A 102,038-nucleotide genomic window follows, 5' to 3' on the forward strand; every position below is an offset into this window, starting at 1 on the left:
CGGTAGTCAAGAGTCTCGATTCTTAGCATGTTTTTTCCATTCCCGATCCATGGGAAAAGTGAGTGCAGGACTTTCTGTCCGGTGGTCCACAACTTGAACTCCGCTGGCACATCACTGCCCCAGATTGGATCATGAGGTTGCACGTCATCAGTGCTCCTCTTGCGTCTTGGTTGGTCCTGATGGAATATTCTGAATGTGTGGTCTGACACTAAAATTGGGGCGCAGAGTCTGGTGCTGTTGGGTGGGATGGTGAAGTATGTCTTTGAGCCACATGCCCAAGCTGTACCCTGCACCCAATATGTGCCATTCAGGAAGCTTGTCTGTGCCTTTCTGTCCTGCGGCATGCGGAAACTCTGGGAGCAGTTCTTGTTCATCCCCAGCTTTCTTTTGCCGTATGCGAAGGTGAAACACATTGGATGTTGTATTCCTGGTTCCCTCCTGACGTTGAAAGATTTTCCCTTGTCTTTTTAACTCAAACTTGAAGAAGAAGATGTCTTCGGGGGAACATGTTCCGCTGGTGGCTTTGTAGAATATACATAGGGCTTCGGAAAGGCTGGGTGATTTTCCATATAGGGTGGCTTGCATTGCTGTTGTTGGGAGGTGTGAACAGACGTAGCAGCCAGTGTGGTTGTCTTCTGTATGTACTCGGTTGTAGACGTACCGGTACCAGGCATTGTTCAGCCAGGGGTGGTTCTGCACTATATCCATATCCTTTAGGTGTAAGTTGTTATATGACCATTTCTTCTGCAGGTGGTGCTGTGGGTCCTCGTCTTTCCAGGTGAGTATCAGTAGGCTCTCTAGGAGCGCAATGCCAGTCATTATGAGGACAAGGTTCTTCAAATGTGGAATAATCACCTGGCTTCGCTGTTGCCGGTCTGTCGGGCGTCTCTTTTCAAGCCCCAGCGCCGTGGGCCTGTAAGACGTCGGCCAGGACCCGAATTTTAGCGTCAACACCACCTTGTCCAACAAGAACTTTTAGGTTTAATCTAAAGATATGCTAAAATTTAAAGATTTACAGACCCAGAATTCATTTTTCAAAATTTCATAATTTGTAAAAACAGAGAAAAACAAAAAAACAAGAACTTCCTTCAAGTAACTAAAAAGAAATCACAGTATAAACAATATGAACACAGAATAAAAACTCTGCAGATCTGGCTCTAAAGAACTTCCTGGATTGCCATGTGGGCTCCTAATGACTTCATCCTGACTCATTTGAGTGTCTCTATCTCTCATGAGAGATACACATACTTTCCCAGTGCTCCCACCCCTTCTGGCCCACAAACATCTTTCTTTAATACTTTTTTTACATGATGTTTACTTTGTATTTTTCTTTTCTAGGCTAAAACAGACAGAATACCAGGACTCACAGATAATTGGTTACTAATATTTTTATATTGATTTTTCACAAGGGGTCCACCTGAGACTGATTCAAGATTTGGAGTTAAATGTGCTGCTACCCTTTAGAATATTTCAATATAAAGTCGTGATCTGACCAGTGGAAAAACCAACATTGCCATCCAGCACATGCGGTGAAAATATGTACAAAGAACAAACACTTCAGTGTGTGAGAAACAGTGTTGATGAAGCATGTACCCTCTGTGTGGTTTGCTGAACTATAATAACCACAGAGCTATACCACATCCTCATCATCACATTTAGCAACTTAGCTCTGAGCAGAGGTGGAAAAAGTACAGACATTCTGTGCTTAAGTAGAAGTACAGATATTAGAGTTAAAAACATGAAGGTGATTTAATCAAAATGATGCAGACAGCATGTACAGTTATGCTTCAATCATAAAAGATATGAAAAGGGCAAATATTCAGCTTTCCATTCAAATTTATTACCTTTTTTGTTGCTTTTCCTTCCTAATTGTCATATTTATTTCTGTTCTCCATCAGGGTGAAAAAAAAGGTCATCTGAGTGCATTTAATCATCAATGAAATATTTCAATACTAAGCCTTTTTATCTGTCCCTAAGTTATTGGACTTACTGCTGCAATATTTTGTTTCCTGTCCTAGTGACTCTTTTCATCTCTTTTACAACAACAAAGCTTTATTCTTGCAAAGCAGGAAAGTTTATTGCACAATTTCTTTGTTACCATTTCCTTTCTTTAAGATCACGTGATTTCTGGTTTAAAAGAAATAAAGAATTATCAAAAGCATCGACACCAAAGGATAAGCCTGAACCCTATTTTCAGGATTTGTGAGAACTCATCCTGTTTAATAGATTTTTTTTTTTACTGTTTTCGCTTCCTGCACTGTCAGTGCTATTATATATTATGAGAATGCATATTATTGTTTACTTGTAGCAATGTTGTGGATGGTAATTTTCATACTTAGTTTACAGCAAAAGACAGCAGAAAAAAAACACCTTATTGTATGACGAACTATCAGGAAGGCAGGTTTTAAGTGTTGCATTTGCATGTTGCTTAAATTCAAAAATAGAACCAGACTTGACTGTGGTTCAGGTGTTTTCATTCTACTCTCTCACAGGCATGGCTGCTCATCTCATCGTTCTTCTTCTTTTCAGTGTGCTCAAAGGTCGGTCACAGGAATCATTAAAAGACTTCATGTTTTTCAAAGGTTAGTGTCAGTAGATGATAAAAATAATGGCTTTTAATAATTTTTAGTTTATTCTGTTTTGTACTTAACAACACTCTAAGAGTCTACATATACAAGAGACAAATGAAGGAAGAATGTTTTAATTAAACGTAACCAATAAAATACTTTGTTCCTGTTGCAGGAGTTCACAGCATAACTACAGTCAGTAAAGTATCAGTGGAAGCTGGAAAATCTATCTCCATCCCATGTCTCTATGAGTCACAATATATAGACCATGTGAAGTACTTGTGTGAAGGACATATATGGAGCTCCTGCAGCTATGCAGTAAAAACAAACAAACCAGACCCTTCAGGAAAATATTCAATCTCTGATGACAAAAAAGAACAAATTTTTACTGTGACTATAAAAAATCTGACAAATCAAAATACTGATTACTGGTGTGTGGTGGAGATTAATAATGGACCGGACTGCGGACAGTATTTTCAACTATCAGTTACCAGTGGTAAGTGCACATCTCTATTAAAATTTCAAATTCTTTACAATGTCGTTTTTTGGAAAAAAAAGAAAAAAAAAAAAAGAAAAAATAACATTTTTTAAGACTGAGTATGCACTTGTCATTCAAAGCTAATGAGAATCAACATGAAATCTTAATCACCTATATTCTTTTTATTCAGCACTGAAAAAAGTATTGGCATTTTGGGTTTTTTGCTTTCTTTAAACTGAATTTTACTTGAAGATACCCCCAGTCTCTACGTGGATCATCAGAAGATTACAGGATATATTGGAGAAAACGTAACTATTAGATGTCACCCGAGTAACTCTGGAGAAATGAAGTGGTGCAGGCTGGGCAGGAACTGTGTGACAGGATCATCTGGATCCATAGATGGTATTAGATTATTCTGTTATTATATGTTACCTTATATATGTAATCAAAGTAGTTGAATTAGAATACTGCTGTAGATCACATTATACCCTTTAATATAGAGTGTGTGAGCTGTATGTAGTTTAGTTCTCATTATACTTTTGAGTTAACAAAAGTGTGCTGAGGAGGTGCAGATTTGACCTTTGGTGAGATCGTGAGGCGAGGTGAACAGAGGACCGGTCCAAAAATAAAAAGGTAAGCACAGCCTGTTGTATTATAAATACCAAATGTGCATATTGGGCTTTCCAAATTAATCTGTTCACTGAGTTACACGTATTTTCACAGTAAATTTGTCGGTGTCTGGTTTTTGGCGCAAGATACTAACAACATAAGTTGAGGCTGAATTCCAGTGTGTTAAATAAACTGCTTCTACCGAGAAACTAATAAGACACTACGTTGAGCTAGTTGCAGTAAACTGCTTCTACCGAGAAACTAATAAGATACTACGTTGAGCTAGTTGCAGCCACTTTACCTTCCACATTTAATTTTGTCTAATACTGGCTTCTGTAGCAATAATACGTTAGAATTTCTTCTGAAGACGCGGCCATTAGTCCAGTACATTGAAGTCGAGGTTTGTTTATTTTGTTTATGGTGTCAGTGACGTCCTGGCTTTTGCCGGCTATGAAATAGAAGTTGATTTAAGGAAAAGCAGATGCTGGCTTCACGGTGCAGTTGAACGCTGGCAACGCGAGAGCGAAACACGTCCGTAGGTTTGGTTTATGATACGGCGTGTTCCGGTGGTGCGGCCGTGAAGTGCAGTAGTGGTTGGTGCTAGTTTTAGTACATTGGATAGAGGTTTTGACGGTGGTTTGTGGCGTCAGTCGAGTTTTAAGGGCTGCGGTCATAATACAAAGTAAAATTTTAAGTACATAGCAACACCTGGTTTATGATGTCAGGTATAACTTCGGGGATGCAAGCATCACTTTTATGATGCGACTTTGCCCCGTTGTGGCGGTCATAAGCGCAGAGAAAGGGGTATTTTGGTCTATGGTGCAGTGTGCTTTAAGAAGATCTAACAGTTGAGCTCAGAGGTTTCTGTGTAAAATTCCCGCTGAGGAAAAGTGTTGTGTGTGAGTGTGAAGGCGCGCTCTGAGTGAGAGTGTGTGTGAAGCTGCGAAGCGCGCTCTGGGTGCTGTCTTGTGTGTAAAGCGCGCACTGAGTGAGAGTGTGAGTGAGGCGCGCTCTGAGTGTGTTTTTTGTGTGAAGTGTGAAGCGTGAACACAGTGACAGTGACGGTTGATGTGTTTGATTAGGAGGACATTAGAGCAAATACACATTTTAGGATCAAAGGTTGATGCCTAGTGTACCTGTGGAACATTTTGCCCTAGGAGTGGCGACCCTCCTGTCCGTGGACGCGTGGCCAGGACCGGCGGCGTCCGGGTGCCGAGGTGGTGACTTGGGGAGGTGAGGGCCCCCGCATAGCTACGGAAATAACACTGGAACGGCCGTGTAATCACGGGTTCACATTTATTCCGGACTAGAACAAGACACATTTTGCGAACAAAGGTTGAGTCTAGATTAGTAAAGAAATATAAAAAGGTTGAATTCCTCGTTTCAGTGGTTGAAATTGTTGTGTGCCTGTCCCCTGACGAGTGTGAAATTAAAATAAAGAGGGAATTTGGAGCCACATAGAGATAGACGGGCATAATTGGGTGTATTACTCTGTGGTGTAATAAAAATAAAAAGGAGAGATAGTAAGAGGTGTGCAGTGGAGAATTATGGAGGAGTACAGAGAGGAATGTGTTGGGAGACTGGCGTACAGTTTACGCTGTCAAGGTAGGCGTGTTGCCTGCTTATCGGTTTAACATGTGATGAAAATGAAATTAAATAAATCTCTTAGTGTGTTAATACAGGAAGCTGCGGACCCGGACCAACTGCCCCCACAAGCACAGCGGCCGAAGCAAAATTATAGGTAATGGGAACCACACCCAGCACGAATCAGCAGCTGTGAAAAAGACAGCAGCGAGGAGAGAATTAGAGGAGAAATTAAGAGAAGTTTTAACACATAAAATTGGGGCCAACGGACTTGTGGAGGTTGGGAAGGCGTCCGGAGCATCACAACAAAAAGGTGAAACAAAAACACACACAAGCAGAGAAATCTGAGAGAAAGGCTCCTTTTAAGGTAACGCCTAGTTTGAGAAAAGATAAAATAACCTGCTTTTATACAAATGCACATACACGCAATGAAGAAACAGCTTACACTCATGAACACGTGAAGATTTTCCAGCAAGGTTAAAGAAAAATTAACATACTTAAATGATGAAGTCTATACATTACTGACAAAGAAACCCTCTGGGTTGCAGGACAACAATTTAACTAAAAAAAAAAAAAAAAGGAACACTGGTCTAACCAACCAGGCAAGACGCAACAAATTTAGTGGTTAAAAGATTCAAATTGTGACATGTTTTCTGTTGATTGATTAATAAAAGTGATTACTGAATGAAAGAAAGTTCCTTTTTGGGCTTTTAAACATGATCTTAAGAATTTTAACATATACCGGTGTTGTCCTGTCAACTTGGTGGGTTAGGAGTTGATTATATCGGGAGACAAAAAACAAAAAAAGGGGGAGAGAAGGCTGACACAGGGCCTGGCCCCATTGTCTCCCCTCTGAATAACACAGCCAACACAACATCATTTTCCTGTTCGTTTGTTTTTGTTTTTTGTTTGTTTTTGTTTTGTTTTTGTTTTTGTTTTTTCTATACATATTTAATTACAGGCTGCTTTGCCGGCCCTGAAAGCCGAGGCTGACTGGACTCCTGCTCTCCCCCATACGTGACACTGACCAAATGCTGCAACAGCTGGACCCACAACAACGACCTGAGAATGTCAACAGACCTGCAGGAATGTGATCTCAGGCAGCCGAGACGGAGAGCACTAAACCTAAGGCCCGTTTCACTACACGGGGGAAAATTCCCAGACTGCGTCAGCTGACAGAGCTGTGACGAGACGCCCGCCAAGCCCGAATGAAAAGTAAGGCCGAGCGAAAGAATGCTGACCTTGATAACTTTGCATTCACACTGTGCAGGACAGTGATGGACCAACACGGATGATCGGGTGGCGAAAAAGGGCGTGACCGAGACAAGAGGAGTAACTGAGGACAGAAGGCACCTCAGAATGGACAAAAACACAGAAGAAGATGCAGGTTTCACCTGCGGTGAACATCGACACTGGAGAAAGGACTGCCCCAATTGGGGTCAGAACCAGGACGGACTGAATTTTGAGCAGCAGCAGCAGCAATGGTCGCAAACAAACTGAAAAGGAGGGGGGCAGGACCCCAGGGCATGCTTCAGGCCGTGGTTTACCCAGAACACCAGAACAGGAAAGTGATGAACACAAACACCCACACAAACACACACATCTACATGCACTGACTCAGAATGAAGAGAAACACACACACACACACACACACACACACGTCTCCAAACACACAGATTCAGAATGAAGTGAAATACACACATGAACACGTGCACTCGTTGAGTGAGTGAGAAATGACACACACACACATACACACACACACACATTGGAATGCTGATTCACTGAGAAGTGATCCACATACACACACACACACACACACGCTGATGCAATGAAGAATGCTTTGCTTATGCTGATATGCAAAATGCTGCACACAAACATCCCAATGCATAATTTTTATGAGGAGCCATTGATTACTTAGAATGTGTTATATGTCACCTAGAAGGCATTTATGTAGATTTTAGGAATAAGGTCTAAAACGGTTTGGTTATGAAAACAATGTCTGTGCGTGATGTCTGTTTATGGCTCAAGGCCTTGACTGAATTCTTTGCTGTGCTTCACACAGCCCTGATGAGGAACAGTGGCACAGAGTGAAATTGATGAATTAATAGTGTAAGGTTAGGTTGGAGTACGGCATTTTCTGTGATTGAGTTTTAATTCAAGGAGGAACAAAAGGTGTTACGGCACCTGAGGTTCTCATTCCCACACAATATTGTCCCGGCAGGAAGCAAAATGTTCCTGTGAATTTCTGGTTGATTGTTTGGTTTTGTTTAGCGCTAGCTTGATTTTATCAGTGAGCTTTGGCTTGTGTTCTTTCTCGTAAGCGAGAGAGGATAGTTTTATGCTTGGACATGTCTGCAACGGGCCCTAGTTTGTGTTATTGTTGTTAGTGTTTTGTTGGTTATGTCTGTTTTCGTTTTGTTACAGTGCACTGAGATAAGAAAATCTGAGAGGTGTGATCCACCGGTGGTGATATGTTGATATTTTGTGAGTTTATGATTTAACAATCAGCTCTTTAAACCAGGCCTGAAAGATTGAAATTTAAAGCGCTATGAAATATTCTTACAAAAACAGTTGCAAAGTGTGCTTCTCCATGATTGTAATTGGCTTGGGAGAAATTCACTTATAGGGAACACTGAGAAGTTCTGAGTCTAAAAGGATTGCACCGAGTCAATCCGGCCCAAAAAACAACAAGGAATTGTTTTCCTTTAAAATGATGACGTCATCTTGCTGGTGATGGATGCTCGAATAGGTTGCGCGTGAGACTCCATTATCAGCAACATCTGGTATGAATGTGTATGGAGGTATGCATGTGAATGGACTGTGATGGACTGACGACTAAAAGCTTTGACTGACTTGATACTGAGACAATGACTGCACCCACTTTAGGATTAGTAAATGCCAATAAACAATTCATAAACAATTCACCCAGCCGACAAGAGAAGGGTGGATGCTTCGCTTTGTTTTGTTTTGTTTTTTCAGGAGCAGGAGGATAAGAGAGACTGGAGGAGGAGACTCTAGCTTCACATAAGTATGAACTGCAGACTTAACACTGTGGTTGCTGATTTTGAGTTACTGATGTTTGCATTAAGAAAACTGTGCTATATTAGCTGTGTTTTGAGTAAGGTATCATGTTATATTATTGGGAATGCCAAATGCTACAGTGGAGATAACTATTGATATCACTCATGACTGGAATATGTTACTATTAACCACAGCAGGCCACTGTAAAAAAGTCAATTAAATTTTATAGAGGAAAATCGCCAAAATTTAACAATACCTATGAATGACTGGCCACATTCAGAATAGAGATATGCAATAATAAACATTGGTCCACGTGATTTAGGTTCTCACTTGAAATAGTAAGTTATTAAATGTAGAATATAATCGACAGGGACATTTGATAGGATGTGGTACTGAAAAAGAACAAGAGCAAAGTAAATAAAGAAAATATTGTGTTTAGTTTGGATAAATTCAAATTAAAATGTACCATTACACTCAGAGGATCAATATGGAATAAAACATATGCAAAATTTGTAGGAAGTACATGACTGATAACTGTTCTGTCCTGAGCGTTTGTTTCCAGAGCACCCACTTGACCACACCAACAGTTTCTCGCCACCGAGGAGGGGTACTTGCAAAAAAGAATAAAATAGAAATATGAGTTTAACAAAACATTTTAAATGTAAATATCAAGCTTACCTTTCTTTTTCCATGAAATGTGCTTGTGGGCACGCCAGCCATTTTGAAAAGGTGGGCAAAACAATTGGCAAGGCCACACCCCCACACGTGTGATATAATTTTAAAGGTACTGTTGCCCTCTCTAAGAAACATCAGGACTTAGAGGAGTGGCAAGTAGAGTATGCGAGCTACAAGCAAAAACTAAAATGTGTACTACAGTGTGCAAAAATGAAATACTGGGTCATCAGGGGGACATGAGGGACATTTATAAAACTAAAAGTCCCACTAACCTTAAAGTGCACTTGAAAAGCTCACACAAGAAGGCTAACCTAGCTTACCTAGAAGACCTCATCAGGGGGAGCACACTCCCCCTCCTTGAAGAGCTCACCCACTCAACCCGCATCCCCAGAAAACAGCTAACCCCAGATAAGGCAGCGTGATGTATCCCGAGACAACAGGACTGGGACATCTAAATAAAGGTGTGAAACAATCGCCTTCAAAAGATTATCAATTCACTTCAACCAAAATTAGGACCACACGGTGCGGCAAGAGTTAATAGTTATTAGTCTCAACACCCAAGGATAACCAGAAGAGCATGACTGATATGATGGAACTGGGATTTTGTTACACTTAATTTTTGCAAAACACAAATTGAAACTAAGGATTTTCAGAAAATAAAAACTAAACTAAACTAGCAAACAATTGGTAAAAACTGATTAAAACTGATGAAAATTGCAAAACTATTACAACCCTGGTCCAGACTAAGATGGTGTTGGACATCTTCAGGGCAGAAAAGGGTTGGTGTGACCAAGGTGTGGTTTGGCTTGTTGTATGTACATTTCAAAATGTTACAGCTCTGGATGGACCAGTTACCAGGGCATGGAAGGATGACAGACTTTATTACATGAGGAGAAGGGACATTTTCGGGATCGAAGATCCTCAGGGATGACAAGGCTGGAGCAACGGTACTCGAGAGAAGAATTTCTGATACTTTCTGAGATATGATGTCACCAACCTTCTCTTTTAATTGTCTAGCTCCAATGAATTGACACATGGGAGTGTGTCAAAAAGGGGGAGTTGAGTCCGAACATCAAACAATGGTTTTATGAACATCTGATGACGTTATTTCTGTGTTTAATAATTTAGCTATGGTAAAACTTAAGCTTATAATGTGTTAGACTTAGAAAGGGTTCACTAATTTTTGATTTCTTTTACACACACATAGATTATGATTAGAATAGGTCCTGAACATAATATTTTAAACCAAATTTGAATCATTAGAACAACAATGGATAACAATATTAGATTATCAAGGCTAGGGAGAGAGGTGTTTTGGTTTTCTGTCTTTTGCAGAGAAAGGAAGAGACACCAGACGGGGACACGGAGATGTGAGGACCCTTCACAGCAGAGACAGATGTAGGGACAGCCGAGACAGCAACTGGGGTCAAGTGTCATGACGTTTGGGCTCCTGGAGAAGATGGATCCCACAAACACAGCGAAAACCAGGAACACCAGACCAACGAGGTTCGAGAGGCTCTTGGCAAAAAGGGGGACACGCCGGTGATCCCAAAACACACAGATCCTTGTTTGAAATCGGGGCAGAATAATCCCCAGAACTGTGCAATGACTAAAGGGTGGTCTAACCCCGGAGGTCGAAGAAAGAAGCTGAGAATCACCCAACTGGAAGACACTGGTAGCTGCAGCAATAAAAATAAAGGTTAAAAGCTCCTTAGACAGAGGTTCTAGTCTAAGTACATTTGAAAGGTATAAGGGGGCATTAAAATGGGAGTGGAAAACTGGAGCACCAAAATAAAGCTGTGGGAGAATTGGGGAGTGATGGGAGAGTCATCTGTAACTGCTGTTATGGTTGTAAATCTAACTTTGCTTGCATCTGAACTGCGTGAACACAGAGGTCATCCCACATATGGTCCACCCGTTAAAGGGGGACAGAGGGCCTCAGGATCAAGAAAACTTGGACCTTGCGACCCTGGAGTGCATGTTGTAAGTGATCTCTTTCAGAGATCAAAAGGGGGAATTATTAGATTATTCTGTTATTATATGTTACCTTATATATGTAATCAAAGTAGTTGAATTAGAATACTGCTGTAGATCACATTATACCCTTTAATATAGAGTGTGTGAGCTGTATGTAGTTTAGTTCTCATTATACTTTTGAGTTAACAGAACATATTCACATATTAGTTCATTAGATAAATGTGCATCACTCTGTATCCTTGATCTGCTGGGAATGTGTTACACTGTTTTCTTGACATGCTTAATTGTTGAATCATGAAGAGAAGGTTGTAAGCAGGAGACTCTGTGTCTAAAGACAGGGGAGATAGATAGACCACATTCCACACCCCCACCTTACAGAAAGCAGAGAAACAACTGCCGAGGTCATAACTTAGGCGCTGTAACAGAGAAAAAATGTGATGTTTTGGCTTTTACGACTAGCTGGGGGCCACTAGAGACTATAAAAAGCTGAGCAACCCGTCACCATTTTGAGACATGTGCCTGACCCTCTGGTAGCATCTCTCCCGTCCGGACGTTGTAATGCTCTGACTGTTGAATTGTATGGAAATAAATGATTGTTGATTGAGCATTTATACACCGAGTATTGTCCTTCCTTCAGCCCAAAGATTCAAAGAATTGGGAGATTTCGACAATGGAACAACAGTGACCACTCATATGAGAGACCCAGATGTTTCCACAGTGACCATGACTGGACTAAGGTCAGAGGACAGTGGCTGGTATTGGTGTTCTGAAGGGGACATTCAGATACCAGTATATTTAAATGTTACTGAGAAACCGATTAAGAGTGAGTATTGCAAGTTATCAAAGATTTTACATGTAAATGAATTCAATACTTTTATAAATATTTGTACTTTAGGTTTGTAACTGTTACAGTACTCTTGTTATAATGTTCTACTATGTTCTACTTCTATATCTACTACTCATACTGTTGCCATAAGTGAAACACTTATCAAAATGGAACAATTCTACAGTACAAGAAAATAAAGAACACAGGTCAGATATTTTTTTATATTTATTTGCAGTATTTAGACGTAAAATATTTTAAGGGATTATGCATACAAATTTTTACGGACACTATTATTACTTGTTAAAGTAAACTAAATTATGTTCTCAACCTGTATGTTGCAGAGCTTCATATGACACAAAGATCCTCATCATCCCTCTGAGTGTGTTGGTCTTGATTTTAATTATGGTGTTGATCTGGTTTATACTGAGTCACAGTAAGTCTTAATGGAGCTTGATTTCAATCCACACTAAATTTTCTAATGAATATTAAGAACTGAATTAATAGTTAGGTTATTGAGCATTGTTACAGTGAGTCAGTAACGGCAATTTTGTTTTGCTAGAGAAGCGCAAAGTAGAATTATCAGCGACAGCAATGGTAAGTTATGCTGATTTATTTCTCTGTGTGCACGGTACATGATACTAAAAACATATTTATGGCAGATGTTTTAATTGTGTTATGTTCTTCAATGAAGACTGGAGAGGATGTAAGATACTCTGAAATTGGACTCAAAGAAAATAGTTCACCCAGGGTAAGTGCCATCAAGAAATCAAGTTTCCAATTTTCAGCAAAGATTTCATCTGAGTGCTTGCTACAGATCCAGACTATTTGATAATGAAAATCCTCATAGGGTAAACTGTTCTTGTGTGTGTGTGTGGGGGGGGGGGGTGGGGGGGAGGGGGGGGGGGGTTACAACTCACAAAATAAAACAACATCAGATGAAATGAGAGCATGAGTCACAAAGCTGTATTTTGCTTCTGGAGATTCAAACCTCTGTGCCTTCTTGTTCACTTAAATATTGGTATTTTATTAATTTTGGCACCCTGCGCTTGCTACAGGGCACTCAGTGTGTCTAAATGCATTGTATTATGCTCATTTCATACAGGTGGACAAAGAAGTGATATACTCTGAAATTAAACCTAAGAAAAAAAGTTCAACCAAGGTAACCAACTGCAGTGCTATCAAGAAATGTTTACAATTTTCAGTGAACATATTGGCCATCTGAAAATATACAGTAGGTGTAGACTTCTTGATGCATGCTCAATCATCCAGGTAAGTAAATCTCCAAAAGTCGATTCTGTTCATGTGGACGTAGCGTTTTCAGTGGGAAAAACGTTTTGTCACTCATCCAAGTGACCTCTTCAGTCTCAGCTGACTGCAGGTTTCCCCAACCTTATAAACAGTACATTTGCATAATGACCGAAACTAGAAGGAACAATGGGCTGGGAGTTCAGTTCCTTGACCACTAATACAAATACTCATGACCATTGATCAACAACCACCGATCAAAGACCGCTGATCAATGGCCATGAGCACCATTCACATAGAGTTGGGGAATGGCTGCAATCACAGCATTGTAAGATGGCGAAAGATGTACTCTTAGGCCCCCTCCTCGATTCAGAAATGGTCTTTCCCTTTTCACGTAAATGTCTCCCATTACTGATGGAAATCTCACAGTCTAAGAAGGCTAACCTGCCACTTTTCATATCCTCTCTGGTGAATTTGATGTGTCAGTCCACCGAGTTAATGTGATCTGTGAAATGTGGTACGTACTGAGATTTAATTTTCACCCAGGTGTCATCCACATACCTGAACCAATGACTTGGTGGTGTAGGATAACAAAGCCCTCTTTTCCACTTCGTCCATGTACAAATTGGCCACGATGGGTGAAACTGGGGAGCCCATGGCACACCCATGTTTCGGACTGCAGAACTGACCCTTGTATGTGAAGTAGGTGGAATGAAGACACAGTTCCAAAAGCAAACACACTCGGTCGATGCTGAGGTTGGGGTCATCCTGTAATCTCTAACGAACTACCTCCAACGCTGACTGGGATGCAAGTGAAAAGAGATATAACATCGTACGAGACCATGGTTTCATCTGCCATCATAGTGACATCTCTCACCTTCTCAACAAAAGCCAAGGTGTTCTGGATGTGGTGTTCAGAGCTGCCTACCAGCGGGGTGAGATTCAAAGCCACAAACTTAGAAATGTTATAGGTGACCGAGTTGATCATACAGACAATTGGTCTTAAAGGTGCACCCTGTTTATGTATCTTTGGTAAACCATACAGACTTGGTGTAGACTCCCCTGGGTGCAGCCTGTGGTATGAGGTCCGGTCGATAGCCTTGTCTTGTTCTAACTGCTTCAGACAGTCTATCACCCTCTTCCTGTAACCACTTCCTGGGTCTCGTTTCAGGGGCTCATAAGTATTTTCGTCACTGAGCAATGACACAATTTTCTCATGATAGTCTTTCTGGTTTCGCAAAACTGTGCACCTACCCTTGTCTGCCGGAAGGATGATAATGTTGTTGTCATTACTAAGTAATGTGAGTGCCTTCCTCTCCTCCATGGTGATGTTGTCTGCTGGGGGCTTTGCATTCCTGAGAGAGGCCCAAACTTTCGTCTGTAGTTGCTCTGCTTCTACTTCTGCAATATTGTTGTTTCGACATTGCAGTCAGTTTAGACCAGGGGTGCCCAATCCCAGTCCTCGAGATCTACTATCCTGCAGCTTTTAGATGCATCCCTACTCCAACACAGCTGAATCAAATGGTTTGATTACCTCTTCAGCATGCCATCAAGTTTGGCAAAGGCCTGATAACAAGCCATTCAGTTGATTCAGGTGTGTCAGAAGAAGGATGCGTCTAAAAGCTGCAGGACGGTAGCTCTCGAGGACTGGGATTGGGCACCCCTGGTTTAGACTGAAGAAGTCAAAGATGAGTGACGAAATGTTTCTCCCACTGAAAACGCTAGGTGCAGATGAATAGAAGCAACTTTTGGAGATAGGTTTAGTCTATTAGAGATTGATTACTAATATGTTACCTCATATAGTAAACTGTTCTTGTGTGTATTTTATAACTTGTAAAACACAGCAACAGCTACCAGAAGAAGACATAATTCATAAAGCTACATTTTCCTTCTGATAATTTAAACCTTTAACTCTTATAATGAATTTAAATATTGATATTTTTCAACAACACTGACACCTTGCAGTAGTACTAGAGTGCTTCAATATTGTAACACACTACGATTGCAGATTTATATATAGGAATACTTTTTTCCTTAAAGCTCAACAGAAGTGTAAAGTGCTCACTTTCTATTTCTGTTTCCCCCTAGAGTTTATTTGCTGAATGTGACGTGGAACTCACGTATAGTTCTGTTGTTAAGAAACAGCGCATTAAATGGGTAAATATTAAAAGACCTGAAGCCAACCACACACTAGATGTCACTTCCCTTTATCTCTTAATTTGTTCAATTATTTTGCTTGTTGTCCTAGTGTTTCATGATTTCTTTTTTAATTTCGTCACATTTTTCTTAGCTTTTTCCCTAATTGTCCCATTTGTTTCTGTTCTCAAACAGGATGAAGGAAATTATACAGAAGTTTCGGAGCATTAGAGCATATTAGCTAACAAGCGTTGAAATGTGCAAACATTAAAATCTTTTTGCAGTTTTTACTTTTTTATCTGTACCTATATTACTGAAGTATTGTCAGATAAATGCTGCAATGTGTCAGGTTGTGATGTAGTAGCTTTTTTCTTCTCCTTTTAACTGCTTTGTAACAAATTTTATTCTGCATAGCTGCAGATTTATTCAAAGAAGCATTGGCCAGTTTGCTTGTTCTTTTTCAAGATCATTGATGTGATTCTTAGTTTTGTAATAAAAAGGGATTGTAATCATCAGCATCAACATTTCTATTTGTCTGTTAGATATATTATGTATCATTATGTTTATGAATATATTGTTTGTGGTTTGTATCTATCGATCGATAGATAGATCAATAGATAGATGCCTGTGCACTGCCTGGATTGACTACAAGAAGGCCTATGACTCGATGCCCCACATCTGGATCCTGGAATGCCTAGAAATATACAAGAACAATAGGACTCTAAGAGCCTTCATCAGGAACTCAATTCACGGCTCTATTTTGGGTCCCGCCCTCTTCGCACTCTATTTGCTGCCATTGGGCTCCATCTTCTCGCGGTACAGCATTTCATTTCATTGCTTTGCGGATGATCTACAGATTTATCTACCTTTAAAATCAGGATCGGATCAACCGCAGCTCTTATTACGCTGCCTTGACGACGTTAAACAGTGGTTATCATTAAATTTTTTACAGCTAAACGAAAACAAAACTGAGGTTGTCATTTTTGGCAATTTCAATCATATCGACAGCACGTTGGGTACCCTCTCCTCGTATTGTAAAACACATGTAAAAAACCTTGGAGTTTACATTGATGGTTCTTTTAAATTGAATAAGCAGGTGAGTGCAGTAGTTCAGTCCTGTTTTTTTCAGCTAAGACAGCTAGCCAGGATAAAGCCATACCTTCCGGCTGACGTCTTCGAGCGTATCATCCACCTTTTTCTTACTTGCAGATTGGACTACTGCAATTCATTGTATTATGGCCTAGATCATGCCACCATCCATCGCCTTCAGATGGTTCAAAATGCTGCTGCTCGCCTGCTAACCGGTACCAAACGGAGAGAGCATATAACCCCAATTTTAGCCTCTTTACACTGGCTCCCTGTCCCCTACAGGATCCAATTTAAACTCTTACTTTTTGTTTTTAAGTCACTCAACGCCCGAGCCCCCCCCTACTTGTCAGAGCTCCTCTCTGCCTATGCTCCAGGAAAACCCACGAGATCTAGTTCAAAACTATTGTTGTCCATTCCACGGACTAACCTCAAATTTCGTGGTGATAGATCCTTCTCTGTGGCAGGTCCCAGACTTTGGAATAGTCTCCCCTTTAATATTAGATCTGCTCAAACTCTTGAGCAATTTAAATCTTTACTAAAGACACACTTTTACGCTCTGGCTTTTAACACATTATGACCCAAGCATTTTGGATTTATCTGAATTAGTTAGTATTGTTTCAATTCTTCTATTTTATTGTTTCTATTGTTATTATTGTATTACACTGTAGTTTTTAATTTTATTGTTATTGTTAAGCACTTTGTGCAGCATCGGCTGTTGGAAATGTGCTATATAAATAAATCTGACCTTGACCTTGACCATCAAGTGTGGGATCTACCAAGGAGATGCTCTGTCCCCACTTCTGTTCTGCATAGGCCTGAACCCCCCCAGTGAGATCATCACTGGCTATGGATACCGACTACGGAGTGGAGCAGTTGTTAGTCACCTCCTCTACATGGATGACATCAAGCTGTATGCCAAGAGTGAACAAGACATCGATTCACTGATCCCCACCACCCAGATGTATAGCAATGACATCAGAATGTCATTCGGACTGGAGAAGTGTAGCTGGATGATAACAAAGAGAGGGCAAAGTATTCAGAACTAAGGGGATCGAACTACCAGAAGGCAACATTGCAGACATAGAGGACAGTTACAAGTGCCTGGGGATACCACAGGCAAATGGGAACCATGAAGAGGCAGCTAGGAAAGCTGCAACCACCAAGTAACTGCAGAGGGTCAGGCAAGTCCCGAAGAGTCAGCCGAACAGGCTATTAACACCTACGCTCTGCCCCTGATCAGGTACCCTGCTGGGATAATAAGCTGGCCAATAGAGGAGATGGAAGCCACTGACATTAAGACCAGGAAGCTCCTGACCATGCATTGGTCACCCCAATTCCAGCACCCTGAGGCTGTATGCTAAGTGGAAGGAAGGAGGCCAGGGAATGGTGAGTGTCAGTACCACAGTCCAGCATAAGACAACAAACATCCATGAATACATAAGGAAAATGGCTCCAACTGACTGCATGCTCAGTGAATACCTCAGGCAGCAGAAACCCAAGAAAGAGGAGGCAGCTTCATGGAAGGACAGGCCCCGGCACGGTACGTACCACTGGCAGATCAAGAAAGTGGGTGACATCCAGAAGTCCTACCAGTGGCTAGCCAAAGCTGGACTGAAAGACAGCACAGAGGCACTAATCATGGCAGAATAGGAGCAAGCTCTGAGCAAGAGATTCATAAAGGGTGAGGTCTTTCACAACAGGCAAGACCCCAGATGCGAGCTGTGTAAAGATGGCCCTCAGACAATTCAGCACATAACAGCAGGGTGCAAGATGCTAGCAGACAGGGCATACATGGAACGCCATAACTAAGTGGCCAGCATAGCAACATCTCAGTCTCGACAGTCTCGGTCGTTGTGCCCTTGGGCAAGATACTTCACCCGTTGCCTACTGGTGGTGGTCAGAGGGCCTGGTGGTGTCATGAATCGCTGTGCGGCAGGCGGGAGTTGGACCCAAAATGCAGGACTCACAGACTCGAGGGAATGAACTCAAAACACAGCTTTATTTGCCGGTAGAACAAACATACAAACTAAACTAAACTGGGAAGCCACAAACTAAGAACTTACAGCGAGACACAGGGAGATCCACACACAGCATGAGGGACGACGTCACGCCGAACAGAGGGAGACGCAGACAGAAATACACAGAGGGTTAACGAGGAAAGTGGGAACACACGGGGAACACAGGTGACACTGATAATCATAACGAGACAGGGCGGGGTGAACTGAACATGACATGTACAGGCGTGAGAGTCACAAAGTAAACAGGAAGTGCACAGAGGTTCAGACAGGAGGAGAGAGAGCACGGGGAAAACACAGACATAACGGGCTGGGGAAACATGGAATAAAACATAAGGAGAGACAAGGGCTCACAGATACACAGAGGGGCACACAGGGGGTAAAAGCCATGAAGGGAAAACACTTAGGGAACAACACAACAGGGCAACTCAGAAAACATGGCCTAAATAAGGAACAAAATACAAACATACAAGAAAACTAAGAACACTGGGCCAACATGGCCCAGGACCATGACAGGTGGTGCCAGTGTCCGGCAGCCTCGCCTCTGTCAGTGCGCCCCAGGGCGGCTGGCTACAATGTAGCTTGCCATCACCAGTGTGTGAATGTGTGTGTGAATGGGTGGATGACTAAACGCGCTTTGGGGTCCTCAGGGACTAAGCAAAGGGCTATACAAATACAGGCGATTTACCATCTGTGCCGAGTATAACATAGAAGTCCCGAGGTCAAAATGGGTCATTCAGTAGCAATACTGAATGACAGCAACACCAGGAAGAATGAACACAAGAAGCATGAGAAGTACCAAGGGCTCAGAGAAGAGCTCAAAAAGATGTGGAGGGTGAAGGTAACAGTGGTCCCAGTGGTAATCGGATCACCAGGTGCAGTGATTACCAGGAAAGTGGCTCTAGCAGATCCCAGGAACAACATCAGAGATCTCTGTCTGGAAGAGCGCAGTCCTAGGAACAGTTAAGATATTGCGCAGGACCCTACGCTCCCATTTCTCTGGTAGATGACCCGAGCTTGAAAGATAGACCGCCCACAGGGGCAAGAGGGTAATTTTTCTTCATATATATCTGAGCAGTTCCTATAGGCTTAATATTTATCTGGCCTTGTACTTTTGTCCATATTGTATATTTTCTTAATTTAATCCAAATAGTAACTTCTTGCTGTTATGTTTTAAGTAATTCAGTCCACATTGACTTTGCACCCAGTAAATTACAGCTAATTATGTCATTGAAGTAACTAATAATAAGACCATACCTATGAAGAACTAGTACCAAGGCACATATGAAGTGTTGCATTTTCTATTGCATGAATTAAAAATAGATCCAGACTCGATGCTGGTTTATGTGGTGTAAGTCTATTTACTCACAGGTATAGCTGCTCATCTTATTGTTTTTTTCTCTTCAGTGTATTCAAGGTCAGTCAAATGAGCTGTTTAAATACCTAATGTTCCACAAGCTAACACCAACAGATGATAATGAAGATAACAATAAAATCCAGTAATGTGAAGGAAGAATTTTTAAGTAAACATAACCATGAAAATACTTGTATTATTATATTTGTTCTTGTTCCAAGAGTTCACAGCATAACTACATTCAGTAAAGTTTCAATAACAGATGGAAAATGTGTCTTCATCCAATGTTTCTATGACTCCAAATATATATACTTGTACTTGTATAAAGTTCTTGTATGATGGATATTGTTGGTAATTTTGTCTAATCAGAAATGTAGTGCATTTATTACGTGTATGTAGTTGAGATCAATGGAAGGTCAGATGACATGAAGTATTGTTATATATGTGGCACCAGGTGTATCATAAGTATATTTCAGTATATTTTACATAGACTATTATTGTTGATGATTTTTTATTTTACTTTTTTTTTTTTTTTTTACATTTGTTCAGAGTAAGAATGTTGTAGAGCTGAGACAGTTACACAAACCAGATTTTTATTTGATCTTATTTTATTTTTGCTCTAAGTTGTTTTCTTTAATTAATGTTTTTGTTGTTTTCTCTTTTTTGTTTTTTTTCTATGATTATATTATGATTATGGATTTACCTGTTTTGGTGCAAGACTAACGGTAGGATTTATAGAGAGTTGTCCATCTCTAGAAAGAATGCACCCTCTCCCTTTAATGAAACTATTGGCTGTTACTGGTAATAGGCTGCTACTAGTCCTACTGCTGGTGTGAAAGAAGGATGCAATAAGGCTCCATCTTGTGGTGGGTTTGATATGTAGTTAGACATTTAATTTGAGAGAACTGAGTGACATTACTAATTATGATTGAGTGGATCTGCTGTATGATTGAGTTACTGAGGGGGGTGGGCTGAAGAATGGCTGCTCACAAGGGGAGACCCAAATATGATATCTACATGAAGGAATGTTCATTTATTTAACATTTCTCCATGAGCATGGTACATGTTACCAGCTAATGTCACATATGCTACTAAAACCATCACTAACTACTGCAAGTGATTATAAATTCTACATTAATTCCAAATATCAGTAAATTTTAATACCTGAAGACAGAGAAGATACTTTATTGTCACAAGAGGTCACCACAGCAGTTGGCACCACATGTTTGATTTAACAGAAATTCATGTTGGATTTCTTTTCTGACATAATCTCAATGAAGATTTGTGTTTTTAGATGGAACTGAATCAGCAACCTTTCACTTGCCACATGAACATACTGTAATATGGACCCACTCTTAGAGAGAGAGAGATTAGAATACATTCGATTACTATACTAATTACTGCCTTTTTTAAATTGTAGATACTACTCATACTATATGGGAGACAGCATATTTAAAAAAGGGGCAACCCAGCTCGGATATCTTTTGTATTTTTCTGCATTATTTCTTTGCATTATTCCAGTTCCCTGTCCATTACTCTGTGGACAGGTAACTGTTCTTCTAATGAAGTGTCTCGTAAATGTTTTACTAATGTAAAGAGACTACATTAGAAAAAAGAGGTTTTGTCTGAATTCAGATATGGAGGTAGAGAGGTTAGAATAATAAACAAAAATACAATGAACCCAATACATATAACAAACTGTATGAACAGTAACAGCAACAAGATCTCTAAAGTAACCAGTACAAAATACAAAGTACCAGAATGACAACCGAACCTATAGGAAATCAAAAAATTTATATAATATAAATAAAATATAAAATATGATATAAAGAATCATGGTTGAACAACACCACAAATAAACCAGAATAAAGACTTATAATGTAGATATCTAGGACAAATGTCAGGGTCTATGACAACTACACTGACAAACACAAAAGTGATTTGTTATATGACAGAAGATTTAAAAACCAAAAAAACTTCACTGTGACAGTTAAAAACATGACATGTGAGGTCAGTCATTACTGGTGTTTTGTGGAGTTTCAGGTACATGAACACCAGACATGGAAGACAGGCTTCGTCTGTCTGTCACCAGAGGTAAGACTTGACATTTCAAATAATCAACTTTCATAGACAACATTTATACATGTTATAGTAAAAACATTTAACAAGTGTTGAGGGAGTTAAAAAGGAATCATATATGAATAATAACACAAAAAAGTTCTACTTTTTTCCATTAAGGTTCATCCAGTTTCTATGTGGATCACAAGAATATTACAGGGTTATTACTATTATTATAGGGCTGCATAATAATATTCAATATTTAGTATTTACTGTTATATTCACATAGATTATCATGATGATGTTGTTTATTATATTGCTCTCTTTTTTTGTTTTCTCTTTTTGTTTCTCAACAGGTCATCCAGGTGATTGATATATGTATGTTTTGTCTGTTTGTTTTGTTGGTTTTTTGTTTTTTGCCCTTTATCACTGTTCCTCTTCCCCGCTGTTTTTCTTTCCCTACCTCGTTCTTTCTCCCTTTACTTTCCCCCAGTCATGTCTGTCCCATGTGTAGTAAGTGAAAATAAAATAAACAATAAAAACAAAGGTAAATCAAATAGACCAATACGGCAAGGCTGGGATGGTCTATTTGGTAAAGTAAATCCGTTGGGCATCTTTCTTTGCCTTTAGCCAATAATTCTGATGGTAAAAGAACTAAACGGGACAGGCAAAAAAAAAAAAAGAAGAATATTAAGGGGTTTAATGGAGAAAAATCACCATCAAGTTTTACAGTACACAAACTGGAAAAATAAAGTGGTGCAAGTCTGGCAGCAAATGTGTAGCACAGTTGTCTGGATCAATAGACGAAACAAGTGTGAGCATTAATGAAAGTGACCTCCAGCTGCCAGTGCATTTAACTGTTAATAGTACGCTTACAACCAATTAAGAACAACTGTAAATTTAAAATATGTGTTCATGAATATTTCTCATGCACAGTTAATGTTTTGTTATAAAATTAGAACTTGTTATTGTTGCCATTCTCTGCAAATCCTTTGTAGAAAACTCACTCATTCCTGAGTCACTGAATCGCACTGTTTGTTTATTATTTCTTTCTTTATACAGATGAAACACTTACCGGAAATCAGGATGAAAAACCAAGGTCTGAAGGACTGTACTACATATACAACTATGTTTATTTTATGGCTTATAAGGAATCTTTATGCATCATGTAAAAACCTTTGTCGTGGTTTTGAGTTTTTGGGGACTTTTTTTCTATTTTAATTGGTTTGATTGTCCTTGTATTTTGGTTTCATATTCTAGAGTGTCTATATTTGGTCTTTTGTTCCTGGTTTCAGTTTGGTTTACAATATTCCTGTAATCTCTGTGTTTCCATATTTGGCTTAATCTTGTTTCTATTTTTGCTTAGCTTTCTGTCTCTGTGTCAAGTTTGAGTTTCTGTTCCCATTTTGCGTCACTATTTATACTCTGTATCTAGTTTAGCTTTGCATGTTTTTGGTGATTAGTCTCAGCTGTGTTCCCACCTGTTTCCCATCCCCTCCTTATCCTGTGTTTGTATTTACTGTCTCATTGTTTGTATTTACTGTCTCATTTTCCCTCTGATCTTCATTGTGTCATCTTTCATGGCCGTGTCCTTCTTGTTCAGAATCAGAAAGGGTTTTATTGCCAAATGTTGAGCAGGTTTACAACATTAGGAAATTGCTGTGGTGCTTAGTGCAAAACATACTGTAAGGCAACACTTAAATAAACATAAAAATAAGAATTAAAAGTGCTAAGCAGATTAATATATACATGTGTGCAGGTGATGATCGGTGCAAAAATGGAACAGATGCAGAGAACACAGTATAGGGTCATGTGTTTGTGGTGGGAACAGTTATGTGGTTATTGTTCATGAGTCCAACAGCAGAGGGAAAGAAACTGTTCTTATGGCGAGAAGTTCTGGTGCGAATGGACCAGAGCCTCCTGCCTGAGGGGAGAAGGTCAAACAGACTGTGTCCAGGGTGAGAAGGGTCAGCTGTGATCCGAGCTGCATGCCCAGTGTCCTGGAGGTGTACTCTGCAGGACCTGTACTGCAGAGATGGGAGACTGCAGCCACCATCACCTTCTCAGCAGAGTGCACAAAACGCTGCAGTCTCTGTTTGTCCCTGACGGTGGCTCCAGCATACCACACAGTCATGGAAAAGGTGAGGATGGACTTGATGATTGCAGTGTAGAATTGCATCATCGTCCGTGTTGGCAGGTTGAATTTCTTCAGCTGCCTCAGGAAGTACATCTTGGTGATGGTGGGCTCCCACTTGAGTTCCTGGGTGATGGTGGCCCAGGAAGCGGAATGAGTCCACAGTGGTGATGAGGGTGTCAGTCAGGATGATGGGGGGAAGTGGGGCTGTGTGCTTCCTGAAGTCCACAGTAATCTCCACTGTCTTCTGGGCGTTCAGCACCAGGTTGTTGTGGCTGCACCAGGACACCCAACATTCAACCTCCCTCCTGTAGGCAGACTCATCCCCGTCTGAGATGGGTCCGATAACGGTGGTGTCATCTGCAAACTTAATTAGCTTGACAGTCTGGTGGGTGGAGGTGCAGCAGTTGGTGTACAAGGAGAAGAGCAGAGGAGAAAGAACACAGCCCTAGGGGGAGCCGGTGCTGATGGTCCGGTAGTCCAAGACATTCTTCCCCAGCCTCACATGCTGGTTCCTGTCTTTCAGGAAGTCAGTGATCCACCGGCAGATGGGATCAGGCACAGTCCTCTGGGAAAGCTTGCCTTGTAGATGGTCTGAAAGGATGGTGTTGAAGGCAGAAGCCCGCAAACAGAATCTTGGCGTAGGTTCCAGGGAAGTCCAGATGCTACAGGGCTATGGTGGATGACTTGAAGCAGCCAGGTACATGACATGCCTTCAGTGAGGAGTTGAAAATGCCAGAAAACACTGGGGCCAGCTCATTTGCACAGAGAGTGGCAGTAGACACACTGTCTGGGCCAGGAGCTTACAGAGCATTCAGGCTTTTAAACTGCTTCCTCACATCTGCTTCATAAATATGAAGGGTTGTAGTGGGAGAAGGTGGTGTGAAATTCTCCTTGGTGTGGGGTGAGAAGGGGGGTGTTATGGGTGAAGTCTTTGACGATGGTGATGGCTTTCTTGTGGAGGGAGAGGGGGAAGTGGGGGTAATGAGTGTTCAGGGTGTCTCTATTGTTGGGGCTGATGGAGGTGTGAAGGCTGCTTGATTGCTCATCAACACGGCAGTAAAAGTCGTTGAGGGTGTTGGCCAAAAGCAAGTCATCAGTGGAGTGGGAGGTTTTAGGCTTGTAGTTGGTGATATTCCTAAAACTTTTCCACACAGAGGCCGAGTCATTGTCTGAGATCTGCTGCTGCATCTTCTCAGAGTGCTGATGTTTAGCACTGTCCACTTCTTTACTGAGCCTGTACTATAGCAGTCCCCGGCTCCACTTCTGAACACCTTGTGTTTCCCTAGAAGAGTTATAGATTCAAATTATTTTGTACCTGATCTGTTTTCTTTGTAATTTGTTGTAAAGCTGTTGTTGAGTTTTATAGCCCTTGTTGCTGAGTTGTGCATTTCGGTCCCAACTCCAGCCTGTTACAGTTCACCCTGATAGCTGGGTCTACTCTGTTGTGTATTTTAAGAAATTGTTGGTTTCCAAAAGTAAACTTACAACAATGTATGTCCTGTGACCCTGAATTAGATGTACAGACAGACAATAAAAACAAAGAGGAAACAAAACTGTAATGAATTTCATTTAGTTTGTTGTATTGTTTTATATTCCACTGTGTTTTCCTAGAGGCTATCATCATCCCTGTTATGACATGCTAATTCATTTTGCATTAAGCTTATTATTTTTTATCTATTTATTAGTGCTGTCAGCGTTAATCTCGTTATAATGACGTTAACGCCATAACCGCATTAATGTGGCAAATCTCCGTTAGTGAGTTAGCGCGGATCACCGTGTGCATGTGGCTGCAGATTAATGCTGACAGAACTACTATTTATTGATAGGAACCAGAATGCCATCTGATGAGCAAAATCAAGTTAAAAAATTTCAGAGAATATGTTGTACTTGTACTTTCATAAAATATAACGTCTGTGATTTAGATGATTTATCTTACTACATATGCTTAGAATTCAATACAAAAGAAGTTTAAACTCTGTTTTGATTTCCATTTCACCTCTCTCATGTTTTTTCTTTGCTTCCCAGAGGTCATTTGCAAACTGTGATGAGAATGTGACATACAGCTCTGTGGTTTTGTAATTCAAACACACACACACACAAGCTATATTTAAAGAACTCCACATGGTTTCTCACACAGCGAAGTGTTGCTCCTTTTACACATTTTCACCACATGAACAGTACAACTCAATGGACAGCAATGTTGGTGTGTTTGCTGTTGGGAAAACTGGTGGGGGCACTGGGAAGCTACGGGCACTGATTTCTGGTGAGTCATTCATCCCCAGTAAGATTTCTGAGTCTACATGAATCAAACTATTGAAATAAAGTGTGTAGAGAAAGGATGGATTAAGGCGCCATTTTGTGTTGGGTTCTGTAATTGCCTGTTTAATGTAAGAGAAATAAGAACGATAATCACTAATTATGACTGAGTGGATTGATGTATCTGTTTCATGTTGTTTGTGGAAGTGGAAAAATGTGTTTATTCTCTATATGAAGGGATGTTATTTCTCCAACTGTTGCTAACTCAGTATTGTAAATATTGCTTTATTATTTGAGTGCCAGATTATTCAACTTCCAGAAGACTTTGAACGCTTAACTATATGGGACTGATGCAGTTCTGAAGCCAGTACTAAAGGCAATAATATTATTTGTTAAGTTACATAATAATGAAGAGAAATCATGGAGAAATGAAAATCACTGCTGAAGCTGCAGATCTTGACCAGCATGAATGTTATATAGTTTTAGAATAATTGAATAATTCAACAATTAAAAATACAATATATGAAATATATATTGTACATGACAGAAAGTTCACACTACAAGGTCAAAACTGTTCAAGGGCTCTCTTGGCTCTTCCTATGCATCTGGAAGTGGCAATCTCCTCCAGAGAGGGCAGAGAGCATCTGATGATCTTCTGTGATGTGTGTATGACCCTCTGCAGTAAGTAATGACACTCTCGATTGTGGCACGGTAGAAGGACACAAGCAGCTTCTGGTTCAGTCTGTTTTTACTGAAGATTTGCAGGAAGTAAAGACACTGTATCATCTTCACTGCCATCACTCGTGTATTCTCCGACTGTGACGGATCATTTGAGATCATAATCAGAAGGAGGCCATCGTCTCTACCCAGTCTCCGTTTATGTAGAGAGGGGTATAATCCTCTGCAGTCTTACAGAAGTCTAAGATGACCTCCTTGGTTTTTGTGGTGTTTAGAAGCAGATTGTTGGCAGCACACCACTCTGTCAGCAGCCACAGCCCCTCTCTGTAACCAGCCTCTTCCCCCTTTGTGATGATGTGTAAGTTCAATAAGGAAGATCTTCAGTTACACATCTGTGTGCTTCCCAAATACTGGCAGCTAATCTAAGCTTTAGATCATTTCCACTTTCCCATGTCATCAAGCTGGCTGTGACATCACTGGTCTAGTCCAATCATCTTTCTGCTGGCTTTCTTGAGGCCAGTCAGCCTTCACATATACTTCAAATGTCACTGCATATCTGTCATTCTTCCTTGCAGACACCATCATGCAACTAGTACTAGTATAAATACAGCATGAGGAACTAGCAGTAAACCACATAACTGGTTTGTGTGGTTTAAGTCTATTCACTCACAGGCATGGCTGCTCATCTCATCATGTTTCTCCTCTTCATTGTACTTAAAGGTCAGTCATAGAAATAATTTAATTGCCTCGTGTTTCAACAGCAAATGATAAAATTAATGAATAGTTTTTTTATTGGCACTTTCATACTTGCTAATGTTCAAATGTTAGTAGATGTATAATAGAGAAATCACATGAAGGAATAATATTTTAATTAAAGATAACCAGTTTAAGTAAATATAATCATTAAAGTACTTTATTTGTTCTTGTTGCAGGAGATCACAGCTTAACTACAGTCAGTCAAGTATCAGTGAAAGCTGGAGAATCTATCTCCATCCCATGTCTTTATGACTCCCAGTACGAAAATTATCTTAAATATCTGTGTAAAGGATACTATTATCGAGAATGCACATATGCAGTAAAAACAAACCAGCCAGGCCAGTCAGGAAAATATTCAATCTCTGATGACAAAAAACAAAGAATCTTCACTGTGACTATTAAAAAATTAAACGCAGATCAGGACAGTCATTACTGGTGTGCTGTGGAGATTCCTGGGATATGGAAAGATGTGAAAGTCTATTTTCATCTGTCTGTCACCAGGGGTAAGAATCCATAAGTACATTCAAGTACATTTCAAATAAGCCAAAATATTAGGAAAGACTTGGTTGTAATATTAGAATCATTATGTGAGTCATGATAAACATGTTTTTAAAAAATGCTCAAGAAGCTATAAATGTAAAGTAGAAGACTAGTAACAACTTACTACTTGTTCTCCATCAAGGTCCACCCAGTTTCTATGTGGATCATCAGGATATTACAGGTTTTAATGGAGGAAACATCACCATCAAGTTTTACAGTACACAAACTGGGAAAATAAAGTGGTGCAAGTTGGGCAGCGAGTGTGTAACACAGCCAACTGGATCAATAGATGGAACAAGAGTGAGCATTAATGAAAGTGCCCACAATGTTTTCACTGTCACCATGAGTCGAGTGACCACAAAGAGCAGCGGATGGTACTTATGTTATAAAGGAGACCTCCAGGTGCCAGTGCATTTAACTGTGAATGAAACTTTCACACCCAGTAAGTACAACAACTCTGAACCTGAAATATGTTTGTATGAATATTCCACATGCATCATGATTAGCAATGCTTTGATGTGATATTAGAAAATATTATTCAGTTTGTTCTTGCTCGTAGCCTCAGTCATTCCTCACTGAATCTCACAGTTTTTTTTGTTTATTGTTTCATTGTCTTTCCCAGATAAAACAAGTACTAAAGATCAGGATGAGCAATCAAGGTCAAAAGGACTGCACTGACATGCACTAGCTATACAACTGTGGTTACACGCTATGTATTTATTGCCATTATGTGAAAACTTTGACCTATGGAAATGATAATTGTTTGTTTTTATTCCACAGTGGTTCCCTAACAGTTCTCATCATCTCTTTGACTTTGTTGATCTTCTTTGTAACAGTGAGCTTGGTCATTTGGTTTTTGCTCAAAGGATCCAGTAAGTTTGCGCTCACCGTTGATGAAACCAGTTCGTTCTTCTTACATAATTTAACGTTAAATGTTGACGACACTGCAGTCGCGCTTTGAGAGTAAGTTCTTGTTTCTCTTTCAGAATGGACCAAAAGAGAATCATCAGGGACGGCACTGGTATGTGATGCTAATTCATTATGAATTCATTTTTTTCTAATTAATTTTTCATTATTTAAGAACAAGAATAATCTGGTAAGAAAAACCAAGTACTCTTTGTAGATGCAGTAGTGCAATACAGCTGCAGCACATGAATAAATGGTAATCATATCATGTAAATAACTTCCTTAATAATGGATATCTGTTGCATTACGGTTTCTCTTTTGGACACAGGCTCACGGGGAAGTGTATACGTCTGTTACACATAGAAAACAAATTTGGTTCCCTAGTTACAAAAAATGAACACTTACAGAGTGAGGAGAATCCCATTTACAGCAGCAGATGCAGAAGTGAAACATAAATGTGACAAACATAGAGGAAAGGACTATATCCAATCCTGCTGCAATAAAGATCTGTGGTTAACGGTTGTTACTGGCACTGTAAAGCGAAGTGGGAAATCATATTTTTCATGTGTTTCACACCAGCTAGAGTATGGAGTGTAAATTTAAAAATAACATTACACTTTACTGTTGCTCTGCTTCCATGTGTGATATACTTACTAATAACATTAAAGAAACTTGTATGTTCTGTTTGGAGATTTTGTCCAATAATTATTAAAGATCATAGGACTGATAAATATTCACAGATGTTGCCCCTTGAAAAAGGATATACAAAGAAAACACATCTAATAGCTGTATTGGGTAAAACACATTTTATATTCCATTTTTTAAAAGAATACATATCTTCCATCAAATTTATGTATATTTAATATTTGAATGTGATAGGAAGTCTTAAAGTGCTAATAAACTTTAAGGAGAAAACATCTTATCTCATACTCTAACTTCTTAGTCCACATATTCCCCTTGAAAGGGAACTATTCATGTGAAGTGTCTCAACCTTAGTAAATTGCCACATTTGGTCTAGTGCACACTGTTAAAAAAAGTTCCTCTTTAAAATGTTATATTGATATCAGTTATCAGAGGGACTAAGATACAGTGAACAGTGTATGTAAGAAAAGTTCAGAAGTGACAGCCATAAACATTCACAAACATAATGTTACACGCAAGTAATTTATTTTACTACACGTGCTTGTAATTGGATAAAAAAGGTTTAAAGTCTGTTTTGATCTGTTTCATATCTGTCTCTTCTTTCTTTCTCAGAGTTTCACTGCTAAATGCGATGTGGATGTGACATACAGCTCTGTGTTTACTATGACTCAACAAACCACACAAAGGGTGCGTTATAAGAGCTCTGTATCACAATGTTTCTCAGACATTAAAACTTATGTTCTTTTTTTACATCGTCACCACACAAACAGCATGGCTCAGTCTTAGTGTGTCTGGTGGCTAGACCACTGCTTTAATTCAGACCAAATACTGTAAATATTAGCAACACGTTCAACTCTAAATCTTCAGTGCTATATCAGTAGCACTACTGTGAAAAGGATCAAAGCTTAAAGAATGCAGACACTCGCTTGTTTATCAGTTGCACTAAAAGTCATTCATAAGCGAGTGTTATTGTTCTGTTTGTTTAGACTGAAATATTAAATAGTTAGATGACTGAATACTTTTCTCTGTAGCCTAAAAGGTAATAATTCCTCTTTTCATCTAGATCAGATTAAACCTTTTTAGTAATTTGTGATCAGGGCTGGCAAAAGCATTTGCATTGCCATCAGCTGTTTAGTGTTAACAAATGCTGGCATGTATGAATGCTGAATTTAGATGGTAAATAAAGTGACCATAACATATAAACACTGTATAGTTCTCTCTTTAGCTTAAGCATCACATGCTTACTTAAGCATGCATTCCAAGAGCTGATGTTGCAGTATCCTCTGGTCTAGCTCATCTTTACTCATTCTGCCTAACTCTCATCTTTGCTTCTGTTCTCCCACAGACTGAAAGAGGCGCAGAAGATGTTACATACAGCACTTTGGCTGACTACCAAGCTCAAGGCACCTAATTATTGGATGGTTTAAAATGAGTTATAATAAATTTTTGAGACAGCCTGGAAATGTAACTTATGGATAACACAAAAACTGAGATTTTAAAAGCTCAATAGTAACTCAGTGGTTAGTAGCCATACTCAGGAAATTTTTTTTTTAAAAAATCTATGTATTTCTCTTTTGTATCTGACACAGCACTTACCAACCATTTACTAGTGCTATTGTAATCATAGATAGGCTGAATTAGTGATATATATGTCATATATATTTTTATATACAAGTGCTTTTCAGAAGCTTTTTATTTTTTGTACAGTATAGGTCAATTGATTTTTTCTTTACTTTTAAGTGATACTGTTACAATCTAAAAATAAAATATATTTCATTTCCCATAATTTGTTTGTTTTAGATGTAGTCCATAATATTAGGACGATACAATTGCATGTTAATTATTGTCATCATTACAGTATGTCATCAGCATTCATTAACTTCTGTGTTCATTGTAGCTTCATCTTTATTGTATTACAAAATGTGCCAATTTTTAAGTAAAACAACCTTCATGCCACATAGTGATTCTGGCTTTTGTTTGATTTCCATCCACCCTTCTTCTACTGCCCCTATGGGTTTTTTTTTTCCAGTAAAAAGACCAGAACAGCTCTCCTGGGACACATCCAGGAAGCATCTTTTCACACAGAGGAGCTGAGCCTTTTACAAATTGCACAACTCCTCACCCCATCTCAAAGTGTGAGCCCCACTACATGCAACAAGACAAGAGAAAACTACAGGACTCAGAAACTATTTACAGCTTTGGAAGGTGGAACAAGGAGGATAAACACAACATTAGGCAACTGGTTTATTTTGGTGGCTAAACAGTCAATACTATTCACAAAAATCTGCATACGCCCTTTCAATGTGGCAGAACAGAAAAATTACACTATTATGGTGGGCAGACATGAACTGCTTCACCCATGAGTATCCAATTCAGTTCCTGAGTTATGGAGTTGAAAAGTAGCAAGAAAAAGGGCGTGATGTCAGAACTTCCTCAGAAAATTCTCCTGTGTGAAAACAGTCACTGAAAATGTGAGCAAGCATTAAAACTAACACATTTTAACTAATGCTTCAAAGCACAATCTCCATTCCTTCAAAATTCTCACTATGAAAATCTGTTTTGTTTTTTTTACTTTAGACATCTACAGGATAAAATAATACGGGGGGGGGGGGGATACCTGAAACCAAGTTACACAATGTTTATCCCGTCTCAGCACAGGACACGTTTCAATCATAAATCAGTGTAGAAGTGTTTTTTAAAAAAAAAAAAAAAAAAAAAGGACAGAAAATGAGTGACTATAACGATTATTGGGTAATTTGTTTATGTTGGACAAACATTTGGAAATGCATTAATCCACCAACTACACACATATATATATATTTCTTCAAGTCTGTACATTAAAAGTAAATACAAAAAAAAAAAAAAAAAGGAGAAATAAAACCTGTTTCAAGCTGGAACAGCTTAAAATGAGTGTGAGTATGCTTGTACCATCACACTCATTTGTTACTGGCTGCTAGTTCTCCACAAAAAAAAAAAAATTAAAAAAAAAAAAAAAAAACCCAAAATTTTTTTTTAAAAAAAATGGCATCTCGTCCGATTGTAAAATAGTTTCAATTTTTGCAGCTACTGCATCAGGGGACGTTCAGTCAGAGTCGCACTCAAGCTGTTCTCTGTGTTTCATCTCCAAAAACTTTGCCATGTGCTCCAGTCGTGACGAACCTCGGTATATCCACTCCTTATGTTCACTCTCCTATGAGAAAAAGACTTAATTAATAAAGCAACTAAGTAAGTAATTAAAGGAAAAGAACCAGCAGCTGCTCATGCTACACATCAGATCCTAGTAGATGCAACTATGCTATCAATTTCAAAATCCTACTTCGCCTTATTTTCAAGTCATCTAATTCATGTGATTTTCTGAAAACTTCACCTCCGCCCTTTAGCTAGTGGTCACTAAGATTCTTATTTGTCACTGATTTTTAGCAGATGCACCTATGGCATCAATTTTAAGTTTCTATGTATATAAGAAATTGAAATAGCAATACAAGTATAGCCTATGGCAGTGATGAATTCTTTTATTTCTGCCTTAAAAAAAGCATATTGATGCAGATGTTTGTAAGAATGTGCCAACCATCTACAAGCAGATGCCACAAATATCAAATATTTTTCCACTAAGACACTAACTAAATATTTTCAACAAATTCTCTTAAACTTGAACTTTTGCTTTGAAAGAGAACACAGACCCAGTTTTTCCCATGTTTGAATAGTTGGACAGTGTTTGCATCTTCCATGCAAACTACTGGCGACTACAGCATCTTTGCAAATCCAAGGATAGGGTGACCAATTTCATCTAGCAACCTCCAGAAACCACTCACCAACCAGCTGCAGAATACACATCTCTCTTTAGCGAATCAAAGAACAGTTTCTAAGCCTGCTAGATCAGAGTTAAAGCAATCGATTTCACAGCCTGCCAGCAACCATCTGCCAACCGGTTGGGGAATACATGCTTTTTCCTAGAGATCAGCGGTTGCTAAATCATCGACCGATCTCTAGGCCTGTGTGACTGGAGCCACTCAGTCTCCATAAAGCAGTGTCAGTGTCTCAACTTTATCTATTATATCTCGTATAAAACTTAAAATTTACCTTAAAAAAATTACCTGTGAATGCTTTGTGTTAGTATTGTTCTAGATTCATAAATGTTATAAAATTCAGCTGAAAATCAAATATAAAATTTTTTAAACTAAAAGATAAATGAAATACTGACCTGAAAGATAACCTGCATTAAGCTGCAGTCAATAATCTGCACTTCACACTTTTGCAGGACTCCGTTCAATTCAGCATTAAGGGTCTGTCCAAGCCTGTACTGGGTTAACTGAGGGTACGGCCACTTATTCAGGTAATGTTCTATGAAGTCTTTGTGAGGGCCCTCTGGAATGTCATCTGCAACGTTTTCCACTTTGAAACAAAATTAAAAAGAAGAAAGAAAAAGTTGGTTACTCGTTTTATGTGTCTAAGAGCTGTACAGTCAGTAAATAAAAACACTTGACAGGATTTCTGAGTATATGAATATGAACCCCCCCAAAGTATAAAAACAATTCAACTTACAAGGTTTCCAAACCAAATGAATTAAAGGTAACCCAACATAGACCGGCGTGTGATCATCCAAAAAGATCAAGAACCTGGAATTGTAAAATGTGTTAGCATCAAGTCAAACTTCCAGCGTTAGCAGTTCCTAACAGAAAATCTTGGCTAAACAGTCAAATCTGATTGCACAGCACGCTATAAATTCATTGGGTTAACCATGGCCAAAAGGGTACACAAGTTTTCTAGCAATTTTAATCATAAAATTAAAATAAACACCTTAGGCGGTTCTTTCTGCTGGGGAGCTCGCCTACGACACCAGGCTGGAACCGGTACTTGTTATCTTGACACTGAATCACCACACGGGCACCAACATACAGCTGCTCCACCTTTGCTGTGGTGTCAAAAGCAACATGGTGTCCAGATACTAGACTCTTCCCTTTTTCTTCAAAACTGACTTTGTATTTTAACCGTCCGTCTTCTGCAAAAAGAGGGGAAAAAAAGAGACCAATTTTCACTTCAGTTTTATCAATTTATTTTCTCTCTCTTAAAAAAATATTTTCAGAAAAGCAAAACTTTGAAATTTCTTTCTGCACTCAGCTCACTGTGCCTACCTTGGTTCACCTGGCATCTAATCTCATCATGTCACATGTTTTTAAAATCAGTCAAATGACAGCAAATGCACTTTACTTTTCCTATTTAAGGACAGGCAAACAAATTTCAGGTGCACTGCTTCTGGGCGATAGAACGATAACGATATGTATCGCGATATAACTTTTACTCGATAGAGAAATTAAGCTATCGCGATAGACCTCGCCGCTCTTGTCCTCTTAAAAAAATAAAAAATAAAATAAAATAAAGGTCAGCCAATCCAAATTAAGTAGCGCAGAGCCGAACCAATCACAGCCGCAGCGTCACGTCGCGTGACTTGTTACGTACAGCACAAGTGCCAAGCCGCACGTGTGTTTGTTTGGGAAGCAGCCAGCGGGTAATGGAGCCAGCGCGTAATGGAGGAAATGAGTGTGCCGACTAGAAAAATCAACCGAGCGTGACCGAAGAGAAAACAGATGATGGTTCCAATGCCGGAGAGATTGTCGAACGGAAGAGCCAAAGAAGTTCCGTGGTTTGAAGGCATTTCGGCTATTTCAAGTCTGACAAAAAACAGTGCGTAAATTGTGCCGAAAGCAAGTCTGGAAATACAATAAACTGGTGCATGCGTCACACTGTGCGCCACGTTATTGTTTCGGTGAAATGAATTTCTACAATACTGTTAATTCTACTCTCTGCAGTGTTTAAATGCTTACATATACACACAGTTACTGTCCGTCCACACATACGACTCGGTTCTGCTTCTATGCCCCAGCTTTGTTTACTTTTTCCCACCGAGGCTTCTAGACTTCTGATTGGCCAACATTTCTGCACGGTTAGGAATCTAGCGCCACCTGCTGCTTTGGCATGTTCATAGCAGCGTTTTCCTTCATTTCTCCCTTTATGTGTGGACGGGATTATTTTTTAAAACGAAAACGGAAAATCTCCGTTTTCAAAAATACCCGTGTACGTGTGGATGTAGCCTCAGTCTCTGACTGGAAGCACTAATTCGTCATTCGGCTTTTGTCAGACTAAAGTAAATGTTAAAACTGTTTTAAAAGCTAAGCTATACAACAAGGAGAGATTGAGAATTTCCTTTTAGTTCTCAGTTTATTTGATATTGACAAAAGTTAGTCAGTTTTGTCTGTTCTTCTGTAAAACAAACTAAGATTTATTTTTAGAATTAATATTTTGTTTCTAAGTGGAATTGACAATTTAGTCTGTTTCGTTTGTTCTATTTTGAAACTTAAACGCTTTAGCGGCTGCCTTTTGTGTAGTTTGCAATATTTGCCTTTATTTATCTGAAAAAGTCTCATGTTCCTTAAGTACATCTACCCTGTTGAACTTATTATGGGAAATAAATATTTAAATAAAAACAAGCTGCTGATTATTTCACATTTTACTTGTGAGCAACGGCACATTTAAATCTTACAAATAATTATTTGGCTTATATCGTGATAGATATCGTTATCGCCTGAAATGAAAAAAACATATCGTGATATGAAAAAATCTCATATCGCCCAGCTCTACTTACATATACCCAGCCACCAGAAAAACAAAATATACAAAAGTTGTCTTTTCCAAACTCATTCACTGCCATTAATGTGCAGTGTTGTTCTTATGTCTAAGGAAAATGACGCTGTGACAAGGAAAAAAAAAAAAAGCTTTCAATTTCTACTGAGCATAAGATGAATCGCATTTTTGCTGGTCCTAGAGTAAAAACCTCAAAAGCATTCACAAAAACAGAGGAGAGAGAAAAGAACAAAACACATCAGAAGATATTTCAAATCTCTAGATCATCTGAAACTAAATACAATTAACAGTTATCAATTACTTTCAGCCTTTTCTAATGCAGGATTTTGAATCAACTTTTTTCAATGCATGAATTCTTTCAAACATTACTGTAATATCTGGCAGAATTTTCTCTTACCCCTTGTAACTATCTCGACTATTTTCCCCCGTTGCCACCTCATAGGTCTTCTCCTAGCCAGAACTACCATGTTCAATTTGAGTTCATCCTTCTGTGCCTCAGGTCGGACAGTTATTATTTCCTTGGAGGAATGGCCAAACACTGATGATATTATAACAGGAGCCACATCTGCCGCTTTGGGGGAGGGGGGGAGACACACAAATGTTTAAAATTCTTTAAACCACTGCTGTTCATCTGTAAAGAGAAGTTACGCTAATTTTATGGCGTCTGTGACCTTACCATTGGTGCTGGTGCTCGGAGGTGAAGCAGGTGGTGGTGTTCTGTCGCTCTCACTGCATTTGTTCATTCTTGCAGGTTTCCGTGTATTGTTGGAGGGTGAAAAATCTGAATCACTGGAATCAACTTCTGGCTCCCACTGCATATCAGAATCAGAGCTGCTGAGAGACTCATCTTCACTGTAGAACTGCTGAGGCGTTGGTGGTCGCAGAGACCTCACCTTATATTCAGGAAGTCTAGTCAACACTACCACTGGCTTTTTAAATGGTCTGGGACAGTCCAAGCCGTTTTGGCATAGTTTCCTCTTTCTGGCAGTTTCATTTACACAGCAAACTGAGTCATTTGGAGACTCAAACATATGTTCTGCAAAGAAAAACACAAGTGTAAAATGTGATGTGCAATTAAGACAAAAATAAAAATAAATACAAAAGCAAAACTAAACTAAAACAAACATTATGTTTATGTTGCAGTCTAATTAGATGTTAAATTAATAAGAAACTTTTGATAACTTATTTTTTAAATACTCATTTTATTGTTCAATAAAAAGCTTAAGATACCATGTGGACATGGATGAGATTTTTGGTCACTAGTACAATACATGGGCCATTTCATCTCCAATCCAGTTACTAAGAATTTCATGTCACAATACATTTTGTGTGTTTTATTTTGCATTACCATTAAATACAACTACATACAATATACACTTTTGATGCCTCTGTCCCAATTTACAGATCCTGATTCGTTTTATGATAAGAGACATTAAAGACAATTTCAGGTGTTTATCTTTAACAGGTTTTTTTTTAGATATTCATATTTAAACATTGTCTCAGACTTTGAAGGGCAAGCAAACATGCTGGATGGAAGTCGAAAGAACATTTTTCAGATCTACAGCTTGAAAATTACTTGATATATGAAACTAAAATTTTAAAGCAATGATTTTGTACAGTGATGTGAAAAAGCGTTTGCATCTTTCCTGATTTCCTTTTTTTTTGGGCATGTTCATCATACTACATGCACTACACCTCGCCTCGGTGTAGTTCTTTCCAAATATATTTTAGTATTTTAGCTTGTGACTACATTTGCAAATCGAGAGTTTTGATTTACTCTCATGGGACTGGTGAGGGACCAGACAAAGAGAGAGTCAAAAGACCCTTATGAGTGAATAATCTAGGGAATAGTTCAGGGGAGGTGTGTGCCTGGTGGTCGGGCCTTGACCCATTAGGTCTGGCCGGGAGCAGTCCGAAGCAGGGATAAGTCCAAACTCTGGACTATGAATTTTTTTTGACAAATGGTCAAGTGGAAGGCTCAAAGTGATATAACAACAACATACTTACTTTCATCCTCACATTCATAATCCAACAGGTTTTCTTCTGTCTTCAAGGACTCCTCACATTCATAATCCAACAGGTTTTCTTCTGTCTTCAAGGACTCCTGAAGTAACAATGTTTTCGTCTCCAACTGATCCACAGTCATAATCATAGCCATGGCCACTATAACAAAAATCAAAGATTGGAGCTTTCAGTCATTTATTAAAGCTTCTGTACAAAGATAAGTGTAAGCAGACGAGTTGCTGCCCCAAGGGGAGAAGTTTAAATATTTTGGGGTCTTATTGACAAGTAGGGTAACTTCTGCAGTGTTGCGGATTCTGTATTGGCGTGGTGAAGAGAGAGCACAGCATAGACGCAAAGCTGTCAATTCACTATCTATGACCATACCTTCACCTATGGTCACGAGATGTGAGTAGAGAACTTTGATATCCCCAAAGGTCAGCTGGACTTTCCCTTTGCAAACGACTGAACTCCTCATCCTTTCAACAGGGACAGTAGGGCCACTACTCCTTCGCACCAAAAGGCACCAGTTAAAGTGGTTCAGGCATCTAACCAGTTCCCCTCTGGGCACATCCAACCAGGAAGTGCCCTCGAAGGTAGACCCACAAGCTCCTACTTACATCTCTAGCCTGACCCGGTATTGCCCCAAGTGACCTGAAAGGAGGTGGTGTAGTACATGTGGTCGGTCTGGGCCCAGGACCCAGGACTGAATAAACGACAAAATAAATAGACTATCTGACACAAGAGTTTATTATGAGCACCTTGGGGTTCTCTTGTATGGTTTTCTAGTAACACGAAAAAAAATAACTACGCCACTTTATAAAAGAAAAAAAAACACACACACACAGCTTAACCGGGGAAAAATACTACACGTACTGTAGAAAATAAAGACATGAATGCAGGAAAAAATGAGTCAGTTAACACGGCCGTTTAATAAAGGCGTTCACGTGTGTTTTGACTTCTTTCCGTTAGCTTTTCTTTAGTACAACAAATGCCGTTAGCTTAACTGTTCCTTTTTACGGCTGAAAGTTAACCTAACGATCACGATTGTTCTTATAACCAAGAACACAGACATACCTGTTGTTGTATCCCGAATATCCACCTCAAAAATCACAAAGGTCTGGTCCTTTTTGTGAGCAGAAGCAATTAAAAGCTAAAAATCGGTCGCTCGAGCTAGCTAACTTCCTTTAGCACTGACAGGCTACGTACAAAAGGAAACAAAGAAACATACCGTTAAACTTCCTTTCAGATTTTGCATCGCAAAAGTATTTAAATTACACAAAACAACTCGCACTACGATTCTTTTTTGCTACTTAGACGTGTACGAAAATAGGAACCATTCCAAAATTTGCTTTCATACTTTGTGGCAACTAGGCCCCAAAACAAGTAGGTTGCCCGCGAGAATGACGCAAGTTTGATTTTACCCAGGCATCCTTGTGGCTGCCTGGGGTCCTGAGCTACGACGTGATAGGTCAGGATTTGGTTGCCGTAAGTCTCCTTCAGCTCGCCCTCCAACCGGTGACGCCTTCCTCGGTTTTGCGTTGTGAGGAATATTTGTAATAAAAGCCACTTTCCTACGCCGCTAGCATCATCTTCCACTGGTAAGAGACTCCTTAATTTAGGCTTACGATGTTATTCTTCTTCACAGCACGGATTAATCAGTTGTGAAGCGCTTGACACACCGGCACTCTCCAGGCTAGCAAAGTTAGCTGCTAGCTTTAGCTGCGCCTGACACATGTCGCGTGGAATACTGGCCAGTTTTGCTGTTATGCGCTTAATGCTGCTAAAATGTAAGATGTGTGGCTTAAAAGCACTTTAGGAAAACATTCACAACTTTAACATTAGCTATGCTTTGGTTATCCATGCTACTAGAGGACTCCTTGAGCGAACGATCATTTTAAGTAACACCTCTCCCTAATAGGAACAGGCATGTACCTCGCCACGCCTAGCTGTGACTGTCAGTTAATGCGGAGGCGTAGTTTAATTAGAGCCAGGCCCGCTGCCTCTTATCAGCCAGATAGGCTGCTTTCACCATAGAGTTGTAGACTGTATTCTGACGAGTACAGTAGTACAAGTTTGACTTTGCTGCAGTGTACATTGCTCATCAGGTCATCAGCGGGATGGTGAAATGGTTATAACTCCTCAATGCAAGGCTTAGTTTTCATTACAGATGTCAAAACTTTAGAAAGAGTAGATTATTATGCTGAAGATGTCCTCCAGACTCTGACAGTATTTCACACTTCGATGGGATAAAATGTGAAAGCAACGTCTACCTATTATATTCATGTGCAGTTTCCATTCACATCATGAACAGACACAAGTACAGCTACCCACTGTGACCACTTGTGAAAAAGCAAGCAGAAAGGAGCTTCTTTTATTAAAAATTAAGATAATTGTACCACAGTATGTTAATTCTGTTCACAGATACAATGGCTGTGCCTCCTTCATATGCTGACCTGGGCAAGTCTGCCAAGGACATCTTCAACAAAGGCTATGGTATGATTTGATTTTTGAAGGTTTGGCCAATGTGTTAAAATTGTAGGAAAGCTTTAAAATAATTTGAAAAAAAAAATCAATGTGTCTTTCCTTAAGGATTTGGCCAGGTGAAGCTTGATGTCAAGACAAAGTCAGCCAGCGGAGTGGTAAGATTTCTTTCGTCATTTTATTTGTGAGGCAAAAACTGCAATAAGAGCGCAGCCTTATGGTAATTTGATGCCAAAGCAATTTGTCCTTATGCTTGTTGTTGGCATTTTTTCTAATATTGCCTCTTACAGGAATTCAAAACATCTGGTTCCTCCAACACTGATACCAGCAAAGTCGTGGGAAGTCTGGAAACTAAATACAAGCGGTCAGAATATGGCCTGACCTTCACTGAGAAGTGGAATACCGACAACACCTTGGGAACAGAAATCACCGTTGAAGATCAGGTTAGGAATGTATTCGTTTGCTGTTATTTAACAACATGTCACAGAAAAGCATATATATATATATATATATATATATATATATATATATATATATATATATATATATATATATATATATATATATATATATATATATATATATATACACACACACACTCTAAAGATGACCACACAGCATTCATTAGTGATTTATTATTGTTTCTTACAGATTGCCAAAGGACTGAAGTTGACTTTTGACACAACCTTCTCACCAAACACTGGGTAAGATGAATCAAATGAAAATTTCTGTGATTTCTTATTGAAATCTTAATGAATGAATCTTGTTATGACCATCGTTTCTTTAGACTAGTAATTATAGGAGCCAGATCTTTGCTCCATGTCCTTCTGAGAGTTGTTGTTGCTGGCCATGTGACCTTAATCAGAGTATGGAGGTAGTCTTTTTAAAAAGCCATTACAGAGACTGGCTCTCAGTCATTCCTATTTAGTTATTTTTACTTTACTTTTTACTTAAATGTGCTTTAGCAGTTAGTTGAACTTCATTAGAAGAAATATGTTGGACTTTACTATGCTGCTCATATGGTGAGGCAACAACAAGTAAGCTTTCTTTCTGGAGTATATAAATCACATGAGGAAAGGGAACATGGCCCAGAGGAAGCGTGTCATCTTTCATAGTGAGGGTGGAGTTACGTGGCTACATGGAGATGGGATGTTTACAGCTACAGTGTCATGCTAAAACTAAACACCACTGCTGAGACAAATGGGTTTTTATTATTATACTATGAGAAATGTAACCTCTCAGCTGGACTTGATTTAAAAGTTTTTATTTGAGTTTTAGAAAACGGACTTTTTTTCTCATCAACAGCAAGAAGAGCGGCAAAGTTAAGGCTGCCTACAAGCGTGAGTACGTCAACTTGGGCTGCGATGTTGACTTTGACTTTGCTGGCCCCACCATCCACGGAGCTGCTGTCATTGGATACGAGGGATGGCTCGCTGGTTACCAGATGAGCTTTGACACCGCCAAATCAAAAATGGCGCGCAACAACTTTGCCATTGGCTACAAGACTGGAGACTTCCAACTGCATACCAATGTGTAAGTAGAGATCATGTTTTACTCATTTGGATTTTAATTTTAAAATGTTTTCCCCAAATTTATAATAAATAATTTCAAAATAGTTCCAAAACCGCTGCCTAACTCTGAGAAATTGGAAGCATATGAGTTATAGTCAATTGACACTTTCTTAAGAAATCCCATATTTGGATTCTTGTTGCCTAAAATCTGTGTTATGATCTTTAAAGCAATGACGGTGCTGAGTTTGGTGGCTCCATCTACCAGAAGGTGAGCGACAATCTGGAGACTGCAGTCAACCTGGCATGGACTGCTGGCAGCAACAGCACACGCTTTGGTATTGCAGCCAAATACCAGCTGGACAACGATGCCTCCATCAGTGTAAGTAGTTGAGCACAGGGTTTCAGAATAACGTGGAAAAGGAAAAGTGATTGTCTTACACTGACTCTTAAATACTTTTTTTCCCTCCCCCACCCTTTAGGCTAAAGTGAACAACAATAGTCTTGTTGGTGTTGGGTACACCCAAACCCTTAGACCAGGTGAGTTGCTTTTCTACAGGTTCATCAACTGCTGAAAAGTTAATTAACATCTATTCTTACGACACGTATTAATCTTGTATCCTTTAATCTAACACTGTTCCACACAGAAGTTTAGACTTGTTGATCTATATATAAATAAATGAACTGACCTAGGGCTGTTCGATATAACGATATATATATCTGATGAGGATCTAAAAACGTCTATCGTTTCATTTTACGCTATCGTTTGTTTCGTGGTGTCGCAAAATAAACAGTTTACGGTAATATTTTTTTCATTGTTTTGATGGTCACTGTAGTGGCTATATTAATTTCTTAAAGTTCTCTCTTTCTCTTATATTTAATATAACCACACTACGGACAGACAAGCGCCTGTTTTTATGCGTCGTCGTTAGCAACAACGACGGTAACGCCATCGCGTGTCCGCTTGTTTATGTTCCACATAAACCTTTCACAATAAAGCTCAAGATCCTGTTAAAAGAGAAGTAAAAAGAGAGCCGCCAGGTGCTAAAAAATAAACCTTAGACTCAAACGTTAGAACAGGCTTTTCCCCGCAGCACGCCGTGTAATAAATACTCACAAAGAAAACGGCGGCTGTTACAACTTATGTCTAAAAATGTATAGTTTCATGCATCTGTTAAAACACTCGACTCCAGCTACATGACGCGCAGCTGGAAACACTTCCCACAAGTCCAGCTGCCCGAGATTCACAGAATTTACAGAAAATGTTACATTTTTGTGATTTATATCGTTATCAGGACGATAGAATTCTTATATCGGGATATGAGATTTTGGTCATATCGCACAGCCCTAAACTGACCTATAACAGAGACATTTATAGAAACACTTAACCGCCTACGTTTTTCTCACAAGTATCAGAATGTGATTTAAGCAAGGAATGTTGTAACGGTTAATGTGAGTTCATCTTGTGTGCAGGTGTGAAACTCACCCTTTCTGGTATGGTCGACGGAAAGAACATCAACGCAGGAGGCCACAAGCTGGGTCTTGGCTTGGAATTGGAAGCCTAAGCTTTCCTCATACTGGAAGGACTAGGGAATATCAGAAGAACCTGGCCTTAAATGTCATGTCCAACTCAAGCCAGCAAGGGGATATCTTGGAGAGAATGGTTCAAAGGCTACTGCAACAAACTCTTGAGTACCACTTCAAGTTGGTGCTTCTGTCAGTGGTACATTTTATCTTTTGTTGCTTTTTACTTTGTAGTCACATCTGTTCAAGAGACAGTTCTTGGCATAATATTTATAAATCATGTCATTGTTCCTGTCCAGCACTGCCATAATAATCCGATAAATACAATCACTTTGTCATCAATTCTGTGTGGCTTTATTGTGATAATCCAAGACACTCCTCTTTATTTTTTTTAATGTGTAAACATCAATACATTGATCTTTGGGGAGCATTGTCATACTTGCTCTGAATTCACACTCATGACCATCTGATATTCCTTTGTCATCCAGTTATTTGCAACCTTGTTAAGTACACTAGTACACTACTTTTTTTTTTTTTTCTGCTAATATTTAAATGTGGTCGAAACCTACCTGTCGATGCACACAAGGACAAAATAAATCCCTGTGATGTTTTGTTTTGCTTTGTCCATTGCAGTTTTTCATGTTCTGTTAAAGCTGCACATGTTACCTTCCCTAAAACTTGATAGTTTGGGGGGTTGCTTAAAGTTGGAACTGCAAGTTTGAAAGACACCTGTGTACAAGGCCAAACAAACGGGAACAAGCTTTTGTTTCTGTACTAACAGATCTGGGAGACGCATCATTGATGTTCTTAGTAATGCCAAACTGTCAATCTCTAGAACAAGAGTTCTCACTTGAAGTTGCACGTGTACACCCTCAAAAGTGCTTCCCTACTCAGAGCAAAGAGCCCACTGGAAGGTCCTTCTGTGTGTGTATTAATTTTCAATAAAGTCTTTGAACTCCACAAACGTACTCTAGTATTCGATGGTAGATTACCACTAACCATACCATATTTATTAACTGGTTAATATTAAACTTTGAAAGAGGATCAGGGTCTCTTAGCTCAGTCAAATTTGCTTGCTTATCTGACTTGTGAATACCTCTTAAATGAGGCAAAATATTTTAAGAAACTTAAACTGTTAAGCCTCTGTCAAATTAAAGTTGTTCTGACAGAGCAGGAAAAAATAGTTCAAATATATTGCAAGAAAGGTAATTTAGTAATTCTGTAATCAGACTGTCAGCGTTTTTGCAGCACAGACAGCAGTCTCAACTTCCTTGAGTCTTCTGTGTGCTTTGAACACCAAAATTAAAGCACTTTATGCCATTCACCCTTCAGCCATCTAAGGTTGTCAGATTTAATGAGGACCATCAACTGCTTCAAGTCTTGCGAAGGTGATTGAAGTTGGAGCTAGCATGCCACTTGAGGGCTTTTTTTGTGTGTGTATGTGTGTTGCTTAGTTATTCAGAGTCTTTTAAGTGATATTTTGGGAAGGATGATAGATGATTTTACTGTCAAACCCACATTCATCTGATATATTTAGTAGACGGAAACGGGGGGAAAGTTCTGGAAATATCAAGTCCAGTAGAGAATGATATGGTATAAAATATCAAAAACAGATGTTGAGCACCGAGTGGACACCGTTGAACAATCAATAAACTAACGAACAAGCAACAGCACGACATGAGAGAATCAATCCTCATGGAAGCCTACAACTCCTTTCCTTTCCAAAAAAGTTGGGATTTTGTGTAAAATGCAAAAAATAAATACAAACTTATTTTTAATCATTTAAAAAGAAAGGTTTTGAAATGAAAATACAGCTGATTTCATGTGATATGTCTCCTAATTGTACTAGCAGGTTTAATTCTTTAGGTATAGGCTTAAAAGGAATGTCACATTTATGCATTCAAAATCAAAGTAAGTGAAGTAGCTTTATTAGAAGCGTTTAATATGTTTAGAGCATCACAGTATCAGTGTAAACAGTATGTATGTTACGAGCTAGCTGTTTCATAAATATAACAGCTCCATTCACAGTAAGAATCAGGATCTTTTAATCTCACATTTATTTGTCAGCACATACCAAAGCAGATAATGATGGACAAAAAACAATTAAAGGCAGCTTTCATTTTACATTCATACATGTTTTGTCGTGATTCAAAGGGATTTTTTGATACATCACAAGCTGATTTAAGGTTCAGAGGCAAGACTCCAGCAAACATTAGAGAAATTGTGTTCTCTGTGTTGGAAAAGAAGTTGCAACCTTGAGATTTGTTCTCTTTGCTTGACTCTGCTTCATGCTTGAATTAGATAAGCCATTCTCTTTTTGTTTGCCTGATATTTGCCTGTTTAAACTGCTGTCTCATTAAATGGAAGCATTCTTCACATCTTCCATAACCCTGTTTTGGTTTTATTGCCCTTGTGTTTCTCTGACTTTACACTGTCCACCTTCCGGATCATTTACGATCGGAGTCATCAGACCCCTTTGGTTGCTGTGCTTGGTTTCTGTCTGCTGCCCCCTGATGAAACTCATTGATTTCTGCAGTTAAGGTTGTTTTTTCCTTTGGCACTGCAGATTGAACCGTTTGAATTCTATCCCCAGCATTTGCTTGTAGACTTTCCACTTTAGGAAGACTTTTTACATTAGATGTAAGAGATGATTCTTTCTCTTGGTCTTTATTGCTATCATTACTTGTATCTTGAATGCTTTTTGCTACTTTGTGCTCAGCTGCAGCATCAGATTTGCTGCTTTCCTTTGGCTCTGTATCAGCATGTTCCTTTCTCTCATTCACAAGTGCTGTATGTGAATTTGATTGAGCAGTCAAACCTGTGGCCTTCTCATCTGTTTCAGAATTAAGATTAACCTTATCCTGAACCTGAATAGCGTTGCCTAGCTCTTGAGTTTTTTCTGATTGTTCAGACTCATGAACAGAGATTTCGCCAACAGACTTATTTGCAAGAGCTGAGGTCAAACTTATTTGCTCACCATGTCCTTGATCACATGCCTCAGATTTGTTCTCAGTATTAACTTGGAGTTTATCATGAAGTTTAACAGAAAGCTCTGTCTGAGCCTTTTCCACTGTAACTGTTGTCATATCCACCTTTTCTGTGCTTTCAGCTTTTTCTTGATGCTCAAGCTCTTCAACAACAAAGCTTTCACCCAATAAATCTTCCTTTTGTGCAACTTTATCTATGCTGTTCTCTTCGTCATTCTCAGCCACTTCAGTCTCCTGTGACCCTTCTTTATTTTTATAACCCTTTTCACTACCTTCATCCTGATCAGGACTCTCTTTACCCCCACCATCACGTCCATTCTCTTCATTTACCACTGATACTTGATTCTGCTGACTGTCAGATATCTGGTCACCTTCTCTCTCTCTCGTATCGTTGCTATCATTCTCTTTCTTACCGCTCCCTCTCTCACTTTTGGAACATCCCTGCTCATTATTTCCCTCTTCTGAGCCTGTATCCTCAAATTCTGACATCTCAATTTCCCTGGTGGTCTCTGTTATGATTTCCTCTACAAACTTGTAGTGGGGCTCTGCTCGCCTGCGTGGGCCTCCCGGTCGGTTATGGCAAGGAAGCGTGTAAATAGGGGACTGATGGTAGATATAGGGCAAAGAGATGTGTGTGTCTGACTCTGTGGACAGCCGAGCCTCCTCACCACAGAGAAGTTTCCTGCAGGACAAGAAAGACAAATCTTATGTTAAGTGTTGGTTGTCTTTTAAATGTCATCAAACACCTGACATTTCACCTAAAGTTTACCAAAGGCTGACATCATGCATGACATAGACACTGTAATGTAATGTTCTCCATCTAGACCCTTAAAAGAACTGTTCTCATTACATTACCAACTGACTGTTGCAGTAACATCATTTCCACAGCACTGCACTGTCATTGATTTCCCGGGACAATGAAGTTAGCTTCAGTCTAGATAAATGCAGGGCTCTTAGTGCCTGATCAAAGCACTATGAGCTGCTTTAATCTAAGAGTCTGAAAAGTGGGATCTATGTGAAAGTCTATGGAGTACATAAATAATCTCTTTCCCATAGAAGACAAAAGTTAGCCACCGTGATAATAATACCTGTAAGACAGTATCTCCACATCCAAAGCCATCTTCACGTTCAACAGATCCTGATATTCCCGCAGATAACCAGACATGTCGAATTTGCAACTAATGAGCTCATTTTCAAGTTCTTTGATTGTGTTCTAGGGCAGAAAAGATAACATTTGTTAAGTGAGCATATAAACAATGCGCACGGCTTAATTATAACATGAAAACCACTTTACCTGATAGTGAATAATTTCCTCCATGTGGCGATCCTCGACGTCATGAAGTTGCTTCTCCAACGCTTCTCTGGTACCTTTAGCGCAATCCAACTCGATGTTTTTGGCCTGCAAGCTCTTCCTGTACTGCTGAATCTCTTGCTGGCTCGCTTTTAAAGCCTTTCTCTTGGTGTCAACTGCCTCCGTTAATCTTGCAATCTGAGATCGGAAAGTTTCTCCTATCTGCTGAATGTCGGACGCGCTGTGACCTTCCAGCTGTGCCCTGATGTCTCGGAGTGCCGCAGTGACGCCAGGGTGTCCAAATTCGTGGTCTTTCACAGTTACTTGCGCTCCCTGGATTTGGTCCAATATCTCTGCCACCTGGGCCTCATGGTTGTTCTTCAGGAAGTGGATTTCATCTACGAGGGACTGCGCTTTCTTGTCCAGGTGTAGTTTAGCCTGATACGCGTCGCTGACGTCCTTCTTCAGGACCATGATTTTACTCTCAGTATCGGATCTGCTACGAACCTCTTGTTCACATTGCCGTCTCAAGGTGGAAAGCTCTTCCTCTAAATTCTGATGCTCAATATCAATCTGATGCTTCTGATGTGCAATTTCCTGAACCAGCTGTCTCATCTTCCTGACTTCTTCTCCATACTCCTCCTCTAAACAAGATGCGGGCTTTGCTTTGCCTCGTATCTCTTCAATTTCTCTCTCCAGCTCGTGGTTCTTGTGTTCCAGCTGGTGCACCTTCTCTATGAATCCCGCCAGCCGATCATTCAAGCCCTGCATCACTTCTTTGTCATTAAACTTTGCATGTACATTTACCGGGTTGGTCCAGTTCGTCCCCCTGATGGCGACACCGCTATCCGGTCGCAAATGTCTAGCTTTTTGTTGTGAATCGAGCTCTTTTGCGATTCTGTGTGCGTTGCAGAGTCTGTTATCCATGCTGTGAATCGTGTCGGCGCTGTAAAGGTGCAGTAAAGAGAGGCTCCACGAGGGTTTTTATAACCGTCGCCATATGCTAGGTATGCAGAATGGAGCTGTCCACGGTGCTGAGAGGGTGTAGCATCAGCTAATACCTGATCAGCGCTTACACCACATTTTAAGCATGTGACGCCGGTAACATGACCATTCAACATCATCATCATCATCATCATCATCATCATCAACAACAACAACAACATCATAACAATCTGTACAGCGTCGTTGTATGTACCTATTCTCCTATTTTCATAAAGTAATTGGACAGATTCAGATTGGCGTAATTAATTAGTATGAATTTTAGGAATATTTTTAATATTTCCAGCAATTAACTACATAACTACATGTACCTTTCTCCCTACCCTCCACCCTCAAATTCTGTTTTATCTTTTGAGAGGCTTTAGCAGCTGCCTTCTGCTGCCTTCAGCTGCTGATTGTTTGTCTTCAAAGAGTGAGAGACATGTTCGTTTGCACTGAGGTCAGGTAACTAATTCAGCCATTCGACAACATTTCATTTCTTTGCCAGGTAACACCCTTGGATTGCTTTCTCAGTATGTTTTGGGTCATTAGCCATTTGTACTGTGAAGCACTATCCCATTTGGTTTTCATCATTTGACTGAATCTCAGGAGAAAGTGAAGTCTTGCATGCTTCAGAATTCATCCTGTGACGTCTGTCAGCAGTTACATCATGAATAAAGGCCAGTGATGCAGGTCAAGGTTCAAAGTTCTTTATTGTCATCCATCATGGAGAAATAAGACAGGATGAGATGAAGTTACTGAGGTCTCAGTGCTCATAATGATTAGAATAAGTAACGACCTAATTAAAATATAATAAAAGTAATGTCAAGCTAAAAATATATATATAAATGTAATTAAAGAATAATACTAACATAAATAAAACACTTTTAAATGAATAAATGACCTATTCATTCCATTAAAAGTTTATTAAGTCCATTAAAAATACAGAATGCAAATTGTGTGTATTCAGAGGCGTGGCGGTTGGGTACTGTTCAGCAGTCTCACAGCATCTGGGAACAAAAGCTGTTCATCACCCTGGTGGACCTCGACTTGATGCTGCGCAGTGCCTGCTTCTCTGCCACAGTGCAGCTGCAGTTCCACACAGAGATGCAGGCAGTCAGTGTGTTCTCCACAACACACCTGTAGCAGGAACTGAGGGTGTTGGAGTTCAGCCCCACTGCCTAGGGCTTCCTCAAGAAATACAGCAGTCGATGATGTTGTGTTCACGCCAGGTAAGGGTGTTGTTGAGGTGTATTCCCAGGTATTTGAAGCGGGAAACTCCATAACCGCCCCACTGATGTAGAGATAGTTTAATATCTCTCGAATTTAGCAATCATCCCTTAGTTTAGTTGATGTTTAAAATTAGGTTGTTCTCCTTACACCACAGCCCAAGTCTGTCTACCTTCTGCCTGTGGTGATGACGAGCACCAACACTGCTGTGTCACCTGTGAACTTCACTATGAGGTTATTGCCATAGTAAGCTCTGCGGTCATGTTCAGCTGTTGGTAGTGATACCCGACTAAGCCCCAGATGATGAGGTTTTATTTATGAGCCATTTTTTTCCTTCTCCCTGTTCTGCATTGCTTCAGTAAATGTTGATCTCAGTTTCATATGTCAACAGAATCTGGTTACCTCTGACCTTTTGCTCACCAGTCTATGCATTCTTTAGAAGAACACACCAAAGTGTTGTTCTGGAAACTTAAATGTTCTGATTGCTGACTGAACTCTGATTGAGCTCTGTTCCCTTTTTTCTGCTTCACTTTCACCAGCTGCATATCAGACTGCAATGAGACATCATTCCATGAAAATGGAATCAATTGCAGACCTATTCTCACCTAGTTTCCTATCTCTGCACTTCAATCACGTGATGATTGCTGCTTTTGAAATCCAATGTGGTGCTATACAAAGGCAAAATTGCAATACTTGATACCAGTGCACTCTACTCTGTATAGTCAAATTTAAAAAAACAAAAAACTTATGCAACTAAAAGCACAAAACAATTATCAATGACGTAGTTTTCGTCTTTCCACTGGAAATTAATGTTGAAATGTCAGCACCATAACGTGGGCATTTTATCTTATAAAACACATGGAGACAGTAAAGACTGAAAAAATATAACACTCAATTTGATGTTAAATACACCAACAAAAGACTCAATATAAAGAATTTATGTGCTTTTATTTGATATCAGAACTGATGCACTGAAAAAATATGTCTGACCTATAACTAGAGATGTTAGCGTTTAATAGCAATAGTCAGACCATCCCCCACAGTGAGCATGCTCAGTTCAATCCTCTGGTCCTTGTGTAGCTTCTTATTGAGCGCATCTAGACCTTGTGAGGTCAAGTCACTGGGAGCAGGATTCACAACCTTTCCATTCCACAGCACCTTCAAATACAACAACAACAGAGCTGTAAAAACATGCTGCACACCTCCCCATTGTCAACACTGCAGCATGACTTCCCTAACAGAGTTTAATTGTGCTTCTGTGAAGTGGACTTACATTGTCAATTGCAATAATGCCCCCTTTTCGTATCAGCTCTAGAGACTTTTCATAGTATCTGTCATAGTTAAATTTATCAGCATCGATGAACACAAAGTCAAATGTCCCAGCTTCTCCAGCTGCTATCAGTTCATCTGGTGAAACAGAGATATAAATATATGTATTTATGGTTTAATTGCTTGTTTTTAAAGAAAGAAACAGACACAGATTTATGAAAGTGTTTACCCAGTGTCTTCATAGCGATTTGATGCCGAACATCTATCTTGTTTTCGACTCCCGCCTATGGAAAACGTTAAATAGCAGTAATTGAGAAAATCTGCAGGGATTTTTAAAGTGAGTGTTTGCAAAAGCTAAAAAAGGTATTGATTTTCCTGCTCAGCCGTGCCTTCTAATGTGACACACTTTCCTGAACAGACACCTTTTTACTGTCCAGACCACGGTGTTTTGTGAAGATGTACTGACAGTCTGAATGTACAGCATGCTGTCTTCTGCACAATTTAGCTCTGACAGAAGCAACAATCAGTTTTACTTAACTTGCAAAATGCCAAATTGTGGTGTTGTGCAAGTGTCTTGTGCTGTTCTTACCTCTTTAAAAAAGGGTTTGGCAATGTCTATGTAGGTGCTTTCTATTTCACAGGCAACCACACGTCCACTTTCTGGCATGGCCAAAGCCATATTCAGTGCATTGTACCCAGTGTACATCCCTGCATAATAATTTGAAGGAGAATCACTTTAGACTTGGATCTTCAGCATAACATGGATAACAGATAATACACCATCGAGGACCTGAATCTACAAACAGTTCAATATCTGTCAAATGTAACTTTGCTGCCTTTTAAAAAGACTGAATTTGTAACATTTGATTTCCTCTGGTTAAAATTCCCAGTCACTGATTTAAATTTACAAAGTCTGAAAACCCCCAAACAAATCACTATATTCAAGATGATCAAAATAAGTAAATCTTTATTTAGTCAAAAGATGTGATTTAGTTGTGCGACTAAGCTGGTTGAAAAAAATCGGACAGCAAAGTTCAAGACAAAAAAATCATTTTCAGACAAAAAAAATCAAGCAAGCATTAAATTATAATAAGTTGGAAGAATACTTAGAATGTCTTTATTATTATATTAATAATATTAATAATATTATTATTATTATGGGATCAGCACTTTGATACTAATTAGTACATTCAGCATTGGTATAATTATGAAATAGTTTAATTCCACAGTAGTTTTTGTTGCCTTTTAAAATGGCCTTTCTTTTTCTTTTTGGTCTCACTCACCGATTTCAATAGCTTTAGTGGCATTAATCAGCCTAATGAGATTTGCCATCAGTTGGGCTTGATCACTGGCAACCATCATTGTACTCCACTGGTCTTCAAGGGTTCTCTGAATTGAAAATATAAAGCAATTTAATATCCAGGTGACTAACCAGAAGAAGAAAAAACATAAAGTTTCAATACTTGACATTTATCATCAGTTTTTGGAACTTTACTAGAAGGATGAAAGTCAGTTCTTCCTAAATATATTGCTTCATTTGCTGTTTAAAAAAAAAAAAAAGAAAAAAAAAAGATAACAGCAGAGTGTGCTTTCGAGCACAACTGTCCAAAGACACCAGATGTCAATCCAGCCGAACAACTGTGACATAACTGAAAAATATCCGATGGCTATAGCGCATGTTTCAGTTCATTCAAACAAGCCATTCAGTAGATCTTCATACATCAATTTGAGCATTATCATTGCGGAAGAGAGCATACCATAAGGGCTGAAATGTTTCATAACTGGATAAAGGTGGTAACTTCAGACAGCTTCATGTTGGCTTTGTCTCTGAGATAGTATACCCAGGCTCCATCAGCACACTACCACACATATAATGGTTTAGCTTTTCCTTTCATGCGTTACCTGTCTGTATATAATGTCTGACTAACATAATAGACAACACGCTCATTGTGTTGTTAAACTGCATGAAACTAAGGTTGCATGCAGTTTGGTAAGGTTTTGTTGCACTATGCTGCCCTCTAGTGATCAAAGCTATTACTGCTTCAATCCTGTGTTAATTATCTTCTTTGTCTTCCTCCACTTGTATTGCCCTTGTTTAAATATAAGTATCAATAGATAAAAAGTTGACTCAAACAGAAACTACACTAAAGCAGGAAATACATTTTATTCTAAGCAGGTACTTTTAAAAAAATATTCTGTTGTTGAATCAGATGGCAGTGAGACCTAAAGTTTGGGTGCCCCAACTTCAAAGACACAATCATCTTTAGTTTTTTAGCCTGGAGCATAAAATGACCACCCGCCCTACACCTGACCTAAATAACCTGCTGGTGGCCTCAGCATGTAAATTAATGCTGGCAAAGCACGACTGCGCATGTTAAGTGAAAGGTGTTCAAGAGAATCCTGATCAATCCATTTGCCATATCCATTTATTTATCCTCGAGGGTGACACTGGGTGAGAGGCCGGGCCAAACCAGGACAGGTCGTAAAGAGACAGGCAGCCATAGACATTCACAAACACACATATGGGAAATTTAGAGTCACCACCTGATCTACTATTTATGCTTTTAAACTCTGGAAACAAAATTGCATTAACTGCAATTTAAAAACAACACGGTGAAGGTAACAAGAGAGGTTTTGGTCGGTTTCATCTTACTGAAAAAAGTCACGTATTTCTTGCTAAGATAAGTGGCAAATGTTACAGTAGAAACATCATGAAATTAGTGATGAAGTTATCATCCAGTCTTTATGCTCGTCTGGTTACCTTACCAGTCTGAGTTTGGTGAGGACCGGGTGCTCCCTCAGTGAGTTGTTAGCTACATACTGAAGCACGGGATCAACATTCTCTATACCATGGATTTTCCCAGTAAAGGCAGATTTTCCCACACCTGACCAACAAAATATGAAACAGATGGAGATAACAGAGATATCCAAGAAACTGCAACCACACATCCTTACTTAAGTCATCGCATACCTGTTAGTATGAGAGCGAGTCCAACACAGAAAAGCACTTTAATCTCTGCAGCCATTATCTTACTGCTGTGGGCTCTCGTAAAGAAACACAGGGCAGCTTCTTTGTTTGAATCTACCAGTTCTCACTGTGTCAGGCCTTTTTGTGCCAGCCTGTATTTGTTTTGGTTAACCTTTAAGAGGGTTTCGCTCAACGTATTGATTTGTAATGATATTGCAAAAGATAGCACAAGGTTGATGCATTTAGGAAAACACACGATGGAATGAAACTCAGAAAACAAAGCATAAGATGGACAACTATCTTTTAAATATATTTTTTAATAACTTGCATTTATTTATTTATTTTATTTAGTTATTTAACAAATCTTTCTTAATGATTTTGAGATTTACCCGTGGTTGACAGCGAGTCCTCTAAAAATAGTACAGAAAGACTGTTGTATTTATAGTTTCCATCTATTAATCTGCACTTTATTACTGTGTAATAAACAATGCGAACAACTATTCGAAACTTGAATCTTTAATTCCCCCTTATCCCCCTGTGTTAATTTATGTGCTAAAACAATTGAATAAAAACAACTAGCGGCCACCGTAAGAGGAAGAGTAACATCCTATGTTTTGCCACTTTAACAAAACGGCTTTATTCCCAAGCAAGATGCAGATTTGCAAAGCTGTAATATATGTAAGGTATCAAAATCACGACTTTCAGTTTCATATAGCCATCAAAAATCAGCCATTTCATTTATTTCTGACAGCTATCTCTAAGATTTCATATCCGTTTTTTGGGAAGATATTTGATCTGACACTTAATAATCCTTCATTGAGATTCAAGCGCATTTTCTTATTGTTTTCTAGCCTGCATTGCTGCCTCCTAGTGGTAGGCTGGCTAAAGAGGCTTTCTTTTTTGTTTTCGTTTGTAGTGTACTGAATGCATGTACTGGTACTGCCCTGCTTAATCCGACAGGCATTTGGGTATGTTGAGCACCACAACAGAGACATTAACAAAAATAATGAGAAAGTTAAGACCAAATGTTAAAGTTATTGTGATGTGGGAAAAAAATGTGGCTCCTCTGAAACTTGATCTATATTCTAACCTTGTTGAAAGGTATGCATGAGCTGAACCTTATCGAACCACAGAAATTCCACTTTTACTGTCCTGTTAAATTTAAGTCCTAATATTTTTATATCTTGGAAGATATCATGGAAGAAGTGCAGTTTAAAGGGTGGCTGAGCAAGTCAGCAATTATGGCTACAGTATTTCAGCTGAGGTCATCCAGACCATCTGCAGTGTTTATTCAAGGGCAGTTGTCCAACAAAACCAAGCCAGTATGTGCAACCCAGGGGCAAGAAGTCAAAAAGTGGTGAAATAAATAAAGAATGAAGTTAGGGCGAAAACCTATTTATGTAACTTTGGACAGCAGAATCAACACTTTTATCGTTTTAAAAATGACTCATAAGTGAAGTACATTCAGGAGTTTAGCAGTTTTACTTTCACAGGCTCACTTGTTCTCATGTTACCAGTGGGTTATTTGTAAATTTGTTAATGTTGGTGTATTTTAGATAGATATTATAATTGATATTAATTGACATTAGCTGTCTTTGTCTCCTCAGCATGTACTGTGTACACATCACTACTAATTTAGTTACACAGCTACATAGAGAGTGATCATTATAGGTTAAAAAAAAACCCCACACACATCAGTAACAGTGACAAAGCCCAGGAGAGGATGCTCTAGTTATAAAAAAAAAAAAAAAATCAATGGTGAAATTGGAACCTAAGCAAAGTCTAGCAAATCATCAAACCCATGTTCAGTCAAGGCTGAGCTCACATATAGCACTGAGGAAATAGCCAACACAGGGCCACACGCTCAGTATGATATTGTCAAATTACAATCAGAAACACCGAAGACTTATTTAGGCAACAGTAACAGTAATGACAGAGTTGCATGTGCATATTTCCTCTGGGACATTTGATAAAAGGTTGGTACTGACAGTAGTCAACAATTTTGTGGCGGATACAAGCAAGTTGTAGAGTCATCTGGGTCACTTTCACACCTCCACTTTCCTGATCTCTCCTGTCCAAATACTCCAATTTTAGGATGATGACAGATACCTGGCATCCTTGGCAGAGATTTCAATGAACCAATCTTGACAAGGGACTCCATACCTTTGCTATGCTGCTATTGATGTAGGCTGCTGGGAAGTTTTACAATCCGGAGCAGTACCTATACACAATGACGACTCTCCAGAAGTCCAAAAAGAGCAAATTTTAACCTTGTCACAAAAAATCCAAACAATACATGACGTGGTCTTCTGCTGCTGTAGGCCATCTGCCTCAAGCTTTAACATGCTGTGCATCAAGAGATGCTCTTCTGGTTACTTTGGGTGTAATGAGTGGTTATTTGAGTTGCTGTTGCCTTCATATCAATAGAATAGGCCTAAAACTATTCTGATAAAGCTTGCAGTTAAAGCTGAATGCGAACCATCTCTTTCATAAGCTTCTACAGGGAGAGGTGCCCGGGAGACCTCCAGTGATGAGCTGATGGCCCTTTCATCTACTCTTCTCTCTTTAATTCCCAGTACATTTGCTGTATACGTCAATATTGCATGCCATTAACTTTTTCTCTTCTTACTCATGCAGTTTGTGCTTTTTCTTATGTTCTCTTGTTCTGTGTGCTTTTGTGCTTTTGTGCAGGTACCTCTGGATTTGAAACTGCATGTTTTCTTCTTTGGTTGCAGGCCTCGCCAACCTGTCCAGTGTTTATTGTTTACTTGCTGTTTGCTGCTCCACCTTTTGTTCTCCACTCATTCTTTGAATTGAACCGCTGAATGCACAGTAGCTCAGAAAGCACAAGAATGGTGAATTCTCCTTACAGTGAAGTCATCTCTCTCCATGCTGGAGAGAGATGACTTCACAAACAGTATGGGAACAGCAGAACTGACTGCAGAAAAATATCATTCATTTTGTCATTTGGGACTATTACATTAAGACGGACTTGAAAAAAGAAAAACTGAACCTACAAGCTTTGCAGGGAGTTTATTCTTTTTAATGTTTTGCATCTTTGTTGAGCTTATCTGTAAAGCAGGTAAAGTTTAACGAGCAGTGTTTCATAGAGCAAGTGCGACGGAGCGTGTTCAGAAAACACGCTTTCAGATCGTCTCGTCTTACAACTTCAAAACAGGAACAGGGAAGACAGTAGCCAGGAATGTTCAAAAAGGAATTTTGGGGATGTGAGTGGGATGCAAGGTCTCTCCAAGGACACAGAGCTTCCTCTGTCTATTCCCTAATTAAGAATGCACAGATACAAACAAAAACATGCCGCAGACAAGAACGCATCACTTAAATGAGCCATGACACAAACTGTCTCTGAAAAATGTTTGAGTTGTGATGGGGAAAGGAAGAGGATGTCTCAGAGTGTGCGCACAGCTCTGCTAAAGTCCTCTTGGTGAAAATGAGATGCCGTGTTTTTCCACCATCCTCTCCCGCTCCCTCTCTCCCGCTGCTTCAGGCCTCTGCTTATGTGACGCTAATTGTTTCTGCTACTTGTGCCAAGTACCTACTCTTCCTCAGCACATTCTACAGACAGGTCCTGGTCCCTTAGCTGCTTTTTGTGTCTGTTTAAGGAATGAAAAAATGTGTGCTGCCATCTGCAGCGTGCACACCACTGTTCCTCCTCCCGGCCGTGACTGTCATGGTGCCACAATGGTACACATTCACATACTCTCTCAGAGGTAGGAAAAAATATGTGGTAAAGAAGCAAGAAAACAAAACTGACACGTACAACTGCTAATATGAAACAAAATAATTCAAGAGGTTCCTGTTTTGATGCATTTAGCGTTCGGGAAGGAAGATGCCGTGTGCCGCGTGAAAAGCCTTTTAAATTTTGCAGACCATGCAGAGAAGATATAGTAGATTTACAAACCGTCCCATATATGTGCTACTCACTACTATAGATTTTAACAGAAGCCTGCACAAAAATCTATGCCAATTTTAGGACTGTGACCCCATATGAGTTCACTCTAACTAGATAATCGAGTTAGAGTACTTTAAAGTTCAGTACTTTAAAACAGCCAGCAAGTGGCAATGTTGTTTAGCTTATCCACATTTTTGTCTGTGCACAAGCTAAAAACAAGCTTACCACACAAAGAGGCAGGCCTTCAGTCCTCTGTATGGGAAGGATATCACTTTCCTCTTGTTGAATTGACCTGTGACACCATCAGAGAGTGCAAGGACGCCACATATTGACACTCTTGTAAAGCCACATGGGTGTTATGTCATTCGTGTGTTTATCTCAGGAAGACTGCTTCACTGATGCACTCAAGCAGCCGGAGTCAGTTTGGCACCATCTCAGCAGTCAGATAAGTGTGCATGAATATTAAGTGATGCTAATCACAATGGAGAGACCAACGTCTAGACGACTGACAGACATTTCTCAGCATTCAACCGGCGTGCTCAGATTTGTCCCGTGTTTGACAGCAGCATCGCCCAACATGACAAGTCTGTTTAAAGCTTCCAGAAGAGGCTCACACACGTGCCCGTGCACCAGCACGCACGATTAGAGACGCATTGACACTGATTTTACTCAAACTGGGCCAATGTGTGTGCAAGACCTTAGGTAGTGTTTCTCGGCACACGTGCACACAAAGAGCGTCAGTTTATATAGGCCACTCAAGGGGATTGCAGAATGTAGATGAGGATGTTGGAAAATATTCTCAAGACCTGCTTTTCCATCATGGAAATATTTATTTGTCGTTTCTGTATTAAAATACGGTGTATTTTACAGCGAGAATGTTGAGGATAAGCCATCCAGTTCATTATCATCCTCTCTTTGTGCATTCGAGCTATACAGAACAAAACAGTGGATCTGCTTCTGTGGGGAAAAAAAAAGGGGGGGGGGGGGGGACAGAAATGAATAGCAGGTGTGGTTGTTTGACTTTCAAATCATCTAGGCATCTATTCTATTAACCTGCCGTGTAAATAAATGCAGAATTCAATTTCCATGGAGTCACGCATTAACTTGACAGTCCTCAAGAAGATCAAACAGGCTGCTTGGGAGCACGTGAGCCACAGTGAAGAAAATCTTGGGTATACGAAAGGTGTTGACACCTTGAGCAAGCCACAAAAAGAGACAAATGTCATATTCTTGGTTACAATTACCGGATGAACTTCTGGTTTTAAGCCAGCAGGTATTCTAGCTATCCTGTATACAGTGGAGCTCCTTCTGCAACACCTCACTGTGGCTGTCAGTCTGCAGTGTCAGAGGACACTTGCTCTTTTTAGCTCTTCTGAATACTAATATTTTAAAGGCCCATTTTCTCTTTCATAATATACTTCCTCCAACATTATGTGTGTCAACAAAGACAAACTGTGTCCATGCCTTTGCTTCCTGTTCTTCACTACATCCTCCCTTCCTATTAGTCTCACGCTCATCTGACTGCCCTGTCCCATTGTGACTGCACTTGAGGCGCTAATGATAATGTTATAACCCAGACCAATTTTCCATGGCGATCATACTCAGTTAATTGAGCTGATTATAAGCTCTCTGTCTGAGATGACCCCTCCAGACTTGGAAAAACTGAACAGAGAGAGAAGTGCAGATGGAGGGATGAAAGGTTTCTTCAGGCATTCCATCACAGCGCAATAGACACATGGGATATGACTGTTTGGAGGCATGAGCTGAGGCATATGTGAGTGTGTGTGTCTCTGTGTGTGTATCCATTAAAAAAATCCTTGTGTGGGGGGTGTTGGGAGATGGCATGCAGGGAGAGCAAGCCTTCAGGGAGGTGTAAAGGAGGAGAGGAGTGGGACAGTGACTGAGGAAGAGGGTTGTGGGGGGGGGACTGGGCTCGAGGTTCGAAATCACAACACAGCCTGTGTAATAGACACGGACACACACCACATCTGAAGTTAATCCAATCAGGGAAAAGCACAGCGCTCCCATACGCCTAAGACACACAAACATAAGGTCAAGAGCAACTTGTATTAACGCAGCGATGTCAGGGAGAAGTGGTGTAGATAATTGACTTTCAGCAATGTTTAAAAGGGTTAGAGAGAGACGGAGAAATTAAGTAATGCAGTGGTTTTTTTAGGTAGAGTCAAGCAGATGTGAAAGGAAGGCCATATTAGTCATTATTTTATCAGCAGGTTGATGAGAAAAATTCCCAATTTGACTATTTTTCCATTTAGCTGTTATAGGTTTGCAAAAGTAGTGCTTCATTTTCTCTTCATTAGTGATTAATACAGCCCAATTTCCAGCTGAAAGTTATTAGTATTTAGTCCTCTGACTCTTTGGAAAAGGCACAAACAGCATCTAATGTCAGATTTCATAAACTTAATGTCCAAAAATGTCAGATTATTTTGTTTGAATTCTTGTGGCTTTTGTCCAGTTGAGTTTGTGTTTTAACATTTGAAACTCTTGATTTTTATTTTTTTGTATTTTTGGAATTTATAAAAACGGGGAGTTAGTTTTAAATGAAAAAAGATCATCAGAGTTATATGAAAAAAAAGAAATGTTACCTTCTTGCGATATAATATAAGTAGTATAAATGCAGTAAATTTATGGTGTAATTTTTACACACACACGATAAAAAATTAACTTTGTAAAACAAATACTATTTTAAAGACCATGAGCTCGCAGTCATTGTTTTGAAAAATTTACAGCTGAATGTCTGCATCTTTCTTTACGTTAGTAAAAATAGTTAAATTAGCATTATTCAGCATTTGAGTGGGTTCAATTATCCATGCTGTTTTTGGCTGAAGATCTTTTGGTTCATCCAGTGCTGCAGTCTATAAGTATAATCTACTTGCCTCTGTATAACTCTGCTGCATTACATACAGTGCTGCTTTGTGTATACAAACCATGTGTGTAAATGCTTGCTTGGAATATAACAATAAGGGACAAGCATGCAGGGCTCTGCTGAGAATCGTACTGTTTTATTTACAGTAAAACAGGACACACTAATAAAAGACACAGAGCACGGTGCTGTAATATCTGGGGATGAAAAGCAAATGTGCTTTTGAGCGCCAAGTATACTGGTCCTTTTCATAGGCGACTTGGTTCCACCCATGATCGAATGCAACATTCTAAAAGGACTATTTACTCTTTTCATTTCCTCTTGTGTATAACAGACGAAGGAGCGTGTGGCTTGCTGTATGAAAACAGGACCTGGCCTAATGTTGCATGAAGACCATGGTGAATTCATATTGATGGGAAAGCAGCCTCTGAAGCCCAGCAGCCATGATTTTTTCATAAGCCACCGGGAACAAGAAGTCAGTCAGCTGACAGGTGCTAACTCCACCAATTGTGCCGTGGATAAGAGATGGGACATGGAGAAAAGGGGGAGAGAAAGAGAGAAAGCAAAGGCAACAACTGGCTCCTCTTTTCTAAAGCACTTTTGTGTGCAGAATGTGTACGTGCTGCGTTGTGTGTGCTCCGTGCACCCTGTTCCCTTCTATAGCTGGAGAGGATTTTACGGAGGAGACTGTGTAAACACCAGAATGCATGTCAAATATGATGAGTCTTGATAGCTGTAAAACATACCCAAGGACTGCTCCTCACTTATTATCTACAACCAGAGCCCTGGAGCTATGTCTGCATCCTTCTGCCTTCCCTCCACGCATGTCGCGCCACAAGTCCCTCTCTGGAAAGCATTGATTATTTTGGCATGAGCCAGGGAGAAAGAGAGGTGTGATTTCTTTTGTGTTTCCTCAAGAAAAAAAATCAGCAAAAATAAATATTTTTGTGAGCATGGTGCAGCCACAAGAAAAATATGAGCACATTGGGGAAGAAATAAAGATGATGGATTTGCTAGCTGACGTGAGCAGCATGCTTCTGTGTGTGTGTGTGTGTGTGTGCGTGTGTGTTTGAGCGCCGCAGAGTTTTGGCTGCTACAGTCAGTGCATTGTTTTCATTCGTGTGCATGTCGTTTTTGAACTGTACATCCAGAATAGTATTATCTGTATGTAATTGTGCGCCTCTGTTTGCAATGTCTCTGCTCTATGTGTGTGTGTGTAAAAAGAGGCAGAAAGACTGCTTGCTGAAGAGAGCGACCAAAGCTGCAGGCACTGTGAGGCTCCAGGGAACCACTTGAGATTGCAGGCAGAGGGACTGATAAGGCAGCTAGCCATTCATCAGGCCAAATGAAGGCAGTAAAGTTGACTGGAGGGACCCAGGCATCGCCCCAGGATGGCTGTCGGGCCTCATAGTAGAGACCTGTGACTAACACATGAAAGCAGGTATGCATGCATGTACATACGCACACAAGTAGCCCAAGAATGGTGAAGGAAGGCAGGATGAATGGACTGGGAGGAGGAATAGGATCCTGGACTCAGGAGAGGAAGGGGGTAGAAGTATAATAAACCTCCAGGGGCAGAAGCCCCATCTCCGCAGAGCTACACCCAGCAACTGCAGCTCCTGTTTGGGGCATGCGTGGCCCTTTCCACTCAGAAAACATCTATCAGACTGATATTACTGTAATCCAGAGGTGATACATTAGCTCGGGTGCTAGGGGGGCAGTGTGTGCTGGTGATGGATACCTCTGGAGTTCCCTGGTGTTGTCACAGGGGCCTCTAAGACAGAGCTCTGCTGCGGCAGCTCAGCTCAACACAGCTAATGCTTTCCTGCTTTATGTCATAGTTTGAACTTATTCCACTGTAATAGTCTTTGTATTTTATTCTTAATCACACCACCCAGAGGATGGAGACATATTTCCACAATAGGAAGTACTGCAAAGTTGCACACTTATGAAAGCAATACATTACTTAAGCACTTAGGCCAGCCAAAGAAGCTACTTTAGAGTGTTGCTGGTGTGTTTATAAGACTATATTAGTGTCTCACTGGTGCTTTGATAGAGCTTGTACCATCAATTTGCACAAAGACTCTATCTTTGCTTACATAAATCCCACCTCAGGGTTATTATGAATCTGATTTATTTGCTCCTCTTATGTTTATTATTGTGCTTTATAGTTTATATTCTGTGTTAAACACCATCAATAGGACTGCAGAGCATGTGTGTCTCATCCTGCAAGGGATAAAAATGGTTTATGGAGCAGTGAGTGCCAATAAACAGCCAGCCACAGCCTTTTGGATGTACATCTTTAATGTTTTATCCATGATGAATTCAATAGCTTAGCGCAGGTTCAAGGCCAAATGGTAAGCGTTGACAGGACTTCCCAAAGGCAGCTACGCTCTGCAGCAAGAGGAGATTGAGCTGTTTGCATGAGCAGGGATCTGGTTGTATTTTTTGTTTCTCCTGGCTGCGTATGCACCTGCCAAATGGCCAGAGTAAAGCAACTCAAGGGCCAAGCTGAACATACATGGTTGGAAGGTGAACCGGCCACCTTCCCGTCTGTATTTTGTGTTCTGATCTGGTGGTCTGGACACAGTCATTCTGATGTTATCTTGGACCAATGGAGAGGTGTGGTGTGCAAAGTGAATGCCGCATACAAGATCTGTCTCAGACAAAATGAAAAACAGACAGTTCACCAAGGACAGAGAACACATTGCTGTTATCACCAGTATAGTTACAGACCTTACAGCATTCTCTGACAGCCAATAATAGGAAAATAGAGGCAACTAGTGAGTTTTCTTTTAATAAATCACCGCCAATTCTATCACAATATCAAGCACTGGAAATGTATGACTGGACTGTTTTCCTTAAATATGTGCCTCACTAAATGCTGTTGAAACCAGTCTAACACATAATTATAGTTCCAGATTACAATAAATAGTGAAATTACAGTGTAGAGAGTGCAAGCGCAATCGCGTGAATCATAAAAAACACAAAAAAGCAATCTGAGTCAAAATCTCTTTTCAGCCGTTTACCACACTGCACTATCCGGCCTGCCTTTTCACTTCAGCGTGTTTATTGCTTCAAGGCCAGGTGAGAACGATCAGCTCCGTTCTAATTCACAGACCCACATTTCACAAAGTTTTTATGCCAGGTGTAAATGAGAGAATGTGTGGATTTCCTCGTGTTTCCACCCTGGCGCCTGTCTCTGCTGTGAGTGAGTCTTTGATAGCTGTTGCACTGTGAGACAGACAGGCCTGTGCCAAGACGATGGCATCAAAAAGCTGACGATTGACAGCTACTGACAGCCATCTTCCTCCTAAACACACTTCAGGTCCCCTGCGCTTCCTCTCTCTCTCCCCCTTTCTCTCCTCTCTCTGTCTGTCTTTTTTCTTTCTGTCGGGGGAAATTGAGGAGACGCAGAGATAAAGAGAGCGATGTCGTAAACTGGCACCTGTCATCATGTTTTGTTTTGGTCAGGGCACTGAGAACATTCGTAAAGTTTTAAAAGACATTTTGAAGGATTTAGCACTTCCACAGTTACCATTTGAATCTCCAGGTGATGGTTTATATGTATTTTTTTTTTCTTTTTAAGATAAGCTCAAGCATAAGTGACGTTAAAACAAAAATATATGTGTGTCTGCAAATTCTAATGAGCTCAAAGGCTGACAATTATCCACGTGAACAATCAGACAGAAATTAATTTTTGACATTAACTTGGCTAAATATGCTAAGACAAAGTATTTACTGCAGATACTTAACCCTCTTAGTTTTGTTTTCCGAGACGTGCCGCATCAATGTGAAATGCTGTCACGGAGACCGAGATGCCTGACATGAAACACAAAGAACGTGAGATATTTGCCAGGCAGATATGAGCACGCGTGCACACACTCGCACACAAAAGCGAGGCGTTCATGCAAGCAGCGCGCATTTAAATGAATGCCTGTATCATGCACGCACCTGAATTTCTCAGGTTGTTGCTGTGTTTCATCAGCTTCAGTTTGAGCCAGTGTTTCTTCGCCATGTTCAACCAGCGGAGGCATTATCTCCTGACACACGTATCCTCCTCTAAATGATTTATCTTCATCTTCTGCAAGTCACCTAATCAAAACTGAAAGAAGAGAGCTTAATGCCATTCAGAGATCCCAATGCTTTCAACTGCATTTACTGTCATTATGAAAATGAATGGCGGCAGCTGAGAACTCAGATGTTCTTTCACGTCATGACGAAGGATCTCTTAATGGGTCTTATGATCTTTGCCTTTGCTGCCTTTGACTGAAGGCCTTGGCTGGGGACTCGACTAATCACGTTACACATCTCACACATTACATTCGGTATCTGTATCAACACTGCGCCTTCTTTTCTCGCCCGCTGTATGTGTCACTAGCATATGTGTTGCTCATCGAGATCATTAGTGCATACTGAAAAGAGAAAAGACAGAAGGGACATATAAAGTTTCACCTGACTTGAAGTCGGTGGTCTCTTTGTGCAGTGACAGAACATTGGCTCTGAGGAGTCTAACAAGACGGGAACTGTCAAATTTCTCATTGGACAAAGGGTCTTTCTGCTCTGGAAATCTGGCACAGATGCTCACAAATGTTGCTGTGTTGTTATATGTCAGCACTGCACAAACAACAAAGTGGCAAAGAAAAGTGGAGGGACCAACTTTTTTCAAGTTATTTGCGAGAATTATCTTCAAGATGCTTGCTTTGTCTGCAAAATAAGTACAGCAAAGCAAGAAAAATTATTTCTGTATGAGCTCAGTGTGACACATAATTAGCTTTTGAGGTCGTCATGTGTTTGTTGAGGGGAGGTGTTGATGTTCTTTTGCACAACTTGTCTTTGGGTTGTCACCGCTGTAGTAACTCCTGCGCAGTGGAACTTTATTTAGAGACTTTTTTTTTTTTTTTTTTTTTTTGAAAGAACCTATCACCAGCTGTATTTTTCAGAGTTATCTTCCAGATGTGCCATTATAAGCATGGGATGACATCTCCATCTCACCCCTAATCCACAGCCTTCTGCTGGGCGTGTTTGCTTAGGTTTTATACATGTTTACAGAGAATGTAATTACCTCTCTTAGACATGCAGCTGTTAGAAAAACTGATTTTTATGGATCACGGCCATTGCCAAAAAATGTAAGCTCCCTCAGCTTAATCTGTCAATTATTAAATCATAATTACATTTTCTTTAAAGCCATTAGTTACAGAGGTTTAACAATCCCTTTGTGTCAGGCCAATAACTTTTCTGATGCTCTTTTTTTAACAAAAAAAAAAAAAAAAGAAATCATCATTTAAATCTTAATGATGTGTCTGAATTCTTCCCCCAATTTAGCTAACACAGTGCAGAGATGATTCATGGCAGATGAAGGCATGATTTATAATTAGATTATAGGTTGATGGAGTAGAATTTATTAATGATGATGAAGACACATACACAAAGCCTTTAATGCATTTTCCTCCACAGTGTCCCCTTTCCCTCGGACTTCATTGGCACATTGCTCACTCATCTATAGTCAGATGCTCGGTCCTGTTACCAATTTGTGGTAACACATTCTTACAAGAAATTATGCACAAGCACGGAGAGGCCAGCCTTTAAGTGATAGCCACAATACGCATTTGCCTTTAAAACTTAAAGGGGGAGTTTAATTTATTGAGGGTGTCACATGGCAGGAATGAGTAATTATTCCCAACACCCCTGTGGACCCCAGTGGTTAATGTATTCCAGGGCCCTAAGGGGAGCTGTCAGCAAGAGGACGTCATCTCAGCTGCTTTACTCGCTGACCATGTTGGAAGGTTCAGGATTTGAGATTCACTCTGTACAACCACAAATCATTCTCTGAGGGTATGATTTTTTCCCCCGTGATCCTCGTCCCTTGGTCTTAGTTTCTGCAGCTCTGCAAATATGCTTGCTAAAGTTTCTTAGATATACTATTCAAACTTTCTTGAGAGGAACAAAAATTGCTACATGGTTTCACGCCCCCAGTGTTAAAGAGAGGCAACTGGAGAAGTCATAGCAGTTTTGCTTTTAAGCACCTGCTTTTCCAGAAAAGGAAACTGTTATGGATTTGTTGCTGGTTTTGAAGTCTGAACCATCAAACATTTGTCTTTATCACTTGAGAAGACTATTGTTGTGTTGACTTCCTGTATACTGTTTAGTGTGACGTTCTGGCAAGTAGTCATTTCTTGTCTCAGCAGCTGTTGACAATAACTTATCAAAAAGCAGAATACAAAGTCTCCCTTTGATCTCAGCATTGTTCGGGGACATGGTCAGTAACTGGGTCAAAGTGTGTTCACAAATAGGTCTGCTTTTCTTGTAACCCACTTCGTGTACTTTAAGGGTGCACTTCAGTGCAAATGTTCAGTAGTTATTTGTAGTTGCTTTTGTTGGTTGTGGTTTGGCCACTCCAAAGAAATAATAGTTTAAATAAAAAGTCATTTAGCACATGCTGCCAAAGCAGCTTCAGCACACCCGGGTATAGATCCTCCAAATCTTTGGACTCTTCAGGTGAGATGTAACACCATTCTTCCAAAAGAGAATCCCTCTGATGATGGTGAACACATGTTGGTATTTATGGTCTGTGACCATTTGCACTCTGCTGCCATCTACAAAACTACTTTGCAGCATCAAGACAGACTCTGCTACTATCAGTCTGCTGTCATTTTGCCATTGAATAGGATCAAGTTGGCAATTACGCATAATTTTCTTTGTAATATTCCAGCAATTAACTGTGATAAATTTGCCAAAATTGCAAATCTGTTGAAAGTCTACATACATAGACTTTCACATTTAAGAAAAGTTCTCATATATACTGCTTATGTCCAGCCAGAACACAGTAGAAACATAAATTCAGAAATTACTCCACAAATAGTGGTGTAGTTGCTGCAGGATGGCAATTTAGCTGCAAAATGAAACGGGATGTCAGCAACCTTGTTTCTGTATAGGAATATAACCAGAACCCAACCTGCTTGCAACCAGTTGAGTCGAGTCACCTATTGCAAAGAGATGTGTGGCAGATGAGTTGGCTCATTAGCACAGACTGATTGATGGCAGCGTATGAGAAATATGCCTGCATTTATAAATTAGATGCCAATTATTTGCAAATCTTCGCCAATCTGTCTGACAGTGACTGCAGTCAATCCAAGTCTGGCTGTAATTGTTTCCCACCAAGTGATCTGTGCAATCGTCTGAGAGTGTTGTACACTCTGGGCGTCCATTGCAACTACATGCAATCAGAAAAAAAAATGCAATCACTGAGCAACCATCAATTTTTCTTAGTAGCAAGGAGGTTGCTATCCTACTTTTACTCTAGCTACGTTTCTTCATAATGTCCTAAACAGCAAAACACAGCCTGTTTTCCCTTTAATTTCTGAATTATCTGTATATTTGTAAATTATCAGTAGAAATACCTGACAGACAAAAGTACATATTTTAGGTACAGAGTCAGGTGTACAGACATGTCTTTAAAATGTATTCTTCATCTGCACAAGAAACAAATCATCTGTTACCCATGGCCACAACCCTAATTTAAGTGAAACTACTTGAAACAGTCGTAAATTGACACAAAAAACCCCCATAATGAGTAAAGGTAAGGACTAGTACAATAAATACATTTCTGTAGATCGCCTTCCGTCATGGGCTGCTTTTATTTCTATTCACACGGTTTGAGCATGGTTTCTGTTATTATCTTTTGGATCCTCAAGCCATCATGAGTTGACACAATTCGGAAAGTGTCTGGGGCATTTGTTCCTGAACACTATAAAACAGCTTTCATAGGGTTCAAGCAAAGTGTGACTTTTATTTCTAGCTTTCACAATACCCATGAGTTTAGCTCAAAGACAAATAAGAGGCCTTGCTCTTTTAAATAGCACTGATAACAACTTTGCCTTTTGCATCCATGACAAATGCAAAAGGCTATTGATTCCGTCTCACCCTGCGTTTTGGTGACTTACGCCTCCCTCTAATTCCCATTACCAGAACACTGTACCCTTATCAAGGGAAACAATAAGCCACTTGTCAGCTCTGCAAGAAAATACGAGGAAGCATCTGCCTGGACCAGAGGAACTCATGACTCAGTGGTGAAAAAGTGCTCCACCTCCCTCCTTCTGTCTGCCCTCTTTCCCTATAGTCCTCCCTATGACCTCTAGAAAGGTATTTTGGCAGCGATGTTTTGGACGAAACTGAAGAGCAGAGTAAATCCGATCATCCAGGGATAAGTCGGAAATTGAATTTCACTCCTTCCACAGGGGGCAGCCTTTTCATGTGCTGCAGTTTGGGAATAAATGTGTTGTGTGTGTTCGGGATACACAGGTGGGTGTTCAGGGAGGGATAGTCAGCTGGAGAGGGACACCCCCAAATAGAAGCTCTGTTCCTGAGCCGTAAACCTGTCACAGAGATATGTCTCTGTCAATGATGGCATCCGACTTTTTTCCCATCTGCCCCTGCGCAGGGCTGTTATCTCCTTCCTCCCTGCTATGTCTCCCTGCTCTTTAAGACAAAGGGTAATAAAGCTATAAATTGTGTGGTCTGCGGAAAGTATGGACATTCTGTCTGGGAGACGCTGTAAGACCTGCCATAAAGCACCCTCAAAGTCATAGCTAAAGATTTACAGTTATTTAACATCCTCCTCTTCCCCTAAATCACAGTGATAAGAGAATTAAGTGATGGCTATAGGTTCTTTGTCCTTACTCTATTGATTTTCTTCGCCCCTCAGAAGGATCCTGAACATTATAATTATTGAGTCCTGCAGTTTAATGTAGGTTTACAGAGTAGGAGAGGCACCCTCAGTTCGATTCTAACACAGTTAAAACAAAAGACACCCGTTTTTCAATTCGGTAATGGGCTTCCAATTATGCTTCATTTACCTTGTTTGGCCAGAAAATGTTTTATCTGAGGCCTCTGTGCTATAAACAGCTTCTTTGTGCTGTTACAAAACCTCAGTAACAGCTCGATTTATCTTAAATGCAGGTCTGCTTCTTCAGCAATTATTCAGCCATGTGGATACGAGGATTATTTGTAACCCAGATTGTTCATTAACATTAACTTGGTCGCTTTTTCAGTGCAGTGGTATGTGATGTCTCAAAAGCATTTCTGTTAAAGATAAAAATCAAGATCAGCTGATGTGTGCCGCTGGCCGCCTCCGGATTATGAAAGCTTTATCCACCCTATAAACCACTGGTCTGAAAATACAACATGATCCTACTGCCAGTGTGTGCTTTCTGATGCTTTGTCACCAAATGTGTGGACTTTATTTTCCTGAAGAGTTCTTCTCTTTTTTTTTTAAGGTTGCTCATCAAATAAGCGTTTGAGATCGTAGGCTATCAGTGTACATCATTAATGGCTTGGGTGATGCTGAAGAGAATTTAGTACATTTGGAGCTTTTGTTTATGAGCTGCGTGATCACATGCTGTATCTACAGATAACATTCATGTTATTTTGAGATTCTATGTGCCGTCCTACACCAAGCCTGAATTTATCTGCTTCATCTGAGAGCATAGACTTAACACAGACTCAATACAGGCTTCAGGCACTTCCACACTGGCTTCAGTTTTAGAACTGCTAGGTCCATCTTTTTCACTGTCTTTGCAACAGATGCCTAATTTTAAGATCTCTGAGTGCAAGTGAACACCTCTGAATATACAGGATGACTTTTAAACAAAGAACAACCTCATAAATGGAAAGTACCAAAAATTACAGTTTCTTGAATAGCCACTTATAGCTTGGGCCGCTATGACTGGCAGGGGGCTGCTAATTCATCTTGTTTGGCTTTTTGTTGTAATAAAAGACACTGTAAGGTATCAGCTGGCCAGTTTCCCCAGTATCTTATGTATTAGGTCTTAAATTAGCAAAAGTTAGCACTGCGAGAGTGAATTACCCATGCATCTTGCTAACGAACAAGCTAACAAGTGCTAGCATTAGCTGACTGGGCCGCTATTTTTTCCAGAAATGGTTCCATTCAAGTGGGTGTTGTGAAAATGCAAAACTCCAGGCTTAAAAACAAAACAAGATGCAACAAACGTTTTTTTTAATTGTATTTGTTCTTTAATAATGTTTTTTGTTAAATACATAAATGGTAGTAATGTTATCCACCACATCATAATACCTACACTGACAACTATTACAAAATGATCCGATCTTAGGTTTCCTGATCTGCCAGCCCTATGAAAACAGCTTAACTAATTTATATTTATGCTTCTATTTTTTTATTTGTCAAAGACCATCTACAAAAACTTTAATCTCCTTAGAGTAGAGGCCCATTGTATTCGATATAGCTGCTAGCTTATTTTCATCCACACTCTCTGGGCATTTCTACATGAAAACAGACCAAATAGCAAGTTTAACACTAAAATGGGTGACTGTAATAATTTAAGAACTGTATTAAACTCAATGCTGGGATTTGGCTGGTTCTGTTCAGTGTTAATGTTCTGAATTATGAGGGTTTTGTTTCATACTCTGATAAACTGACAGCTGGTTTAGAATCAAAACGTAGGCATGTAAAATTAACAGCTACAATTAATAGCAGATAAAGAGCTGGTGAAGACTCAAATATGGTTAAAAAGGTGTATCTTGGCCTTAGAGAAATATGACTTTAGAAGATGAGATTTAGTATAGTCAGATGCTACTCAAAGTGGTACAGAACATGACACTTATTTTGCCTTAATATACTCATACGATTCTGCCAAATAACAGTATGACTATAAAAGCTTCCATTTACAGTAATTTGAGTGTTTTCAGTGGTGATTCAGATTCTTTTTAAATGTGCAAGTACTGTCGGAAGGTATAAACTGATGCACATTCTCCTTCTCTATTCCTTCCCTTTAAACGTAAAAAAGATACTGAAACACAAAATGCACACACACATACACACACCCCTTAGGCGCCACAGAGGGCCACAGCCCCACTTACCACTGCCTGACAGTTGGCTTCTTAACAAAGACGCGGGGAATGTAATTAAATCATTTACCTTTGATACCCAGCCAGCATTGTAATTAATTAATTCACCCTGGTAGTGCAGGAATTATATCCACCGAGAGACATGAGAGGAAGAAAAAAAAGTTGTTCTGCATACTTTGGGGATAAAACCTGACACTGTGCCCTGCCTTTCTCTCTCCCTCATCTACCATCATCATGGCTACAGCAGTGTCCTCAGAGACGGGGAGTAAAGAAGTTAAGTGCTTCACTAGTTGAAATAATGACCCAGTGCTGATATTTAGGCCTCATCAGCCGGAGTGCCTGAGGCCAGATCAGACTGTTGAAGGAGGACTGGCCTTGCTTACACATCTCTCTCATTTGGTCTGACCTTTGCAGCAGCTGTGATATGGGAAGGTGATTGCTGTCAACATCATCAGTGTCACACAGCTCCAGAAATAGCCTCGGTGGTGATCAGCAGCAGCACCTTTGGGGGAACATGGCATAATGAATTCTTGTAGTGATATAGGTTATGATATAAAATTCAAACATAATGTCAAACAATAGTGATGTTGCCCTTATAGGCTCCTAAATGATTTAAACTGTCACTGTTGTTTTCTCTGTAGAAAATGTTTGAAGGGTATGCAAGTAGAACGTACTCGGTATGAATATATCTGGTTTTTGTTTTTGCTTCTTTTTTTTTGTACGTTGTACTGTCTGTTAGTTCTTTGCCTTGGGTGTGTGTTTTTTCCTGAAATGATTATCACATTTTTGCATTGGATCTGAGTCAGACCTCTGTAGCACTTTGCAAGATGCTCAGAAGGCAGCCCTAAGCAAATTCTTCAATGTCATCCTTCTGCCTTTCCAAGAACATCAAGCATTTGAATCAATGGGCTTTCATCAGCTATCTAATTTTTTACCCCTCCATATCACTTAGCTACTGCACTGCCAGTCAAGTAGAAGACATACAGCAGTGTTGTTTTCTTTTTTCCTTCGTTGGTAAATTACTGCCACAGCAAAGTTAAAAGCATCCGAAAACCACTTCTGTAAATTATTGTCAATAAATGGCCATGAATCATACCGATCTGCGAGACGTTTGATTTATAATTTTGGGCTGACTGCGTGGAGATATATTGCACTGAGACCTGCTGGGTGGATTTGGTAGGCTCTGTGGGCACATTCATCATTGTATACTGAAGCCATTTTTAATGTGTACCACTATTAGAGCTTGTACTGTTCTATCTGTAATAGGCTGTGCTGTGGTCCGAGTGTCAGTGTTTTAGTGGGTTTTGTTGTCTATAGTGTCTGTTTTATTTATTTATTTTGCACATATCATATCTCTCAGGGTTGTGTACATTCTTTTCCTGTTGTTTCTTGTGAACTGAAATATTTGCTGTTATTATCGCTATTTGAGACAGGGTATAAATTACCATAACAACATTAATATTACTGCCTGTTTTAATATAATTATAAACACCTCTGGTAATATACACTCACTGAGCATTTTATTAGGTACACCTTGCTAACTCCAGGTTGGACCTCTTTTACCTTTAGCACTGTCTTAATTGTTCATGGCATAGATTTAGCAAGGTGCTGGAAACATTCAAAAACATTTTGGTCCATGTTGACATGATAGTGTCAAACATGCCTGTGAAGGTTCTCAGTCATCCAGGTCATCGTAGTCTAAGGAGCTTGGAAAGAAAAAAGGCATCTGGACTTCTTTAAGTCTCCTTGAAGACGTTTCACCTCTCATCTGAGAAGCTTCTTCAGTTCTAGGAGCAACCTGTGGAGAGTCCCAGATTTTAAGCCCTATGGGAGTGTCCCCATGAGGGTCACAGACCCTCTATTGATCCTCTACCTAATCACATGAGTGAAGGTGTGAAAACGGATGTGGGTCACAATCAGCCAAGGTTTCGGGTGAACCCACTGTGAATCCTAGCCCCACCCTATCATGGGATTTACTGAGGTCAAATGGCCCAGGATGTAAGTGGGCATTATGGCGTTTGGGAAGGGATCTCAAAAGAGAGAGGACGAAGGGTTCTTAAAAGAGAGATCCCTGATCCTTTAAAATCTGGGACTCTCCACCAGTTACTCTTAGAACTGAAGAAGCATCTTGGATGAGAGGTGAAACATCTTCAAGGAAACTTATAGTGTCACACAGTTGTTGCAGATTTGTCAGTTGCACATCCACGATGTGAATTTCCAGTTCCACTTCTTAAAGGCGTATTTTGATCTGGTGACGGTGGAGGACATGTGAGTAAAGTGAACTGATTGCCGTGTTCAAAAACCAGTCTGAGATTATTAGACCTTTGTGATATGATGTGTTATCTTATTGGAAGGTGCCATCACAAGCTGGATACGCTGTGGTCATAAATGGTCAGCAAAATTGTGAGCAACAATTCTCAAGAATACTCAAGGCTGTAGTGTGCTGTATTTGAACTGTAAATCAATTTTTACCATTTTTATTTCATTCAAGTTCAACTTAATCTGACCTGTCCAAACATCAGTTTTTCTCCAAACTGTGCAGGCTCTTGTAGATGTCTTCTGGGAAAGTTTGATCTTGCCTTCCTGTTTTTGAATGTAACCATTGGTTTGCACTTCGTTGTAAAAGTATTTACATTCATGAAAGCATCTCTTGATTGTATACTTGGACATTGATTGTTGTTTTGGCCACTCCAGGTTTTATTTGACATCTTTCTGAAGGGTTTATTGAGGCTTTTTAGCCTATTGATGACCTGATAAACTTGCATCAGCATCTCTCTGGACCTCATATTAAGAATTGAAATGGTTAGTTATCAAAGTTCAACACCTATAATAAACTATTATTCGGAAAAAAGAGGGAACAGACTACATGAAGCTGTTTTTCAGTTAATTGTTAAATTGCTTTTGGGCATCTGCAAATCCGGAACTACGTATGCAAATAGTTGCGATTCCTAAATAGTTATTGAATTAAAGCTGAAAGTCTTCACTTTGATCACATCTGGATAAAATTAAAAACATTGTGTCATTGTCCTAATACTTTCATTACTGCAAAGCTCACTTCTGATGCTCCCAAGTCATTATAGGTCAATAAGAGTACTTACTGTATTACAGTGTAAGATCCACTCTGTATTGACACTTTCCTCACATCAGCAACTTATTTATTAGTAACTATTTGAATATTTTCCAGCATTTGAGATGATTGACTGGTTGAGATGATCAGTGTTATACGTTCCATCTGCGAGCAATTAAATTATTGACTCATCTGTGATTTCCACAGCTTATCATTTGTTGATAAAATTAGATATTGAAAAATTTATGTTCTTGTAAATGACCGGAGCGGAGAAAAATATAGTATTTTCCTATGACATTTAGTATAAGTGTGTAGTAGTGTAAAATAGATATATTCAAGGAGTTCAAGTACCTGTGGGCAGTGCTTGACCGACCATTAAGTAAAGTAACAATCTTTAATTCTAACCACTCATGAATAATTAGTGCTAATCATGTCACACCCTCCATATCATCAATCAGCTTTAGAATTTAACTGAACATGCTGTTTTAAGAACTCTGGCTTTATATTTATTAATTTTCTTGCAGCAATAGCTATAAACATTTATCTCTTAGAAAAGCTCAACCTACAGGTCAATATAATAGATATATCAAATGATAAAGGCTGAGTGCTTCCATGTCCTGAGGCTGAGGGCAGTCATGTGGTTACAATGTTTACATCCCTCCAAGATCTAAAGAGTATTTACCCAAAACCATATGCTGCCTTCATAATGGTTAGTGATATTTGTATGAATTAACGAGGGAGAAATGGGGCTGGCGTTAACCTCTGGGTATTACTTAGATGTTAACACCCCTCTCCCTGAACCTCAGCTCTCCCCCTATCTAACTCTCTCCATCTTCTCATCCCCCACCTCCATGCCTCTCCTTCCTTGGGGTACAGTGGAAGTGATTTATCTTAGCGTGAAAAGACTTGTGATGACGCTGAGACAGGAGGCCTCAGGCTCTTGGCATTGAATGCATCGATGGCGTTTGCATGAAGTTCACGGCCCCGGAGCCATGATAAATGTCAAGTGCAACAAACGTCCTGTAAATAAGATAGAGCACTGCCAAAGCCACAGTCTACTTATTGGTTGCCCAAGCAGAAGGCAGTGTCTGTGCACTTGTGCGTGTGTGTTTGCGTGCGTGCGTGCGTGCGTGTGTGTGTGTGTGTGTGTGTGTGTGTGTGTGTGTGTGTGTGTGTGTGTGTGTGTGTGTGTGGCTAAGCTCAACTTTATCCTCTCTCAGAATAAAAAGCAACAAATCTTGGATTTCATAGACACAGTCTATACTCTCACAGCAGTTATGAGCCTTCCTCTGCTCAGGTTTTATTTGACAGCTATGTAAAAATGTTGAAGGTGAAGACTGTTATAAATGTGTCATTAAAAGACTTTGTCCTGCACACTGTTCAACACAAAATCTGCCTTGCTTCAGTGTACATCTACAGGGCACTGTTATATTGTATAACATACGACAGAGAACTGCTGTTTTCTCCTTTTTTTAGGGCTAGCCAGTGGTTACTTAAAGTCTAAATTTCTTCCCTTTCACACTTTATTTTTGAAAACAATAGGATTCTTTCCATAAGACGTTTTATTAAAAGCACCTCTAAATATAGGCCATTCTCAGTGCTGCCATCCAATGGATCCAAATTGGATTAAATGTATCTGAGCACATGAGGAAAAATAGAGGATATAAATAAAGAAGACTATGAGAATTCTAATTCACAGCTAAGTGTAAATACAAGAGGATCTGCTTCAATATAGTAAAGGAAACAGATACTTCTGTAACCTTTCTGCACAAACAGTTGTAGCCTTAGACCTTAGACACATCCTGGGCTTGGCTAACACATACTATGGTTGTTCCTTTATTAGCAACACACTCGGATTACATTAGTTCATGTGTATAAGCAGCACACCTATAAATTATAAAGCTGTGGCACAGAAAATATTTAAAAATTGTTCTTTAAAAGACGACACCAACCACAGATAGAGGCTGCCTCCTGTTTTCTTCTACTGAAATGACAAGGTGCTTTTATTTAATTCTGGAATGTCATTTAAGGACTTGGCGAAGTCATGGCAGGATTCAACCGCACACTTCAAAGTATCATTTGATCAACCTCTCCTACTTCAGGGATGTCCCTGCTGGTTGAAAACGGGGGAACAGAGCAGCAACGGGGCTTCATGTTATTAGAGTTATCTGGGGAAGTACAGTCCTGCATATATCACCTCTGCTGGTGTCATCCCCAGTTGATAAACTGCATTTCCTGTCAGTGGAGGACGCTGAAGGTTACAGCTGAGATTAAAAAGAACAAAACAACCTCCCCCCGGTGAAGTGGTGACACATCCTACCTGCAGGAATGTTCCTAATCATTTTGATAATTTGAAATGTAGGAAACTTTGATGACTCCTCCAGTGGTCCTCAAATGTGAGTATGATGACATCTTTTAACATGTTATAGACTTTCCACATGAGAGAGATCATCCAGGCATGGGGATATGCATGCCTTGACTTAAAACATGCAGCATTATGCAAACATTTGCCTACATGCACTCAGCTGATTAAACAAGCACATAAATTACTGCTCCCTGTCATTTTTTTTTTTTTTTTTGATATAACGGCACTGGGTTGTCCCTCCCTTTATTGAAATGACTCACAAACAACACCAGCAGCACTCAGAGTTGGTTCTACCCAAGGAGCGTGGCCTGTTGTATATCCAACCCAGCAGTGACCATAAGCTGCGTTTGTTCACCAGCTCCAGACACACTGAGGCAATTTATGAGCCTCTGGCTGCAAGCTGATTAGAGCAGTGCTTGTAAAATGTATTTTGGCATGTATGCAGGGTTTTACTGGAGCTCTCCCTGTCACACATTAGCCATACATCAGCACTAAAAGTGAGGGGTGAAACAAGAGCAGCGGAGGGGGGTGGTGTCAGTGTCGAGAGAGGGCATTGTTTAATCCTCAAGAGCCTCCATTTTGGAAATGTTTTCCATCAAATTGTCAGCACCTCATTTTTTTTTCACCATACACATTAGATGAAGTTCAGTAAATATTAACTACCTTTACTATTCTTCATGGTTAGTCTTAAATACTGTCACGGGTAGATGCTCTAAAATGAGTCACTTAAAATGTCCCAGATTCCTTGATAGCTCTGCACAAAATCATATTTTTCAAACAAATTCCATTTTAAAATTGCCTGTTTTGCTCAAGTAACCCGCAGCACTCGATTTTCAGCCACACAGCAGTATATGCAGCCAATCCTTGGCCTGTGTCCAAAACATGTCACAGCTTTTCAGGAAGTATCCATGAGCTCTGCTACCTGTCACCTAACTTTCAGCATGATTTGCGATAGCACCATCTGACTAGCACAATTGCATTTACAAGCACCAGAAGGACCAGCCTGTCAGGTTTTGCTGATACCGTGCGAGATCTTTATTAAACTGCAATTATAAGACGACAAATCCTCTCTTTGTTTCACCTTGTGGACTGTGTTTGGACACGTGCCACCATTAAACGAACTCAGGGTGAGTCATTTCTCCACAATGGGGCCTCTAACGTCTCATCCTCCATAATGACAATAAGCTGTGACAAATAGAAATTAAGTACGCACAATGAGAACAATAAATTTATTCTCGACAAATCCAGCAACAGAGTCGTTTTGTGCGCTATACATCTTCATCTGGGAGACTTTTATATCATGCCACATTCACCAACCAGTTGGATAAACTTGATCTTAGCGCTGCAGACATTTTAGCTAGGTGTGTTTAATTTAGGTGAAATCAACTTTGTTATAAATGCTCTGCTATTATTGGATGCCTTAATGGGAACAGCAATTATTAGCAATATCTGTGCTTCACCTAAGGGAGTCAATACGTTTACTGTGAAAATTCTAAGCTGATCAACAATGAGTTAAAATAAATGGGCATTTGCTACCTAATTTTTCATGATTGTAGCCAGCAGATCAGTCCATTACCGTAAGCACTGCAAACAATATAAATATTTATTGGTTTGACAATTCTGTACAATCTTGAGACTTACCTTTTTCTACCTAAAAATAAATTGAATGAATTACATTATATTAAATTTGGGATTGACATAGTCACACAAGGCAATGGTGTATCCTTTTAGACGGACATGACTTTGTGTGGGTGATACCAGATCAAGTGCTGCAAATATAAATTGTGCCTCTCCAGATCTTGCAAGGACTTAGGTTGCAGGCAAATAAGACTGAAGACCAAATCTATAAATATTTCTTGCAAACTTTACTTTAAAGAAGCTAGTAACCTTGCTGGCTTTCAAATAATTAATATCGTGTTTAAAGTTTCAATATACCCCATGTATTAGTACCGGATCTATCTCCTTGATTTGGTTTTTAAATATGAATTCAAGTCAATACACGTATAAAAATTGATTTGTTTTAAAAACACATCAACCGAGGTAAATACCTGTGAAACGCTGCATACAAGCATGAGTAGGGCAAACGTGCAAAGTAGAAGTTCTCAGGCATTTTCTGAGAATCCATTCAACTTCAAGCTAAATATAAAAGTGTTCATTAACTAAATTGTGCAGCAAGTCCACTAGCAAGCAATTAAACAATTACTCTGACCAATGCACCTTGGTGCATTAGCATTATTTATGACTCTTGTGTAAAAATAAATTGAGGTGAGTAGGAAATGAAGTCCTCTTTAGGATGTCATTCAAGTCATGCTGACAAGCAGTAATTCTCAAATGCCAAAAAACAATGTGGTCTGCATATGATAATGCTTCCGGTGGATAAAATATGCCTGATACTTGGCATGTGTGCGGACTGAGGCAATCACATATGCAGAGAAGCAGCAAGCACTCCGGAAGGATCAATAACGTGCATAGGATTTGGGGATTTACGATGACATCCTATCGATCAATTAGGAGCTGACTGTTTGAGGCACTCAGAGATGCCAATGTGTATTAAAACTAAATCAGAGGTTAGACAGAATTACTGTATAACCAAAGATAAACTACCACATTTCACTTTGACTTATTGTCACACCTTTTCAGAGGCTGGTAGGCAAGTGTAGGCAAATACAAAGTGAGTGTGATTCAGCACCGTCTGCTAATGAACAAAGTAATCTGAACTCATCTCTTATTTAAAAGTCAAACATTGCAGTTAAAGTGCTATAAGAGGCAAATGGTGCATAACATACATGCTTTGATTTTTTCTTGGCAAGACTTTTGGCCTAATCATTTCCTCTCATGTGAGAGAGCATACCTGCAAAAATCTGAGAGACGGCCAAAATGAGATAGAAAAAAAAAAAACCTCCTGTAACTTCTCTGGGGGAATGGAGTCATTTAGTTGATTTCTCTCCATGTGCCTATCACTCAAACCAAGCTGCTCTTACCACAGAGCTGATAATCATACATATTCTATGCATCGGAGCAACATAAATCTCCGTCCCTGTTTCATACCTCAGTCATTCATCAATCACACAGAGAGCAGGATGAAACACTGCCTGCTTGAAAATATATCATATTAGTACCTGGGATGTTTACCAAGATAATGTGAGACAACAGCAGAGGGTGAAATATAGCACCACTGCATTGCTTAAATTAAAACCCCTCCTTCTCCCCTTCAGACCACCCTCAGCTTTGGGAGTCTGAGTTTTATGTCTGCAAGGATTCCTGTAGACTGTACCCATGTGCCCTTACCCTCCTCTCACCTTGATGCATAACTAACTATGAAAGGAAACAAGACACTAAAACATCTGAAGCATCTAGTGTTGTTTAACCCTGTCATACATGAATTATGACAACTTCAATCAGGACTTTTTCTTAAGTATTTTTATTCATCTTTAGGCATGAAAAGCTGAATAAAGTGCTTAAGAAAAAATCCTGATTGAGTTTGTCATAATTCATGTATGACAGGGTTAAATAACAATAATTACAATGGCACACGTCATACATCTATAGTAACATTAAACAACCAGTGTGTGGCAGGGTATGGAGTGACACACCAGTGTCCAATGTAGTGGTTTATGTGCAAGTATACCATCAACACTGACACAAATAAAGGAAAACAGCCATTAAATAGCTGTCCACTGTAGTGACTACTATGCGTGATAGGGTTAATGTTAAAACAGACATTCCCAATATAGTCAACAAATAGTTTGCAGGGGTTAAAGTGGGCAAAGGGTACAACCCTAAGATTGGGTGTACAGTAGCAGTGCAGGAAAAATGACTTAACAATAAGTCACATAATAATTTGTTTTGTGAAAATTAAGCCGATTTTTGTTTGTGTACCGACCTGTGCTGCCACTCGAGCATTCACTGCTTCTGTGAATGAAAGCCAACTCAACTAGACAAGATTTGGAGATAAATTATCTGAATTTTAGGAGGCAGTGCCAAGCCTCCAAACACGTCCCTTCTGGGTCTTATCTATATATGACCCCCCCCCCCAGTTCTACAGGCTGTTTGTTCTCGTTTTTTGTGCCCCACCCTCCGTCCCCTTTTTTCAAACCTTTCACTTCCTCACTTCTCATTAGAACATGGGGATCTGCCAGTCCCCAGTCCCCCCTCCCTAGACCACTGCTCAATTCTTGATTAAACCATTTGCCTTTATCTACTAAAAAACACTGCCAAACCTAAAAGGAGGACGTGGGTCTAGCTAGTGACATAGGCAGACATTACTGGAGCACTGGGGCTGATTTCCAACCCCTAGTCACTATAAATCTAGTATATTATTGTACAGAAATCATTTCTTTATATTTTGCTATTGAGATATGAGCATACATACATGGAAATACAGTAAATAAGGAAAAAACAGAGTTTGTAGAAGTCTAATGAGCATAAAGGTCAATATTAGGTATTACCACCTTTATGGTTCAATATAGCTTGAACCCACTCTTGTCATTTCTTTATGTAGACTTAGTCTGTTTCTTTTCCATATGAGCTATATCAGCTATCAGAGTACTGTTTTTTTCTTCACATTTAATAAATAAGTGTAATTTTTTTTAATAATGATTTCAGACTTTCAGTAAAGACTCGTAATAAGTTCTCTCAATATTTCCATCTACATGCACCATTTCAGGAATAGTGTACCCTGTTTGCAAATAAGTCAATGAAACTTACATTACGCTGTATCTTCTCACATTAACAACACTTTACTATTGAATTTCCATTTCCTTCCATATACTGATGGTAAGTATCATTCCGAAAATCATTAGCAGCAATTACGTTGGAGTAATATCTCAATAGTGGTGAAAAAGATGGAGTCCTACTGTATTGGCACTGCGCGTTTGGGTGAATATTTTAAGTATCCACACTGACAGCAAGTTTCAATTCTGTCAACAATTTTTTTTTTTAATTTTATAATGATTACCTTTTAATATGCGGTGTTGCTCCTTTTCATTCTTCATGGACAGATTTAGATTTTTGCATAGGTTTATCTACCGGTACCCAGGACAGTAAGCTACAGGCTGTGTTAGTACTCCACTCACAACGGAGGTGCTTTCCCTCTCTACTATATCCCCCTTTAGATTAGAAATGTAATTTGAGGAGATGAATGTATTCTATTCCAGTTTGCTGTGATCAGGAGTACTGCTGTGCGGAAAACAGCATTGCTTCACGATTATTGAATTTTTATGGCCAGGTAATTAATTGCAGATTCCCTGTTTTGTTCTATTTCTTCCTCTCTGACATTTTAATTTCGACAAAAAGCCACGGTCTCCACACGGCCCTTCTCTGGAGATCCTAATAGCCCATAAAACACGATGACTTATAGATATGGCGAGACTTCACTTCGCCAATGATTGTTTGAAACCTTGCTGATCACACAGAATTTAGTCCCCCTCTTGCTTCCTCCCTACCGCCATATCATCCCTGCCTTTCCTTTCCAACCTCCTGAATTCATTTCTTGTCAATTAAACTGCAGCTACAGTGTCCCATCTGAAGAATAGGAATCTATCAACTTGTCATCGACTGGGAATTCATTATTGGATGCGGCCTGGTAACTTTTCAAAAGCGGCGTTCGGGCCATTATTCCTTAAAGACGATTGTCATTACTTGACCAGGCAGGAGGGTGTCCTTGGCGTGCATTGCAAGCACTGCATTTAAGGGCAGGGGGGAATCAATCGTAGCGAAGGGTGATAGATGCCATATCTCAAGGCAGACAGGTCTGAATGCTTATATCAAATCAGATTCCTTTGCTAGCACAAGGAACATTAGTTACCCCAGTGTCAGGAGCACATGTAGGCCACAGTAAGCCATCCAGAAGGAGAAAGGGGATGGGGGAAGGCAGTGTGTTATTTTATGCAGCTTGGCTAAAATGTCCTGAGAAATTGATGAGAAGCATAATACTATTTTTGCATAGTAAAAGCATATTTAATGCCTTGGCTTTTGCAATTTGTGTTTTATTCATTTATTTTTACATTTGGTAGCTAGAATAGGCTTGCAAATTGAAAAATCTTTCATAATAAATTGGCAAAATACTGCATGCTATAATGCAAATTCAGCAAGCTTACACTAAGACTATGGCTCATTACATTAGGCTCTGAACAGACTGTATTAGCATATAACAAAAATCTCCCTTTAAAAGTAAGATGCAGAAGAAAGGTTGATATGAATAAGTCTAGTGCTCGACTGAAACACTAATCTTCTCTGTGTTCCCCTCTACTTTAATATACTGTATGTCCACAGGATATCTATCCAGCAGTGTTTATTTATCATCTCTCCTTTACTTCCTTTCTTCTTTCTGCTGTCCCCCTGTCATGGTGCTTCTTTCTGCTGTGTAAGCACAAGTCTGCACAACATATCACTCGTGAAGCATACCCCCTCCTAACCTTCAAGAGTTCTCTCTGTACAGTCTCCACGGCTCTGTAATGGCTGATGCAGTTACCATATTTCAGTCCTAATTGGGTCGAAGCTACAGAGCCAATTTGGGATGGTAGTTTGGAAGAGAGTTCCTCTGCGACATTGTTAGGCATTGGGATGTCTTCTGTGTTGCCAGGTGTAGAGTGTAATTGCCACTGAATGAAAAGAGCACCTCAGAAGTGGAGGGCCGCTGTGGTTTGTTGAAGGTATGACGGTACTTTATCCACAACAGTGTTTTCCTCTGTTTTTGCTCAATAAGTCAATACAGAGAAGATGGGATTGGGTGACTTGTCTTGTTTACATCTTTTAGGTTTGTTTTTGAGGAGATCTGTTGCCCTGAGCGAACATTGTGTGTTGCGTGAACTCATCAACGTGACGTATTGCTTACCAAGCGCACACTGTATTTCCTGCCTTCATCTTATTTTCTTCCGTGAAGCAAATGCGCCATCTCGTCCGTGAAGCATTGCTCTGAGATGAAGACGTGTCTCACTGTCTGACCTTACATGCCGCTGCTCAGAGCCAGGATCTATGGCAGCCATTTTCTCTCTAGTCGGTCATGAAGAAGCAAGAGATGTAAATGTCAGTCTGTGTCTCCTTAACACTCAATAAAGGGCTGGGATTGGCCCCTCCGCTCCGCCAGTCGATTGGCCATCTAATGAGGAGAGGCCTTACCATAACTCTAAAAGATTCACTACTGTTTGTGTTTCACCAGAGGCCCTAGCACAGTAATAATTCCAAGTGGATAAATGTTTTCCCGATAACAAGCTGAAATAACCTGTCGGACTGAAGTTGATGTAGACAAGAAGAATCACACAATTAGCGATCAGTGGGGATTTATCCTAGAAGCAGGAGACAGAAGGCAGAAGGAGCTTAGTCCTTTTCTCTGTCTGGCAAATATCAAGGCTACCTCGATCAGATGCGCTTCTTCTTCCGTATTTCCGCGGCCCGAGCGTCATCAGTCACCGGCTCTACCTTTGTAACGGCGCTCTGTGTTTTTACCTCTAAATGCCCCCTCACACTAGCATTTAGCTTGTTAATGTAATTGAAGTCACTCCGAGGGAAGGTGTTATGGATGACGCTCTTGCAATGAGACAATGCTCTCTAATCTCCGTTTATCTAGAGGCTACTTCCCACCTTGAAAAACAGAGGGAGCGAGGAAATCCATTTAGATTTGTTGAAAAGATAATAGTAAAGAAGGTTTTTAAATTAAAGACATCCGTTATTTCAATTTATGTTAATGACTCCACAAGCACATTTTGAACTGCAAAACGCTCTGCTGTGTATCCGTGTATTATAAAATTTGATTTTGTTTGTTAATTGGCACTTTCTCTGCTATAATTTCAAATAAAGGGCTTATTTAAGTATCCTAAAAAGACGGGGATTACATTATGTCAGACTATTATGCCTCTCTTCTTCTTATAATGTTTTAGGGGACTTTAAGGTTGATTAATAACAAGCAATTTTGCCATAAAGAGGTAGGACTACTGTAGCTATTGTAATTAACCTTTAAGTGTGATGGACTTTACCGTATATTTCCCATTTCTATTACTGACCCACATATATCACGCAGGAACATGCAGCTCTTCCTTGCGTGCACGGCCTCTCAGGAGCCTCGGCACACACTTTGTGCCCGATGACATCATATCCCCACGGGTATGTGAATTATCTTGTTTTCGCCAGGTCTTTTATATGTATTTTCTCTGCTGTTCTCGCACAAATGTATCATTTAAACCATTAGCAGCACCTAGCTCTTTCATTAGAATGAACTATATCATCCCCTCCCCAGAGGGACCCGCAAGCCATCGGACTGTGAGAATACATTTTACTGAGTAGGAATATTGAAGGCAGCAACATGCCTAGGTAAAGTATTACTTAATTTATACTGCTAATGTATAACATTGATTCTCTGTGGGGAAAATAAAGGACAACATATTTTCAGAGCCCACATCATTAAGGTTTAATAATTTAGACCCAGTTAGCGTGATAATAAATATACTGGGGGAACTTAAGTGAGGGTTTTGGTGATGAATACAATTAGAAAACGTTGCACTTACATAGAAGAGTAATATGAATGGGGTGTAGAAATTAATTGGAGTAGGAGCAATGGTGTGGCCTGCGGTGTTTCACAGGAGGGATAAAAAACAGCCTATTTTTCCAGGAGCCCTTTCCAGAATACTAACTATCTGCTGCACGCTGGGTTTCCTTATCGATATCTACATACCTAACAAATGCCTGGCTTAAAAAAAGGAAGCTGCTTCTTTTCTTTTTCAAATGCTGGTTTGCACTTTGAAATGAAAAGACAGATATAATGTGCATTTGGAGAACCTCATTTTGTTGTTGTTTTGACATATGGCTTTACATCAGGTTCCAGTACATCATTAGCTGGGGGATAACAGGATAACAGCTACTGCTTTGTATACAGACATGGTATTAATTCATACAGTATGTATTAGCAGGACTGCGGTAGGTCTTTAGAGTAGTGAAGATTAAGGTGAAATATCACATTTAAACATGTGTTTTTTGAAAAATTGTCAACACTATCCCAGACAGTCAACATCTGGACGCAAAATGTTTTGTCACTTATTCAAGAAAAGAAATGTTTACCACACTAAAAACACTATGTCCAAATGAACAGATTCAACTTTCTGGGATTTCCTTAACTGGATGATTGAGCTTACATCAAGACTCTATTCCTGTGTCTTTTAAGAGGTTCTGATTAAATGATTTATTGTAAAGATCTTTTTGTGTGTGTCTATTTTTAGCTCATCCAGCTGAAGGAATGATGAGCTCATGCAATGCCAAGGTGTCTGTCATCCATCAGTCCATCCACAATTGACAAGAATGTCTTCCTGCAGTATTGGGATCTTTATCTAGATTGGTGCTCAAGGTCAAAGTCATTCTGTGGGTACTTTAAAATTTTCACAGTCACACTCTTTACAGTTTAGCCAAATACTTGCTCCTGATATACTAAAAAAAAATCATGAAATTTGAAATGATGTGATAGCGTCACGTGTAGCATACCACTTTTCCCATGTTAGATGGACATGATCACGATATGGTTCTCTTTGTTGATATCCACAAAGGTATGCTAACTTTAGTGATATGATTGATCCTGTGAAATGCTGATGCATTCAGATACTCCTGAACTGATCTTGTAGTCATAGTACTACCGAACATTTTAATTTGGTAGTATACAAGCTGGATTTGTACTGGATATAAGGTCTCGGTGGATTTCACTTCTCATAACTTTGTGCAGTACCGTCATCCAAAGACAAGAAAACTTATCACTTTGTTCTTGTACCTTAGGCATTAGTATAACCTGTGAATTATGAAAAACTGTGATCCTGAAGAGCTACTGCGTCACTCATGTACATTTATTCATTTATTCCTTTTTGCAAAATTTCATATTCACACTCACAACATATAATGGTGGGAAAGGAAGATGTGAAGTGACATCTAAAACACCTTTGTATGTGCAGTTATTATCTTAATTGGAGCTTACCTCTGCTTTACTGTGGCTCATTTACCAACTGGGTCACGGGCTCACTTTGTTATATGTATATAATATTAGTAATTAGGTGTCTTTAAAATATATATCTGAAATCAGAATATCTCGTATGATTTCCCAGCCATTCATTTCTTGCACTAGCAATTTTTTTTTATTCATAATAAGTATATCTGATGATTGCTTTCTTTAATACCTGGTTGAGGACAGTGGTGCTTTGGTTAGAACTGTATTGGTCCTGGGTGTGAGGGTCTGGGTACTCCAGCTTCCTCCTACAGTCCAAGGACATGAATGGTTAAGGGTTATAGGCTATAGGTATGAATGTTTGTGATAAACTGCCATCCACCTCTGCACCCCACAACCCTGAATATTATAAGTAGAAGAAAATGGATGGATGGAATAACTAATTATTATTTAGTGGATACTATGTCACAGAATAGCAGAAAGGTCGTATGATTGTTTCCTGTGGCTCACGTTAGCATATTCAGATGTGAGGTTTGGGTTTTTGTTTTTTGGTTTTTGGTTTTTTGTCTAGTCATGTCAAAGTATGTTGATCTTTTTCTTCTAAAAATGATCTGAAACAAGGCATATTGCCAAATTTACTGGGCAACTGATCGTTGTAGCTATAGAGCACATTCTTAGCTGTGGAGCGTGGCAGACAGACACAGTTGGTGACTAACTAGTGAAAAATCTGACAGCTTAAAAGGAGCAATCGTATTGGAGAGCTGGTAGAGAGCAAAAACTGTGTTTAAAATTGGAGTTACATTTGCTTGGAAACATGACTGCTTTATAGAAATGTCACATTTGTGTTTACGCTGTCTCCATGTGCCTTGGGAAAAAGTCATTGCATGTTTAAAATGGTATGTAAAAAGTTGAATAATATTGGAAATGTTATTTTTTTAATGCAAAAAACTGAAAAAACAAGGACTGGACATGGGTTGCTTATTTTACAGTATGCACTTACATAGCAATGCTAATGTACATGAACTTTAGTGGTTCCTAATAAGGAATTTAAAAAATTAATATAAAGTAAACTTTTTGACAGAAACTTTTAATGTCTTTTTTTCCTTTTTTGTGACCTCAAATATGTGAGGTACTGTTACACCACAAGTGAAAAAGTCACGTCACACATCCAACTATGTCCATCTTCTGTGAGAGGTTTAAGTTCTAGATATAAAATGTTGAACTGCCTTTATGTTATCCAAGCCACTATTAACCTTAGTATTTAAAACAAAGACGATTAGTGCTTACTATAAAATGATATATTCAGTTTGACTTTAACAGGTGCCTAAGGCTGCATAGCTGCCGCTGAAATTATTAGTTTACACACTGTCTTGGCAAATAAGCCTTTCCAAGGAGACTGAGCTCTGAGATGTATGCATTTTGTAACATTGATAATGCCCCAGCCAAAGACCTTGCTGTTCTGAAAAAAAGATGGAGAGCTTGCAGGTTTTCTGAAAAGCTTTTCCACATCTAGTTTTTACACCCCACCGAAAGATTAATAGTATGCCGCCCTTGAAAAATGAAAATCAAAGGTATCAAAAAGCTCCTAGGGATTACAGCCAGGGAGTCTGATATCAAGCCCAGTTTACGCTTTATGATGTCATTTTCTTTTTATGAAGGAGGCAGGGGGTGAAAGCTCAAGACAGATATGGGTTCCAGGTTTGGGGGTAATCTCCCATATACCACAGTGCATAAATCTGCTCCATTGATCTCTGGAATCATGCTTCTATTGACAAGAGCTAGTCTCTCTTTTTGAAAAGTGATAACTGTGCAGGGCAGTCCCACTAAACATTTATGGATGTCATTCCTGCCTTGGTCTGGGCCCCTGCTCTGTAATAGCTTTTAGTGTCATGTAACACTCTTACGTGTGAGTGAATGCACAAATGTGTCTGAGACCCTGCTGAGTAAGTTTACGCTTGCCGTTAATCATTGTCCGAGCCAGCTGGCTTTAGCCGCTGGGCAGGTGGGCCTGTCAGGTTGGCAGCCTCAATCATGCATTACTGAAACCGGAGCCCAAAGGGATGGCCATGCCCCTGGTGTCTCTCAAGCCCTGTGTCAACTGGTGCTTTCCACGCGCTATTTTGACTGATATTTTAGATAACAGTAGAGTTTGTTGAACTTGCTCAAGAGCGGTAATTAAATCCTAATAAACTGACAGATAAAATCAAAATGGAAGACCTAATGTTTTTACTTTGTCTCTGGTTACGTAACAGTGAAACATTACATTAGTTGGATTAACTCTATAGCTCATGGAAGCAGATATGGTGTTTGAATGGCCTTGAATCTCTGAGTGCTGTTATTCCAAGCTATAGTCTATGATTTTTTTTCTATGATTTTATTTTATTATCATCAGTCGTCAAGAAAAGATTTTACTTTAAAAAAAAAAAAGGAGTTTGAGCAAAGGTAAACAAAGAACAGGACAACAGTGAACTCCCAGAGCCGGTGCAGCAAACTGCATAGCACAGCGACCTGCTGTCTACTGCAGGTTTGTTGCATGCATTTAATTTAATTTAGCTGAATGACTGGTGTTTCTGTAGTTACAAAGAGTAAAGGACAATGAGCACAGTGTAGTAAAGTGTATGTTGACTGACTTAAAATGTATTATTATTATTATTAATATCATTAATCTTCTCTGGTATGCTTGTAAGCGGTGTCATTTTATTAGAAATCAAATGGCTCATCTGGCTTTCTGCCATTAAGTCTGTGAGTAGTGCCAGCTGCCAGGACTTTTATCTGCTCATCTCCTACTAGCGTCGTATCTTCTTTAAATGACTGAACGTCTTCATGCTGACCTGTCTGCCACACTGGATTTGATTCGATGAAGCAGATTAACGGAGCTGCTGAAAGCATGAAAAATGTGACGACACTCTTAAATGATTTTTTTTTTGACACTTTGGGAGGTACGCTCATTTGTTTCCATGTTGAGAGTGAAATTAGAAGATTGACTGAACGGATATGAGAGATATTCTCATCTCACCATCTAATCTTCTCAGCAAGAAAGCAAATTAGCATCTTTCCCCAAAAAAATATTGAGCTGTTTTCTTTTTCTTAAACCAAGCGATCACTTTGCAAACTTGCATCCGCTGCTTCACTTTTAGGCGTAGTTGTGCGCATAGCTTACTGCAACATTAAAACCTCATCATTGCGTTTTTGTGAGCACTTGTGAAATTAGTAATTAAAGTCAGCTGTGAATTAGCAGCTCGACTGTACTGAGTGCTTGGTAGTTTATAAACAGCTTGAAAACAAACTAGCTTGGCCTTTCTTGAGTTTCACACGGCCATCAAACTGTCAAGGCTGGGATCAGGCATCTACCCTTAAGTGTCTCTTCTTCACCCCTTGCTGTGCCAGTAAATTCTCTAAAGAGCAAAGGCTTCTTTGCTGTAATCTTTTAGCATTACAATGACAGCTATCATCACTCTCCCCTTTCTCTCAGCTTACATGCATGTATTAGCTGCTCTTGCAAATCTTTAGGATCTTTAAGCCATATATATTAAACAGTTAGGGGTGATGTGTCACTTGAGGGGAAATTATGGTTCTGCTGAGGCAGCTTGTTGGTGGTCTGTTGGCATCTACAGACGGACAGCCTACTTGCAGAGAACGTCTGTTGTCAGATGGGGGCAGTGTCAAAAATACAACTAGTCTGTGAGCTGCTCTTGCTTCTGTGCTTGTTGGTCCATCAGCCAGCCACAACTGCAATCCTGTATTTTAAGCATTACCTATTCTGTAATGATGCACGTCGGAGAACAGTATGAATACATACTAGTGGACCACCTATTTCTCGGGCCTGAGAAATAGGTCTTCCTTCATCCTTAGTTCAACATACTGCTTTATAATTCATAAGAATGATAACTCCCCATGTTCTTCTTGAATGTTATCCCCTGTGCCCAGTTTCTCTGAGAAACTTGCAGTGAAACTTGTGATCCTGTGTAACGAGAGTTGAGGGTGCCACAAGAAATGGCCGTCATAAAATAAGGTGCTGTAGATTATATTGACAGCAAACACACATGCACTTTGCACACATGCTGTATTCACTTCACTCACAGCTCTGTTTCCAGTCTTCTCTTTAGAGCCGCATTCCTGCGGGCAAGATTTATAAAAACACCAGTGACAACACATCCTGCTTGGTCTTTAAGAGCTACATAAGTGGTGCTGTGCTGAGGCCAGCTGGGTATTAATAGCTGGCATGGGAAAATTTAAATCATTGCGCTCTTACCAAAAATGTCATTCAATCCCTACCTCCACTTGTCAAGCTTGTCTTGAACTGTTCCGTAAATCAAGCCATATGATCTACCCCAGGAAATAGTCCAAATCCAAAGGCTCAGCAATTGCCAAATCAACTTATCAATCACACTCCATGACTATCAATGTGAGTTGGAGAGTAATTGGCTTTCTAAAAGACCCTGTGTCCTCCATGCTGTCCTCTATTTTGTAACTGGCATATACTGTACAATGTCCAGAGGTTTAATAAATGCCCTTTGTGTCAAAGTCATTCATTAGCTGCCATGTCCTGCTGTCCAGCTGGTCACAACTTGAGTGTTAAAAGAGACGTTAAGACCTATTTTGAGGATGACCTGAGGGTCAGTTGAGAGAAAGGGCAAAGCGTGAAGGAAAGGACTGGCATTGTGCAAACATGGTATCGCCATGCAACTAGCATGGCCTTAGCTGTAATTTATACAGCTGACGGTCATCCTGATACACCAAAGATATGGAAATTGAACGTGTATTCAGCATAAATCTGCAAGTTTGCATGATTTTATGACTCTAAACTGTGATGAGTCTATTTTAAGTAGAGCGGGAGATAGTTAGCAAGCTATCAAGTTATCGAGTTACTTTGGTTAATAAATACAGCCGCTGAGAGATGTAGCCCATAAATATATTTTCTTTCTCTTTTTACTTCTTGTAATCTTTGTTATGACTTATGCTGTAGACTTTATGTGTTTTTAATGTCACAGTTATGGTCTTGCTGTAGGTGAATGAATGCTTAGGTCATTCAAACAGGGGTTGAAGAGGTAAGTTCTTGGGTTTTTGTTTTGTTTTTTTGTCCCAAATGTGACGGGGTCTGTGGAAAATGAGAGGTCATTTAAAATGCAGTTAGCACTGATGACACCCACAGGAATTGTTTACCTAAATATGATTTAGTGATAAATGAACTCAAATTTGTCGTCATCCACCGCTCCATGTGTAAATCCTCTTGGCATCGCTACTGAAGCGGTCATGAGCATAGGAACGAATTCCCTTGCTGCCGTGTGAACATCTGCTGGGCCATTTAGTCAGCTAATAGATCCGACTGGAACGAGAGAGAGAGAGGAAAAGAGAGAGAGGAGGAGATGTGCAGGTGTTCCCAGCCAGAGCCAGAAGACATCAAACCGAAAGCCCAGGCCAAATCCACCAGAGCTCAAGCTGAATGACTCACAGCCTCTCGCAGATAATAAAACAAGCATAAAGTTTGCTTATGGTACAGGTGGGGGTATTGTGCACCATACTCAAGAGAGACCCGATAGAGGGAAAAAAGGTAATTGGGTGCATATGGGAGGAGGTAAATGAAAGAATTTTGAGACTATCTCCGTGGAATACCTAATGGGGACAGGACAGAAAAGGAAATTAAAAATTATTCGAAGCAGATGGACTGTTCTTTGAGTTTTTCTGGGAAATTTATTAGTGCTGTGAAAGAAATGTGTCTGTTTATTTTGTGCTGCCACGAAATGAATGGCCTGCTGAGTTGTGCTTGTGTTAGTTTATGACTGCCTGGCCATTACTCATAATTTAGAATGCATTTGTTATCGATTCATGATTTACTGTGATTTATTGGTGCTTGTCAGTTTTCATTCACAACCCCACCACTTTTATTTCAGCGGCAGGCCCAGAGTTTATGAAAAATATAAACAAAGTTGGGTGATATGCGGATACTGTTTCATTTGTACCTTATTACATAACAGCCTTGGCTCGATTCAAATAGTGCCTCACTGTAATTCATTTGTTCCTGTTACTTCCTGATTGCCAACAACAATAAAGTAAAAAGTTGTACAATACAGTATCAGTCAAGAAACACTTAGTAATGGAAATGTTGATGTGAAAATGTCAAAACGCCTCCAAGTTCAGACGCTGTTTAAAGTTCAGTGTGGTCAGGTAGGAACATAATATTAACAGTTGATCAGGAACAGCAGTAAAGTATTATGCATATGTCCCAGGAGGATTTGTTAGGAAGCTGTTTTGCTCCTCTAGCAAGCATCATTAAACCTACTGGCTCTGGACTTCTGGGAACATAAAGGTTGGCACTAGTATTAACTCAACATATGGTTCAGATTTGGAAGAAATATCTCAAGATTAAAAGTCTCCAAATATGTACAAGAAGGTCAGCTCAATCTGTTGCACCTGCATACGTTTTGTTGTAAATTTCGGCCTACTTATAGGTTAACCTTTAATTTCACAAACATGGATGTTGGAACAGGATTTCCATCATATTGACTGCCGTCTCAGTTCTGATTTGTTCCCCGTGAAGAACAAACACTGCCATTGATACAAAGCAGCTGATACCAGGCTCAGCCAGTATCATCAATCACCGGCAGAGCCAGCAGTTTCATACTTACAGTTTATAGAAAGGTAAATTGTAGATAAATGTGTGCCAAAGTTTGCCATCTGCAGACAAGGAAAATAATAAATGCTCCAAATGTGGCACTTGCACCGTTTTTCTTTAGTGGGGGTTTTTTTTTTCTTTTCGTTTCTGTAGGTCTTTTGGTTTGTATATTTTACATTTCAAGCTTGAAAAATATTTTGTTAACTGACTCATACAGCCTGCTTATACAATTTTCAGAGGGCTGTGCACCTAATAAAAGCTTGCTGTTTCATACTGTTTACGTCAAAGAAGTCAAGTAAGATGAATTATTATAAATGTTGATTTTGTCATTTTGCAAATTCTGAGTTTTTGTTTTTGGATTTAAATGCCTTTAACACAAGTAGTCATTTGATACTTACTTGCAGTGGGTTATTCTTTGCCATTTTTTCCTAAATGAGTGAAGTTGCTTGGCAGTCATGATAATAGTTGATTGAATTCCCTAAATTCTGCTAAGCAAAGGTCTATCAGTGCTTCCTCTCCTGTGTTCTTATTTATAGGACACAGTGGAGTATTTGCCAAAGGAAACATGAACTATACTATATTTGTACAATAACAGTAACATGTTTTGAACATTGAACTGAAGGCATGGAAGCTATGAATATTATTCTAATGATATAAAATCTGCTTTTTTTGATGATGTGTCGCCTTGTGTAGCACTTTCTACAGGGATTAGAAAAGTGTTCTGTAAGTGGAGGTTAATAGTTATTCTAACTGTAGAGAGAAACTTTAATGTTACTATTAATTAGTTTTACTTAAGTCATAGATGATAAAGACCTTTAAAGAAGACCAGGTTTTAAATAAGAAGAGAAAATATGAATGGGAAGCAGTCTGAGTAATCATTTTCAGTGTGACCGTCAGTTCTACTTTCACATTTAATTCTAGCATTGTTAGTGAATCAGTGTTTTTGGTGGCTTTGTCCATGTTTTACCACCTGCATCATCGTCTCTCAGCACCATGGTTATCCATGTGCCTTCGATTATCCTTCACCTCTTTTGTTAACCTTTGTGACAAGTATTCAGCTGCAACCTTTGCTAGGCACAATAATACAACTTATTAGTTCAGGAAGTTTGGTGGCACCTCTAAATTTCAGCCTGGCCAAAGCTGTTATAAAACAGAATAATTCAAAACCGTCACACAGGTGCGCACAACTTTTAAAAGCCGCAAAACGATTAAGAGACATTAGCTTTATTTTTTAGCTAGCAGGTGATATAGCTCTGAAATATAGAGACCTACAAAACATATTGTAGAGGATATTGAAAACCAAACCTACATGACAGCAGTTTGAAGTTTAACCCCACAGATATTCAGGAAGTGGTTTCCTCACATTCTGCCTCTAATGCACCCACTGGAGTAGACATGCCCACTCAGTATAATAGTTGCAGCAAATTTCAAAAACCATCCCAGAAGTGGCTCTCTGCTAGGTCTGTTTTTTCCTGCAAACTGCACAGAACAGATGATTATGTCAGGAAGTCAGACACAGAATCCAGCCTGTGTTCAAAAGAAATCTGGTGCAGATTAAACACCACTTGGCTTGTAGTCTTGAGTGCTTTGACTGGTCACTAAGACTAGAAAACCTCCATATAAATGCAGCTCTATGATTTGAAGGTGACAGAGCAAAAATGCATCACCGACATGTCGCAAGACACCCACGACTGGTGCATTTGCAAACTTAGAACTTCTACTCTTAGCAAATATTCCTACATTTCTACGTGTGCTGATCTGAACGGCTACTTCCTTTCAGCAAGGCGCCGCAGATCTTTAAGTGTGACACGGCTACTGTACATAAAATTCAATCGTCATTCATTGCATTATTTGTCTACATGCTTATGTTTCCTGCTGTGACATGTTAACACATCTAGTACGTGCAAGTACGTGCAACTTGCTTGATGTGTCTGTGTAAGCTGGGAGCCTTATCCACAAACTACACTGCATCTAAAAATGAAAGGATAAGAAACAGACAACCTCACTGTAAACTCAGCTCTGCAAGTTATGGTGAAGTTTGTGTCGAGTTAAGATAACAAGGCGCATACTCTGAGCTATTGCTTACATCTATAATTCTGGGTGAGTTGTGAACTAAAAGCAATGTGTATACACCTTTCTTAGCACCAGATGTACTGTTGGCGGTATCAGACCCTAAAGAACTTTTCATTTCTTCATAGATTAAAAACACACACACACACATAAGAAAACAAGAGACATACAGAGATGTCTCAGCCTGAATCATTCACCTCCTCTTCATATGTGCCCCTCTGAGCTGCAGGCCGAGGAGGGAGATATGTTGTGAGAATTGTGAGAACAAAAACAATTCTCACCTTTAGATAAACAAGAGGCATCACCGAGGCCTGCTCCCTTCCCGCTGTGTTGAGCAAGCAGTTCCATCCAAGACAACCAGGAATTCACCCAACAGTGGAGTTCATCCACTGTCAGTATAAATAAAAAAATAGATCAAATGAGTTCTGACAAAGAAGTGCACACTGGGATTTGATTTCTGTGGGCACGCATGAAAAATGGAATCAATAGAAAAATAATACAAAAATAAAAGAAACTAAGAAACCATAAACTTGTTTGCATAGTTTAAAAAAAGCTTTGTTTTCTTACCCCATAACAAAACCATCTGAGTATTTTTTTTTCTTTTTGATGATGAGGCCCTAAATGTCGTGCAGACTAAAATAGATTTGCTCCTTGGAACAATTAATCTGACAATGGACTTCACTTGAAATGAAATTTTATTACAACCAAATTAATTTGGATAAAAGTAAGATGCAGCCCAGCGGTTTGACTCGTGTGATAATCTCTGAGAAGGCAGACATTCGCATCACTGGACTGTGCCCGTTTCATGTGGATCTGAACCGAGCCGTACCTTTGAAGTCTCAGATCCACACAACTTACCGAATCAAACAAAATCCTTCCCGACAGCTCAAACGCCTTTCTGGATTTGTCTGAGGTTAACGACGCTCCGCGAGATGAAACATGGTAGAGGAAACAATTGCTTCATTAGCAAGTAGCAAAATAGATTCAAGAAGACCTCGTTCACGCAACTGAGAGGGAATTAATAGGCTCCACATTGCTGACTGAACTGAAGTAAATTAAGTTCATCGCTGACAAAATCATTTGATGGTAGAGCTGCTTCTCTCTGTTTTTATAGGTCCTTGGCATCGATGAAGCAAAGGGCAGTGAGTGTTATGTGCAGATTGACCCCCATTAGAATGTAAAAAGATAAAAATTTGTTTAATTGAGGGTAAAGCACTAGAGAGGTGTTAAATCAAAGCATAAATCTGATTGAACAGATGTAGATTTAGAGACAAAGACAGACTATGGTGACTCTGCAAGCCATTTATAATAATGCTGCATTTAGAACTAATCGCATGAGAGGTTTAGTGTGGAGCTGCCACAACATACAGGAAAGAAATGATAGATAGATAGATAGATGTCAACTAGTGCAAGATGAGTGCATGCATATATTTTAATGTACAAGAGAAGACAACACTGAATGACTTGTCTATTAAATACTTTTCAGATCCTTGATATATCTTCCTTATTGATTTATTTTTTTTTATTAACGTTATTAAACCCTTGTAACGTGGTGAAAGCTATCAACTCTACTGTAAACACATGCACAAGGTTCTTCTTCTGCTCCATGTCTGAGAAAGCAGCTGCTCAAGGTGTGTTTGCTGCTTCCAGCTGTCAGTATGTGTCATTTCACATAGGCCTCTGAGGTTTGTATTATTGAAACACACCTGCTGTTGCACCCAGTAAGAACATGTGACGACAGATGAACTAGGAACGAAACTACTCCCGTTCTTATTTTTGATATTTAAAAATGCATGTAATGTAAAAGGTGTTGCACTCAGTGATGAACCGAACAACAATCGTCATCTGTAATTGTTTTACCTCACAGCTGTTGGGGGGGGGGGGGGGGGGGGGGGGGGGTGCAAAAGCTTTAGGCACTAAACACAAAACAAGTATCCTCCCAGAATGACACCTCTATGATGACATCAGAGTTCTGTAGGAGCCATAAGATCCACTGCAGGACTCTTTCCTCTTCTTGTCACTGAGAGTATTGAGGATTTCTTGAGCAATCCAATGCCTTCCCAGTGGCAATAAGAGTTGGATAAGAATCTAAACATCTCTCACATTTCTCACAGTACTCTTCATTTGACAGGTGGCAAGACGCTCAACTTAAAGTTAATGTCAGTGTTGATCCATATCTCTTAGATATATTGTATATAGATAAACATGAAACAGGTTCACCTTAAAAGCTGAAAAAGTCCATAATATGTCAGCACTGTAATGTGATAAGTCAACAACTCCAAAGGTAGTTGGCAAAAAGATTGAATCATTTTAGCAGAAGCAGGCTAAACCTGAGCTTAAAATACTTTGCAAACAGGATATAGACTGAAATGTAAGGATAGAGACGGTAGCCTTGTAGCCAACATTATTTGGTACAATGTTACTTGCATTAAGTTAGCTTAAATATTTATATAACATTAGCAAATGAAAAGATCTTAGCCTATGGAACATAACTGATTTCATGACAGCAATGGCCAGTTTTCTCAAAAAATGTAATCATACCCAACTTATCATCAAAATCTGGGCGGCGCTATTACAGCAAATGTTAAAATAAAACTCAAGCCTGTAGTGGAAACTTACTGGCCACAAAGTGTGGGTTTGGTGATTGCCCATGCATCTCTATTCACTCCCTAGCTAGCTATCTCACTAACTTAGACCTAGTAAAATGTAGGTATTACTTTCAACACAGCACATGTCTGAATTCATGCAGTACAATAATGCACACGCTTGCCACTGTGAGTTTGTGCATTTTGCAACTTTGTCAGTTTTAGAACAAACTCATGCTAGTAAAATAAAAAATGTTTAAAATTATGAACACTTTTTTTTCTACACACAGGACACAGAATGAACAGCAGGCCTTTGCACAGTACCAGTCCTTCTTGATAAACATCACAAAAGATATGATGAGCCTTCTCCAAAATCACCAAACTTTTCATGCATGCTAATTTTTTCCCAGTTCACTCTGCATTTTCAACTCTATTACAGATTTAATCATTTGTAAACTGACAGTTTAGAGTAAAGTCTTGGCTTCAGTGAAGTTGGAAACTATGACAGGAAGCTTAACCAGTAATTTGTACAACCTGAAATTTGACATGACATTACCAGGAGGTAAAATTAGCTTGGCATTCTGGCTCCATTATTTTGTAGGTATGTGTGAATGAAGCCATGAGGAACATTAACATAAAAGTGGACTGTCACAGGTAGATGATGCCCTGGAATGTCATTTTTCCTGTATTAAAAAAAAAAGGATTTTCGATAGTAGATAGAGCTGCATGTGTAGAACGTGACAGTAAGTTCCCAAAGGAGGCTAAAATTCTAGTTACAGTATGTGTTCCCCACCCAACCCACTCACAAAGATGACCATTACCACCTGACCCTCCCACTCTCTTATAATGAATGAGCGGCATGCTTGAATTGAATTGGTATGTCAGCAGGAGAGCAAGGCTTAGCTGTTGTAATGGATGCCAACATACTTAACCCCACCATTTTAGACATTAGCTTCGACCACTGGAACTCCTTCTGGAAACACTTTTCGTATCCAGCTCGGCTCTTAGCCTCTCCCTCCAACGCTTGGCAGAGAGGGAGATCTCGTGATTATACCGGCTTTTGTTTTTATCCCCACCGTGCTTTTGGATTTCAAAGAAGTTCAAGATGTGGCAGACAGACAGAGAGATGGAGAGACAGAGCAAAGGTGCAAGAGAAAAGGAAGCAGAGGGGAGAAACAAGACTGAACTGAGAGGGTTATGTAGTCAGGATGGAATCTGTCACTCAGCTTATTGCATGCTGATGACTCAGGGTAGTTTCGGCTGTAAGCAGCTCCTGATTTATGGACAGTCGGTGAACTCCTGCGGCCAGAGAGGTAGGGAGGAGAGGGAGATCGCAGCCCTGCAACTGCAACGGGGCCTCCATTTTTTTCCCCAACAGGGCTGGTAGAGTGAGAGAGAATGAGTGAGAGAGAGAGAGTAGGCCCCGCATTTTTCCTCATGCCATACTGCTTTGCACGGCAATTAGCTGTGTCCTCATTTAGTTTGCCCTGTCCCAAAGGGTAATGAAAGTCATACATCATCTTCTGGGCCAGCTAATTATCCAGCTCAGTTGCAGGTAAGCTTTGTAACCATGAGAAGGCCCTGTCGCCAAGATATTTATTGCTCTTCCAATAAGGGGGTAAAAAAATACTCTCTTGAAAGGTTGCCTGTACCAAGCACCTTACATCCTTGACATACCTTTTTCACAAACGTGCTAGTCAAAGGGGAAATGTCTTCTTTCCACATAAATCATACGTACTGGTGCGGCAACAAAACGGTTGACCAGTGCGCTGCGCGAATGCTGGAAACCGGAGAACATAAACATTTTGAGGGTCAGCAGTCTGTGTTGATTTACATGTGGATGGCTAATGAAGGAAACACAAGTGAAATACTCCGCTAAGTAAAAGTTTGGCAAGGAGGCTGCGCCTGCTCCTGCTTTTTCAGTACCTATTGTTGAAAGACACGTATGTTTGGACAGTACCACTCAGCTCTGAAGGGCATTGCAGTTTCCTTGTCACACTAAGTATACTTATTTGGATAACAAACTGAGCATTTACACCTAATCTTGACTCACTGTTAATGAAGACAAAATGTTAAATCTTGTGGATCCTGATTTCACATGGGAATAATTATACTTGTTTATGTGATCAATTTTCTTCAGTTTAGTTTAAAAGCATTGGACAAATTGAAGTGTCCTCACTGCACGATGCAAAATGACCGGAAAAACTGGTTGGTTAATACAAAAAACTTACTGCATTTGTTCTATGCGATATCACATGTGCCAAATTGTTAATTGTGCAAATCACTACAATATCAGACAGAAGCTGTGGGTACATGGTGAGGAGATAGCATAGCGTGCACTGCCACCCTGGCTAAGGTGACATGGTAAAACTTGTGTGATACCCTGACATGTTTGTAGACTAGGCCCACATTTGCTGTCACCTACATATACCGATAGAGAATCTGTCTTGGTCTACTGATTGTGTGGCCCTCATTTCTTTCTGCCCCCACGCTATTATCTTTACCCCACCATCCTATCCGCTTTGAGCCTAGCAGCTAGTGCAGTCTGGGTATTGGAGTCTGGAGAGTGCGAGGTGAGAGCTGGAGGCAGAGAGGAGACTTATTGTCAAGGTTATGCCTCGGAAGATGATTGATGCCAGGCTGGGCTTTCCTGTCAGCCTGTCAGGAGGCAGGAATGTTTAATGTTCTCATTATTGGTTACGCTGTTGTGTATATTTCTCTGTCAGCGCCGCCGAGCCATCTGAACTGCCAAAGCACTTCAAAGGCCTGCAGGTCATTTATCTTCCCCTGACGCTCCCAATGCTCAGCCTCAGCTGAGTGCCAGTGATTTGTTATGACTTGAGAGCTGGCTGACAGACAGGTCCTCTGAAAGTAGGGGGGGGGGGGCGAAAAAAGGGATCCTTTTTGTCACACTGTGAAAACATCAATGTTCCCGTAATGGGCTACAACTGTCAGCGGAGGCCAGCACCTGACAGTTGTGTGGCCTCACTAATTTGCAGTCCTGGTGACTTGCACTCTTCCCAGTTTGGATTCGGTTGTGGTGTCACACACAAACAGCCTGCCATCTGTTGTTCACCATTTCAGGAAAGGGCGGCAGAAAGAGGGAAGGATATGCTAATTGAAGCTGCTTCGTCATTTCAAATTAATCATTAAGACTACATATCCTTTCTTTCGAAGCCAAGCAATGAAGAGAAAAATAACTCTGTCTCGAACAAAGACAGGGAGGAAGACGTGGCTCGGAAACACTGTCCAGAACACGGGTGAAAAAAACAGAAAAACAGCAAAGAGAAGGCAGAGAAGAGAAGAGATAGAGGAA

At 39.7% G+C, this 102,038-nt stretch overlaps 6 protein-coding genes across 12 annotated transcripts; 3 read left to right on the plus strand and 3 right to left on the minus strand.

Annotated features, from left to right (window-relative positions):
- Nucleotides 1-2,400: 2,400 nt before the first annotated feature.
- On the plus strand, nucleotides 2,401-15,633 carry LOC147316130 (uncharacterized). Its single transcript, XM_086260185.1, has 12 exons — nucleotides 2,401-2,582; nucleotides 2,743-3,063; nucleotides 3,298-3,472; nucleotides 4,380-4,458; nucleotides 11,542-11,734; nucleotides 11,922-11,943; nucleotides 12,079-12,170; nucleotides 12,297-12,331; nucleotides 12,429-12,485; nucleotides 12,840-12,896; nucleotides 15,071-15,139; nucleotides 15,314-15,633. The coding sequence occupies exons 1-12, from the start codon at nucleotides 2,495-2,497 to the stop codon at nucleotides 15,347-15,349; spliced, it is 1,224 nt and encodes a 407-aa protein (XP_086116311.1). The 5' UTR covers nucleotides 2,401-2,494; the 3' UTR covers nucleotides 15,350-15,633.
- Nucleotides 15,634-27,379: 11,746 nt separating this feature from the next.
- LOC147316131 (polymeric immunoglobulin receptor-like) lies at nucleotides 27,380-31,214 on the plus strand. The gene is made up of 7 exons (XM_086260186.1): nucleotides 27,380-27,425; nucleotides 27,638-27,964; nucleotides 28,144-28,443; nucleotides 28,796-28,873; nucleotides 28,988-29,022; nucleotides 30,162-30,236; nucleotides 30,895-31,214. The coding sequence occupies exons 1-7, from the start codon at nucleotides 27,380-27,382 to the stop codon at nucleotides 30,958-30,960; spliced, it is 927 nt and encodes a 308-aa protein (XP_086116312.1). The 3' UTR covers nucleotides 30,961-31,214.
- A 10-nt stretch (nucleotides 31,215-31,224) lies between these two features.
- Nucleotides 31,225-40,098, minus strand: LOC147316132 (histone-lysine N-methyltransferase SETDB1-B-like). Of its 7 annotated transcripts, none has more exons than XM_086259338.1 (9): nucleotides 39,614-40,097; nucleotides 39,267-39,390; nucleotides 38,196-38,351; nucleotides 36,865-37,224; nucleotides 36,586-36,759; nucleotides 34,347-34,548; nucleotides 34,092-34,165; nucleotides 33,751-33,941; nucleotides 31,225-32,739 (listed from the first exon to the last, which is right to left on the minus strand). In XM_086259338.1, exons 3-9 carry the CDS (start codon nucleotides 38,344-38,346, stop codon nucleotides 32,632-32,634), a joined length of 1,260 nt encoding a protein of 419 aa, XP_086115464.1. In that variant the 5' UTR covers nucleotides 38,347-38,351; nucleotides 39,267-39,390; nucleotides 39,614-40,097; the 3' UTR covers nucleotides 31,225-32,631. The 7 variants fall into 7 exon arrangements, with proteins under 7 accessions (XP_086115464.1, XP_086115463.1, XP_086115461.1 ...); XM_086259337.1 differs by having other exon boundaries at nucleotides 39,550-40,097; XM_086259335.1 differs by lacking the exons at nucleotides 39,267-39,390; nucleotides 39,614-40,097 and adding an exon at nucleotides 38,577-38,697 and having other exon boundaries at nucleotides 36,865-37,000; nucleotides 37,082-37,224.
- On the plus strand, nucleotides 39,635-44,320 carry vdac2 (voltage-dependent anion channel 2). Its single transcript, XM_086259341.1, has 9 exons — nucleotides 39,635-39,790; nucleotides 40,614-40,685; nucleotides 40,782-40,831; nucleotides 40,964-41,116; nucleotides 41,325-41,377; nucleotides 41,979-42,206; nucleotides 42,413-42,563; nucleotides 42,664-42,721; nucleotides 43,655-44,320. The coding sequence occupies exons 2-9, from the start codon at nucleotides 40,619-40,621 to the stop codon at nucleotides 43,744-43,746; spliced, it is 852 nt and encodes a 283-aa protein (XP_086115467.1). The 5' UTR covers nucleotides 39,635-39,790; nucleotides 40,614-40,618; the 3' UTR covers nucleotides 43,747-44,320.
- A 1,306-nt stretch (nucleotides 44,321-45,626) lies between these two features.
- LOC147316134 (uncharacterized) lies at nucleotides 45,627-49,019 on the minus strand. Its single transcript, XM_086259333.1, has 3 exons — nucleotides 47,987-49,019; nucleotides 47,781-47,905; nucleotides 45,627-47,374 (listed from the first exon to the last, which is right to left on the minus strand). The coding sequence occupies exons 1-3, from the start codon at nucleotides 48,908-48,910 to the stop codon at nucleotides 46,153-46,155; spliced, it is 2,271 nt and encodes a 756-aa protein (XP_086115459.1). The 5' UTR covers nucleotides 48,911-49,019; the 3' UTR covers nucleotides 45,627-46,152.
- Nucleotides 49,020-51,123: 2,104 nt separating this feature from the next.
- comtd1a (catechol-O-methyltransferase domain containing 1a) lies at nucleotides 51,124-54,568 on the minus strand. Its single transcript, XM_086259343.1, has 7 exons — nucleotides 54,435-54,568; nucleotides 54,230-54,348; nucleotides 52,747-52,852; nucleotides 52,053-52,171; nucleotides 51,693-51,747; nucleotides 51,468-51,601; nucleotides 51,124-51,352 (listed from the first exon to the last, which is right to left on the minus strand). The coding sequence occupies exons 1-7, from the start codon at nucleotides 54,487-54,489 to the stop codon at nucleotides 51,200-51,202; spliced, it is 741 nt and encodes a 246-aa protein (XP_086115469.1). The 5' UTR covers nucleotides 54,490-54,568; the 3' UTR covers nucleotides 51,124-51,199.
- Nucleotides 54,569-102,038: the final 47,470 nt, after the last annotated feature.

Source organism: Aulonocara sp. 'chitande type north' Nkhata Bay, linkage group LG13, assembly GCF_057382095.1.
Source record: "Aulonocara sp. 'chitande type north' Nkhata Bay isolate Kocher_YH1m ecotype deep benthic linkage group LG13, A_spYH_male_GT1.1, whole genome shotgun sequence".
Classification (NCBI taxonomy): Eukaryota; Metazoa; Chordata; class Actinopteri; order Cichliformes; family Cichlidae; genus Aulonocara; species Aulonocara sp. 'chitande type north' Nkhata Bay.

Bases quoted from the DNA above. Each gene is read 5' to 3' on its own strand.
- LOC147316134 (XM_086259333.1), bottom strand. From the start codon at position 48,910: ATGGATAACAGACTCTGCAACGCACACAGAATCGCAAAAGAGCTCGAT. The intron at 47,906-47,986 runs GTAAAGTGGTTT...TTTCTGCCCTAG, and splicing joins AGGAAATTATTCACTATCAG to AACACAATCAAAGAACTTGA. The intron at 47,375-47,780 runs GTATTATTATCA...CTTGTCCTGCAG, and splicing joins GTGGAGATACTGTCTTACAG to GAAACTTCTCTGTGGTGAGG.
- LOC147316131 (XM_086260186.1), top strand. From the start codon at position 27,380: ATGGCTGCTCATCTCATCATGTTTCTCCTCTTCATTGTACTTAAAG. The intron at 29,023-30,161 runs GTATGTGATGCT...TTTCTTTCTCAG, and splicing joins AATCATCAGGGACGGCACTG to AGTTTCACTGCTAAATGCGA. The intron at 30,237-30,894 runs GTGCGTTATAAG...GTTCTCCCACAG, and splicing joins CTCAACAAACCACACAAAGG to ACTGAAAGAGGCGCAGAAGA.
- comtd1a (XM_086259343.1), bottom strand. From the start codon at position 54,489: ATGGCTGCAGAGATTAAAGTGCTTTTCTGTGTTGGACTCGCTCTCATA. The intron at 52,853-54,229 runs GTAAGGTAACCA...TTTTCAATTCAG, and splicing joins TCCTCACCAAACTCAGACTG to AGAACCCTTGAAGACCAGTG. The intron at 51,748-52,052 runs GTAAGAACAGCA...CGTTTTCCATAG, and splicing joins CCAAACCCTTTTTTAAAGAG to GCGGGAGTCGAAAACAAGAT.
- vdac2 (XM_086259341.1), top strand. From the start codon at position 40,619: ATGGCTGTGCCTCCTTCATATGCTGACCTGGGCAAGTCTGCCAAGGAC. The intron at 41,117-41,324 runs GTTAGGAATGTA...TGTTTCTTACAG, and splicing joins AAATCACCGTTGAAGATCAG to ATTGCCAAAGGACTGAAGTT. The intron at 41,378-41,978 runs GTAAGATGAATC...TCTCATCAACAG, and splicing joins ACCTTCTCACCAAACACTGG to CAAGAAGAGCGGCAAAGTTA.
- LOC147316132 (XM_086259334.1), bottom strand. From the start codon at position 38,667: ATGAGGAGTTCAGTCGTTTGCAAAGGGAAAGTCCAGCTGACCTTTGGG. The intron at 36,760-36,864 runs GTAAGGTCACAG...CCTCCCCCAAAG, and splicing joins TCCGAGCACCAGCACCAATG to CGGCAGATGTGGCTCCTGTT. The intron at 34,549-36,585 runs GTAAGAGAAAAT...CTCTTTTTGCAG, and splicing joins AGTCGAGATAGTTACAAGGG to AAGACGGACGGTTAAAATAC.
- LOC147316130 (XM_086260185.1), top strand. From the start codon at position 2,495: ATGGCTGCTCATCTCATCGTTCTTCTTCTTTTCAGTGTGCTCAAAGGT. The intron at 12,332-12,428 runs GTAAGTTATGCT...TCTTCAATGAAG, and splicing joins AATTATCAGCGACAGCAATG to ACTGGAGAGGATGTAAGATA. The intron at 15,140-15,313 runs GTAAATATTAAA...GTTCTCAAACAG, and splicing joins AGAAACAGCGCATTAAATGG to GATGAAGGAAATTATACAGA.